Source organism: Oryzias latipes, chromosome 8, assembly GCF_002234675.1.
Source record: "Oryzias latipes chromosome 8, ASM223467v1".
NCBI lineage: Eukaryota > Metazoa > Chordata > Actinopteri > Beloniformes > Adrianichthyidae > Oryzias > Oryzias latipes.
In genome coordinates, this window is record NC_019866.2 from 5,728,093 (window position 1) to 5,869,675 (window position 141,583).

General features: G+C 40.9%; 9 protein-coding genes across 23 annotated transcripts in view; 4 read left to right on the forward strand and 5 right to left on the reverse strand.

Moving 5' to 3' along the window:
- Positions 1-2,352: 2,352 nt before the first annotated feature.
- LOC101159264 (reprimo-like protein) lies at positions 2,353-3,749 on the forward strand. The gene has a single exon (XM_011477926.2). It carries the CDS (start codon positions 2,723-2,725, stop codon positions 3,056-3,058), a length of 336 nt encoding a protein of 111 aa, XP_011476228.1. The 5' UTR covers positions 2,353-2,722; the 3' UTR covers positions 3,059-3,749.
- Positions 3,750-20,596: 16,847 nt separating this feature from the next.
- Positions 20,597-21,986, reverse strand: LOC101159505 (telethonin). Its single transcript, XM_004071277.3, has 2 exons — positions 21,727-21,986; positions 20,597-21,648 (listed from the first exon to the last, which is right to left on the reverse strand). The coding sequence occupies exons 1-2, from the start codon at positions 21,873-21,875 to the stop codon at positions 21,258-21,260; spliced, it is 540 nt and encodes a 179-aa protein (XP_004071325.1). The 5' UTR covers positions 21,876-21,986; the 3' UTR covers positions 20,597-21,257.
- Positions 21,987-27,724: 5,738 nt separating this feature from the next.
- On the reverse strand, positions 27,725-30,512 carry LOC101159745 (melanoregulin). Its single transcript, XM_023957415.1, has 6 exons — positions 30,243-30,512; positions 29,944-30,155; positions 29,674-29,836; positions 29,490-29,580; positions 29,258-29,421; positions 27,725-29,043 (listed from the first exon to the last, which is right to left on the reverse strand). Exons 2-6 carry the CDS (start codon positions 30,036-30,038, stop codon positions 28,846-28,848), a joined length of 711 nt encoding a protein of 236 aa, XP_023813183.1. The 5' UTR covers positions 30,039-30,155; positions 30,243-30,512; the 3' UTR covers positions 27,725-28,845.
- Positions 30,513-31,538: 1,026 nt separating this feature from the next.
- Positions 31,539-39,790, reverse strand: stard3 (StAR related lipid transfer domain containing 3). Of its 2 annotated transcripts, none has more exons than XM_023957413.1 (15): positions 39,676-39,790; positions 38,024-38,244; positions 37,872-37,949; positions 37,716-37,793; positions 37,578-37,631; positions 37,184-37,304; positions 37,005-37,106; positions 36,872-36,927; positions 36,696-36,788; positions 35,377-35,439; positions 33,882-33,977; positions 33,712-33,791; positions 33,535-33,639; positions 33,345-33,438; positions 31,539-32,856 (listed from the first exon to the last, which is right to left on the reverse strand). In XM_023957413.1, exons 2-15 carry the CDS (start codon positions 38,240-38,242, stop codon positions 32,734-32,736), a joined length of 1,362 nt encoding a protein of 453 aa, XP_023813181.1. In that variant the 5' UTR covers positions 38,243-38,244; positions 39,676-39,790; the 3' UTR covers positions 31,539-32,733. The 2 variants fall into 2 exon arrangements, with proteins under 2 accessions (XP_023813181.1, XP_023813182.1); XM_023957414.1 differs by having other exon boundaries at positions 38,024-38,268; positions 39,676-39,766.
- Positions 39,791-48,590: 8,800 nt separating this feature from the next.
- On the reverse strand, positions 48,591-67,873 carry LOC101168957 (protein phosphatase 1 regulatory subunit 1B). 5 transcript variants are annotated; one of them, XM_020705127.2, is made up of 6 exons: positions 67,387-67,873; positions 56,391-56,480; positions 55,278-55,353; positions 54,185-54,319; positions 51,941-52,011; positions 50,260-50,371 (listed from the first exon to the last, which is right to left on the reverse strand). In XM_020705127.2, the coding sequence occupies exons 1-6, from the start codon at positions 67,558-67,560 to the stop codon at positions 50,330-50,332; spliced, it is 588 nt and encodes a 195-aa protein (XP_020560786.1). In that variant the 5' UTR covers positions 67,561-67,873; the 3' UTR covers positions 50,260-50,329. The 5 variants fall into 5 exon arrangements, with proteins under 5 accessions (XP_011476232.1, XP_004071610.1, XP_011476235.1 ...); XM_011477931.3 differs by having other exon boundaries at positions 50,262-50,371; positions 51,944-52,011; positions 67,387-67,870; XM_011477930.2 differs by lacking the exon at positions 51,941-52,011 and having other exon boundaries at positions 48,591-50,371; positions 67,387-67,865.
- A 9,449-nt stretch (positions 67,874-77,322) lies between these two features.
- neurod2 (neuronal differentiation 2) lies at positions 77,323-82,921 on the forward strand. 3 transcript variants are annotated; one of them, XM_004071280.4, is made up of 2 exons: positions 77,323-77,345; positions 79,571-82,921. In XM_004071280.4, the coding sequence occupies exon 2, from the start codon at positions 79,578-79,580 to the stop codon at positions 80,643-80,645; it is 1,068 nt and encodes a 355-aa protein (XP_004071328.1). In that variant the 5' UTR covers positions 77,323-77,345; positions 79,571-79,577; the 3' UTR covers positions 80,646-82,921. The 3 variants fall into 3 exon arrangements, with proteins under 3 accessions (XP_004071328.1, XP_004071327.1, XP_011476236.1); XM_004071279.4 differs by lacking the exon at positions 77,323-77,345 and adding an exon at positions 77,363-77,693; XM_011477934.3 differs by lacking the exon at positions 77,323-77,345 and adding an exon at positions 78,133-78,974.
- Positions 82,922-105,137: 22,216 nt separating this feature from the next.
- Positions 105,138-118,426, reverse strand: LOC101169207 (cyclin-dependent kinase 12). 4 transcript variants are annotated; one of them, XR_002290663.2, is made up of 15 exons: positions 116,357-118,421; positions 114,716-115,390; positions 114,304-114,486; positions 114,071-114,210; positions 113,812-113,982; positions 112,012-112,201; positions 111,687-111,743; positions 111,408-111,509; positions 110,660-110,737; positions 110,353-110,469; positions 110,141-110,272; positions 109,788-110,008; positions 108,740-109,135; positions 108,026-108,081; positions 106,227-107,697 (listed from the first exon to the last, which is right to left on the reverse strand). XR_002290663.2 is itself a non-coding variant. In XM_020705129.2 (14 exons), the coding sequence occupies exons 1-14, from the start codon at positions 117,532-117,534 to the stop codon at positions 107,282-107,284; spliced, it is 4,053 nt and encodes a 1,350-aa protein (XP_020560788.1). In that variant the 5' UTR covers positions 117,535-118,426; the 3' UTR covers positions 105,138-107,281. The 4 variants fall into 4 exon arrangements, 3 of the variants coding, with proteins under 3 accessions (XP_020560788.1, XP_020560787.1, XP_011476237.1); XM_020705129.2 differs by lacking the exon at positions 108,026-108,081 and having other exon boundaries at positions 105,138-107,694; positions 116,357-118,426; XM_020705128.2 differs by lacking the exon at positions 108,026-108,081 and having other exon boundaries at positions 105,138-107,697; positions 116,357-118,426.
- Positions 118,427-118,944: 518 nt separating this feature from the next.
- On the forward strand, positions 118,945-135,778 carry LOC101160411 (F-box/LRR-repeat protein 20). Of its 3 annotated transcripts, none has more exons than XM_004071281.4 (16): positions 118,945-119,661; positions 119,795-119,950; positions 124,029-124,090; positions 124,602-124,656; positions 124,726-124,800; positions 124,909-125,003; positions 125,093-125,161; positions 125,234-125,329; positions 125,435-125,561; positions 126,398-126,472; positions 129,998-130,128; positions 130,281-130,341; positions 130,488-130,532; positions 130,614-130,670; positions 131,569-131,781; positions 133,118-135,778. In XM_004071281.4, exons 2-16 carry the CDS (start codon positions 119,909-119,911, stop codon positions 133,223-133,225), a joined length of 1,311 nt encoding a protein of 436 aa, XP_004071329.1. In that variant the 5' UTR covers positions 118,945-119,661; positions 119,795-119,908; the 3' UTR covers positions 133,226-135,778. The 3 variants fall into 3 exon arrangements, with proteins under 3 accessions (XP_004071329.1, XP_011476239.1, XP_023813186.1); XM_011477937.3 differs by having other exon boundaries at positions 118,945-119,496; XM_023957418.1 differs by lacking the exon at positions 118,945-119,661 and having other exon boundaries at positions 119,692-119,950.
- A 2,839-nt stretch (positions 135,779-138,617) lies between these two features.
- Positions 138,618-141,583, forward strand: part of LOC101169458 (SH3 and cysteine-rich domain-containing protein 2) — a 26,471-nt gene continuing 23,505 nt past the window's right edge. For 2 of the 3 annotated variants that reach the window (XM_023957419.1, XM_023957420.1), the window contains exons 1-2: positions 138,618-139,027; positions 139,110-139,201. In XM_023957419.1, coding sequence (XP_023813187.1) covers positions 138,745-139,027; positions 139,110-139,201 — 375 coding nt within the window. In that variant the 5' untranslated portion in view covers positions 138,618-138,744. Of the gene's footprint in view, positions 139,202-141,583 lie in introns of all 3 variants that reach the window. The other variant, XM_023957421.1, reaches the window with a different exon arrangement.

The window sequence follows — 141,583 nt, forward strand, 5'->3', positions numbered from 1 at the left end:
CAGTCTCAAAGCACTAATTTAGCAACAAAAAAAACTTAAAATGTAATTTAAAAAAATGACCTGCTGAGATTGTTTTAACTAAATAATCACAATGACTCTTTCTTTTGTTATACTTTAGTGTCAATAGCATGTGAAAGCATTTAACTAAAATAGCTTTGTTAAATATTTGCTTTCTTTTAGGTTGCAATGACCCCCCCCCACAGACATACATTTTAGTTTTAGCTCCCACCCAAGTCAGCTACTCCTGGATACCCCTCTGTATTTTCATCTCGTTTCCTTCTTCCTTCTCAACCAAAATAACTTCAGCACCCATCTGTCACTGGGTTTAGAGGTCTTCTGTTGCTTAGGAACAAGTTAGACTCTCATGTCCATATATGCAGCCTTATACGAATTTACTGTTTCCACATGTACAGCCTCAACAACAATAAGAAGCATTTAGGATCGCATCTCCTTCCAGGAATAGAGCAGCGTTTTCTGCATGACGCTCTACAGAGAGGCATCAGGCTCTTATTTTTCAAATGCTTTTAAATCAGTGACAAGGGATTTGTTCACAAACTCAAACTGCTTAGCTGAGTATTAAGTTCTTCAAAGTCTCTCACTCATTCACTCTGACACTACCGGTACTCATTTTCTTTTGTGAATTTAAACACAAAGAGCCTTCATTAGTAAGATTTACTTATTGATGGAAAGATTACGTTATAGGATGATCTCCGTAATCATCACACTAATTTAAATGTTTTAAGGTCATGTCCTTTTGCTAAAACCATGGATTGTTGCTCTTATCTAAAGACAGGACCATCTCTCAGCTCCTATAACATACTATACTGGAGCTAATCATTGTTTGTACACATGCCTGTGGCTGAAAGCTGCTGACGCACACACCAGGAGCATCTTTAATTGAATTCTATGGCTTTTGTTTCTAAGCAAACCACTGAAAATTCTAACAATCAGTGTCTGTTTGTAGATTTACAATATATCTATGGGCTAAAAATCAATTAAAAAATGCAAAAGTATGTATGTCCTAAACCGGCAAGGCGTTACAAAAAGGGCAATTTTGATTTTCAAGAAGGTAATTAGATGATAAAATAAAATGAAAAAAATGTCAGTAAGACTCATTGTTTTATTATTTTAAGGTTCCTCCCTATGCTTTCTAACTTCCAAAGTAGAGATTTCTTTCAGTAACACACATTTCTTTCACACAAAATTGGTGCATGGGAATGCAAGCAAATTGTTTATCACTTCTTCAGATGCTGCAATTCAATAACTGTGGACTTCCCAAACATGAAACCTCATATTATGCATGAATGAGCAGCTCCCATGAAGGGGAATAGCATGGGCATCATTTCCACGGATGCACACTCTGATACACAAACATTCTGCATGTTTACTTCAGGCTCCCTTGTGACTCGTTTGTCTTTATAGATGAGGCTGCAGGGGTATCACGTCCACTTAAAGCCCACTGATTCAAATAGATTGTGAAAAAAAACAAAAAAATAGAGGATAAGAATATTGCTCAAAGATTTCCTCAGTCTAGGAGAAGGCACTATTTCTGAATCAGTCATACTGTCCTAAATGATGGGTTTCATCTTTATATGTTTAAACTGCTATTTGTTGACATCACCAAATCAGAGTGATGCTCATCTCAGTCAAAATGAACTTTAAAGTCCCACTCTGATCATCTTTTAAGCTATTCCAAAAGCGTTCACAGTGTTTTTTGTTGTTTTTACTTAAGATTTTGTCAATTTTAGCCACAATAAAACCCTGTTGTTTTCTTGGACATAGTTTCTGCAGAGCGGCAGTAGTTTATTAGAAAGTTGCCTCTGAGTTGTGGGCGGGCCGTTGGCATGGAGCAACCACGCCTCTTCTCATGTCACCCAAAGTAGAGAGCTTGGCGCAGGGTTGTGGCCCCCCTAGCGCATTTAACGTCACAGATAAGCTCTGTTTTTTCAAACAGCATCTTTCTATCTGCTCCTGATTCACAACGACTTGAAAATAGAAATACTCAGAAATGTCATTTTGAGCAAAATTTTCTTTATATATTTGAAATGCCTCAATAATGTGTCAAAACGCCCAAAACACATTTTTTCAGAGTAAAGCTTCTCCAAGTTTCAATCAAAGCTGAGAGTAATTTTTCTTTCTTTTGCTTTTGGACACTTCCATGAATCCTTTTGGCTTAACGCATCTTATCAGAATCAATACTCTGACAATTCAATTGAAGGGACGAAAAGTAACTTTTGGTTATTATATCAATAGGAAAACTAAAAGTCTCTTTGCTTTACCTGCAGCCACCTGATCAGCTCATTCACTGGTGGATGGTGGCGCATTTAAGGGGGAACTCGTCGCTTTAAAAGGCAGCACAGAGGGAGCGCTGACAGGCGAGCAGGGAGTGTCCTTTATTACACCACAGGGAAAGAGTATCACACTTGCTGTCAGGAAGAAGAGTCCCCCAGCATCCTAACATCCCGGACTATACCTGAAGAAACTTATTTTTGTTTGCAGCTGACGCGAATTGGCTGGTGAAGTTTGACGCGCTCATTACGCACTAAAGAACCTCCTGCAACAGGAAAGCGTTTTTTCTTCTTTAGTTTCTTTCTTTCTTTCTTTCTTTTTTGCCTACTATTCACATGAAGCAACTTTTTTCTCGGAGTCCAGATTTTGTTGTTAGACTGTGTGCCTATCAGCCGAAGTCGCGCGTCTTGCTGCTGAAAACCTGCGTGGAAACATGAATGTGTCTCTCTTTAACATGACTCAGGAAGCGCTCTTTAACGGGAGTCAGACCCTCACCGATGCTCTGGCGACATACTCAAGTAACAGCACGGACGACGTGGTTACTGGAGATGGCGGAGGGTCGCTGGTGCTTCTGCAGGAAGAGCGTAAACTCTTCGTCATGCGTGTGGTGCAGATCGCTGTTCTGTGCGTCCTGTCGCTCACCGTCATGTTCGGCATATTTTTCCTGGGTTGCAACCTGATGATCAAATCAGAGAGCATGATTAACTTCTTGGTGAAAGAGCGGAGACCTTCAAAAGACGTGGAGACTGTCATGGTTGGGCTCAGCTAGGGCGATGACATCAGACCCGGTGGAGAAACTGCGGGGGGATCCAGCCGCTGACCAAAGCCCGTGTCTGCTAAATGTGATCAAAGACGCTCTCTTTGTGTCCCAGACACCAAAGATATGCAAAACTTCACGCTTCCTTCCAAGAAATGACTACAGGCAAGTAGTCCAACGACCAATGTTCGTGCGTAAAGCTTGTGCGTAAAATCTGGGCAGTTGTTTACACGTGGGCCGTTTCGTTGAATACTTTTTTTGGATGAATTTGATATTGCCAACTTGAACAAAGTGACAACAACGTTTACAACCATCATGTCATGTTTCTTTCCTTATTTTCGTAAAATTCAAGTGACTTTGTTTGGAAATATGCCCTCGAGCATGTTTGTGAGTTCTAGTAGTTCCACGCCTGCCAGTGCAGTCTGTGAAAGTGATGGATGTGTGGATTTTCTCTTTACAAAAAAAAGTATTTTTCTTGGTCTCGTTTGGTAAATTTACTCTTAATGCCGATGTTTTCGATCGGCCTTTTTGAAGAAACCGCCTCATAGCTTTATGGAGTGGTTGTAAACATTTATGGCATGCTCGCGGATCGACAAAGTGATTTTTGACCCGTTTTGCACTTTTGAAAGTCACTAATGCTGCATGAACTTTTTGTACCAAATTCTTGAAAACGTAGCATGCAATTAAAATACTGAAACTGACATCAATAGCCCTGTCTTCTTTGGTAATAATTAGTCATTTTGCGCTGTGAAAAAAAAAAAAAAAAAAGAAATCTTCCAGGACAGCTTGGGTTATAAATCTTTTAACTTTGACCGGAGTCATCCCTAATTAAAGCTACCAAATTTAAAGTAGCCTTTTTTTTTGCTCTCACCACTCAACCCCTCTTTGCCATCAGGTTTGATCATTACTTATTGACTAGATTAAGGCATTAAAATGCATACATTAATGCACTGTGAAGAGATGCACTCCTGTAATCCACAGAATCCTTCTCATACATATCACAAAAGTTTCAAAAACTAATTTTGGGGAGTTTTAAGTAAATATTGTTTCCAAAATAAAATTGAAGAAAAGATAAAACATTGAGAAAAATACAAAATTATTTTTATTGCTTAATTTGCTTCTTTATTTTTTTACCAATTTTTTTGAGTGACCAACCAAAAGTGAGCAGGTACTTTTCCCGATTATGTTTTCATATCCATCTGCAGTTTGAACATGCCTACTAATTTTTTCAAAAATCGAAATATAAAAAATGCTAAAGGGTGAAACGGTTTGTAGGTATTAAACATGGCTAAATTCAGCTGGGAGGTTTTTGTTTCCCATTTTCCCTTCCATATCCCCCGTCCCTCTGCTCCTCCTCTCTCGTAAACCCCACTCAGATGCAAACCAATGTTCTCATTATTATTTCAGCAATTGTCAGGAGAGCTCGGGTAGATGAATCCTTACAAACACATCCATGCATTCACACATGGGCCCATTCACTGGGCACACATGGGACTCTGCTGTGCAACAGACCGGCAAAGTCGAACAAAAGTTCTTCAGAGAAGAACATAAATAAATAAACTCATTAATTAAGCAATAAAAATTCAGTGACTAAGAACATCTTTCCTAGCAGAACCAAAACAAGAACATTTTTGAGAAAATATGATTGAAAATCATCATCTAATCTCACCTGGTTGTCTGGATTATTACCAGCATCAAGACCCAGAATCCAGTCAAATTTAGAGGAACGTGATCAGACCAAACTGTTAGATAAGAAATTCCAACAATTCAGACAAGAGTGTTTTTACCCTCTAAAGCTCTGGGATTCATGAGAGGCTTCAGAATTTTGCTGTATACTTTTTGTCTTTGAGATTTTTGTCAAATGTTTGATCGATTTCCATAAAGATAAAACCTCACACTGATTAAAATGAGGAAATTTAACTGTATACAGTATTCCTAAATGTGACACTTTATGCTTGAGCATAAAGCAGCAAAGATTTTTGGTTTTTTTTTTTTTCCAAAGCAGCTTCCCTTTTAAACCCTTGACAATGACGTTTAGTTCTTTAAGCTGGTAAATCCATCAAAGATTTTATGAGATCATCTCTAATCATTTTCTCAAGCTTTGTGAGCAGGGGTTTAAGACTAGAAAAGGGGGATGTCATGATTTTGTGTCAAAATTCGACACATTTTCAGAGAAAAAAGAAACTTCTAAGTGACACAAGGACAGAAAACAGCCAATAAGAAAAGCCAATTTCCTCAGCTAATGCAAGCAATTACATTTATACTTCATTTCTTACATGTCTTACTTTTCTTGGCTGCAGAAACAGTGTTGTTGCTCCCAAATTCAGCCCACAAGTCACTGCGAGCGCGGCAACTCGCCCACTGGGCATATGCTAACCCTCGTTAGTGTGACCGTCCATGTGTTTAACAGTCTGTTAATTATTTGTTTCATTTTAGTGACATTCTAAATCATCCGAATGATCTGCAGAAATCATTACATCTGTGAACCAGCAAAGATTGAGATGGGATTATTGACAACGGACGCACGGCGGCAATGTTAATAAATCAGAGTTCCAGCAGAAGCAGTGTGCGCTAACACTATCAACATGTGTCCACCGGTGCATATCTGAAGGCACTTCATGGCTCTGCTCCACAACTGTGCGTTTGCTTGTCACTGAGCGTCACCGCTGACCTTTTTACAGCTGGGACCTCAGAAAATGAGGAGGTTTTTCTGTCCATCAATTCAGAAGCGAAATAAAGCTGAGCAGCAGTGGCATTCAACGGCAAAATATAGACAGTGCCCTGATAAAGTTTGAGATAATAACAGAACATGTCAATTTAAGAGTCTTGTGTTGTTCTTTTAATTTTGTAAAGAGAACATTTTGTGAGCAGGAAGGCCGATCCCAGAGAGAATAAATGGCCTTTCTGTGGCCCATTCATTCTCTTTCCAATAAGACATGCTGCATTTAAAAGAGGAAACACAAACAGCACATTAAATAAATATATAAAAAGAAAGAAGTAGTTCACACCTTTCTTTTGCTCTCAGCGTTGTCTCATACACACAAGCGGAAGCCTATTTCAGCAGATGGCACATGATGTTCACCTCTTTCGAAACAAGGAATTAGTCAAAAATTGAAACAAAGCCGTTAACTCAGTCGAGCAGACAACATATATATGCATCTTCACACACTTCAGTCCCAATTCTGCTGAAATCAATTCAACAGTATGCCTCTGAACTAAGAAAATACAAAAGAAGTCAACTATGTGCTGATAGATATGCAAGAACATTTTTATCACCGCTTCATGTTGTTAAAAACGTGTTAGTCGCGCTTTCTTAAACACAAACGCCGCGCAGATCCACTCTTCTCTGACTGTGTGCATGCTTCACAGCGACTGCCATTGATTCTCCTGCAGTACAGCACTGTCAGCAGCGGCGGCCCCTCCAGCACCTCCACCCTCCCAAGCACTTTCAGATTCGGGGTGAGATGAGGTGTCACTGTGCTGTTTTTCTCGCCCAGCTTGTCCTGAACTTCGCCTGTCAGCATGTCAGGGTGGTTTCGCTCTGCCAGCTTCCTTGCTTGGTGGCTTTAAACTCCCTGAAAACAACGACAAAAAAAAAGTCTCTTTCCCTGGCAATGCACAACTGCATTAAACTCACGCTGTCCTACAATAATGAGTGGAACTGTGCTTTTATCAAAAACAACAAGAAGGTGACTGCGTCTAAGTGAAGATTAATATGAAAGCCTCTCATTTCTAAATCCTTGGGTTAAAACTTCTAAAGAGAGACGTTTTAATTCAGGCAATTTATTTCCCAGTATTCACAGCTTTGACAACTAAAATTCTTTTTGAAGGAGTAAAGAAAGAGAAGAAAGACGGTTTGATCTTTAGCAGCGCAGGTGGCCGCACAATCTCATCGTGCAGCCCTCATGAACTCAGAGAAACAGAAGACGAACAAATACATCCGGAAGAGAATGCTCTCTCCTCTGCCCAATCCCTCACTGAGGAGATCATAAACCAGTATGTCCATATTAAATCTTCTAATGAGCCTCCAACCTGGAGGAAACTTCTAAATGAAGCTTAATACGGTTACAACTCTCAGGCTGTGCAGGCTTTCAGCACTGCGAGGAAATCCAATTCTCATGAGGGATGCTGACTCACAAATTGCTCTGATCCAGATCAGACCAGCATCTGGGAACAAATACAGACCGAGTCAGAGCAAACAGACAGGGAGGAGGGGGGGTTGGATCTAAACAATAGGATTGGGGGAGCTTGGAACAGGTTGAGTGTGATTAATTGTGCATTCAGAGAGGGGCGTTAAAAAGGAAAAAGAAAAAAACAACGAGAGGATAAAAAAGGAGACCAACTTGGCAGTGTTAGATAGAGAAAATCATCACGGGACTAATCAAGCAAAATGATAAACTAAAAGTAAACATCAAACAGAAGAGGAGCTTCTTCTGTCCGAGGCTATTGGTGTTAAAATACTTCTCTCTAATGGCTGGGTCCTCTCATGGGGGGAGTGGGTGTTTCATCCCATTGATTTCCTCTGACTATCAGAGAGTGCAGCTATATTTCAAACCTTTCCCATTAGCCGCCGCACACCTCCCCAGCCCTTTACATTTATGTGGCAAAATGCGAGCTAATTGGTGTATGTGGGTGGCCGGTCCATTGCATATTGATAAACCAACGTATAAGCATGTTAATTGGCTTGTGGCAGGCTCATTACAGTTGGAGGAAGCGGTGGCAGTCTTTCAGTCAGCGTGACAAAGAAAGAGAAAAATCAAAAAAAGATATATTCGAACCCCTTATCTCACATCGCTGCTCTTTTCCCCAAACCCCTAAATGCCAGGCTGCACCTCTAAAAAGAGGGTAACATTCACCAGCAGTGCTCTGTCCGTCAGTCCCTTTCACCTCTGTTCTCTCAGTTCTGTCATTTCACCTCTTTTCATCTTTTTCTTCATTCACTGTTGCAGCACGTTACTTCAGATTCTGCCTCCCAAAGGGCCTCAGGTGACATTAAATAGCTGACTTTCACACTGTCCAGAAATCCTAATCAAAGATTTAAGCTGCAGAGATCAATCAGGAGCAGCGGAGGAGAAAAATGTAAGTTTGAAAACTTAAAATACCTTCAGAAAAATTTTTTTTTTGCTCTTGCTCTCTTTCCGGGGGCTGTAAAACTGGCACAATTATCAATGACAGGCAACGGCTGAGAAATTAAGATATTAAACCTTTAAAAAAAGATTGCATTCCTTGTTGACATTATCTAAATAAACCTCAGCGTGCCACGCACACGCACACACATCCACGTGCCTCCCCTGCCATTCCCTTATAAGGGTTGCAGGGTGGTGTTGCCATAGGAACGGGGATGGGTAATGGCCATGTTCTTGAGCTGATGCCGCAGGGGGTGAGGGGCAGAAGCAGGGCGTTCGGCGACGGGTGCAACTAATTCGGAATTACGGACTAATGGCAAAAGCTTTTAACTGCAGTTTCTCCATCTGTCTGACGATAACCCGTACTGGCAACAACAGCAGCAGCAAGTTACATAAAAAAAATAAAGGATGACTTAAAAGTACACTTTCAAAGCAACAGTTGTTGGTTTGTAATGTGTTTAGCAGTGCCATTAATGGGCTTGATGCTGTTAGCTTTGATGCAGAGGGGACTGCAGGGTGCCTCCATGCTTGGCATTCATTCACCACTTCTCCTGTGAATAAATGATCCCTAATGCAATGAGCAAACTCCATAACCAACACTTTCAGTGTGTCTGCTACATCATTATCTCAGACTGAGAAGAGCAAATAGCTAAATCTTCCGTCACCCTGTAATAGACTTGTGAGTCTCAGAATTGAAGGAATTAGCTAGATCCGAGGGAAAATAAAAGTTTCATTTCAAGAAGCTGAACTTTCTTTTGTGAACCGTCGCCATAAAACAATCTTTAAAGAAAACAATCTGCAGGCTTTTCAGCCAGTTATTGTAGTTGATCATTTTCTTTTACAAAGTTGGTCATCACCTGCTGCTGAGGCTGCGCCTGTGTCCTCCTCCTTGATGCTTCCCATTGTGTCACTCTACCCGCATGATGACAGGGGAGGGGGGCCTGTTAAAAATAGAGGCGATCCACCTAGATTACACCGTTTTAATTACAGAGCTGGAGATGCAGTGGGGGTGTTGAGCCTTCTTCTGCTGACAGGGAGGGGGTTAGAGCTAAGGGGGGGACAGGCAGGCAGGGCTGGAAGGCAGAGAGGTATAAACCACGCGCTAATTAGTGTTGTCTTACACAAAGTCCTCATGCTGCAACCGTTTATTAGGCATTGTTGGCTGAGTTGTGTTCATGGCACACTAACTGCAGGATCGTGTTGCTACCAGTGGTATTTTTATTATCCGTGCTTATCGGACAGACTCACTGGAAAATTATAAGTTAGTGTTTGTCACAGCAAACAACTTATAGGTTTGTATCTTGCTTTGTGTGATGGTGCGTCTGTCATGTCAAACCACACATTCTGTGACGTGTAAGAAAATGCAATTGCTTTATTTTATTTCACCAGGTAGGTCAGATGAGAACAAATTCTCATTTCGCATTTTTCTAAAATTTCGTGATAGATGTGTGATCTACGTAATTCACAAGTGCTTCTTGCGTTTGTCATTCATCAGATGGTCGTTGACGGTTTCGGCCAACAGGCCTTTACAATAATTTGAGCTGTTTTTCTGAGCCGAATTTTTTTTTTCGGTTGAGAAAAATGCAGTTCACCTGTATTTTACATAGTTTGTACGCAAATCTTATGCAACTGCGTAATTTTTGCTAGATGCAAACATAAATGTGCGGCTTTCCGCAACCTTTCCATTTATGTGGAAATGTCTGACGGAATTTTCACGCATGGACCACCGATGCGTAGTTTTTATATCGAGTAGACGGAGCACGTATCACGTTAAGACCACGTAGTTGATGCACAAATCACAAATGTATTGCATAGACAGCGCAATAATCACGCATGGTTCATGTTTTACATTGATTTACGTTCTTTACATGGTATATATATATAGATATTTGTACTTGTTCTGTGGTTTTTACGTTGTTCATCCGTGATACATCAGTGGCCAATTTTCCTCTGTGTGACACGACCTTAACAGACATTTTTGGACTGCCGGGAGGAGCGCCTGAAGAAACCCCTTCAAACTGGAACGACGTTATTATACGAGTACGAGTGAAGATTTATTTGTGTTACTGAAAAATGTGCATAAAATAAGTCCAGTATCTTTAGCGTTTAGGCTCTGGGCTGTCAATGTCTTACGCATTAGTCATGAACTCAAGCCGTAGATTAATGTAATGTAAATCTTTGGAAAAAAAACAACTGTAAATAGAAATACGCACAACAGTTGTTGTTGAAAAAAGGGGTGGGATCATACAAGATTTACCTTTAACCCACACCTTTTCCAGCACACTGTCTTGTTTCGTCTGTCTATTTTAAACTCTTGTGTTTATTTTGATTTGTGTTTGAAATAAAGAAATCGAATTTAAACAATTGAATTGAAAATTAAATCAAATAAATGCCAGAGCCTAGATGGTGATGGTAGATGATGATTATGGTTGGCTGAAAGGAAAGGCGGGTTATTTAGCTATTGGTTCAAAGTGAAGGCCTAATTGATAACGGTGTGCAGAGTGATGTACTACCCAGTGTACCTGTAAGTGAGCTAGATCTTCCTTATTGAAATTGCACCAAAGCTTCATGGGGTGAAAATGCATACTCTACATGGAAAGAATTTGAACCAGTGCCTTGTCTCTGAGAGGCGAGAATGTCAAAAGCCACATGTTTTTAGTTCTTTGCACATTCAGAACTGGAGTTGTGCTAGAAAGAAAGGAGTCCAAAGTGAGAGAACAGAAAGAAAAGATTGTGAAAACATTGTCTGACATTAAAGTACTGCTTTCCATAATGAAAGTTTACACCCTTTTAATTCTGCCCATGGTTCTTACACCCTTTTCCAAATGAGGAGCTCTCTGCTTGGCTGTGAAGCTGAATTTGGATCTCAGAGTGACTTTACACCCAATACGAGTGTCAGAAAAACTCTGTGAAGATCAGTATAAAATGTTTGGTTTATATTTAGCCCACCAGTAATTCTTAGCAGTATTAATTTATGTTAACAGCCCGGCAAGATAACCCACAAAGAGGAAAACATACCAATGATTTTCTTGATACAAAAAGGAAAAACGTAAAAAATGGTGCACGATTCCCATAGATTCTTTCTTTTTGTTATTGCATTGTGAGGGGCTGCAGAAGATTTAATTTCATCCATGCGGTTCTCCATTTCCGAGTTTCATTTCCGTCCCATTGTTGATTCTCATTGTCCTCCCGCTCCACTTTACTCTCTCAGCCTGCAGGTCTCCTTTCCTTTTGAAGGGAAGCTTGAGGTCCACCTGTAAGCTGTGATTTGCTGCCTGTAGTCTCAATGGTCATATCCAGCTTTTGTTTCTTGTGGCTCGCCTTGGTTAGCTCTGCTACTTGCATGTTCGTCTGCCTCTGCATGTGTTCATGTAGATCCTTCTCCTTGATTTCTGATGCATGGTAGTGTAGTGGTCAGCACTCTCATCTAACAGTGAGAAGATCTGGTTCAAATCTCAGCAGGGTCCTTTCTATGTAGGGTTTGCATGTTGTATCTGTATGTTCGTGTGTTTTCTCCAACACTTCAGGGCGTATTCCGCCTTTTCCCAACAGTAGCTGGGTTGGCCTCAGCAACCCTGTGACTGAAAGAGATTCTGAAGATAGATTGATGGATGGATATTGTTAGGGGACTTATACTCACCAAACAGTAGGACCAGTGATAACTAGTCCTACTGCTTGTTAAGTATAAGTTCCCTCACAGCCTCACAGTAGGACTAGTTATCAAACAGTAGGACCAGTTAGGACTGGTTATCACTGACAAACTCCTGAATCAGTTTGTGTTTTGACTTTTTTTTAATGTGAAAAGAATCAATTTTTAAAAGTGTGAAGCCAAAACCTTTTTTTTTTTTTTTTTACAAAAATCTGTCTTTATTTAGTGATTTGATGGTAAAAAAAGAAAGAAAGATAAATTATTTCTTCATCAACTAACAGGAAATTCAGTTTTTTCAAAACCCTTGCAATTAAATGAATTGGTTATAAGGAAAATCCGTCCATGGCTTTAATAATCCTCTGTTGCATCTTTTGAAAAAGATTAACTAAATTTTTTTTTTGTTTTTTGTTTGTTTTTTGTACAGAGGTCTACTTAGCTGTATTGTTGATTCTTGTTCAGCTGCATCTGTTTGTCTAAAAACAGAGTGAGGCATGCATGTTCATATTTATTTCAAAAGCAGATTTTTGGAAGAATGTCAGCTGTGTTTACCAGCAAAACTAGTGGCATATGCCACCCATCACCACACATATTTGCCCTGTATTTCTGTTGCCAGGGTTTGCTCTTTTACTCAGTCATTAACATACTGACCTCATATTTCTAGCGAGGCATGACAGGCAGGGTATCACCTGAACAGGAGGTGGGTCCATCACGGGAAACAAACAACCACACATGTACATATTACACTTAAGAGTTCTCCAATTTCATCACAACAACACGTGGGGCTAAGGACACACCTGACATGCATAATTCATCCATGTTGTGTCCACTATGACCTGACAGAATGAATGCTGACCCAACCTGTCTGTTTTTCGAACTGAAAACTGAATTACTTTTGCAACTTATGTTTGCCAGCAGAAACACAAAGTTTTAAGTTCATTTAGTCCTGAATGGTTTGACATTTTCTTTGAGAGAATTATTACTTTAATCAAAATCGTATTTTTGGCAATTTCAAAAAGTCTTGGAAAAACTTCTTTTTTTTTATTTGGCTGCAGTTTCTTTGTCAAAAAAAGGGAGAAACAGAGAAGTGAAATATGCTCATTACTGGAACATGAATGCAAGAACAAGTAAAACAAGAAAACATAAAGAAAAGCACATCAAAAGCTAAAAATAATACGTATGGGGGGAAAAGAGTATGAAAACTAAACCACAACAGACATTTACATATTTTTTAACTGCATATGTGTTATTTTTTGTTTTTTTACACGCATGACTCATTTAAGAGCAACAGTATTATTTTGAAAGTTAGATTCATTTGTTTTTAACTTGCTGACACAAGAACTCTAATTACACTTTCAGAAGCGACAACTGCAGTTTAAATGTAATGTGCGTCATTTTCTAATTATCAGTGTCTGAAGAAAAACCAATTTAATCTGCTGCAATGTACATTGTGCCAAACCGACATCCACTTTGGTGGATGCTTTTTATAGTCAAAGCAAACTTTTCAGTGCTATAACCATCCGCTTCTCTGTTTTTGGCTTTCAAAGCGAGTTTAATACCACAAGCTTCTGTGCTGCGTGCTGTAGGTCACTCGCTATCTCAGAGGGAGGCAGTGTGAGTGTGTGAAGGTTGTATTTCTGGTACCTTGGCACGCTTCTAATGTGTGTCTCCATATTTCTGCAAACAGGTTACATTGCACACATTGCGAGTAATATCAGCTGAAGCTCGCACATATGGCGTGGACAGAAGACATTTTTCAACACTATCAGTTGCTGTATCCACATGGATTTCACACAGTTTGTACTATAAAAACTGAGACTTTCCTGCAAACATTGAAAACCCTAATTGCTGCAAAATTAGGATGTAGCCCTAAAAACTCTGACGATCATCTTTTAATCTATTTTAGACAGTGTTCCCAGTGGTCTTTTAGTTAAGTTGATGAAAAATCTGTGTTGTTTTCCAGGACAGAGTTTCTGCAGAGAGGCAGGCGTTCATTTGAAATTCCCCTCTAAATGTTGGTGCTAAATAAGCTTACCCCCTTTTCCCTCCCTGTTGCTGAGAGCTCTCTGTTTAAGCACTCTCCTGCTAGCTTACAGCCTCTCACCCCCCCACCGGTGAAACACAAGTGGCGAGCAACTTTGGAGCTATCCAGCTGCACAGCTTTGAGCCAGAAGCCGGCTCCAACGAGGAAATTGAAGATCTAGCTGAAGCAGGAAACTTGCAGCGTATTTTTGACGTCTTTTTCTATCTCCATTATTTTTCCGTCCGTCCCCGATTTATAAAAAATTTAAGTAAAGGAATATTCATTTATGCAATTTTAAGCTTAATTTTCCTAATGTAAGGTCTTTAATTTCAGAGGAACATGTTCAAAATAACAAAAACATGATTTTCATTGGAGTGGATCTAAATTAATTATTCCCACAACAAAAAGTGACATTTTTCTTATTGTTTACATTTGGGGTGATGTTCACTGCATTCCTCACAGAGATGTTTTTCCTTTAATGTCAGCGGATGCCATGCTTCTTCCCCTCCCAGCCCCTGTGCCTGCAGGCAGGAAGCCTCATTACTGTGTGAGCTCTCCTCTGCAGGTAACCAAATGTCCTGCGGCTGCTCCCAGCAATCGTCATGTCTCCCAGCTCCACTTCTTCCATTAGGCCCGGCGGCCACGTCAAGGGAGGTATGGCGAACTGTCACCACACACAAACTAATTCTCAAGATTTCCCACTCACAGCTGCTCCTGCCTGTCTGCCACACTGCCAGCATGTTTGCAAGGGTTCAGATATATTATTTATGGTTGACTCGTGGCTTGAACAGTTGTGTAAAATGTGTGTATGAGTTAGTGTTTAATATGTTGAAGAGCCTCTGTAGAGTTTGGCCAGACTTTCTCAAAGCTGCAGCGGTTTTTGCCATGCAAGTGTGGGGAAACTGTCAAAGGCTCTGCTTGGCCCAGTTTTTGTGAGTTTCATTGAGAGCTCTCTTTAAAAGTTTGAGCAAATCTAGTGCTACATTTGATTTATTCATCTCACATCTGATCTGAAAAAGGTGGACAGAAAATCTTCACAGCCACGTTGGTTCCGTCTGATAGATCTGATTAGAGCACCTAATTCTTTTAGTTGTCATTTCTCTGCACCTAAACGGTGGCCTGAAGAAATGCCACGTTTCTTTTGGAGAAAGAAATCGTGATTCCCAATTGATGGAGACTGCAGCTGCTTCTTTGTTCTGACTTCAAATGCTCTGATTGTCTGTTTTATTAAATTAACATTACTGTAGCTACCATGGAGACAAATGTGTGAGTTTGTGGAGCACGAATGACCTCAGAATCCTTTTTTTTCCACTTCTGTGTAGGAGTTTATCCGTGGAATTTTTTTAAAACATGAAACATCAGTTGTGGCCGGCTGCATGTCTGAAGAGCATTTCTAAAAGCATATAGAAAGTGGCTGACCTACATCTTGCTCAGAGAGCTTCTTCATACTGCTGGGAAGGAGTTGAATAATTCAGCGAGGCGGGTCGTTGCCGAACAAACACTGAGTGACGGAGAGGCAAGAAAAATTGATCTGAATGCTTCTCACTGTCCAGCTGGGTCTGACATAGGCTGGGTTAATAATCACCTCTCATCCAACAGGGACCAGGACAAGAGAGCAAGCTGATGAGACAATCAGACATCCCTCAAATGGAGAAGATAAACTGTATAGGTGTCTGTTAGTTGACAACGTTACATCTTCTCTCCTCAACTCGCATTGCTAAGTGTGTTTACTTGGACATGACGTTTTTGTCATCTTTCATTGTCGAGTTTAACGTTTGCTGTAAAGTTTGTGTTGTTTTATCTGTCAGAGCGAGCACAGGTGTTTGGGTTGTCATCTTTTCCTGCACACTCAAGCCTGATGCTATGTATAGAATGTAGTCGCACAGTCAAGGTGCACATCAAATGAGCTGGCGCTTATTAAAGCAAATCACTTATAGTTTTATGGCTTCACGTCTTCTGACAGCATCAAAATGAATTCTTAGGCTAGATTCAGACTGGGCAAAATTGGGTTTTTCTTAAAGTGAACCAGAGTTTGTTTCCCACGATAATCTGGAAAAAATACACCCAAGTGGACCCTGGTCCGGGACCAGGAACCGCTCTCTGACCCATCTTTCGAGGTGGTCTCTGTCCGTTTCCAATTGGACTAAGCTTCGGTTCGCTCTGAGATTCCTCAGTGTGAGGACAATCCGTCTGAACCAAATTGAACTAAAACGGCCACCGTAGCCATTGGTCACGTAATATAAACAAAGTAGGAATGTAGCAACAGATGGGCTGTGAAGCATCATGTCAAAGAAAAAAAAAAAAAAAAAAAAGTCCAACTGCTTACTTGTTAGAATGCTTATTTAACAGCGTAAATTGCTTCTTACATGCTTTTTCCTGTGTCTTATTACGCAGTGTGACTTCATTTTAAAAGCTACCTTGTAGTTCCTTAACAGAATTCTTAAAACAATGCCATAACGCCACATGATCTCACCTAAAAGCAGATGTACAGAAGAAAAATGCTGTAACTTAAAACCAACACTGGAAAACAGCAAAAAGAACATTTTCAGTACAAAGTAAGTATTTTTTTTACTGTGACAAAATGTGAAAGCTTCGATCTTAAATTTTTCACTTCACTGAGAGAAGGCTGCTGCTTTCTTCCTTCAACTTCCCAGAAATCTGGAAAAAATAAGACCCAGCGGTTCAGTATCACTATTAACCAGTCTGCCCTTTAACCCATCCTTCTCTGCTGTACTTAATCCTCAGCCTGCAACAAATACCAAGAAGGTTTCTACAAATCAACCCTCTCCCCGCTGCAAAAAGTCTGGAGACCGGAGCTGCAGAACAGCTTTTATATGACTGCTGCTGCAGACAGTGAAAGGTTCTGTGATCTTTATTGCCAAATAGAATAAATATAGATCCTACAAATTGTTAATATCTGCTTTTTCACGAGCTGTATTGGGAATTTTGCTTGCTTGCTAGATTTTATTCAGAAAAATAAGATAATTTTGAAAAACGGAAAAACAGTTGTGAGCATCTCAGTGTTGAGAACGGCAAGGCAAGTTTATTTGTGTCAGACATTTTGAGTACAAAGACAACTCAAAGGGCTTTACATGAAACCTTAAAAGAAACAATTAAAAGAAATATTAGAGGGGGATGAAAAAATCAAAAAAAAAAAAATCAAAAAAATTTGAATTTGAAAAAAGCTTAAAGACTCACTCTGATCATCTTTTGATCTGTTTAAAAAAAAAAAGTTAACCCAGTGGTCTTTTAATTATGATTAGCCAGAATAAAAAATAGCGACTCGTCGCATTTCGGGCAGACACTCGGCAGAATTGCAGGTTACTCCCCTAGGGCGGGTCAGTTAATTAACCCACCTGCTTAGCGTCCTATTTAAGTCAGGTGTACAATTGTTCATTCTCTCTTACCTTCAGCGCTCATTCTTTGCCCCTCCCTCCTCCCCGGCTGCCACCTGTGGGCTCCGTTACGGGGGTTGTTACCCGAAAGTGTATGGAAAAAATAAGTGTCTCAAGGAATTGAACGGAGCCTTATGCCAAAACGAAGTTGTGAATCAAATTGTGAATGTCAACCTAAAGATGTTGTGAAATAAATATTCTTCTGCAAGAGTTGTCTGACTGAAATACCATTATTATTATAGGACATAGCTTCGGCAGAGCAGAAGTATTTCTGTAGAAATTTGCCTCTAAATTGTGGACGGGATTGTTGGTGCGGAGCAACCATAGGTATACCACCGGACAAAGTGGCCATCCTTCAGACGCAGCTCTTGCAGTGGAGGAATCTTTCAATGGTCTCATGAACCCAGACATGAAGACGTGATTACCGATGCTTTTGTTGAGCTCTTCAAAATAAAAAGAACCTAATCTCTAAACATCATCCATGTCTTTTATGTGTTGTGAATGAAATATACACAGACACATGTGGCGTCAAGCTTTGTACAACTTTTTGGACAGGCGGGAGCCGAGAACTTGCCATGCAGCCAAAAGAGGAGCAGTCAAAGAGAATTTGACACTTCTGTATTTTCTACGTCACAAGAGCTTTTTTTAAAACAGCAATTTATTCTCCTGCTCCTGATTCACAAAAGTTTGAATAAAGACATACTTATCACCAGAAAAATGCCACAAGAGTATGTTAAAAGCAGCAAAAACATTTTCTTCAGAGTGAATCTTTGAAGTAACAGTGTGGACGTAAATTTATGAATCAAAACTAATCAAATTCAGCTGAGAACAGGCCGGTCTTTGACACGGATCTAAAGAAACTGAGTGTTTCAGCTGATATACGGCTTTCTGGAAGTCTGTGCCGGAAATATGGATCATAGAAGGTGAAAGCATCTTCTCCATGTTTATTTTCAATCTAGAAACTGATAAAAGACAAAATCCAGATTACTGAAAAGGTCTGACTGGTGGACAAGGAAGTCAATCATGTATTTTGGTGCCAAACCATTCATAAAGCAGCAATAGAACTTTAAAGTAAAAGACTAAATATATACGTTAAATTTTTTGATAAAATCAGGATTTATTTGATAACGTTTCCTCCAGGAAATCAGAAAAGTACAGAATCATGAACACCACTTTTGAAAGATTTGACATTTCATTTTACAGTACCTAAATCCTCCAGAAGGGGGCAGCAGCAGATTTCGAAGTGGGATTGGAAATGGATTTCAAGTGAGAATAATTCATGCACTGGCAGCTAACCACAGTGACTCTGCGGTCTGAAGTGTTGTAGGCTAGGTGTCACATGTGATGACCACCCCTGTTCCTGCATGAAACCTAACAACTGTGTGATGTCTCAGGAGATCTCTGCTGACCTTCTCATGAACCTTTCACCGACTTTAGCAAACAAAACTTTGGGGAAAAAATAATAAAAATGTCAAAATGCATTTCTTGGATTTCATTTAAAAGTGAGTGTGTTTTCAGATCAAGTACAAGAATAACACAATTCTCAAGGTTTCCATCTGCCAAACACAGCAGACAGTGCTGCTGACGCAGCTGCAGCAAAAGGAAGAATGTCTGTTTCCATTTGTGTGTGACAAAAGAAGTGTCTCAATTGCAGCGCTCCTCTGCAACCGGGGTTTAGGGGTACGTTTGGAGTTTGTGAGGAGGACTGCGCTGACGATGCAGGGTGGGGAGGCGCAGTGTTTCACCAGCAGTGTGGGAGGGTAATTTTAAAAATAGAGGGTGAAGGCAGCACACCCAAATCTCTGATAAAACACTGGGATTAAGAGCTCAAACAGCAGGAGCATGCCCACATAGCTGTCTTCAGGGTAATGGGAGTGTTTACCCAGCTATTAATATCAAATCTGCCAGAAAACATTGTCTGTCATCAGGGAGACAAGCGAGGGCAACACAGGAGCAGAGAGGACAGTGAGTCAGAAGAGGAGAGGAGAGATCTGGGATTCATTTTAATTAGAAAAGTGTGACTTATGGCATACACAATAACGGATATGTTGCATCGAATAATTAGTCTGAATTTGAGGCTGTTGGCAGAGTTGAAAGTGAGAGCTCTGTCCAGGAAACTATGATTGATGACAAGTGATGATGTTGGTTCATGATCTGTTTTACATCTTCTTGTGGCATTTTTCCCATGATGGATGACATATATTAAGAAAGTTAAGCTTAAAATTGGATTTCTGAGTTGTTGTTTTTTTTTTTATTAATTCAAGTCGTTCAGAATTCAGTCACTTTGTTCAGAAGAAAAAAATGATGTAGAAAATATGCTGGGCGGGCCACAAACTCCCTACCCCGAGTTCTCAGCAATGGGAAGGGGAAAGGGAAGGGGAGGTGGGAATGCTCAGAGCCTAAAACCCACCTAAAACTTCTAATAACTTCTAATAAACTCCTGCTGCTCTGCAGAAACCATGTCTGTAAATGACACAGGTTATTTGATTTAGGCTAAAAATTGCATAATCATAACCAAAAGAACACTTGGAACACTTTTAAAATAGATCAAAAGATGATCAGAGTGGGGTTTTAAACAGGATTTGCCCAATGAACAAACTATGGTGCTACACTGACACTAATTTTCAAAAAGAAGCTATAAATAAGTCGTGATAGTTTAAAAAACCCTAAAGAGATTGTTTGAATTTTGGACTTCAAAGCATTTTATTTGGATTTTATCTGTTGTAAATCATTAAAGTGTACTTTTTTTTTAAACTGAACTGTAAATCTTTGTTTTTTGGTCAACGTCATGGATTTTTTTGGTTTAATTTAGGGTTTTTCTGCGGTGGTTGGTTAATCTGCTGCATGTTTTCATTTTTTATTGTGACCTACGGTTGTCTATTTACAGATTTATTCTGGTTTCCCTGCTGGCAAACACTAAAACCATCAAACCATAAACTTGTACTTACATTTTAGAGAGGAATTCCTCTAGTTTAATAATCAGTATTAGTTTTCCTAAAATCCCTTCTCAGTCCACCTTAAACATCTTCTCTTTTAGTGTTGATGTTAGGTGACAGCATGTCTGACTGTTTGTGGAGGTCTCCGATCTGGTTGATCTCCCACTAGACTTGTGGTTTTCTTCCTGCATGGTTTTGTCATGCTTGCCTCATTTTTTCAGTTTGACCTTTTTGGAATTATTTGTAACATTCATAGAAGGCTGGACTGTTAAAATATAATGCAGTACAGTGAGACATCTTTGGATTCTGAGGGTCCGAGTCTGTGAAATGGACTTTATTAGTAACTGTTAAACTCAGTTCCTAATAAAGATCCTGAGTTTTGAACGTTGTGTTTAGGTTGCACTGTAAGGAAAAACAAATAAAATTTGTGGTTTTTCAACTTTTATTATGAAAAATAATAATTTCCTAACAAAAAATCAGCATCATTGCACCTTTGAAAATGATTTACACACTAATACAAGCAGCTAGTTTATCATCGGTTTCTTTGTGAGAAACAAATAAAAGCCGCCGCTAAACTAACAAGACAGATGAGATACGCCTCTATAAAAAAACAGGTTGTCATTTTTCCCAAATCCCTGCCTGGTGATGTCCTTTAGTGCACACACGGAAAAAACACTCGATCTGAAAGCAGCAATGTGTGTGTGATTGTGCCAGTGCATTCTGTTCCCTCGGCGAAGATCAGAAGCTGGCAGAAGCTCTGGAGTCCTGGAGAGGGACTAACATGGTTTATCACACCCCCTCTGACTCTCCTCCCTCTTTCCATCACTTTTTTGACCTGCGTGGTTCTTTCACTCATTATTTTCCATTACGATTCACAGACGTAAACTTTTAATCTAACAAAAAATTGTACTTTCAGTTGTCCTTTTGTGGTTAAACCCTCAAGTCCTGACAATCAACTTCCAACATCAAAATGTGCGACACTACAGACGGGTTTACGTTTCTTCTCAAAATTATCCCTGACTTTCTTCCATTCTTGAACTTGTCATTTTTCTCATCCCCCTCTTTCCCTCTTCTTCCTCACTCTTTCACCCTCTCTGGACCTCCTGGGACATGGAGCGACCCAGGACTTGAGGCGATTTGGCGAACTCCATGGTGGCTAGTTTGACAGGTGGGAGGTCCCTGGTGATCTCGTCCACGGTCCTCTTGCCAGGACAGAGCCCGTTTGGAACTGGGATAGGCACCAAGTCCTCCTCTGTGTGTGGGCCTCCACGCCCCAATCTGATGCCCAGCTCTGTGGGAACAAAAATGGGCAGGGGCAAAGTGTTTCTCTTTGGCAGCAGTTGGTGCTCCTTCACCCCTCTTTCCACAGTGCCCACCCTGACGACGCCAGAGGGGCAGGACTGGGTCAGACAGCGGGCCTGCCACTGCCGGGACAGAGTCTCCCGGCGGGAACTGTCGTTCATGTTCATGGTTTGTCTGTGGAATTCAAGAATTCCATAAAAATCTTCTTCATAGGACAACCAATTTGAGTTGAAGGGAGTTCAAATGTCTCACCTGTCCTGGGGCTGAGTCTTGAGGTAAACACTGACCCAGTCAGCAGCGTAGCTCTCCTTCTGTGCATTGTTCACCTCCCGCACGCTGCAGGTCAGCTGACCTCCCACCACCACACCGTTACTCTTCTCCAGCACACTGCAGATTGGCATCTTCTTTCCTTTGGAAGATCTCTCTCAGACTTACGATGTCCTGAAGATGTTGGCTTGTCTTAGTGATGCTTCAGGCTTCCTCTGTCTCTGCCTGGGATGTCTTTGCTTGGGTCTGCCTGTGGTTTATATAGACGCCCTGTTGCTATTTCTGATTCGTGTTGTCATTCTACAACCAGCGTGGACGACATCTGACACTCAGTCCAATGCGCCTCATTCCCGGACAGCTGGAAGCTCATCCGAGGAGGCTCTCTGGGGGTAATTGAGCGGAAAATCCCCTGATTCTCAGATTGTGCGCCCAGTCAACTTTTTAATCACCCTTACCACACTTTCCAGCTCCGTTAAAGTATCAGTAGACAGTGATTACATAAGCAGGGAGGCAGGGATGGGACAACAAGATTTGGGTTTTGACAGACACAAACAGCAGGTGAGACTTCAATCAATCCCTAATATAATACAAGTGCAGCGAATAAGTGATTCATGTCTGACTCGGAATACTGCAGTTTGTAATAACTGCTGCTGCTTATCAATTATGAAGAAGTACTAGCTGAGATTTTACGATGCTGCATGACAACATCAGTCATCAAAGGCCAGCGGATCTTCATCCTGATTCATGAACCTGGTGACAGAGCACTAATCAGCTCAGGTTACAGATCGAGAAGCGTCCACGTAGACTCCGACAGATCTCTGCCGTGGTGCCTCACTACCGGTCTTCGTCTGTGACTCATTCATCCTTACGGGGCACTTATTTCACCACAGGGCAGGTATCACTTATCGCACACGGCACAGAACATGACCCCCACAACAAGATGCTCCATCAGACAACAATAATAATACTTTGGATTCTGATGTTAGTTTTGTCTTCTGGTTAATCCACTGTGCGTTTGATCGTACTTTTTAGTTTCGACAACACCTTATGTTAACATGAACTTTTTTTGGATAGTGGAAAAAAACGAAATGTCACCACCTCAGACATGTTGTGAAACCATAGCAACCACGAATGTCATTTCAGAAGCCTCTTAAATCATTTTGAAAGTACCATCCCTGTTTTTCAGCAGTTGTAGACCTGAAACGAGAAAAAGTCATTTTCTTTTGCAAATTATGAGAGCAGAGTGGTTATTATTTAGAAAATTGTTACAAATGTGTGAGTGGTAAAAGTTTGTGAGCTTCAGTGACAGTCAGCGGATCTGTATCACCGTGACATCTGTGCGAGAAAATAACTAAACTTTTCCAGTAACTGCTGTTGGTGACGCAGGCAGAGACTTTTTATAGGAATGGCCAGAGAGATCCGAACACCAAAAATAAATGGAAAACAAAATAATAAATCAATGTTGCTTCTTCTGCAACAGAAGATTCTTATCGCTTTAACGCTACATGTTGTTTATTTGCAACGTACAATTTAAGCCAGGACTCTACCTGAATGGAAAAGACACTGAAGGATATTTTTTTAAATAATTGAGACCAAAATTTCAAAACTTTTAACAAATTAAATAGAAATAAACTGTAAACAATAAAGAAATATAAAAACTAGAGTCAACATAAAATATTACATATACAAAAAGAAGTAATTAAAAAAAAGAACATGAAAAGACAAGGCACACCCTTTAGGGTGAATAAACCTTAAATGAAAATTACGTTGTGCTTTTACTTTCCACTTTCCATGATCTATTAAGATAAAAAATAAACCTAATGGTACAAAACTAAATAAAAATAGATCATTTTTGTGTGACTATATCCATTTCTCCGTCTAAAAAATTTTATTGTGTTCTTAACATGATTTAATTTCACAACTTTTTTGGGGGTTATTTATTTTACTGCACAGCTTTTCTATAGTCCTATAGTTTTTTCTTGCAAATTAAAGTTTTTTCTTGCTTAAAGGTCCAACATGTGACTTTCCTGCATTTTTATTGTCTTTTTTTTGGATGTTTTTCTTTTGATACATCTCACACTGCAAAACAGAATCTAAAGACAGTAAAAAGATTCTTGTTTCAAGAAAAAATGTTTTAATGTCTGTCTTGCAAGAAAAACTTCTTCTCAGGACAGATTTCAATAGCAAAATAACTTAAGAAAACTTGTCTTGGTGACTAAAAAATGTTATTACAATATAATCATATTGTAATAAAATTCTTTTCTCGGTAAGACCTTTTTTTTTCACCATACTGGCAGATTTTGATTTTGCTTATTAAAAGACTTTTTTCATTTCAGTAATTTTTTACTTATTTCTTGGGGCCTGGTTTTCAGTGCAGTCTGATCGCCTCACTTGAAAAATGCCAGAAAAACCTGAGTGAGATAAGATTAAGTGAACCCAGTTTATCACGTCTTAACTGCTGAATTGCGAGATGTTTCGGCTGACATGGATTCAGTCTAACCTAAAGGGGTTTTTCCAGTCCACCCTAAACAGTATCACAAATGCTGGGATGTTTGTGGGCTTTCTTATATGACACTAAACCTGTGTTTGTCAGAGGTCAGAAGCTTGACTTGGGTATTTTTAACTTAAGTGCCATTTGGGTGTCACATCTGTTTGGAAGCCTCTCCTGACCTTTTGAGATTTCTGTCCTTTGACCTCAGTGCTTTCATCAGCTTCTGATGCCATCTTTTTCTGATCCTCCGGTTCCTCTTGACCTTTTGACTTCACCCACGACAAAAGAGGACCTCTGAAAAGAGCTGGCTTCTGAGCAATAATTTACTCAAACATGAGCTAAAATCTGTGTTTGGAAAATTAAACTGGACATACAAAGCACGGCTCTTAAGATGACATGAAAATATTGCATGAATTTGCCTTAATTTGAACAGACATTTTAAAAGGTTATGTTTAAGTACACACCTCTTTCAGGAAGTTTCATATTATATAATTTCAACTATTATGCAAGAAAATTCGAAATATTTGATATGTTTGAAAAATTAAATCACACAATTGACTCAATCCCTAAAATAGTTCTAGACATTGGAGAAATGAGGCGTGAGAAAAAGCCATCAATTATATGCAAAATTGTTCGGCACTGCTGCGATTAAGCGTGAAGATGTCCAACCAATTGAACTTCAGTGAGTGATCAATGAATGATTTGTACATAGAACCTGTGACCAGACTTTTTTTTGTCAGGCACATTGTTTACTTGTTAAATACATAAATAACCCCTTAATAATGAAACAGGTCAGTAAGGTTGCCCTGTTCTCTAACATCACCATCAGAAAAAAAAACTTTTCATTTAGAATGAATGTATCTTGAAAAGTTTTCATACAAATCTTCTCAAATTTACTGACAAAAGTGATGACCACCAGAGTATGACCCCTGTTGGTTTCTTCCTATAAACATATTTATTTTTCATTATTTCTATCTCCTTTTTTTGTGACATATTTGTGGTTGGTCACTATAAAGTCTCTCTCACCCCTCCTCTTTTGTTATTTGGGCTTGGGACCGGTAGGTGTGAGTACAGTAGGTCACACAGACACACGCACAGCTTCATGCCCATGATGCAGGAAGGTTCTCATGAAAAATATTGTTTCATGTTAGCACCAAAAATGGAAAACTATGGTCCCTCTGCTCACTTCTACAACAAGGTAGATGACCTACCTTGTTGCTGCTAAAGGTGTGTTCCGCCAGACATACAGTCAGCCATGTTGTAGACAAAGTCATTATTCGAGCTCTTCCCATAACCATCAATAGAAAATATTTTATTTGAATGGTAAAAAAAATGATGTATACTTAAATAGCGCTTTTCTACCTTCTTTAAAGGCCCAAAGCGCTTTACAGTCACAGACCCATTCACCCTTTCACACACTGGTGGCGGCTCCGCTGCCGAACACTGGCACCAACCTTTCACCAGAGGCAAGGTGGGGTTCAGTCTCCTGCCCAAGGACACTTCGAAACAGGGGCGGGCAAGGCAGGAATCGAACCTCCAATTTTCCGATCGGAGGTCGACCGCCCTACCACTGCACCACGGCCGCCATTGAGCTGATAATTTTAGAGGGGAGGCATGTGTAGTTGGACTTGGATGTGATCAACTCACAAGACTTCATTGGCTTCCTCATTTTGGCAGGATTTCATGAGTCAAGTTGTTTCCCACATGCCCCACACCAAAAGAAGCATCAAAGTTCTCGTGGGAATAGTTGTTTTCCCCACCCCCCCCATTATGTATCAACTTTGGACCTGCAGGTGTGGGGATGTTAGGTCACAGACAAAGTTAAGCCTGGGGTCAAATTGACCCCAAAGGAACACCAATGTATGCAATATGTGTTTAGCACATTGAAAAAAAATATCATCATGAGAATTTTATGCTTAACCAGTTGTCCCCATCAAATTAGGAAAAGTCATGAATTATTTTTTGATTGACAAACATTGAATTGTGGTCAAATTGACCCCAGGGATAATAGGAGGGTTAAGCAATCAAATTAATATGACACCAAGACGGACATTCATAAGAACAGATCTGTGATAAATAAAAAGCCTGGACCAAGATTTGCACCAGTTTAACATTGTAGGTGGCAGACGATTACACGATTAAAACACAAAAGAAGAAAAGTCCCCTACCTGCGTATCTGGTACAACTGGTCAGCGAGAGACTTTCGTAGGACCTGCAACCGACCAAAAATTTGAAATAGCTCAAAACCCAATACACGTGAAGACCCATCGGCCGAAACCCTCGATGGACATCTGCATACATTGACGAATGAAAAACACAAAAAACACTTGAGAATTACCTATCATAAACGACCAAAATGTCATATATGAACAATGCACAGATTTTACTTGGTGTGACGTGGTCTTTGGAACTGGTGCAGACCAGATGAATCCCACTGTTTAATTAAAATAAAGCATTGCCAGGGCCCATGGCGGGAGCTGACCATGGTGCTGACGCAATGGGATTTCTGCTCAGTGTGCTGAATGTCAAAGTGAAGAAATTCAATGAAGCGCGGGTTTCTGTGTTCTTTGCGTAGTTTATTTGTACTTCTTTTTGTGGTTTCATGTGGTTCATTTTCTCATAAATCTGTGAAAATGTCACATAAAGAACCACAACATTTCTCACTTTTTCCACATTCACGTATGATCAGGTTTCATGCATGAATTATGCGCAAATTGTACATTGCGGCAGCGTTACGCGTTTTTTAGGAAACGCCCTGAGTTCAGAGATGGATCTTAGATGATCTTAGTTTTTCTCATCCGAGCTGGTAACTGGCTCAAAACTTTACAACTGGGTAGCGCCAATATTGCTTGCCCTTTTTGTTGTACCACTAATGTTAAGTTGGAGTTGTGAGGGGCTGTAAACTAGCAAGAGAGCATGTAAACAGCTGAATGACAGGAAGTAGTGGCAGTCTTACACTGCATCAACAGTCCCGCCAGCAAGTCGAATTTCTGATGAACTCCTGCCACTCTGCAAAAACTGTCCTAGAAAATGAAAACATAATAATTAAAAGACCACTAGGAAAGTTTTTACAATAGATTAAAAGATGATCAGAGTGGAACTTCAGCTCATATAAGAATTTCATTTAAAGTTGCGAACACTAAATTCCAAAAATGTCCAATCTTTTTCATCTTATAAATCACTAGTTGTTGCATTTGTTTTGTCTTTGAGTTTGATCCGACATTAAATAAATGTATGTCCCTTTTTTAATTTGTCCTTTTTGTTGTACTTTTATTTGACCTTTACCTCTTTGCTGTGAGTCACACAGTGCTAATGAAGCCAGAGGAGAGGAGCGCCTGCAAAGGTGAGCAATGACGAGGTGCCAGGAGCAACTTTGTGTTGCGTAACAGTGTCGCCCCAGCTGCTCCAAAGTGACATTTAAATGAGCTGTCAGCAAGAGGAGGGGGACAGGAAGTGTGAGGGCGGAGAAGGCCAAGAAAGAAGAAGCTCAGGCCAGGTGAAACACGGAGAGAATATTTATTTTTTATTGTGACAGAGGGGAGAGTTTGGGCACACAGAGCCTAACCTCATACACAGGTTAGCCTGACACAAAGTGCTGGCTTAACAGAAAGAAAACTCTGGGGAAAGTAAACTTCTTACTTACTCCCAAACACAATCTCTAACTTCATATCGGTGTCTGTCAAGAGCCTGCATGTGTCCCCACTGCTGGGTCTCTCTTGCATAACAGCAAGCAGCTGATCGCACTCCGCCCGGCATGCATCCTGCAGCTCAGTCTGACCTCAGAAGTGGCAAGATCAAATCAGAGCGATCATAAGCGTGCAATCTGATTTGAACTCATTTTCTCTGACAACAGGCTCTTTGTTGTGGATAGGAAGATGCTAAACCTGCCACAGTAGGTTCCATTCTGCTCAGCATTTCATATAATTTTGAGGGAAACCTCCCTGTCAGGCATGTCAACTTTGAGTGACTGCAAACTTTTCCACAGCATGTGACATGCTTTAAGGCAGAAACTTTATTTCAGTCAGAACACAAACCTCCACACTCATTTCAGTGTTTGCCCTGCTAGAAGACAAAAAAAAAAAAAAAAAAAAAACACTTAATCTGTATCACTTGAGGGTCATTTCAGTCTCTTAACAAACCATTCCAAAGTGCACACATTTTCATGATCCATTCTCCAAGTTGGCAAGACTATTCTTAATTAGACACTCTTACTTGTAAATAAAAAAAAAAAAAACAACAAGTGATGACATCAGATTAGAGGGCTGTTTCTGCACCGCTGGGTCTGATCATGTGCTTAAGTGAAAAAGTGCTGATAATCACAGGACATGATATCAGGGCTGTCCCGAAAAGAACATTTTTACCCTGAAGGTTCGCAGAACAAAGAACAGGCTGGAAATTCCTTTGTGAAGAAAAAGAAAATCTTTGACTTTATGGAACCAAAGCGACCTTTTAGATCGGAGCCGGACAAAACAGTGAAGATTCAAGCTGTGCGTGGGGGAAAAAAAGGAGCAAAACATTCAGCTGAAATTGCAGCACGGCATATAAAAGGCAGCATTCTGGGTTGACTTATACTGCCCCCTGCCTCCTGTCTGTTATCACTGCAGATTTCAGGATCAGTCACTCAAGTTCTCGTCATCCTTCTCGCTCTCGTCTTCATCGCCGCCTCCATTCAAGGCTTCCACCCTGGCCAGCAGTAGCGGCAGGTTTATGGAGAGGCCGGGTGTCTCCTCGTCGGAGTCCTCCTTTGGAGGATAGAAGCGCTTTGCCTTTGCTAAAAAGTCATCCGCAATATCGAGGTAGACGAGACGATCCTACGAGAAAGGTAGAAGTGAGAGTATTTAGAGAAAACGAAAGTGTGTCTTTGACCAAACAGGAAAAATAAACAGTAAGCCATTTATGTGCAGATCAGGAATAACAATTCAAGAAAATAACAAAGAAAATGTGACCATTTAAGTCTGTTTTGTCCGTCCATTGTACTCTTCAAAGTCTTGTGACATGTTCCACCTGCACATTTGACAAGCTCACCAGGATGAAAAGATATCTCTCTGGAGGAGGCTCCCTGGTGCAGAAGATGGAGGTCTCCGAGTGCAGAGATTGAAGCATGGCTCGTGCTGCCGGGGCGTTCCGCATGCGGTCAAGTGAGGCCCCGGCAGACACCGTCAGCAGAGAGTCTGCCTCAGCCATGAAACCTGCAAGAGGACACTTACATCAGCACTCTGTTGATACCATCAATCACCTGTCATCTCTGCAGCTCTACCTAGATTCTCCAGAATGGTTTTCCATTTGTCTCGGACTTCTCTGCGTACATCTCTCATGGCCTCTATGTCAACACTCAGACGACGGTACCCCTTCATTAGACAGGGACATTTTTACAGTAGCTCTGGGAAAATACCATTAATTCCGCCAAACAGAACGGTTCCAGAAATCCAACATAGCCTCACCGTGGATCCCATGCGGGTCTTGTTCCTGGCCTGCAGCAGGGTGTACAGGGTCCGGTCGTCGGCTCTCTCAGAGTGGCTGGGATCTCCGGGTTCACTCCACAGATTGGTCTCTTCATCTCGCCGCTTTTGGACTTCACGCGTGAAATAATCCAACGGATCTGGACTGAGCGTTCAGCCGAAACACAAAGACAAGCAGCCATTAACAGGCCTGATCCCATCACCCCAAATTATCATAGCAATCATCTGTGAAGGGTTATCGTCTGGTCTTACGTTACTAGTGGCTGCTTCTCATCGTCATCATCCTCATCGCCAGCGCAGCAGCAGCAGCAGAACTGCATACAGAACCTCTTGACGGCAGAACCCATCTGTTACAGTCAGCAGCTTCTCACAGCGCTGGATAATCCAGAGTCTTTGAAGAGCGGAGCACCTTCCTTGCTTTTTCAAACTTTGATGGGATCCTCTGCAAAGATCTACTTCAAAGCCTAAAAAGAGAAAAAGTAGCTGTCACAGCATTTCTGAGCTCCATTGAAAACATTGAAATCAAGAGATCTCTCCCCCTCAAACTCTACCTAATCTTCAACTTCTCATTTTCCATCGTTCTCCCACGGCTCCACATCCTGATCAATGATGAGACAGACCCGGGCCAGACGGAGACTCTGCACAGGCTGATGGCAGCTTCTGAGCTCTGTGTGGAGGACAATGAGAGCACAGAAGCGCTACCACTCTGATTAAAAAAGGAAAACTTTTCACACACGCAGAGCCTCAGAAGACAGTCACAGCACAGTCATGTGAGTCGCAGCCTCTCCTGTGTTTGGCATTGGGTTTTGCCCCGAGGACAAACACATCTCTAGTTACACATACTGCATCTAATCCCCCATGATGGTATCGATTCAGAGGTTCGTCCTATTGTCTGCAGTTCCAGCAGAAATCACGTACTTAGGAGTTACGCAAAGTTTCTGGTCTGTTTAGGACTCACAGCCCTCCAAGTTCAGTAATAAAAGCAGTGTGTTGTGGCAGGACATGACGATGTTTATACATATTCTGTTTATACAACATAAAGACGGAGGCCCGCCGGGTCACAGGATGCTCCTCGGAACACAAACATCCTCATGATGCAAATAGTGAAGCATCTTCTGCACCAGGAGGTGAGTTTTTCTGACGTTGATAATAAAAAATAAAAAGCAACAGACAAGTGGTAAGAAAACAAAATAAGGCAGAACATTTCTAATCAAAATATCAGGATTTTTTTATTTGATCTATATAAAACATTTGTTGTTTTTACAGCTCTGTTTAAAGTGAAATACAGAAAATCCATCTGTTTCTGCAAAAACATTTACGCAATTATTTTCAGGGAGTGTAAAATTAATTACATGTTTTGGAGAAAAAGCTTATGACTTAAGTAGCATTAAGATTCAGGGACACAGAAAAAAAATTCACCTGAAAAGCACACAAACACGTCCTCTTCAATTCGCTGACCTCTGGTCATTCAGAACCCTCAAATCAAACAGAGGCACAAGGATCTAGGTTAGAGAAAAGGACGTTTTTGCCGAAAAATACTTAAAATCGAGAAAGCAAGCCGTGTAAATCTGCTTTATCACCAAAGAGGTCATAGAGTTTTGAGACTTTAAACATTTTGTGAATCTTTTACTTAATTCTCAAGACAATTTGTCCATTTTTCTTTTCTTTGTGTCAACGTTCTAAAGACTTCCTCACAACATATCAAGTGAAAAAACGCTCTTTACCTCACATTTGTCCAACAAAAGGAGCCCAGAATGAATGAAATCTGGAAAACAGAAAGAACTTGATCTCTTTACATTTGGCTCATGTGGTTTGCAAACCTCTAAACCAAGAAAAAAAAAACAGCATCAGGATTTCCTTCATTTTATTCCAAAATAAGACACTGGTTAAGACTTTGTAGAAATAAATGTCAGATGTAATGGCTCGAACATGTTTGATGAGTCATTGCACACAAATTAAGTGCTAATTACAAAACAAAAAGCAGGCTCCTGCCCGCTTACAACAATGAAGGCAACCGTTTTCAGATGATTTCTGTTGCACATTCCTTTCTTACCTAATCTGACCTCATCTGGTTAATCTCAGTAACATATTGGGACTTCTCTGAGCCACATAGCTACCACATCATCTGAATAACTGCAAACAATAACAAATCTAAGTCTGGATCAAGCCAGAAACCTGAACGAAAGCTTAAACCTCAGTTTTTACATACAGTGTGAGTTATATAGTGCGAGTTATATCATTGCAGTAAATATGTCAAGCTGGAGGCTTTTAACTCCATCTTCCATCATAATGTAAGAAAGCCACTTTTGATTCCATGTCACTTCTTAAGCCTGAAGGAAAATCTGGCAATAGCTGTTTATTGAGCAGGCCACTTTGTGGTTATTGGCACAGAAGACACAGATCTACGGAAAATCAGTTTAAATCTTCAGAACTGGGTCCTCGTTTGTCCTTTTGATCACTTTAAATGGGCACAACTCCAAATTCCTCAGTAATCGTTGCTTAATACCAGATGTGTTTACATATCTGACCAGCTGATAGACCTGGAGGCCATCTGGATCAGAGGTGTCTCCCTCTAGTGGTGAGCAGAGAACAGCGCACCAGCCTGGCTCATCACAGTGCAGTGGAGTCATCTGTGTGTAAAAAAACGCAGACAAATCCAGCGTCTGAAGGTACGTTTGCGGTGCGAAGGCGGGTGATACACGTAGAGGCAAACGCTGACGTTAAAGTAGCAGCAAATATATGAAAATGGTCACGTGCATTTAATGCAAGGCTCTGTTTTGCTCTGGTCTTCCATCCTCATCAAAACCTCGAGTCAAGGAGATGTCCTCAAATAGAGTCTCAGTGTGTGAAATTGTCAGTGATAGGTCCACAAAATCCAAAAAGGTTGATAAAATTAAAACAAAAAACATAGTCTCTTTCCTAACAGGATTCTGCTTCACGTCTGACTGACATTTGATAAACCACTCAGTGATTTCCATCACCATGGTGACTTTTAGAAGTTCAACAGATGAACGTCCCCTCTCAATTAGTTCACCAGTTGCTTCAGACGTGGTGTTGGGAGCGCAGGGAGGGCCGGATCTCTGCCATGCGCTGCCGTAGGTGTGACATGAACTCGAACATGGTGGCTGCCAGGCTCTGGTTGATGAGGTAGCGCGGCAAACGACCCTAAAAACAAAAAACAAGCTTGTTAATCATCATCCAAATGTCTTATGGAAGACCCACTCTGATGAAAATGTTGTTTTTGGTGTATTTAACATGTTCTTACAACCTTTTCTGATGATGGAGCAGATATGAGCATTTCTTTTTTCAAATCGTTTTGAAACAGGAGCTGACACAAAAAAAAAAAAGATCCTAATTGGGACATAGAAAATACACAGGGCGGGCCACAAGCTCCCTGCTTTGCTCCATTCTGATGTGCATCCTCGTTTTCCTTGTCAGAGCTGGCCTCTGGCTCAAAACTGTTCGGCTGAATAGCTTCAATATTGCTCGCCGTTTTTGCTGAACCGGTAATATGAGGGGCTTTAAGCTAGCAAACGGCATAATCACAATTATCAGCCCACTGGGAACGCTTTTAAAATAGATCAAAAGATGATTAGAGTGGGACGTTAATATCATTTTAAATTCAGAGAAATACACTTGCAGGATGCCCTCACCTTCAGGTCTGTGTTGAGGACCCAGATGAAGGTGCAGACGGACGGGTTGCTGCTCGATTTGAGGACCACAAAGCCTCCGGGACCGTTTTCCCCTCTGATATAAACATCACAGAATAAGACAACATAAAAAGGCTAAAATTATGCTCCAATAGACAAAACGGGTGACCAACAGTCAGGGTAAGGCTCTGACCTGACGTAGCGGCCGACAGGAGGCTTGAGGTCGTGGTTGGTTGCCATGCCGGCAGACAGATAGCAGTCCCGTTTGCGCTCCACTCGCCGAACATTCACAAAATCCCTGAAGAGGATATCAAAGAATTAATTGAATTTTCTGAAATAAGCCAGAGTTAGGCCTAACTGCTGCTGTTACCTAGGAGACACGACGCCCCCTGCTGCTCCAGCCGAGACATCGTAGGACACCAAGGTGTTGTCGTCCACCCTCTGAAGGATCTAAGGAGAGAGGGAGCAGCATTATGCTTCAGATCGTCTTTTGAAAAAAAAAAAAAAAAAAAAAAACATATGAGCAGTTTGAGCGTTCACCTGGCAGACGGAGACGGTTCTGTTCCACTGAACCATCTTCTCTGGCTGCAGAATCACCTCCTGGTACACCAGCTCTGCAGGACACTGCATCAAAGCCTAAACAAAAATAACTGTGAAAAATCTGGAAGTTCCAGCAAAGACAGTGCGAATCCATCCCCGTTATGTCAGGGCTGATACCATCATAACCAGCTTATTGTTCTCTGTCACATTTATTCTTCCAAAGCATAACTGGCATCGATTTTCCTGCGTCCATGACCACAGCTTTTCCTGGAAAACCCCAGATTTTTTAATCAGTTTACTTTTTTAAAACAAGAATTTTACTGGATTAACTCTTAAACGCACATAGGTAAAATGTATGACAACATCATCTTCAATAGTATGCACAATGAATAAAACAGTCAGTATTTTCTATCTGTTGGTGTCCTTAAAGAAATCTAAAGACTGTAAATAAAAAAATGGATGAATTTCAAAACTATCCATCAACTTGACTTGGCAGAAAGAATTCGCTGTCAGACTTTGAGCTTCTTTTTAACAGCACATTGCGTTCTGTGTCCTGATTGGCTGTAGACCATTTCAGTCCATCTCCTCCACGCCGTGTCTCCTGTACAGACCGCGTCAGCTTACCAGATCTATGATCAGATCTTTGTTTTTAGTCTATAATATAGGACTTGTTTTTCTATGAAAATTTGAACTTTGACGATTTAAACAAGAGCGAAAAGTTTGAAAATCTTAATGTATGTCTAAGAAAAGTGGATTAAGTGTGCAGTGAGGGGTTTTACCGCCCTAAAGTGTCTATAATATTGTAAAAAAATAACGCAGACTACTTCACTGATTTCGTCACGGATTGCAGGTTAATTTTAGAACAAAAGTCCTTCAATAAATGAGGGACATGAGTACAGAAAAAGGCATAGCAGTAAAAAAATCGGATCCAGTTGGTGTTTGGGTTTCGGTTTCTATTTCTACTTTAAGCTTAACTTTGTGTAACTGTTGTTTGAAGTTTTTCACAAAGATTGATTTGAGTTGAGAATTCTTGGTGCATGAAAGAGCCTCTCCTCTTTAGATTTGAAATTACATGCTTAAGTATTAACATCACGGCACATTTAGGAATCTCTGAAGTCATCCTGACATCAAGTTTTTACCTGATTCAATTTAACAGCTCATTTGTCTCGATTATTTTAGCCCGACGTCACACACGCTCTTCGGCCAAACTTCATTATTAGAAAAACGGAAGCCTGATCTCCTCTAAACTCAAAGGCCTGAAAATGGATTTGAATCTGTCTCTGTTGTACTAATAATGAACATCCTGATTGCTTCCCCCTTTATTTTGCTTTTGTGAGTTAATGTTGTGTGCAGCGCTTCAGATAAACGAGACCACGTTGGCACATTAAACTAATTTCTGTGTATGGAAAACAGGAGTCAGAAGGATGCGAGTTCAATTCTTTTGAGAAAATTAAGCTTTACATGTTTTTATTAGACAGCTTCATGTTTGTCGTACCTTCAGAATAAAAGTTTTTCCGTGGTAAGGGATCTCCAGAGTGTAGACGGAGTCTCCCATCTCCTGTCATGAGGACAAACAGTAAATTTTGAGTTCCCACTTGTACCGTATTTTCCGGACTATAAGTCGCACCGGAGTATAAGTCGCACCAGCCCAAAAATGCATTATAAAGTAGAAAAAAACACAGATAAGTCGCACTGGACTATAAGTCGCATTTTAACTTTCACAACCTTATATGACACAATCATAGCAGACTGTTTATCTAATAATTTCACAGTAATTTTTTCTCAAACTTATTTATTTATTCTTTTCATGAAGCATCATTGGCCAACTAATACTCTGTTTTCATCCTGTTTATGTAGAAAAAGTTGTCATTTTTATTGCATTTCTGAATCTATGAAATCATTGGAAAATAGAATATTATGTTGTTAGCCTTCAAGATCTTACTGTAAAAAAAAGTTTGCTGATTCTCTGAGTCACTTAACATACTCTTAACACTTAACATACCTCATACATCAAATTGACCCAGGAACATCATCTCTGTTCCTCACAAATGAACATAACAGGAGGGTTAACAATGTATTTATTTCAATTTATTTCTAATATAAGTCGCTGCGGAGTATAAGTCGCACCCCTTGCCAAACTGTAAAAAAGGGCGACTTATAGTCCGGAAAATACGGTAATTTTATAGACTTTAGTCATTGCTCAAGAGGAATATAAATATCAAGGAGATACAGTTTGCATATTTTGCATTTTTTCTCACAGCTTCACAATAAGACAAACAAAGCTACAGTTTAAAAACTCCCTAAACTAAATCCTAAGACTTACAAATAACTTACAAATCAGTTCAAAAACGAAATCTTTCAAGAAATTGTTTTTTTTCCCCAAAAAATGAAAAAGTATCTAAAACTCTAAAAAGGTTCAGGTTGAAATGCTGACGTATCATATATTCAAGCCTTTTCACAACCGTTTGAAATATATCACTTTGCCTACATTTGATCCTTAAAAACTGGTGGATTTCTGCTGGTTTTTACCCTGAAACAATTTTCATTCTATCATTTGAATGTTACAAAATAAACCTGCAGAAACCTGTCCTCCTGTCATGTAATCTGTACCAAAAGTGTAACCGTCTTCGAAGCTGCGGTGAAGATTTTAATCAATCGGTTGCTTTTGTACAGATTTATCAAAGGTGAAACCAGTTTTGCAGGTTTTCTTTTACTTGTTTTTGTCCCCCGGCTCTCTAACAAATGCAGAGCAGAAGCTCTAACATCCTCCACAGATGCTGATGGGACATAAATCTAGTAAATGTATGCACATACATTGTTTTTCTCAAATTTCCAGTTTTCCTCCTGGGTGAGGATCTGCTCAACCACAGACATGGCCTCCTTCCCTTGTCTGACATACTCCTTCTCCTGCAGAGGGAATAAAACAGGCAAATAGTCAGAAGGTAGGGGGACGACAGCAGAGCTGGTGAAGAAGATACGGGGGTAGATACCTGAGCAGTGACAGCTTTACGCCCAAGACCCTCCTCGTCCAACTCTTCCTCAGAGCCTGCAGATCAAAGATAAAATCTGGGATCACAGCATGAAAAGATCCTGAGATGAGAAATATTCAGCCCAGAGGATCACCTGCGATCGACTCCGGTGGGGAGTAGAACTGCCCGTCTGAAACGGCGCGGGGGTAAATCATGGGCGCTCGCTCGCAAGCTGCATTCACTGCTGCTACGTAGGCTGAAGCCGGCAGATGAGACAGAATAAACAGTCAGATTTCTCTGGGCCTGTGTTTCAGAAGGTCACTTTATTCTCACCTCTTTCATCTTCAGCTTCCTGAGTGAGAACCTTAAAGTCAAGGAACCACGTCTCCAACCACGCCACCACGAAGGAGGTGATGGGCAAAACGTAACCATAAGCAATCTGGGAGAGCAGCGGCTACACAAAAAAAGTCAAACGGTGAATATTTTTACGGCAAATATCAGCAAAAAAAGAAGCAAGAAAAACCAGACACTGGGAAGTGTTTGGTTAAAGTAGTTGTCTTTTTTTTTTTTTTATTACAGCTTCAACTGTAAAGCCATAGTCTTAGCAGACTATTCATGGTCAGGTCAAAAAAGGAAGTGAAAAAGCTGAAGTGCTTTCAGACGATATGATTGGGTCTTCCAGACACAGAAAAGTGTAAAAGTCCAAAAGTGGAAGATGCAGACTCACGTTAGATATGATGACCTTTGCAACCAAAAAGACTGTGGTGACGAGTGTGGTACCCTGCAGAGAGAATCAGAGCTGTGAAACATATCCAAAAAGAAAAAGATCCAAAAATCTGATCAATGCAAGAACGATTCAACTCACCGCAACAACCCACCAATGCCTCAGCCGGAAAGCTGCATAACCCACTTGTAGGCACAAGAAACGGAAAAAAGCAAGGAGCTGAGACGAGAAGAAGAAGACCGTCATCTTAGAATCAACGTTACACGCGGGCAAAATCAAAAGAGAAACCGAACTTACAGTGATGTCAAAGAAGGAAGACTTAAAGCTGTATTCCCCAACTTCTTCTTTTAGGCAGTCCCAGATTGATTCAGAGGTCTGCAGGACGACAAAGTCAAAATGATCTCCACTCTGTAAACTATAAGATGATGAACACACATCCCCCAACTTACATGCAGGTTCAGCTCTATAATCCACAACAGCGAGATGAAGAGTAAGTCAAACGTCACAAAGAGACAGAAGGTGCGGCGCACATCAGAAATGGTCTTGAGCTTCGCAGGGGGCAGCAGCATGTACGGGGACGGGATGGACAGCGACGTGGAGTAGGACGCGTTCAGGGAGGCGATGGCAGGGAGGCTGCCCCCGAGCTCTCCATACTCTCCACCCTGCATTCCTGTTACGAGATTGGAAAACTTTCCTGTAATCACAAGTTCAACATTGATCTTAGGAAGTCATAATGTATTCTGTCACTTCTCTAGCTTAGATCCAAACCTTTTTTCTAAACTTTCTAGTTGAAAATCTATTTAGAGGCGTCAGACTCCAGGCCTCGAGGGCCAATAAGGAGCTTTAAGGGCAGGTTAGTGGGCAAACTTAGGATGTCGAGGCCTGAAGTTTGACACCTGCGGTCTATTTTAAAAAGGCTTGCAGCAACTTGCTATACACCTTTGAGATGTATGGTGATAATATTTGACATATGAAAACTTGCATATATACATACTTTAAAAAGTTCACCATCACTACTTTAAAAGCAAAGGAACAAATCTTAATAAAAAGATACCTTCCTTGGTTTGAGGAGCTTGGATGTCACTATTTAAAAGACTATTTTTACATCCAATATAACAAACTAGTTATTTTGTGTTGTAGAAAACCCATATTTATAGATTTATCCCTTTTTTTACATTATATCTGAAATATAAGAGGGAAAAAAAGTTAAAAACAAAACAATCAATCAAAAAAGCTCCTGTTTGAGCACTGATCACTGAAATAAGACAGCAACCACAGGCAAACACTACATTTTATGTTCCCTGTTTGTCATCAACAGCATTAAAACAGACATCTATCCGACAAACAGCTGTGAACTTTTAGAATAATTTTAACTTCATCAATGATCATGAACAGATTTATCTATAAATGTTTTTTTTTTTTAAAGGGACCCTGGGTCATGTTGTGATCATGACAGCCTTTGCTGTTTGTTTTCACTGTTGTGTCTAAACTAAACAGTGACTCAAAGGAGCAGTTTATCAAGTCTTGAGGCGACTTTTTAAAATCATCATTATTAATGGTCTGCTGTGGTGCCAAACCAAGTTAAGAATGATGAGGAATGGCAGAAAGACTGCATACTTTTGATTAAACTAAACCATTGCTCCATTGTGAGGTCACTGGATCAGACCTGGTTTCATTTTATTCCTCGATCTTCTTATCAACGATATGTTGACTTTCATATATATAGTAAAAGACTTTCCCACTCACAAGCAAGACCCGATGTTTACACCCAAAAGCGATCAAGTCACGAGTCTCCACTTCTGCAGGCAAACAGCTGACCGACCGTAAGCTAGCAGGCTACTGTTAGGGTAAACAAAGTGCGTCGATACATGATAGCAGGATAGTTTCATGCGATTGCTTAACAAGAGGCGATTGAAGAAAAATAAATGACGAACAGAGATACCGCCGGGGTAGCTGCTGTTCACGTTTTCTCTTGGTTTCAGTTTGGTTTCAGTAAGCTAACTGAATGGTTTTCTTTGGTACCGGAGACACGAAGAAACGGGATTTTAAGCATTTTTTCTTAAATAAATTAAAAAATAATTGTAATAAAAAATTAACGTACTTGATTTACCACAACATCACCACCTAACAGGTTTTCCGGGATGTCCTTCCAAAGGTACTACAGAATAGACCTTTTTCGCAAAAACCGGAAGTACGTCATCAACGTGTAAACCTAGTTCCGGTTTGTGCTTCGCTTGCGGAGGAATGGCAGAGCCTAGAGTGTTTTCGAAGAGCCCGAGTTGTGTTCCGAAGTTCACCAGCACCGATGTGATGAATAGTGTGAAGATGCATTCGTCCACTAAAGGAAACAAATTGGACAAGGGATATAAATTCGTCCACGAAGAGTTTATCCACCATTACCAAGGTAAGCTTCAGCTAGCTTTAGCCATAGCCGCATCACCGCTAACTCTTTGTTTACGTCAACTGTAAATCCTGGTGTTATTAATTTGTAATATAAGGCATAACACATCGCAGTGAATATGTTGTGTGTATGTTTAAGTGAAAAGGCATGAGATTAACATAACACCCAAAAATTTGGTGAAGCTGTAAATAAGAAATGTTAAGTTGCCCAAATGCGTCTTCATTCTTTTTGCTGCGGTTGCGGCACTTTCTTCACTTACTAGTATTATTTTTCTGAAAGTATGGTGAGCAGAAGTCCTCTTTTCCTGGACATGTCCTCTCTTTTGATACTTATATAATAAAATAACATTGAACATAGATGAAATGTAATTATATTTGCTTCATTTATGCAGCTCTGAACACCAATTACTCTCGATGAAATATCTCACAAACTCACTTCACTCCTCTTTTTTACAAACTCAAATCTGGTCACCCTACTGAAAGTTATAGTTTCATTTTACATTGATGTAGCAACATAAGTATGTCTTAATTTCAACCTATTTAATTTATTGTGTCTAGATATCGCTGGATGCAGAATGTGCCAACCTGAAAGCTTTCTTCTGCAGTTGTGTGGCTGCTAAAGGATTTTGCAATCACATAGTTGCCATCCTGTTCCAGAGCGCACATTATTCACAGCTGGGTCTGCAGGCTGCTCCACCCCCCCGGCCTGCACGAGTGGCTTGCAAAGATGGCACAGACCAAGAGCACAGGTGGGTTTGTGATCATATTGTCATTATTTTTTAAGAACGGATGTGTATCCAGAACAACTCTAAATTATTATAAAAACACCCCAAGTAGTGACTACAGACTGTAATTGCTTTTTGCCTTTTACTTATAAGGGAATCCATCCTGAACCGGTTAGTGAGCTGGTGGTGCAAAAGCCCAAAACAGTTGGCAGGGACGGTCAGAGGTCCACACTGTACAAGGCATATACAGGTAATTAACTTTTTGTTGCTTTGTGAGCAAGTTAAGTTTGTTTTTTTTCTAATCTTATGACTAACCAAATTATGGTTACAGCAGATATAATGAATTAAATTGAAATGTAGTTATGCACTTATCAAATCAAATCAAATCAAACTTTATTTATAAAATAGCGCTTCTCATGCACTTTATTGCAGCTCGAAGCGCTTTAACACTAAAAACAGTAAACACACAACATTACAATAAAAACCCCAACCCACCCTTCACCCTTTCCACTCCCCTCCATTAAAGCACATGACCCATGGCTCCCACGTACAATGAAATATGACTATGTAACTGTAAAAAATAAATAAATAAATAAACAAACAAGTATGGCTTGGCTCTGCTGTGAGGAAACAGTATCTGGGAATCCTTTCATACCAGGAGCCAGCCCGGCCACCGGAACATCGCCACAGCGCCCACCCAGACCGGGACAACACCGGGGTCCCCCTCACACCCAAAAGCTGTAAAATTAGACCCCAGCCGCCCCAGCAAGGGCAACAACTGCAGCAACAACCGCTGACCAAGCCGGCAATCCCTGGAGGAAAAGATCCCCTCAAGAAACACTGGGGCTAAAATCATAAGATGCTAAAATTAAAAACATAAAAAAGAAGAAAAAAAAATACATAAAATTGAGAATAAGATGCATAAAATTAAAATAAATACATAAAATAGCATATATTAAAACTAATAGAATAAATTAGCAGTTAAAATCAACTAAAAGCTAAATTAAAAAGGTGAGTCTTGAGCCTCTTCTTACAAACCTCTACTGTCTCTGCGGCCCTGAGGTTCTCCGGAAGGCCGTTCCACAGGCCAGGACCATAATGGCAGAACGAAGCCTCACCATAAGTTTTGGTCCTCACCTTGGGAACAACTAAGAGGCCAGCACCGGAGGACCTCAGGGTCCGCGAGGGCTCATATTTTAAAAGAATATCATTTAAATAAGAAGGCCCAAGACCATAAAAACATTTATAAACCATTAAAAGAACTTTAAAATCAATCCTGAAACGCACAGGGAGCCAATGCAGCGATTTTAAAACCGGTGTAATGTGTTCCCGCCCTCTGGTCCTCGTCAGAACTCGTGCGGCTGAGTTCTGCAGAAGTTGTAAGTTTGAAAGAGACTTTTTGGGTAAACCAGAGAGCAGGGCATTACAATAATCTAAACGACTGAAAATAAAAGCATGCATTAGTACCTCTGTGCTGGCAAGAGAGAGGAACGGGCGACTCTGGCAATGTTTTTGAGATGATAAAATCCTGTCTTAACGACATTTTTAATGTGTGGGATAAAATTTAGCTCAGAGTCAAAAAGTACGCCCAGGTTTCTCACACATGGAGAAGGTTTAAAATTATGAAGATGTGGTAAAATCATCTCTCTCTTGTCTTCAGAACCGATGATTAAAACTTCAGTTTTGTCCTGGTTGACAGTTTATGTCTAACTTTTGTGTGTTGTGTTTCTCTTGTGTAGGACCACAGCCAGATCCATATCTGATGGCATCTGGAAGCAGATTATGCCAGGTGCAGCCCCAACCTCTCATGGCTGTGTTGGATGGGTTTCTGAGATGGAATGAAAGAGAACTTGGATATATATTGTGGCAAATGCATGAATGCATACCTTAAATTACACTTATCTTGTCTTTAACAATCAGTTCAGCCTTCTGTCTTACTGTTGATCTGTAATGTTATTTTTTATTGTAAATGTTTGATGTTATTTGCATACCAAAAAATTAAATGAGGCACAATTTTGACCAAAATTGTTTTATTTTTTCATCTAATTTTTTGTGTAGTCAGTCACATTTCAACAGAAAAATATTACGAATATAACATTTATATTTAATTAGATTTTAAGAATATGTGGAAACACTAAATTTTTCCATACTATTTGAACATTATACATTATTTACATACCAAACATTAATTCACTCTTCAAAACAAAAAAGTCCTTGATAATTTGCCAAAACACGGCGGTTAAGCCAGATCTGATTCACACCGCCCATCAGTGTGAGCGGCACAGAGAGTTCCTGATGTGGAAGGACTTTATCCTACCGATCACTCTTTCCACCATAATTCTGAGGCGGGTGATGGCTTGGATTTGTTCATTTTCCTCCTTGCTGAATTGAGCTGAAAGCTTAAAAGGTGGAATGATGATCTTAGATCCAATGTCAGTTAGGAGGTCTTGAACGAGGAACTTTTGTCCGCCATGACATCGTCTCCTGGGTCCAGCAAAGGAACTTGGCTTCTAAGTCATGGATGTAATCCAAAGCCTCATCCAGAGCACATGTGAAGATAAAGAAATTAAAAATCAGTCTTAATATATTTATGCTACCTTTCAACACAACACAGTAATCATGTTTTGAAAAGTATGTTAAGTATTTAATTACAAATACATTTCATTTATTTTTGTTAAGGAAATTACAAAATGACAAAATGCTCAAAAGTGATTAAATACATGTAATTAAAATAGGTGAGAGCATGAACATCTTTTATTATAAATATTAATTTTTTCAGGTAGAAATGCATTTATCCAATAACGGTACACATAGTTGACTAACGTTAACCAAACACATTATGAACAACCTTACCTGTGTCACGTAGTCCTGATCCATCTTTACTGCCTTAGCTTAGCCACCGTATGCTAGTATCTTCACAGCATAGCTGCATAGACTGACGTTTGAGGTTCTGTCATATACTGACTCCCTTCTCAAAGGAGCAGTAAAGTTTTTCCAAGGGAAAATACTCCGGACGACACCACTCTTCAGGCGACGAACGACGCAGCCGCACCACAATCCGGAGCGAAGTTAGTAAGTGCCGGCAGCAGAGGGTGCTACCTGTGTTTACATTAAAACTATGCCCTTCATCTCTTCGCATCGCCTATATCCATTTGGGTTTCAGGTTTGGATCCACAGGAAAATAATGAAATGAAAGGTAAGGCTGTTTTTGGTAGGAAGACGAACAGCCTGGAACGCAACAGAGACTGCAACTCTTCGACTCTGCCATTCTTCATATCTGCTGCTACGCTAACAGGAAGTTGTTTTACACGTCATTGACGTATTTCCGGTCGAAAAATGCGGAAGTGTGAAAAAGGTCTATAGCAACAAGATTATTCACAAATAAGGGTGGTCTTAACTTTCTAGACTTTTGCACATTAAATAATACATTTAAAATTAATTGGCTAAGATATTTTATGAAGAATCCAACTTCAATCTGGAATTTCATACCAAATTACATTTTCTCCAAATTAGGAGGCATAAACTTTCTTTTATTCTGTAACTATAATGTACAAAAGATCCCAATTAAGCTTTCTTCCTTCCATAAACAAATGTTACTTTCCTGGTCACTCATCTACAAACACAATTTTTCTCCTCACAGATACTACATATGGAACAATAAAGACATTACTTATAGACATAAATCTTTATTTTATCCATCATGGTTTAATCAAAACATCCTTTTGGTTCATCAGCTGTTTAATTCAAACGGAGCTTTAATGTCACATGAAGAATTCTGCTTCAAATACTCCATCAAAATACCAAAAACCGAATTTAACTTTGTTTTGAAAGCAATTCCTAAATGTATTATTACATTATTCAAAAGTTCATCATTGCAAAGTCCAACTTTATTGCCAATTGATCCGACTAAAATAGAAATAGGCCAAATTTGTTTTTCTTCTTCACGTAACACAAATCGCCGTATACGCTCACTCTTCCAGAAGGATGTTGTCTCCATTCCTTACGTAGTTTCTTTTTGGAATAATTTAGTTTATCATTTAGAATGGAAAAAGATTTGGAATTTACCAGCAAAATACTTTTTAACCAATAAAGTGAAAGAAATCTCATTCAAACTAATCCATAAATTCTATCCAACCAAACTATATCTACAAAGGTTCAAGGAAGATATTGATGTTACTTGCTCTTTTTGTCAAGAATACCCTGAAGATACTGTACATTTATTTTGGTCATGTCCCTTTTCCACCACTCTCTGGTCTAAAGTTTGTCATTTCATTTCTGCCCACATTGACCCTGACTTCCGCCTGTACTTAGAAAATATTATGTTTGGCATCACCCACTGTCCATCTCATAAAAAAGAACAGTTGTACCTCATTAACCTTTTTTTGTTTTTATGCAAATGGCACATTCATAAATCAAAAGTAACGAATCATACCCCTCATTTCTCAGTCTTTATTAATGAGTTCAAACAATACATTAAGACAATAAGAAACTCTGATAATAAGAACGCCATCAAAACATTAGATCTGTGTATTAGTTTCAATCTTTATGCATAAAATGTATAAACCCCCTGGCTTGTTTCTTCGTTGTTCAATGTTGAACATTATTTTGTATTGATTTTTTACATTCAATAAAGTTTGAAAAAAAAAAAAAAAAAAAAAAAAAAAAAAAAATTACGTCACTTCCGCTACTTCTTCTTCGTCTTGTGGTTTAACGGTAGGTGGTGATCAACCTTTTAGTTGCATTTTCGCCCCCTTTCGTACTGGAGTGTGGATCAAACTCTCAATAAGATAAAAAAGGTGTTTTTGGTGCTTCTACCATGTTTTTTGTGGCATTTTTCACATTTAAACAAAATTACGTTAAAACTTGCATTTCTGAGTATTTCTTTATTCAAATTGTGATGAATCAGTAGCAGACGAAAAAATGCAGAGTACATTGGTGATGTTAAAAAGTACACTGGGCGGGCCACAGGCTTCCTGCTCGGCTCCAGTTTGATACATCCATGTAAGTCTTTGCTTCCTCGGCTGAGCTGGCATCTGGCTATTTACTGTACAGCTGGATAGCTTCAATATTTCTGGACATTTTTGTTGCACCGGTTATGTGAGGGGCTGTAAGCTGGCAGGAGACTGATTAAACAGAGAGCTCTCGGCAATAGGGAGGTTGCAGGTGTGAAGGGCTGTAAGGAGCAGGAGAGCATGTAAACTGATGGGCGACGGGACGGGTGGACAGGCTTACTTCACGTCAGGGGTGTCAAACTCATTTTGGTTCAGGGGCCACATTGATTCAACCCGGTCTGATCCCAAGTGGGCCGGACCAGTAACATTGTTGGAAAAAAATGCCTCAACCAACATGGTAGCCTAATCACTTCTTATTACACATTCATTCACAGAGCCCAATGGATCTAAAATAAAATGAATGTCGCCAAAAATGTAAATATGCAAATCAATGAAAAACCCAACTAAATTAAACTTGCAAATATTTGTGAACATACAAATTTGGAGTTAACCTCCCTTTCTCTCCTGAAACTTCACCCATCCATCAATATCAGGATTCAGATCCTGATCAGAAAAACATTTCTGTCAAAACACAATGAAATGTCCAAGAATCTTTTCCTGGTTTGCTGCCTGAATTTTGTGGCAGCACCTGCCTTCTTCCTGACCTTTAATGGGACACCACTAGTGACCAGAGCTGGTCACTATAGTGGTCACTAGCTGGTCAGAGTGACCACTGGTTGTATCTGTGATCGTAATCCCTGACAAACTCATGTTGACAAAGGTCGACTGCTTTTTGGGGTACAACCCTTCTGCAGCCTTTAGCATTTTTCAATAAGTTCACCATCCGAAAATGGTTTGAATGTTTTTTCCAACTTGTTTGCAATAAGGCAGCTTTCACTGCTCCATCAGTGACGTCACGGCTGCAGTGAATGCAGACAGTTTTTTGTCAGTCCAGGTAATAGTTGGTAAATCTTCTCTTTTCATAATTAAAAGACCACTGGGAACACATTTACATTAGGAGATTGGAGTAGATTTTTAAATCACTTCTCATTAAAAACTCTCACATAACAGTTGGAATTTGTTTTATTCCCCTCTCAATAAAGTTTTCATGTTTGAAGTGCTTCCTTTAGTCTTTCTCAATCAATCAGGGTGGTGTTATTCTCAGTCTCTGGGGTGCTCCTTTGCCACAACAAACCATATACCTCCACCTAACCCTGTCGTCTGCAACCTCCGTGCAGATCATGTCCTCCTTCACGTCATCATGTCCTCTTTGGTCTTTTTCTAGACCTCCTTACTAGTAACTTTAAGTGCAGGATCCTTTCACCAACATACAGTAATCACTGTTCCTCCTCTAAATGTGTCCAAATCATCTTATGCTACCGCAAGCTCTGTCTTTGATGGATTAAGTCCTGATCCTATCCATTCTGGTCAGTCCCAAAAAGGACATTTTCATCTCGACTACCTCCACCTGTGCCTCCTGTCTCTTTCTCAGAGCCACTGTCTATATATCAGGGGTGTCTGAATTTGGTGAGATGAAAATATGTTTGGCCGCTATTCTTTAAACCCTTTATAATAACATTAAATGCAAATGAACTGTTAAATTAACCCTTTTTTTTCCTCCAACAAATACTTTTAATTTCTTTACATAAAACAGAAATATATGTAAATAAATTTTTACCCAAATCACTGAATTACTGTGAATTTCATATTTGAAGACTAGAAATAAATTAAAGAAAAAGTCTGGAAAAAAAAAAAACCTCTGTCGACATTAAATCACATATTACTCACAAATAAAATACTCACTATAAATTTAAACCACGTGAACAGACAAATAACACAAATTGTTTTTTTATTCATAAGTACAAACAATTGTAAGTCTCTTCACCTCATTTGGCCCTTAAGGCTCTGAAGGTCAAGTAGCCACAGTTACACAATGTAGCCATTCACAATCAAGAAATTGTGTAAATGCTGGGGGCAACATACTATTGAATTTATGACGCCTCTTCATCTCTTTCCCACAGTGTGTGAAGTCCTCCACCTTCTTCACCAATGCTCTGTGTAACCTCACCGTTCCACTTGAGCTCCTCTCATATACACACAGACATTCTGTTTTCCAGAAGATGACCTTCATTTCTCACCTCTCTTCCAAGTGGAAAATCCTCCAGTTCTCAACTTTTTTTAATTTGTTTTAAATTATGTCATTATGGAGAGGAAATGCCCAAATAAATTTAATTTAAATAAATTTAATTTTTTCGTTTAACGCAAGGATGGGGAAACGCTTTGATTGGTGGGCCAAAAGGGGTTTTAAAATTTGACACCAGAAGCAGATGAATGAAGTCTTTTGGTAATTTACCTCATAAGAGAAAAAAATAACATGGAATCTGGGCAAAAAACGTCCTTTAACTTTTTGAAAATTTCAAATTTCATGATTGAAAATTAACATATACGTTTAAAAAAATATCACTGAGTTTTTATTTCCAAACTGTCACTTTTGTTCATATTTTAGTGCCAATTAACCAACAATGTCCATCAACCTATTGGTACCTACTGCCACATGAACACAACATGTGTTGGTATGATCGGAAAAATGACTTTGCTACTCAGAAAACACACATGGACATCAGAAGAAAAAAAAACAATCTTCCAACACCACACAGATGCAGAGTATTTTCCTGCACCTAAAACAAAGGTTGTTATATAGGGAACCATTCAAGGGGACACACCAGAATTACAGGGAAAATAAAAAATTAATATGGATTATCGATATGTTTATTCCAGTTTAGCGGGCCGGCTTGAATAGTGCAATGGGCCACAAATAGTCGCCGGGCCGTGGTCTGCAAACCCCTGGTTTACCGGGACCCCTTGGATGCATCAGTTTTAAGATAAATACACACACCAAATTAAAGGAGAAAAAGAAAAAAAATATTTATTGATACCATTGAAAGCTGCTCACTTTAAAACAATCACATGACAGTGAGAAAACAGGAGAAACAGAAAATCAAAAGAGAAATAAAGACTGAAAAAAAGCATATTCATTTATACAAGTCTTTCCATTGATACTTTTCTTCTGACCTGGGAGCTGAGAGGGGTGATTGACAGAAAGTGAAGAGTGATGGGGGTGGGAGTAATCATTAGGTCTTCAGGTCAGAGGTAAAAACAAAGTTAACTCTATATACACACAGCAGCCTGTAAGACAGACAGTACGATTGATTTATCCAGAAAACTTCCCATACATCATTTTAACATAAAGACGAAAGAGGCTGACTGAACGTAAATTATTTCATTAAAGGGGAAGAGAAAGTTAAAAAAAATTCCATAAAAAGTTTGTCTCATGCTGATTTTGTTGTTTCAGTAGCTGTGGTTTTGGCTGTTTATTTTAACCACATAATGATGCCCATTTTTGCTTGTTTTTTTGTTTTGTTTTTTCTCCAGAAAAAAAGGCAGAAGCCACTCTTCACACAGAAATTCAGATTAGAAAAAAGCTCCAACAGGAAAATCCATGACAAGAAAAAAAAACGGTTTTAAAAAAGTAGGATCTAAAGAAAAATCAGTGTAGAATTTGAAAATTGATGTTAGTTTTTCTCTTGAATTCCTCTCAATTGCGACTCATGGAGGCAGTGAAGCTCTTCATCTTTTTATTAGAGGTAGCGTTTCCATTTGAATATTTGAAAAATACAATGCCAAATTGGAAAAAGAAATAAATTAACTGGACTATAGAAAAAGAAAAAATATTTATTAATTGTGGGTATTGAATTTTCATATTGTGGCTTCCATAAAAAAAGCATCTTCAGGTTCTCAACAATGTTGCTTTATAGGAAAATATAGAAAAATTTGATATTTGACAGACAACTTTCTCCTTTAACCACCCGATTGGAAACTATGTTAGAAGAAAATGTGGTTTAGATAGAACACAAATATGGTGTGTTTTCTACTAATAACTGAAGAAAAGAAGTGGCTAAAGTCAGCTGTAACGCTTATTCCTCCAGGTGGCAGTACATGCTGACCACCTAAAAAAATGTAGGCCTTGATTTCAAACTAAAGCAGATCAAGCAGCACACATATTTAATGACCTTTAAGTGCTTTCAGAGAGGATTGCATTGGAGATAAGAGTGAAAATGTACTAAAGATTGTTTATACATTTGACCTTTTAGCCTCTTTGAAAGAACTTTTAGCTCTGAGCTGAAGAATTACGATGCAGGGAGGACTGGTCTTTGCAGGGATTTTGGTCACACTGACCTTGACCCGTCCACTTTTACAATCCACAAAGGGACTCGGGGGCCAAACTGTCGTCACTGGTCTGCTTTGTCAGATCATTCTTCACCTGCTCATAATACTTCTTTAATTCTGAACTCCCTCTCTGTCCTCTGTCTGAAATCCAGCAGAGAGGCAAAGGAGTACATGCTCAGGTGACTCACAGCTCTCACAAACCAGGGGGGGATTCCACATTTTGCCACTTTTCAGAGTTCCTCAGATTTGATTCATCACACATTATCTCTCCCAGTGTGATCCCTCCTGCTCTCTCAGTTGCACTCCCGGTTGTTCTCCTCATGTTTATCCCCCTTCCTGTCTATTTCCTCCTCGCTGTCCTCCTTCTCCTCGTCTTCCTCCTTTGCTGCTTGGATCTCCTTGGCCGACTCTCTCACACTGGGAAACTGTTCGTTGCTCGCCGTCTCTTGATGATCTGAGAGGGCAGAGGTGGAAGTCAGAAGAACAATAGAACGGTTCCCGCAGATGAGTAGATTATTTTTGATGAAAAACAATGAGTGCTCACAGTGAAATTATCCCAAATTTATGCTCATTATTTATAGATTAGACAGATTAGCAGTGAAGGTTGGTTTCTGAGTTGCAAACTGATCAGATGAGAGTAAAGCAGCAGTTCATTCCTGGTTAAACCTTTAAGATTTGACTCTTATTGAAAGACTTTATGCAAATTTTTAACATTTTGCATAACAATTTAGCTCAACCTACAGGGTCAAATATGCAGGATTCAGAAACAAAATGAAGGAGTTTAGATTTCAGTGTTTGGAGTCTTGAACAGACTTCTGTGGCAGTTGTGCTGTGCAGTTTGGCTTTTACCAATTTTTTATTCTGCTTTTCCCCCAGCAGAGTGCAAAACAGGAAACAATCTGAGGGCGAATGCTTGTGAAGCTTTTGTTTTCTAGCTTGTAACAGTTTTAAAGGACATTTTGTGTTAACTACATTTGCCCAAGATCTAACTGAAGAGCCAAGTTGCACACAAAGTTCATATTAAGGAATTCTTTCCACCAAACAACAGCTGTCCTGCCTGCAAAAGATGATGATAAGTAGAAAATCCAGATTCTGATGTACACATGTTTGTGTCCATGTGCACAACAATGAAAGCAAAATAATAAACATTGGTGGAAATGTGTGGAATATGATATTTGGAAAATTATTAAGGGCCACCAATGACAATCTGAGGTTATTTACAAATGATAATCATTTGTTTAAAGACCCAATCCCATGTCCCACATGTTCTTGTGGAATTTCCTAAAGAAGGAGGACATATGTTAAGAAAATTAAGTTGAAAATTGTATTTCTGAGTATTTATTTGTTCAAAACATTGTGAATCAGGAGGATGACAAAAAAATTCAGTTTGAAAAAGAGCTTATTTGTGATGTGGTAGATATGTTCAGTAGGCCAAAGCTCCCTGCTTTTTTAAATAGAGAGATCTCAGCAATGGGGAGAGGAAAGGGGGGTGGGGTTGCTCAGCCCCAACGGTCCTGCCCACGATACATTCCTAAGAAATTACTGCCACTCTGCTGGTACTATGTCCTGGAAAATGTCAGCTTTTTTGAGTACAGCTTAAAACCGTATAATTATAATTAAAAGACCACTGGGAACGATTACGAAATAGATCAAAAGAAGATTTCAGTGGGTCTTTAAGTCAGACTTGGTGATGGTAGAATCATAATGAGGTGGTTGTTTGTGAAAATGCTTAAAAAATGTAAAAATGTATTTACTCAAAAGACTGTCTGAAAAAGTACCACAAAGTGTGTTCACTGTCACTGATTAGAAATGTGTTTAATTACAAAATTATTACAATAACAATTTAATGGTTTGAGAACTTTGAAATGTTCTACTTAAGTCATCCTCATGAAATAAGTTATTGCAAGGAGATCTGGGGATTCAATTACTTGAATTCATTTTTTTATGAAAGTAAAAAAGGCAAAAAAAAGGAATGTGTGGACAACTGAACGTTTTGCACATTTTCACTCCACTGAAGCACAACTACCTGATTAAATAATGTGATTTCTCTTCTGTCTGTGCCATCGGCAGCCAGGGCAGATCTGTGACGCTTGGCTGGAAAAGCAAATGCAAATGCAAAAAAATAAAAGCCCAATCAGTAAATTGTAATGTTCTGTTTGGGAACTTTGTGTTTTAGCAGGATTCCACCAAGGGATTTACTGCGAGTCTGTGGTCTGAGCCGACGGAGCAATAATTCAGAATGAAATGCCACAGCTCCCTAGTGACATAATACAGATTATAAAGTTAGAATTTTGCATTATTAAACAAACAACAGAGAGAAGCCGAGTACATAGACAGGTTTAGATCAGCTCAGGGTTTGTGTTCACGGAGAGAAATGTGTACAGACAGTTAGACCCTATTAGGGCTCAAGTTTAAATAAAAAGGAAAAAAGGGAGGAAAGTTAAAGGACAGAGAATAAAGAGTCAAGTCATGACCTTTCTCTTCACATTGATCCTGTCTGACCTTTCTGACCTGCTCAGGTGCTTCATGGTCCTGAACTCAGCTGCACCTGGTGAGCTGTCCAGAATAATCAGCTGTAACTCTGCAGCTGTGAACAGAACACTATTCCACTAATGTGCTGTTTTTTAAATTGCTTTGAGGCAAATAAAGAAGATCAATATGTCTTTTGTGAAATCTTCCACTTTTTAACTCCTCCCTTTCATTAGGCTTTAAATTTGATCGAAAGATCACTTAAGTTTGAACATGACAGAGCTGGCAATGCCATCATTGGTGCCGTAATTAGTGTTTTGTTGAATAATTCTGTTCTCTCAGGGTATTTCATTACAAAAACAAACAAAACAATTCTTGGATGGATTTACAAAAGATTTAAAAAACTGTTGCTATAAGTGTTAACATTTTGGTGCAACATGAGACATACTGTGCCAAAAACTTTTAGCACAAAATTAGTCAAGAGAAAAGACGTTTGTTCTTTTTGTTCAAGAAAAATTAACCACCTATTCTCAACTGCATTTAATTAGTTCTTATTAAAAAGCTTTTATCTGCACTGTTACTTTTTACTTTAAATCCGTTCTTTTTAACTTTCCTTAAAGTTGTGTTTTATTAATCACTCTTTCAATATTTCTATTGTTTCTTTAAATGTTTCATGTAAAGTGCTTTAAACTGTTTTGCACACAAAATGTGCTATACAAATAAACTTGCCTATGTGCTGAAACAGAACAGTCCCTTAGCACTGTGCTCCCATCTCCGTGTCTCTTTAGTAACAACTATTTTCTTGTGTTACATTTCTGCTTTCTTTTGATAAACTATGGTAAGTTGCATCCATGAAATATTCATGAAAAAATCAACACTTCAGATGTTCATGCATGCACAATTGCCTTTTATTTGTGTTGTTTAAGTCCCTCCTTAATTGTTTTGTGTCTCACTAGAGTCTTTTAGCCTTTTAGACATCCAAGGCTGATTCTCCACGAAAATAGAACCAGGCTTTAGCAGAGAAATCAGTGATGCTCACAGCTGCTCTGGATGCTGGAAAGGTGCGACAGGAACAGAGCAGCTGTACATAACATTAATGTCCCAAATTGAGGCAAATAAGAATCATGGCATTTAAGAATATGATATAATTTCATTTCTCTACGATTGATACAATCCTTTATTTTAGGGAAGTGTTTGATAGTTTTTTTTAAATAACATGTTTAGCCCTAAACTGTTAGCAACCCTGCAAAATGCAAAATTGCCTATAAAAGGCTGACCCAAACCAAACCTGTTGATCCGGGATTTATCTCTCTGTAAAGGAAAAAATCTGATTTTTTTTTTAACATCGGGAGAGAAAAAACCCACAGGTGTTAGCAGTGTTAAAGTTAAAAATTCATGACACAATCTGAAATTCTTTTAAAAACTTGTTTAGTTTTTGCTAATAACAGAAATAGAAAAGAAGTGCAATCAGTTTTAGGATGAATGTAAAGGGAAGGGAAAATTGGACCAGTCATACAAGAATAAAGAAAGAAAAATACACCTTTAGACACAAAGTAGGTCAAATAGTTGTGTGTTGATTTTCTTGTTCTGAAAAGGTTTTGGATTTTAAAAGTAGATCCACTTTTCTCACTTCTTTACAGCTTCAGTGAACTAAAAGACTTTTGGAAAGAACCTATGAATAATCATAAAGGTGTATCTTTGGGGAAAAAAAAGAAGAAAAGAGGACAGCAGTTCTGCCTTTAAAGGCACAGTGTTGTTGTTGTGTCCATGGCGGTCCACAAAGACTCTCCCCTCTCACCAGCTGTTTTAGTGGAAGACGTATCTTCCCCCTCCTCCCCATGCCAGCGGTCCTCATCTTCCTCCCCTTCATAAGAGTCTTCCAAAGGGTAGACACCTAATTTCTGCATGTGTGCTTCAGCCATCTTCTGCACAGCTACAGCACACACACACAAACACACGCACACAAAGGGAGAAGGCCGCACAGACACAAGGACACAGACATGGGGATAAAGGGAAATGTTAAGGTTTTGCCTCGCGTCAACACTTTTCATCTCTGGATTCTGAATGCATGCTAGACAGGCAGGAAGCCAGCAAAGCACATGCTCACAGACTGACAACACAACAAGCAGTCAATTTGAGCTTCCCACTTACTGTTTTACACTTAAGCTGGCTCTTGTTTCCTCTTTCACCCTGTTTTTCCATCTGTTTGTTTATACACTTCTGTCTCTGCGTGTCCATCTCTCATCTCTCCTGTGATACAATCTCACCTCTGCTGCCCCCTCTGGGTCACCTTGGCTTCTCCCTTTATGGCTCTTTTGCACCCTCAGACACATGCAGTGTCTATTTTTTAAGCTTTAAACAAGTTATGAAACAAAATTCTAGACTTTTTCTCCATCCTCTCTCTCTCCGTCAGCCGATGATGGAGGATGGATTTGTGACAACACACAAATCAAACTATGCCGACAAACTCACAATGCAATAATGCATCAAAACGATGCTTACATGCATGTTTGTGTCAGCGTGCTTGTGCGCCACAGCTGTATACACAACTGACTGTAATCCTGGATCATCCAGACTTTTCCTAGACTCACACTCTGCGTCTCGCAGCTGCCACATCCTAATCTGTCTTTGTCACACAAACACGCACGTATCATGCTTTACACTGTGACAACAAAAAGAAACTCAACAATGCACATCACAACTGTTAGTGCACAACTTCTGACTCATCTCTCGTGTTTTTCCTCCGTTCTGTCATCCCTGACAGAAATCAGAGGAAATTGCTGCAGCAAAGCACGGCAAAACAAAAAAAAAGGATTTAAAACACAAGGATGAATCACAACACAATCACAACACACAACCATCACCAACTGAACAAAGCAGCTTGAACCAACCTTTAAGTGAAGGAGGCTGATAGACATTTGGGTTCACACGTTTTGGTTTAAGGACTCCATTCTCTCCCACAACCCACTGCAAAGAAAAGAGAGACGTTATTTCCAAGTTCCTCCTTAAAAAAAATGAGACACTTGTAAAGAAAAATGTTTCAAAATTCAATGGATTTTGCTTTTATGGAGAAATTATAAATCTAAAAATTACAAAAAAGAAAAATTTGACAAGAAACTAGCTGTGAGGTCAACAAAAACTACACAATAAAATAATAACAGAAGCAAACAAAAAAACAAACTTATACTTGAGTGGATGAAAACGGCATTTGATTGAGTAATAGTGATTCATTTCCCTCAATTTACTAAGTTTACTTTGTGTACGAAAGAAGGTAAACAAAGGATGTGTCTGTTGTTGTGTTTTGTTTGTTGTCAGTAAAAAATGTTTTTGATCTGTTTTCACAGACAAGTTATGTTATTACACAAATATGCTGTAATTTAAAAGAAAATTTTGATTAGATGCTTTTTGTTGTGCTCAACAGATTTTTTTGGTGTCCTGTAACTGTGTTTTCAATATTTCTAAAGAAAATTACATTTTTCTGCCACTTGAGATGCTCGTTATTTTCTGTCAATTGTTTATACCTTAAAAAAAGGTTTGTTTTGGATAATTTGAGTTTTTTTTCTTTTTTTAAATGAGACTTTTTGAAAATGTTAGCATTGATAGCAGGTTTTATGTTAAATCCGTAATATTATTTTTAATTTTGTTTGTTCGTTTGCTTGATTTGTTGACAAAGAGACAAATGTCAATTAATAAATTACATTTTTTAAACCATTTTTGAGTGTATTTTTGTGTAGAATACATATCGGTTTTCTAGACTTTCTCTGCTAAATGATGATTAATTTAAAAAACCTTTGTTAGCATTTTGTTTAAATTTAAGAATTATATAAATTATCATTTTAAACACACAAAAACAGAAGGTTTTGGAATAAAGATGAACAAATACAGGGTGGAGCAGGGATAAATTAGGTAATGAGATTTCTTTACCTTGTCAACAACGCAGGGAACAACGGAGGATAGACGGGAATCCACAGACACTTAGAAGTAAAGAAATGTTGTGACTTCACCTTTACCTGATGAGTGGACTGATCATCGTCAGGAGATGATTGGTCCGCTACTCTGAAGAGCGTTGCAGGTGTTGGCCTCCTGCGTCGAATCTATAAGCAAACACACAAACACAAAGAGCATCCATGAATAAATAAACACTGAGAGCAGTTTTCTGATTAATAATGCTCCACGCTGGCACGTCTGTCACATGGAAAACACATCAACAGTTCACACAGGTTAACAGCAAACCAGGACCTCAGTGGCTCCATTAGTGCTGCTGCAGAGCTGCTCCATGGGTTAACAGCCGACAGCTAGATTTAGCAGTCAATACGGGTCTGGTCAGAGCCCCACGCTGCGGTCAGTAGAGCAGATATGATTCATTTTTCTTGTTTTCTGCAGGATTTATTAATTGCAGCTTCCTTGCTTGCCAATGCATGCAAACATGTATGACTACCAGCACTAGTGAGCACCTCCTATACACAGAAGTCCAGCAGAAACCAATCTGGGTTGTCTTCCAGCTACTAATAATCCTTAAAGGTCCAAGTCCTACAGCAGAAAGTCGAAACCCAAAGTCAACACAAAAACTTCACCTTCACTGTACAAAAGGACACAAATGCAGGTACACCTTCACTGTACAAAAGGACACAAATGGCTCACTTTGTTCCTCTACAGGATTAAACATTGGAGTATTGATTTGGGATTTATTTCATTAAGTCCAAAACATTGCCATTTGCTCATGAAAAAAGGAGACTTTAAGCCACAAGCAAATCCTGTTAAAAACGATCAGATTTCTGTTTCTACTGTTAATAGCCTCAGTCCTGCTTAGCATGCACTGGTGATCTTTCAACCAGCAAAGATAAATCTCCAGCCCAACTTTCTTCTTTCAAATAGCACTCCTCGCTCCAAAAGGAGCAAAGCGAAAACCAGTAATGATGGATGGACTTCAGCACAGGTTTCCTTTTTTAAGGTTACATTCTTTTCGTTTGGGTCTTTACAAACTGTCCTTCCTGTTACTTTTTAATTGCGAAATTACTTTTTCCTCTAAAGCTACGTTCAAATCGGGTTCATAAACACTTCCAATAAAAAGTTCTAATCAATTAATTTCCATGTATTTATATAGCCCAATATTACAACATTGTAGTATCAATGGGCGTCATACCCGTAATTGTATAATGAACATGAAGTCATAGAATTGAATTGGTAATGGCCAGACTAAACAGACTAAGCTAAACTGGGCATCCCTGCCCTTTGACCCTGTTTCCCTATGTAAATACACATCTGGGCTTTGACATTCAAACTCTTGCATTCACGTATTCCCACGAATGTTTTTAAGTGAGTTTTCAGGCTGTTTACAGACTGTGACCAATCAGGGACTCGAATTTGTTAGTGATGTGTAGGTAGCGTCCTTTTCAAATACAGAAGTACCAATTGTTGAAAATTGTTTATGTCCAGCCGGGACTATATGGCACCAAGTCTTTCATCCATCGGAATAGAGCTGTGAAGGAAAAAAGCCTGGCACAAGATTCGTGAGATTTGCACCACTTTGACAATTCCCACCAAACCTCTTCTAACTGCAGGTACATGCACTGGGACTGGTAGCGACCGTCCTGTGTGAACGCCATATTCCTGCTTAAAACATTGTTGAACACACATTTAATGCACAGTATGTATAAATCTTTAGGGTGCATGCACTCATTGACTTAGCTGGTAACTATAAAATCTTGTCATTGTTTCCTGTGTTTTCCTTTAGGATTTTTATTATTTTTTCTAGAAGCTAATGTAAGTGTAGCCCAACCTGACAAACAGTGCAGTGTTCTGCACACATCACAGTCCATTAAATCTGCACACATCACAGTCCATTAAATCACCTCACGGAGATCAATTACACCCACACAACACATCGTTTTTCCAACTTGGGGTTGACTTAGAATCAGTTAACCTCGCGTGCACAGGCTTTCAAGTCTGGGTGGAGTGACACTTTACTGGAGTGCTGTGAACTGAATGTGTAAAGCCGTATTTATAACAGACTTTTTGTGCACAGAGTAAAAAGTGTTTTGGCTCACTTTGACACAATTTCTAAGAGATGAATTGCTGCTAAGAGAATATAAAAGCATGCCGTTTAGTGGGTTTGGCAAGTGAAACAAATAATGCATTGAAGAGTGTCCTCTGTGGTCAACCTTGGCAGTGACCTGAATCTGGGTGCTGCTGTTTACGGCACCACACAACGCTACAGGAAGAGTGTTAAGTATCCTGGCAGTATTTTGTGTAAAATGGCTCCAAAAAAGAGACCTGTGTTTGTTTTCCTTGCGTCCTGCTCAGTGAGCTGTGTGTCATTGCTCTAAGGCGCGTGTTGCCAAAGCAGAAGCTTGCTGAGAGGTTTGCTGGAAAAATGCCTCTCTCCAATTCAACAGCATGGAGTAATCAACTATGCATTTCACCTGCATACATAACACCAGACACACAATCTAATCTTGTCCAGCAACTTCCACATTTTCTGTTCCGCCTGGACGCTGAACGTCTCTTGTTTTCATCTGATTTCCATCACACTTGATCTTCTGTTTCCTCTGTCCTGTTTTTCCTCCGTGTCCATTCATTCTTTGACAGTGACATTAACTTGATTTCTGCCTCTTTATGTCAACAGAGTATGTAAGTTTTTGCTCTTTCTTTCTTTAATTTTTCCTTAATTCAAGTGGAATCTGTCCATATGAGGTTTACCTCCATCAATCCTATGTCAACCTTGTAGGAGAGTGAAGGCTCAGGATGCCAGGCAGCAGGTTTCCTCTTTGCAGGAGCTGCTAAGTAGCCTTCTGGTTCTGGCTGTCAGACACCTGCTAGCTGCCTGAAGCGATCCAAACAAACACCAAAGAATTCACGACCTACGGTCATTTGAAACACAGAAAAATGCTTGAAATACACATTTACTGTATAAACGTATATGTTTGCATTTCCGTCATACAAACATAGTCAGCCTTGCAGCATTTTTTGATGATCACACATACGTACATATCTAAAAGGTTTATGCAACGGGTGAGGGATTTGCTGTTATCAGTTTTTAAAACAGCCCCCCTCCTGTGTAAAATCTACGGATGACTATGGAGAACAAAGGTTCAAATGTCCTCTTGACTAACAGCTATGCAAATTTGTTCCCGGAGGAAGTTTCAAAACCTGAATATCACCCAACGGCTGCATGCTACTGACTTAACTACTGCTTGGGAGCTGCAGAAGACATTTGGGGTTTTTCAATAATGATACCGTATGTGAAGGGGTGAAGCTCTGGGAATTGTAGTTTTTGTGGAGTTAAACATTTTTTGGAGGTTTTAAACTAAAAAAGCTGCTCTTAAGCAAAAAGTGTGTCTAAATTTGACATATTTCTTTGTAATAAGAAGCACAATTTTAAATCCATGTCTTTATTTGATTGCTGCCAAATTTCAGAAATCAGAAATGCAACTAAAACAAAAATCCTTTTTAGTTTTGCTGCTTTTCCACAGATGAAAACGTTTGTGAAACAAACTGTGATAAAGTAGTACAAAAAAAATCAATTGAACTTAAATAATGGTTTCATTTCTTTTTTTACCATCCGAAAAAAAACCTAGAGGTCATTCGTGCGTCAATTTTCGATCTGCTTTACAGGAAATATGAATTCCGGGAAAGCATGGAATGGATCATGTCTGTGTAACTTCATTGAACACCATACTCTCTCTCCCCGACTTCATATTTGAATAAATACACCGCCTGGAAAATATAAAAAATAACTTTTAAATACACCCATTTTATCATTTATGTTTTCATTTAAAACTAGTTGTTTACACTACTAAAGTCAGGAACTTTCATTTTCTGAGATGAAAAAATGGATAAACAACTAAAAAAAAATAGAGCAACACATCATGATTTCCGAAGTAAATTCAATTCTTAAAATCAAAAGTGCAATTTTAAACACTGGAGTCTACATATGTTATAAAAGCATATGTGTTTGACCTTTCAGATGTTTTTAATGTAGTTTTATTTAGAGATGGAAAGTCAAAGGTTTAGTGGACAGAAAGCTCAGAGGGCTTTCTAAACAAAGCCTGAGGCTGTGACGGGTTAAGCACACTCACCCTGATGGTGGCAGCAGGGGCGGTGGTGGTAGTGGTGACATTGCCAATGTGTGATGACACAAACACACAGCGACTCTAGTAATTTTCCAGTCTTAAAAACCACCCCGACCTGCCGCGGTTACATAACATCATATGTGACTTCCTCAGCTAGGACAGCACAGGGGCAGAGCATGTGCGATTACTCCAGCTACCCTTTATCCTTTCATCCACTTCCTCCTGTGCATCTCTAAACCCTCCTGCTCCCACTCTCTCATTCCCTGTCACTGCTGCCAGAGAAATCACTTTTTTTTTCTTTTTTTTATCAGGATCAGTTGCAGTGGACTTTAAGTGAGTGGGCGGATGCTGCAAGCTTCCCCAACTGGGACTCAGAATGAGCATAAAGTGTGCGTGTGTGTGGAGGGCAAATAGGTGTGTTTATTCTTGCTAAAATTGTGCACAGGACTGTACACAAAAACTGAAGGATTGTAGAAACTATCATTCATCTAAAAATAGATCTTAATGAAGTTTATATTTCTTTTTTATTTTTTTGCTTTGGTTGAAGTCTTGTTTTTTTAGATGAATCGCCAAAATAATTAAATTTGATTTTTATTTAATTTGTCAAGTTTAATGGGAGCTGAAGCATTTGTTGGCAGAAATAACTCCAGTCTATTTGACCATGCAGTACTGGGTCTATGAGTCACTGACTACTGTTGACTTTGCATGTTTTTTGAGTCCTCAGCACGTGTCTTGGCTCAGAGCTGTGCCTGGGTGCAGATCGGCTGATATGGGTTTGCCCCCCGGAGGCCTTCCTCTCAGCTGGTGCTCTCATGCCAGACCTATAAAAAGCTGCTGCAGTGTAGGACACAAAAACTAGAACGGGGGAGTCTTTGGGGATTCTGTGGCATGAGACAGACGGGCTGTGAAACTCTCCACATCAGCGTCTCAAGGGGAAGTCTTCTGTACAGATCCCACCTCAGCTCAAGCAGGGAACTTCTATCTCTGTTCAGCTTCAGTCCCTGGTGCTCGAAAGCCCTCAATTTAAACAGGTCATCTCATCAAAAACTGAGTGTGTCAGCTTTATATGATCTGACCATCATTCAGGTCCACTTCCAACATAAATCCATACCTTCACTGACAGAAACATTTATTTATTCTCAACCAATTTCCATTAAATGGAAGGCACAGCATCTTTTTCATTGTTGTGCATGATAATACAGTGCATAGATGTAAGCTTATGGAGTTTATTTTGATGACCACAAAGTTTTTATGAGGAAATAAACAGAAAAAAACAGACTCCATTACTACAATTCGTTTCCCAGACTTTGATTTTTTAAGGTCTTTTTGCTTTGCCTTTAAATGCACCAAGTGGGAAATATAACTATTTTACTTCTGTTGCAAAACACCTTTTGTCTTCAACACGAATGGCTTTTGAAAAAAACACAAATGTTCTGGTAGCGTTGACGTTTGGCATGAAGCCATAGTGCATAAGTCCACAAAAAATTTAAAAAAAAAAGTGAAACACAATTTACAGCCCCAGGATAAATCGTGTCTAAAATGTCCACTACTGGTGGCCTGCAACAGAGGTGAGTGCAGTTAGAGTTGCATGCATGTGCTGAGTGAGGTTCTCCTTTCACGCAAAACTGTTTGCAATGCTAGAAGAGTATTTAAATTGCATCATTGACAAATTGTAGGTAGACTTTACTTTAATTTCAAGGTTTTGTGGAACTTTTTTTTAATTATTGGGTTAACCTATTAGGCTGGTAGTTACATTTATCCCCAAAAAAGATATATTTAACTACCTGCTTTAGAAATAAAGCATGAGTACCAGCCAAAGGCCTGGAAGTAAAGAAAAATCAATAATCTTGAATCTATTTCTGTGTAAGAAACAGACCATTACTGTTTCATTATCCTGCCTTGATCTGATGGTAACCAGTAGACTGGTCATTATGGAAATAAGTCACTTGTGCTCCTGTTTGCAGATTACAGCAGTTTAGGACCTCACCCATCTAGAAACTCCCATTGGCGCCATTTGCAATTTGTGACCAAACCCTAATTAGCCCAGTTTTATATTTCTGACCCCAATGCCCTTATTTAATTCACTGTGCACATTTTGACATTAAAGAAGCTCTGCTGTTGTTTACTTTCATTTCTGTTTCCCTGTTTTGTTTTTAATCCACCGAGTTCTGTAAAGCCACTCAATAGAACAATTGTAACATCAGCTTTTTATTCTGAACCAGCTCTCCCTTCAGGGAGCTTTTTAGAATGAAGTGGCAGAGCATCATGCTGTTTGTCTGAGTGCACTTTTGAAATGAGTTCAATAAAACAGAAAGGGTTTATTTAATACTTATGGATTTCTGATTCAGATAAATGTCACACAGACAAAAGCGACTCTCCGCACAGTTTCTGTCATCTGAGGGAGATTCAAATACAACTTCTGGTTTTCCAGAAAACTGAGATATGAAAAAAAATTCAAATAAGTATTTTAGAATTTTTAAAGGTAGATTTTAATTCATTAATATGTGTAGTTTGTGTCCACACACTTTTTCCTGCTGTCTGATGTCTAGACGTACTCTACATAACATCAACCAAATGAGACTGCTAATAATTTGTCAGCCAGAAAACAGCTGCTTGTTGAGTCTCCAGCTTTGAAAGCCTGAGTCAAGGACAAGTTGCATGCACAGTGTACTCTTCTCCGAACAGACACTGCTCTGCTGAATCCCCCCCCTGGCTAACAGCTGGTGCATGTTGCTTCTCGAAACCAACTTTTGCAGGAACCTGTGGCCCCGCCACGGGCAAACTGAACAAAGGGATGAACTGCACACAGCATCTGGAGGGGCTCTCCAATGACCCCCAAATAGAAAATACAATTACGCTGCTCCCACTGGCAGGATGATATCATACTCAGACAGCACGGCTCCTGTGTCTCACACTAACCCCCCAGTTCTTGTGTAATTAGCCACAAAATGCTGCTGTGCCTGCTGTTCCAAAAACGCAGCTTTCTGGTAAGTGAAGGAGAGCTTCATGCCAGGGGTACGTGCCAATCCAAGCCTTCCTGGAGATGATGGCAAGCTAACAGGCTGCAAGGATAATTCAGCTTTTCTTTTGTGCACTCAGATGGACCTGACACAGAGCAGCTCCAGAGGTCAACAAGCACAAACAAGGACAGAGTAGCGGCAGTTACTCATCTGGTTACTCATCTGCAACATCACATGTACCCACAGGTGATGAAAGGCGGAAAAGATTCCTGCTGATTGTTGCTATGCAGCCTGCAAATATTAGATGAACATTTCTGTAATCCTTTGTAACTGTGGCTCGTTAGCTGTAATTTTAATTTATTCTGTTTTTTTTTTTTTTATCTGAGAGACCGGTGAAACAAGACGCTGAACATCCGAGATTACATCTCACACAGCAGCAATAACATAATGCTTCGTCGTGTCAGTGTTGACTAAACAGGGATTGTGACGAATCCCATTTGTCATGAGTCACGCTCCAGCGCTCCACTCTGTACGCACACACGAGTGTCCTGTTGGCCTTTAATGAGCTGACCAGATTCCAGCTTACTGATTCTAACAGCAGCAGCTGAAGACAGCGGAAAGCTACAGTTCAGAGTCCTGGAGCAGGAACGTGCTGATCACACTTAGCAACAAGTTATAACATTATCTCCGAATCGTGTCCCCACACATCTGATCTTCATCTCATCTCTGATATGGCTATTGTTGGTTCCTGTGGGGAAGGTCAAAAGGTCCCAATGATTCCTCTGCATCACAGATCTTTTTTTTTTAAATCATGCATTTACTGACGACAACTTTGAAACGCTTTCTGTAGAAGAATTAGCCTTCTGTCTGTCCAGCAGGCATCGTGGCCCCCTTTTTAGCTCTCTGTGTACAATGTAATCAGTTCACATGTCTCTCCACTCATGCTCAGTATTTATGTTTAACTGTTTACACATCACATGAAGTCAAGAACAAGATGATGGATTGCTGGACTCTTCCTTTCATTGCATGACAACTAACTTGGCACACAAACACAGTGACAGACGACAGAGGCAGTGCTGGGGCGAAAACTGCTGAGTGCTGCAGTAACGCTTTCCTCTTTAAAACCCTCTTCAAGCCGTGGAAACTTTTCAAAGAAAACAAATAATACTTTGCATTAATTCAACATGTTATATCATTTCACAAACAGAGCCAAACCATGAGGAACCTCCGTTCCCTCAGGTCTAGTTTGAGCACACTCAGATGTTCTTTGTAGGAGTGCATGTTAACAGTCCCACAGACTGCTAGTGTTTACCCACAAACAGGTGCTGCATCAAAGGTCACTGTTTGGTGTTTTAGCCAGAGGGTGGACTGAGAGTGACGTCAGGATTGGTGGAGGTCTGATGATGGTGGTGAGACTAAGCAGAGGGGGACATAACAATACCTCAAAAGGTCTAATACGTAATAAAGATATGTTCAATGCCTTACAGTTTCAGCCAAAAGCCCTATTCTGTCTTTTTAAGCTTCTCTGACAGTTTTATAGGAACAACGTGAGACTCAGTGGGGGGAAAAAAGAGATAAAACTAAAACGGCGAAGGACGTCCACATGAATGCAGACTCTTAGAGAAGCATCATTTGAGCCCTGACCCTAATCTCTGTCCATTACGCACATTACTCCACATTTCCCGATAAGCACATAGGATTGGTGTGTGGAGGTGGTGATTATAAACACATCCATGTGCTTTTCTGTGATGTAGCAGACAATAAAAATCATGGCCCTGATGTGATGAATTGTAAAATTATGTAAAAAAAATCTCAAGAAAATATTTAAATAGTGGAACACTGTCAATAGAGGGATCTGGAAAGTACTTTTGGAGCTGTGAATATGTAGTCTTTAGTAGTAGTAGTAGTAGTATGTAGTCTTTTTTACATAGCTTGCATGCTATGTAATGATAGTAAAAAGATGTTTTGTCAGGTTAATATTGCACATCTTCTGGATGGAAAATGGGTTTTTGGGGATGGAAAAGGGTGAGATTTTCCCTTCTAATTCAAATTACACATTAAGTGACGCCATAAAATCAATAAATGATATTAAAAGGATAAAGAATAAAGATTAGTTTTTTTCTGTTTGTCTGCTTTCTGCTATGAACACTATAAATTGAAATATTGCACAAAACCTCAGAATTCTGCAGAAAAATTCATATCTGTGGTAGGTCAAATGCAAATTTGACCCACATTGTTTTGCCCTCTGCGTTAACATTTGCAAATAAGGGTGAACGCTGCAACACATCTCAGCTGGCTGCCCCCCCTACACACACACACACACACGCACACATACACACATTGTACAGTCTTTTAGTGAGTGGGCACAACATAAGTGCGTCTCACTCGGAACATTCACACGAACAAACAGGATGTTGTTGTAAACAACCTGACAGACAGAAATGTCCATTAGAGTTGACCTTTTTGATGCCAACTGTGGGGGAGCCTCTGGTGGCATAATTGTGCAGCTTGTTACCGTGGTAACATGGGCTCTGCAGCATAGTCAATGCAGTTTTGAGACTCAAATGCCACGAGATAGAACATGAAGGAGTTGTGCAACAAGTTTAGAAGAATGGAGCAGTCACTGCAGGACATTATAAAGACAAACGTATGGGGGGGGGGGGGGGGGGGGGGGTAAAACAGTACCTACCCCCTGCCTGCCCACATGTCCCTGCAGTAGATGCTGCATTTAAATACATCCTTTCATGGATGCTCCCTGCCTTTTCCCCACTCCCCCTCAGGGTAATTGTTGTTTCATCAATTCAACCTATTTTATTGAGCTTTCAGAATAACAACGGTCAATGCGTTTAAGTAAAATGTATGCATAATTGTTTTATTGTTTAACATTCAGGAGTCACCCATCTGTATAAAGAGGCAAGACATTCTGAACTTACTTTTTTGCATCAATCTGAAGTTAGCGACTAAAAGAGCTTTAACTAGGGGACACAGAAAAAGAATCGGTATACTGACATCCTGTGGTTTCTTGGAAGAGTTGATAGCGATCAGCAAGCATCAGCCCAGCATGACAGTGTCTAAATGTGTCAGCAGGAAACATTTAGTTTGTCAGAAAAATGGTAAAAGATGGTTAACTTAAGATAAGACTGGTCTGACTGGTTAATATTAAGCACAAAAAATGACTGAAAAGTGTTTTCAAAGACTTTTACATCGTGATCTGTTAGAAAAGTATGATCTGAGCCCACATTTGCTGATTTAAAACCTCTTTTATGAGTTCTGCAGAACAAGAACACACACAGAGGGATCCAACCTCAGACAGGTAAGCTCCATGGGTCAGGTATCTTTGTACCTCGCCTTCCGTCATGCTCTTCTTGTCCCACTCCATTTCTCATTAAGCCCTCAGGAGGAATGGGTCCACTGGCCTCGATGTTTCTTGAAACCGAACTACTTTGGCCCACTTACCCCTGATCTAAAATAAGAGCTACAAGCGTTACAGCAGCTAAAATGAGTTCTCAGACTTGTCTTAAGGAGAAAAAAAAAACTGAGTGCAAGCTTCTAACAGAAGGATACAGCCTCTGCTCAGTTAGCTGTAAGATACTTATGTGGCAAAGCAGGAGGGATTTCATCCAAAAAATAAAAATCTTGGTTGAAGGTCAAAATGAGTAACGTTGCAGTTCAGTGAAGAAGCAAAAAGTCCTTGATTTCAAGCACTATGTCAACTGTCTTAAAATGCAAAATGAAATAAGTCACGTCAAAGGAGAGGCTTTGACCTCACTCAGCAACAGCGAGAAGTCAATGTCATCGGGATTTATTGCCTCAGCGTGAGAAACTTTTTTAGGAGTTTTAATGCAGCAAAAGGGCTTTTTTAAAGCAGAGTGCGGGACACTGTAAATCTTTCTGTGGGTGACATGATGGTAGGCAGGTGGAATGACATTTAAATCACACAAACAGTAATCTGGGCTCCACCAGCTCACCATTTCCACTTGCCGGGGGTCCAGGTTGGTTGGCGCTGAGGTCGGAACTGCAAACTGGATCTTCTTCCTCTCTTTAGGTTCTTCATCGACTTCTGTTGACGTCGGAACTACAAACTGGATCTTCTTCCTCTCTTTGGGTTCTTCATCGACTTCTGTTGACATTGAAGGCTCCATGGCAATGGACCCTGGGTTTGGACTCCCAGTGGAGAGGAGTTGAAGCTGCCGAAAATCTCTATGCCCTCCCTGGAAGAACCTCCCACTGTTGGGTAGTCCCACTCTGGAAGGCTTCTCTCTCCTGTCTTGCCTCTTCACACCCAAACCTCCTCTGCCTCCCTTTAGAAAAATAAAAAGTTTTTCCTCCCCCCTCCTGTCCTCCTTTCTCCACCAGCTACTGCCACTATTCTTCTTTGTGCACTCCTCTAAAACCTGTGCAGCAGCAGTGGCTGAGGCATGTCCTCAGATCTGGCTGTGAGGGAGAGAGGTTGTAGGGAAAGAAGGTGAAGGGGAGGAGTCAATGGCCAAAAGAAGGCGGGGACATTTTGAAGCAGGGAGGGGTCAATCTAACGGGAGGAGGGGGGGAAAGGGATGTGGAGGGGGGTGGTGTTTTCCTCAAATCTGAGCTGAAGCTGATTTGTAATCAGGAAAAAAAACAGAAATTATAATCTCATCACATCAGCTGATCCTCTTCTGGCCTCTATTTGTGAATGAGAGATTTGTGCTGAGAGGGGGGAGGAAGCAAAGAGATAAACAGGACAGGACTGATGTGTGGTGGAAGCAAAAGGGGATCCAGCAGCTGATCCTGCCGGCTTCATTAGATTTGCAGGTGTTGTTGCGCACAGGGCTGACAGCTAAAGCCCAGTTGCTGTCGCAGTTGCTGTCTTTAGGCCAGAGGCGTGACCAAACCTGGCAGCAATCTTTTTTATTTTGGTTTTATTTTTTAAAACACACTGAGGATTCATTGACTTTCCGAACTGTAAACGTGGAAAAATCTGCTCTCTAACATAAAAAAGAAAAAAACATAAAGGTTTGCTCCAATGCGGCTTTCTGGCCCCTGCTGTCATTCTGCTCACATGGCAGAGGGATTTGCACATTGCCGAGCAGTGGATTTGGCCTCGGGGAAGAGTTGAGCTTTGGCATGGGCTGGAAAGAGGGAGGTAGCCATAGTGACGACAAAGAAGAAGGCGGAGGAAGCATTCGGCTGGCCAGAGGGCTCTGTGGACAGAGTATGGAAGGTCAAGATAGATGTGCTTTGGGACTGCCTCAACAAAATATAGAATAAACATTAATCGGAGTGTTTATCCCGCTGGTTAGAATGAGCAGAGGATGCTAGAATATTCTTTTCAAAGCAGCTCCATGTGTTTACAGATTGCCCCTTATTTGTGCATGTAAAAGAAAAAAAAATAGAAGTCAATATTTAGTTAGGACGCAAATGCTTTTCAAGTTAGCTCTACACTAGTTGAGTAACTTATAGTGCGATCAGAATTGTGCAATCTTTCATGAGGAATGTGTATTAGCCTCTGCATAAGACTCTACCTTGGTACAAGCTGCTGCATTCCAGCACTCTGAAACAAACGATTGAGTCATTTTTTGGCAAACATCAGGGAAATGATTAACCCCAAAAAGGACCTATCAGCAGGGGGGTACAGGCCCTTCCCATGAACCAAGCAGACCTCTAAGTCTTGAAGGTACCCTGTGTCTTTGGCCTGGAAGGTGCTCTCGTCTTAGAAGTCAAAGTTTTCCAGCTTTGCTTACTCATTATTTTTCCAGTCAAACACACGTTCAATCGCATTTACTTGACATTTTATCTGAAAACTGTTTTACTTTCCGACTCTCCCTAATTTGAAGTTGTTTGTTTTTTTTCCAGGCAGCCAACCTGAAAATGAAAGAATGCTTCCATAGGAGGAAGGACTCATTCAACACCTGATTTGACATGAAAATTACTCAATACATCTATCCTGCTCAATTTTTAATCGTTTTACTGTTTTTTTGTGGACTATTTTCAAAGGAAGAATTTTCTTTTTTTTCTTCTTGTTGAACAAATGTTCTCATTTAGTCTAAATAAAATGTATCTGAAAGGTCAGCCTTTTATTCTTACTTTTTTTTCCATGTTTGCCTCTTTTGTTTTTCATGTTCATCACGAGACTCTTGTTGTCAAAGATCTACTGAAGTCCATTTGTAGAAGCAGGTGAAGGTGCTCTTGACGTGTTGTGACGTTATTTTGAATTAGTTCTTTGAAAGAGAGTTAATGATTATTTGTCCGGTTTGGCCTTTGAGTTTATTGAAGATCTGCATCTAAAAAAAAAAGAAACTTGAGAGGAAATAAAAGAAAATGAACAGGATTAAGTGATTTTGAAGGTCAAAAAGTGTTCTCTTCATCATTAAAGCTTGACAGGCAGCAGACACCTTAAAGACCCACCCCGACTACCTTTTGATCTATTTTTAAAGCGTTCCCAGGGATCTTTTAATTATGATTATCTGTTTTTAGCCCATATTAAAAAAAAGCTACCGGCATGTTGTTTTCTAGGACATAATTTCTGCAGAGCTGCAGGAGTTCAATTAAAATACGTTTTGGTCGTGACCATTCCACCTTCATGTCACACATAATTGAGAGTTATTTGTTTACCTTCTCTCGTTACGACCCTTCACAACCCCTGTCTAAGATTACTAGTGCAGCAAAAATGATGAGCAGAGACAAAGAAAACAAAGACGTACGCAGATCCAGTCATCTACAAGTTGGTGCATCAGAATAGAGCAGATAGGCTTTTTTCCTGATGCACCAAGATCTGTTTGAAGAAATACTCAAAAATTGAATTTCATACTTATTTTCTTAATATGTGTCCTTGGTCATCAGAAAAATGCCATAAGAACATGTAAAAACCCCAAAAGCACAGTTTTCTATGGCATGGGTCCGCTACACACCGACAGTCACATCAGAGCCACCACTACATCTGATTTTGATCACATTTCACATCAGGATATTTCATGCTGTGAGCGTCTCGGCTCACTGTCATCTGCTCTCTGAAACACTGACAACTCCATCCCAGAACCGTAAACAGTAACAGTGTCTTACAGACGAGAACATCCTCCCACTTTGACTGCATGCTTTCCAGAAGAGACAAATTGTCAGGTAAGCTTTCAGATTTATTAAGCACAAATGTTTCAGGGCAGCCAGGCATTGTAAAATCCCTGGACCATCTGTCATATTAGCCAACAAATTTCCCATAAAGCTGACATGCTGATGAATAGGAATTGCTCTAATTAGAAATCAGATGGAAATTCTTTTGTACGCGAAGAATGATCCGGATTTGGGGCTTTTGGGTTGATTTGTTCCTGTGTGATCTGTTATTTTGAAGCCATGTTGTGTGTTTTGGTGTGAACACTCTGTGTGTTTGTTTGTCTATCTCCAAGTTAGATATGTCACATGCTGTCATGAGGAGGTTGTGGCAATCTATATGCAGACCCACGAGTGTTTGCTTTTATTTTTACTGTACTCCACTGTGTTTATGCGTTTTATTTCAGGCACCACATCGGATCGCTGTTCTGGCAGAACAAAAGGAAAAAGCTGATGAAGATAGGTCCTGTTTACAGGCAGCAAAGCAAGCTGCATAATAACTCCTGCAGCCAGTAAGGACAATCTGTACTGAATGTGTGACATGAGCTCTGTAGTTAGTTACTGGAGACGCTCCAGTGAAGCTCCAAACACAGGTTGGAAAAAAAAGGGTGTCGATTTATCTTATCCTGAGCAGAATGTCTTCTACCGTTTGACAGGCAGTAGAGGGAGGACTGTCAAAAACTTCCCTGTCACAAAAGTAGCTCCTCAAACTCCACGCAGATGAAACCTGGAGCTGTAATAGGCCCGATGAATGAACCGAGAGCAAAAGAAAGAAGTCAAACTTAATTTTTTCTGGCTGTTGTAATAGGCAGATGAATTTGCAGAGGATTTCCATCACAAAGATTTATGTAAAAAGCTAAATATTCCATTAATCAGGATAACAAGAAAGCTAGTAACAGGTGGTAATTCTGCAGATAGACAGCAAGAGATGGCCTGTCTGTCAACGCCTTCACTCATCCCGCGCCATCTAATTACAACAGCATAACTTCACACAATAAACAGGTTGTGTCTTCATTCACGTTTTGCTCTAAACAATTCTGAAGCAACAGGGATGGATCATGGAGTTTGTTTGGGATGCACATCCTCCATCTACTGGTCAGAATGGGTAAATACAATTTATTTTACATTTAGGAACATTTGTTCTCCAGATTTGTTCCTGATAATATTAACTTGCATCGTAGCACCATCAACTTAAGTCTTAAAAAGAATGTTAAAATAAATATTTGATAGTCACAAATTGCCAGTTTAAACAACTTGTGCAGACACAAAAAAAAAGCAGTTCTGCATCGTCAATGGAAAAGCTTAACAACAATCTCCTGAAGCTAAATAAAAGATCATTGTTCACGAGTCCCAAACCTTCAGTTTCAAGTCAGCACTACAAAAATAGACCCCCCGAAATAAGTCCAACATTCTTAAAAGTAAGGGGCTGGACGGTGGAGCAGTTGTTAGCATTTTTGCTCCACAGCAAGAAGGCCCACAGCTCAAGCCCCAGCTGGGGTGCATGCATGGGCTCCCCCAGGGACCCCGGCCTCCTCCCACCGTGCAAAAACATGCCTCATAAGTTAATTGGTTACTCTAAATTGTCCCTAGGTGTGAATGTGAGTGTGCATGTGTGTGTGATTTGTGGCCCTGCAACAGACCAGCAAACTGTCCAGGATGTCCTCTGCCCTCGCCCACGTGTGAACGGGATAGACTCCGGCAGCCCCATGTCCCCAAAAGGGACAAATAAGCTTAGAAAGATGAATGAATGAATGAATGAATGAATGAATGAATGAATGAATGAATGAATGAATGAATGAATGAATGAATGAATGAGTTCTTAAAATTAGAAAAGTGTTTTTTGTATACGCAAAAACATCATGCAAATGGGGCAAGAAAAATCTTCTTACCAAGAATTCTTACTCTTAAGAACTTCTAGTCACTAAGATGTATATTTTACTTAAACAAAGAATGATATAATTATTTTTCTTGCAAGATAGAAAATTAGACATTTTTTTTCTCAAAAAAAGAATCCTTTTCATTTTTTAAGATTCGTTTTTTGCAGTAAAAGAGGGTCAAGTCTCAAGTCTCTTCATGTGAGATTTACTATATGTGTTTTCCAGGTTCCAATCTAATGTCTCCATCTCTGGAAGTTGCTTCTTCAAGTATATTTTCTGATCAGGATTCTGAGCCAGGATTTTAGATTGAATATCTTTTTCTCTTGGTGTGAATTGGTGCACTGTGAAAAATACACAACAGTTTAGTATATTAGAGATTATGTGTTTGCACCTTTTGGCTTATCCCTGCTGGGGTCTTCACAGCGAGTTTTAAGCCAGATGCCCTTCCTGACACAATCCTGTATTTCCAAGGCACAGGGAGACCCAGACATAGTTAGGCATCAGTGAGAAGGGGCTTAAGACCATGTCTATCTTAAAAACAATTCTACAAAAGACAATTTTGAGAGAAATCAGACACACAAACAGACACAAAACCAGCTAAAAAGTAAAGTTTAGGGATTTCTGACATCATGCCAAGGGAGGAAAACATATCTTTCAAGGAAACAAAATTTCAACTCTGTTTCCGGGCTAGACGATCACAGAGCAGCAAAAATATTTTTTTAAATGAGCTAAACAAAATATTGCTAATGAGAAAACAACAATACAAATATAACCATGATTAAAAGTTTTTTAATAAAAAAAAATGTGAACCAAAAAGCAGCTATCAAATTCACAGAAATACCACATTTAGATTATTTTCCAAATTTGATTCACCGTCAAAAGTTAAAGTTCCACAGATTTGAGTAAAACATAACAACTTGAGAAAGGTGTATTTCAAACTTAAAGGGTGTATTACTTGAGCATTTAAAATTGTCTGTAAAATAATATCGATCTAATAAAGACTTTAGAAAACAATATATTTAATATCTTTGTTTGATTAAGCCTTTTATCAAAACATGTTGAAGTTGTCAGATGTAAATGTGTTTTAATGTCTTATTTGAGTTTAAATAAAGGGAAAAAGTGCAGAAGTGTGATAATTCAGGCAGTAATAAACACATTCCAGTAGATGGCAGTCTTTAGTCACATTTGGCTCTTTGGATTCTCCTCAAACTGAAATTGAGACTGGGGGACTTCCTGAAGATGATGCCACTTTTGACACTTCTCCTTACCAGATGGCACTGACCTGAATAAATCCGTCTGAAGGATCCAGCAGCCAGAAAACCTTTGGCCATGGCAGAAATGTGTTTTTAAAGCTCTAAATCAAAAGGGCAAATCTGAAAAAGATTCATAAACGTTTTTGTCACAAGTGGGCAAAAATGAAATGAATGGGGACATCATCAAGAAGGTGCTGAAGGTGTAGCAGGTGGACCGTTCAGTTTAGACAGAGACAGAAGAGGACATGGTAGTAGGGCAGTGATTAAATTAGCACCCTCTACCCCCTCCAGCCCTTCACTCATAGCATCAATAATGCATGTCCCCTTGTTTCCACTGCCATAATTAATCCTCTCTTACTATAATTAAAAGCCAAAAATCCCACAAGATGGTTCAGCTTGGCCAGGCAAGGGGTAGGGTTGGCACAGGAACTGATGAAAAAGTCCAGAGTCTCATGCTCACTCGTGGACTGACAGACTGACAGACAGACATGTTGACAGAGAGATCAACAGTCGCACAGACATGGAGATTGAGGCCCAGAGGCGGACAGGAGCGAGGAAAGTGTTGAGTGGATGAATCTGAGAGATTCCTCTCAAATAGGTGTATTTTTCTGAATGAGCGAGGAAGTGAGAACAGCACACTAACCCAGAAAGCAAGATGGAAGTGCAAATGCGCACGCCAATACTTACAGAGGCATCCTGCTCCCAGATGAGGTTTATATCTGCTGCAGCCAAGCCAGACAAGAGGGAGAGGTGGAGCTTTCTGATGCTGCAATTAGGACCACACTGTCTGGGCAAGCGAACCAGAATAAATATTTCAGTCCGGAGTTCTCCGTGGGTACCTATGGTGGGGGCCTGGCACACCGACAGCACACATACAAACACCCATGCACACAGACAGATACACCGTTTACTGAGGCTGCCAGGATTTTTCAGCTCCCCACCGCAGATGCCACAATTATCACATCAGTATCATCGGGTAAACTATGCCAACTCTTCGTTGGACCACTGTATGAGGTTTACCGTATAATATGCACCAGCAGAGGTGGTCTTACAGAACAGTCCCACTCCAACCTGGCCTTTTGCCAGGAAGCAGCACAGTTGGAGGACTAGAGGTCACCTCTGAGCCTTGATTTCTTCTCCTAACTCCCGCCTCCTCTTCCTCAGCAAATCCACCTCGCATCCAGTCACCTCCTCGTGATTTTAAGCCTCACTTCAGATGCTCTGGTGGTGCGGGTCCTCCTCACAGCAGGCACGCAGGACGTGTTCAGTAGGTGTGCTCCCTGTGGTGTGGGGGTCACCGTGGTTGTTCTGCACAGCCTCCTCCTCCTGCCCCGCCGCACTCGCCCCCATCTCCACTTGATTTATCGCCTTAAAATACCACTGCACTAATTAGTCAAGTAATTAATTAATAGGCATTTGCATTTGTGCATACGCAATTAGGAGGCTGGAAAGACGAGAGTGCAGATGGGGTCTGGGAGTCTAAACAGGGGAGGGGCTGGGGGGTACGTGTGTATATGTGTGTGTGTGTGTAATATTTTAGCCAACAGAAGTCTGCACTTTTTTTAGGAAGACAAGTGAAGTGCAGGTCATCCTCTCACATTTCTGACAGTGAGTAAAGAGGAGGCAGGAGTGGAGGAGCGATGGCAGCAGAGACGCAGCTTGATGACTTTGAAAGTCTGTTGTGTGTTCGAATGCGGAGGAAAAACGGGGATGAAGAACCCGGTGCTTTTAAAGGCAAACATCTCATTTTTGATGCTTTTTCATTTTATTTTATGCTTCCTGCATGCAAAGAAGGAAGGCGCCAGGTGGTCCTTCCTTGGACTAATCCTTATACAAACCGGATGCAAAGTCCTCCTAAAACACCATAATTCCAGACAAGCTCTCCTCTGGCGTTTTAATATCAAATCAAAGCCTCCCTGATTGGGATCGCCTTGAGCCCAGCGCTGGCTAAAGCTGTGCTGTTGACATTTAACATTTATTTTGGCGAGGTGAGCTGAAGGTTGTTTGATACTTGTTGAGAAGGGGGGGAAAAAGCCTATCCCAACTCCCCTTGACCACATCTCCCCTTCCACCTCAGCTGAGGTGAGACCAGTTTGGCTGGCGCTGAGGCAGGATGCCACCCTTCACACACACACACACACACACACACACTGACACAATCGTACCACCGTGGTTTGGGGAAATGCCAGGTTATCATCCCCTAATCCCATAAGGGATGGGGCACATTAGTGAATGTGCAGCACCATGGCTCCCTTGTCACAGCTGCCACACTACTGCTGACCCCGGGGTTGACCCTCCACCAACATCTCCTGCGCCATGTCTGCAGAGGAGAGGCAGAGGTGATCCTGGCCCAAGGACATGATGAGCCTTTATCAGCTATTTCTCTTCCTCCAGGTCTCTGTTCTGTCAGCCCAGATGGTCTCATTGTGCCAATTTGGATTTGGTGGTCATCAGGCTGATTTCGCTCACATTAACTCACTAATTCCTTCTAAATAGAGTGATCTTATAGCTGGGATTGACACAATGCTCTGAGTCAGGACCATAGATGCTATAGTGGCAGCAAATTCTTGCATTTTCACTGAGCTCTTGCCAACATGCCACCCCTCCTAAATCCTGGGCACCTCTGCCAGCTCCAAGCCACATCAATTCCCTGTCATCCATTGCTACACCCCCTCTTCCTCCTCATTTTTCATACATCCCTAGTGGGCCTGCACACCTGGGTCTCACAATCTTTCTGCTTTTTTGGATGCTCCTCCCTCCACATAGCCTCAGATGTGGAGAACACAATCAGCAGCTCTCGGACACAGCTACATACACACCTTTGTGGATGTAATATCAAATAATCGGATTCATTTGAAGATCTGGCAAGTGGGTCATCTGCGCTCAATATCCGGCCCACAAGAGTCGGAACAAATCACAATTGGTTTTGGTTCCCCTTGCTCTGAATACATGGAAGCATAATTTGATCCAATTAGGTAAATAAATAAACAATATGCCGTCTGTTCCACGGACTTAATGCACTTATAATGCATTCCCATCCCCCCTGCTCTGCCTCAGATGAAGCTGAGAGGAGCTGAAGGGTAAACCGCGTTTGCCCGCCGTTCATTCTGTACGGGAAAGAGTTAATTGCAGTAATTCTGCGGCATTATTGGACCGTCAAGACTGCAAACATTAGCATGCTCAAGTGCGCGTTAAAATTCTTCCCTATATTGTTTGCCATGATGTTTATTTACAGTAATGTGAAAAACATATTTAAGATGCCTTGTGAGAGTCTGATCACCACTTTAACCGGGAGCTTTTTGACCCCATACGTCCATATTTAAATCTGCACGTGTTATCTCGGTCTTTAACCCCCGTGTTTGGCAGGTAAATGAGGAGATTTATGAAGTGGCCCGCGCATCTTGAAACAGTCTCGCAGGTCAACAGAGATTTTTCCATTTTATTCCCTCTGTCTTTCCTGTTTTTCTCCCTTTGCTGGCTGTGTGAGCTCCAGCGCGCGTGGCAGATGGTGGGCCCGCTCCTCCTCCTCCTCCTCCTCCTCATCCTCCACCTCCTCCTCCTCTCTCTCCTTCTCTCTTTCTCTCTGTGTGTCTCTCTCTTCCCCCGGGAGGGCAAATCTCTCCGAATGCGGGCGCATGTCAATCACCGGGCCCTCATGTGATGGCTCTTGCCGGTGACGTGCCAGCCATATGGGCGCTGGCATCACCGCCTTAGCTGGTATGTAACCCCGTCCCCGGTAGCTCCCGGTTGCCATACGCGTTCACACACACACGCGCGCGCACACACACCCACACATCCATGCATACTTGCTCACTGAACTCCCTCACACAGGGACACGCGAAGACGCCAAAGCTGCGGTTATTGGAGTGCGCGTACCGGGAGAGCAGGGACGCGTAACTCATCAGTGCCGGTGGAAACAGCCACGCACTTTTCTGCACCTGCACCCCAAAAGCAGAGCGGCGCTTCGCTCGCTCCCACTGCACTGAAGATGGTCTGAAACCAAAGCGCGTGGCTTTTTTGTTTTCTTTTCTTTTTTTTCCTCTGCAGTGAGGAGCGCGATTCGGGGTAAGTTAGAACAGCTTTAAAAAAAAGATCTGGAATACTGTCTTGCGCATCTGAAACGGCAGAAAATGTATTCTAATTGATGGATGAATGTGTATCTTGATGACATTGATCTGATGCGGCTATAATGACGATTTTCTAAAGCAAACACATGAAATCTGTGGAGTAAAAGGCGCGTCGTTTGGCATGGATCCACATTCATCCGCCAACCAAACGTTTTCTAGCTGTTTCCTTTTTCCAGCCCGCGCACGCTCCACAGAATATGGTGCTTGCACACTTTGAACCCCAGTCCAACAAACATGAGAATGTGCAATTCTCATGTTTGTCAGTTTAGCAGATTTGCCTGGACGCGTTGCTTCACGTGACTCCTCCTCGCTCAGCTTTGTCCTTCAACTTGTTAACATCTTCATCGATTTTAGGATCTGATGGGGGGGGGGGGGGGGGACCTCAAGTAGAAAAGAGTCCCGGATCATCTACAGACAGCAGTCCTGTCTGTGGATTGGAGCTGCCTGTACGCGCAGGTTGCAAATGGATGTCGGACATCATACGCCGGACACTGATCTGATTTAGAGATTTCTGGACTTGCAGAGACACAAAAGGCGGCGCGTGTCACAATAAAAAACAAAACGCGGTGTCATCTCCACTGCGGCGATCATGCAAGGACGTCCTGAAACCTAATGGGAGATTTATTGATGCTTTTGGCGACAATCTGCTCGTTCAGCCTCGGAGCAATTGGGAGGGTGTGACGGCGGCACCGACTGTGACAGTCAATCTGCTGCATGATGTTATTATTACATTACCTTTGTCCGGTTTATCCCAGGTTGCTTGACGGAATCCGTGTTTTTCCAAGAGACGTCCCTTCACATTTTATTATTTCACGAGGGCTAAAACGATACAAACGCCTTCCATTTGTAAGGCTCTATCCTCCAGCTAAAGGGCGCTTTGAAATCATGCAGTCTTGCATACTGGATTATGTGTGAAATCTATTTCGTGTAAACTGCACGCTCTGTTAATTAAACGTTGTTGAGTATTTTTTCCCCCTCGTCTAATTGAGCAAACCTCCCGAGCCTGAAATTTAAAAACTAGATTTTGCCCCCGGCACACCCCCTGAGATAATTAGCCAACCGTCACAGCCTGTCTTACCACGGGCTGCCAGTCTTTCTGCTGCTGTGCACCTTCATCATAATAGCTGTGGTGGGAAAGGTGGCGGACTGAATCTGCTTAACTTCACTGCGTCTTTCGGGATTCCTTTATTCACTAATGGGCCTCCATGTTGATCGGATGGTAAGATGATCAGAGTATTTTATTCGCGAATGTTGATGCTTTTACATTTCTCAATGCTAGGCAATCAATTTCCAACATTTAAATAATTATTCTATAATTATCTGAGAATTGCAAATCTGTTTTAATCGGTTCTACCAATTAAATAAAACCCCTGTTTCGCTCTGGAGAGGTGTGCGCGCCGAGGATGAATTGTGCTGGAATGCAGCCAGAAGTGTATATGGGCGTCGGGAGAAGTGAAAGTGGGGGGCCCCGTGGGACCTGTAATGTGGCCCCTGCCGCTGGGACCCGCTGCGACAGGGCACACGGATGACAGCGGGGAATTTAACGCGCATCCGTCTCCGCGTAAAGTTTTCATGGGTGGCTTTTTCTCACTTTTAATTTCACGTTTTCCTCTTTGTCGTCTAAACTACAACTAATACTCGAGTTTCATATATTTTACAGACATTTATTAATCTGAAATATGTTGAAATATGTACATTTTTCTGTTTTTAACACTTTTTGTGATCTTTTCGGGCCGATTTGACTGGACTTTATTTCAATCGTCCAAGGTGTGTCGAAATTTGGCTTGCTTTTTATTTCTTCTATTTTATCTGCAGAGCCACCATGTTGACGAGGCTTTTCAGTGACCCCTCGCTTCTTCCCGACGTCCAAAAATACTCATCCTGGGCGGAGGACAGCGATGAAGAGGTCCACACGATCAAGGATGAGGACCAGGACGCACAGGACGACATGGATTCCTCTGACATGAGAGGAGACAGTCGGACGCAATCTGAGCACGCAGGAGAAGACGACGATGATGACGAGGTGGAGGAAGAAGACGACGCAGAGGATACAGAAGGGGACAGGCCCAAGAAAAGGGGCCCCAAGAAGCGCAAAATGACCCAGGCCCGTATCGAGCGCTCCAAGCTGCGGCGGATAAAAGCTAACGCTCGAGAGAGGACCCGCATGCACGACCTGAACTCTGCGCTGGACAATCTCCGTAAAGTAGTGCCGTGCTACTCCAAAACGCAAAAACTGTCCAAGATCGAGACCTTGCGTTTGGCCAAAAACTACATCTGGGCACTGTCGGAGATACTGCGCTCAGGGAAAAGGCCTGACCTCGTGTCTTATGTTCAGACGCTGTGTAAGGGACTCTCCCAGCCCACGACCAACCTGGTGGCAGGTTGTCTGCAGCTGAACTCCCGCAACTTCCTTACTGAACAACAGTGCCAGGAGGGGGGGCGATATGGGTCCGCCTCATTTTCAATGCATTCCTACCCGTACCAGTGCGCGCGTCTGTCCAGCCCCCACTGCCAGCCAGGCTCGAACTCCCACCCGCTGAGGACGCATGGTTATTGCTCCACATACGACTCTCTGTATGGTGGGAGCGGATCCCCGGAGTACAACAGTCCCGACTATGAGGGGGCCGTCAGCCCCCCTCTGTGCATCAATGGCAACTTTTCCCTGAAACACCAAGGCTCCACGTCCCCCGAAAACGAGAAAGCTTATCACTATTCTATGCATTACTCTGGTCTGCCTGGCTCCAGACCCAGTGGGACCCACAACCTGTTCGGCTCTTCAGGGACCCGGAGCGGCATTCACTCTGAAAACGTCCTGCCTTACCACGACATGCATTTGCACCATGAACGACCCCCAGTCTATGACGAACTTAACGCGTTTTTTCACAACTAGACGAGCTCGTGCGTCATGCTATCAAACTAGCCCAGACTCACTTCAGGCCAAGTTCCTGCCAGTATTGAATCATACTGCAAAAACCTCTCACCCGTCCTTAATGGCGGTTTTCTTTTTGTTGGTCCAGTCTTAAATCTGTTCTGATGGACTGGATTATAGGAGATTATTGCCCAAAGTCTTTGCGCAATAAGATACGTCCATCTTTGAAAGGATAAAGATTAAGTGTGGGAGCTGCAAATGTTTATACTCTCCATGTGTGATTTGTGTTTGTAGTGGTGCTTGTCTTCATGAAGGTGGCTGGATGTCACTTGTAACCACACCATCACGTGGGTACAGCTACACCCTGAGAATTGTGGATCAGTCCAAATTCAATCAGAGGTGCATCAACACAAAAACAGTTTCTCTTGTCTGTGGCTGCGATTCTTGACTGACAGGAAGCAGAGATTTTCACAAAAAAATAGAGGTGGAGAAAAGAAGAAGAAGAAAAAAAGCTCTGATGTTTGTTGGTTGTATTCCAATCATTTGTAATCGGTCGTTTCGCATCTATGCAAAACCCAACGAGCGCACAGCTATAGGCAGCGAGGCCCAAACAGGAGCCTGGATGTTCCTCAAACGCACCGACACACAATCACACACATACAAGAAAAAAAATATCCGAGGCAAAAAAGAAAAAAAAATGCTACAAATACTGCTTCAAAAATACAAACACTTGAATCAGACTTTATCTTTATTTGTGTATATTCTGTTATTTTGTCATTGCACTGCTTTTTTTAATTTATTTATTAATATTTGTTTAATTAATATCCTCATTTTGTTTTGCAAAATCAGTTAAATTATTATTGCACGTGTTATTGTTGCATTACTTTTGTAATTACTGTTAATAGTTTATGAAAATGAAGGAAGCTTGAATGACTGAGTTTCTTTGTTTTTGTTATTTATTTATTTAAGTCTTACTTTTACCTCAAGTCTTTTAACTTTGTATTCAACTAACTGTGTGGTAAAATAAAATAATAAATGACAACGTATTAATTGGTCTTTATAAGTGCAGAAGACGCAGATTGCTGCTTTTCTTCCTATTTTGTTTTTTGTTTTTTACTAAAGGTCGTTCCGGTCTGAGCAGGCCTTTCACCACAGGAGCCCCTTGAGGAGCCTCGAGGTCGACTAAAATAGGACGAGCAGACAGCAGGTTGCATTCTCCCCCTAATGATTTTTTTCTTCCTTTTTTTTTTTGCCAAAGCGTCTTCTTATACTTGGCAACAATTCGTGTTTTCCAAGAAGTCTTTAAGAGTGAATGCTCATTTGAATTGACCTCGCAGGACTTCAGCAGATGTGCGAACATTTGGTATTAGGGAGAGTTTACAAGCTGATTAGAGATTGGACAACAAGTTTAACAAATATCACAAGAGTTAAAGGCAAATAACGCCAAAACGCAGGACTGAGGGACTTTGCTGTAATAACAGGGGCTCTGGAGGAATGGTTTTCATGATGATGCGCAGAAATCGGATTCAGCACCACGGAGAGCTCCAACACCCGCAGCTTTTTGTGATTAAAGTCTAGCCGTTACCGTTAACGACTTTACACCAAATTCAGCATGACTTGTGATGCATTTTAACATTATTTTCAAAGAAGAAAAAGTTTGGGGAGTCATTTTGGTTTGCACGAGGCCTTTATTTTAGTCAAACCAAGGAACATCATGCAAATACATAAACAAATAAATAAATAAATAAATAACAAGTGTGCAAAAAACGGACATGTTTGGCATTAAGTTGACACTTGGATATTTGGGATCATCGTTTACTAAAATTATATTTCAATTGTAAAATGGCCAATTTTGCAGCAGTAAACATGATTTGATTTTAAACATGTTTCAACTCCACGAGACTCCATTGATCCACTCGTTACTCCAAATCTCATATTTATGTACAACCCACGTTTAATCAAAGATTTATTCTACATACACAAAAATGTTACCTAAGTAAAATCCGAACCGTATTTATGGATTTTAAAATGATAGCGTCCACTCTGCACACGCGCGGTGCAAGGGCCAGCCGTTATCACCCGCCAGGATTTTGGACAGCTGCCCCGGGACCCATATGCTCCCTCAGAATGAACCGTGCGCTGTCTACAAGGAAACGCACGTGCGCTATAGTTTGAGCCTATATCAAAAGCTGTGTCTTGACTGTAATCAAATCGTTATTTTGAATATCTGAGATATTCGAAGCAGAAAATATTTCTGCCAATCATATAAGCATAAGAGAATAAAATGTTTGTTAACTTTGTCATGTGTTTTATCATCGAATCATTCACAAAAACGTTAATATGACTTATGGGAGAGATTGCATCTTTTAACAATAGAGGCTGAAATAATCCAGTGGTAAAAAATAAGAATGTATGGAAAATAATTCAACAAACTGGTATAAAATCGTACTTTTAGCCTTTTTAAACCTTTTTAAAGTATTTTAAAGAGATTTTTGGAACAGATAAACTGGAATATGTAAAGATCCTTTTTGATTTGTTGACAGAACTGAATGCCACAATAAACCTGTGGCTCAAACTCAAAATCAATGCAGCGTTTATAGAACTCAGGCCTACATCATGTTCCGTTTGACAGACATCTGATGCTTCCTGCCGGGCTTCAAATCGGTGAGCACGTGTGGCGCCGGTTCATATATGTCAAACAAGAAGCCCCGAGGCCTGGTGGCCGTTCCCTCTCTTGCATGCTGAGTTCAGGCCCTTTTAATAATTAAAATGTGTCCACAACACAAAATAAAAACTTAAAGGTGGTATTCCAAAAGAGCATTTGGAAATATGACAGGAGAGGCACTTTCTCATAATATCCCCGGAACACTCTTTCCGATCCAGGACCAGAACCCCACCACCACCCCTTCCCCCACTGTCTCTACCGCAGTCCAATAAGAGTGAGGGTGTGAGAGGCTGACAGACTGGCGGAGGAAAGTCGTGCCAAGTCCCTTAATGTTCCCCAGCAGCAGAACCGGAGAGCTTCAGGGAGGACAGCCCAGTGCGCGTGCCAGCGCACCGCAGTTCATCGGGCCAAAGTGGCACTGCTGGGAGGAGTCGATGTTTCTTTCCTAATTTTTGCAGCATCTGTTCATTATCCAGGACGTTTTAAAAAAAAAAAAAAAAAAAAAAAAAACGAGAGGGCTCATCCTGAGTAGCCCTTTGCAACACAAGCATAAAGCTTTTTTTCAAGGAAAAATACCGGTTTTCTGTAAAGTGATGCCAGAGCGCATTTGAAGAAGACTGCGCCTTTTTTATTTGTGATAAATCCTACCGCGTACCAATGACAAGCAGGTCTGATGCCATAAAAAGAGGCTACATTCTCAAGATGTAACTCCAAGAGTTTAAGAAAAAATGATGTTTGATTTCTTCATAATTACAAAAACATGTTAATTTATAGCGGGGGGAAAAAGGATCAGAATGACTCAAAAAGAGCGTAAAATACGATTATTTATTAACAGGGGGAAAAAAGTAAATTCATACTTCTTGCACCAACACATTTCAGTAGAGTTATTTAAATTGCGTGCCCTTTTTAGTCTTCCATTTTATTTTTTTAATCTGCAAAAAGTTTCCAGCATGTCTGACTTGGATGAAAAATGAATAAAACTTTCAAGGACTGGAAGTAAGTGAATTAATCTCACTGTTTAAATTATCATGTTCATGCCCACTCATTTTCTCACTCAACTTGATAGGGGGAAAAAATCAAGAGTGTTTGTCCGACATAACAGTCAATAGTGCGATTATCAAAATGTCACAAGTACTATGGTGTGAATTCCAATTAACGTAGAGGAAATAATAATAATATAAAAAATAAAAAGCGAAAATGCTGATTTCTGATTTTTTTAAATGTGCGCAAAAAGTGGTCGAATGATTAAAAAAAATGTTGGCGCAGGAGATGATCAATCCTAAAAGCCGAAAAACAATTTAAAACACAGAAGATCGCGTGCATTAGTAATTTAAATGTTTAGAAAAGCGCACAATTCTGCGCGCACGTGCGGAGAGCTTCAGATGAAGAATCATGCAGGCACGCACGCGCCCCCGACGCTGCCAGACAAGTGAGCAGGCCTGTGGCTGCAGTCCATTCACAGCGAATTCCACAACATCTGTTTGTTAACACACAATGGGGCGCGTGCAGGGCGCAGCGTTTGGGGCAAAAGCTAAACTGCTCCTGCTGGAGGTCCAGCCAGGGGAGAAACACGTTTTAAGGAGGAGGAAGGAGGTCGAGAGGGGGGAGGGGGCAGCTGGAAGAAGGCCTGGAGGGGTGAGAAGACAAAGGTGGGGATCAGGTATAGGTTTTGGGGCTTTGGCGGGTGGCCAGATGCGCAGCTGATGGAAGAGTGTTTTCGAACGGAACCGGTCCAGCAGTTCCTCTTCCTGACGGAGACCCAGTTGAAGCATGCATCGTGTCCGGAAAGAGGGCGTGGCCGCGTGGCCCCTGCTGAGGAGGTTAAGTAGAATCGCGCATGGGGAAGCAACTGTATCAGTGGGGGGGGTTCGTTGCTGGTTTGCACAGATGGCTTGTGTACGCGCGTTTGAGCGTGTGCGTGTGTTATGATAGGGTTGGATGATGCCCTGGTCACATGGGCAGCAGTAATTGGCCTCCATATTGACCAGTTTGCAGCGCTGGGGGGGCGGGCGGGCTCCCAGCTGGACCTGTCAGATGGCATCGCATCCACCTCACTGATCACCCCCCGGACGACCTCCGCGCTTCTCCCCAGCTCCTTTCATCTCTGTCCTCTCCTTCATCCATCCCGTCGTGTCCACCTCCCTCCATCACCTAATGTCGCTCCTTCTCGGCCTTCACTGAAATGACCCGCCGTCCATCGAAGTCGTTAAGAAATTGCTCCACCGGCTTCTGCCACAAAACTTGGCTTATTAATTACGATTGTTTTCGCTATTTTACTTTATTACTTGATTAATGAAGGTTTTTCCAGTTTATTATAATTTGCGTAAAAAGAAAAAAAATTGGGAAGAAAAGAATGCGAGTTTCCAATAATAAAAGGATTTATCATTAAAAGATAATCTGAACGAAAACGTTTTTTTCCTTATACTTTATTTATGTCTATAAGTTGATTTTTTTTGGTCAATACAGCGATTCATTAAAACATATTTCAACCATGACCATTTTGGAGAAGGTGCTAAAAACACTTCGCTGTGCCTGAGTGACTTTAACCGTGGTATCAGCCTCCCACCCGCCGCAGTGATGCTGTGTGTTTTGCTGTGAGATGCCCGACTGTGAGGAGTTCGCGCTATAGACAGGATTTCATCCCGGGCTTGGCAGGGGAGGGTCTCTGGGTAGGTAGAGAACAATCGTCTCTCCTTGGCTCCTGACAGCCAGAAAACACAGAGAGCTGGCATGCTCTCTGTGGGAAAAAAAAGAGCGGGAGTGACAATAGAGATGGACACACACACACACAAACTCACACATTTGCACAATGGCGCCCTTCCCTTCTCCCAAAATGGGTTCTGATGGTGCCATCGGGAGTTATGGGATGACAGGCTCGTTCGGCAAAGTGGATGGGGAGACCTCGTGAAAATAGTCTGTAAAAATGACCACAGTGTTAGCCTGCTGTCAGACCAGCTGACAGACAGAGCGACAGAGGCGGAGGGAGGGAGAAAAAAACAGAATAGGGAAAAGAGGTTCAACACAATGTCTGCCATGCAGCAACTTCTGCAAACTCGCAGGGGATTACGTTCAAGTGCTTCTGTGTGTGTGTGTGTGGGTGGGTGGGTGGGTGGGTGGGTGGGTGTGTTTGTATATGTGTGCAACACTGTACGCTCATGTGGACAAGTGTCCTCACAACCTTAGCTATTTGTCAATACACGTGGATTGCGCGGGCATGTTCTGTGTGCACGCATGCGTGTGCGCCTTTTACGCGCGAGCGAAAAATGAGAGGAAAGAGGTGGGAGAGGAGGGCGAAGCGTGTTTGTGTGCGAGGAGACGGGAGGGGGGTGGGGGGGGGGGCGTTTAAATTCTGCGACATCTGTTCATTACAACTGGAGTGTGTTTATTTTTATACAGCCAGCCACAAGCAAAGAGCTCGACTGGCACTACTGGTTAATGTAACAGAGACGGCAAATGAAATAGTAAGGAAGCAAGAACAAAGAAGAGTGTGTGTTGGAGAGGATAATATATGACAAAAATTATTCCTCCTTATATACAACTATTACTCCGATCAAGATACACAACAATGAAGCTGAACTTAAGATGAAAAAGAAGAGTTCAGGCAGTTTCCATGTGACCTCTTTGATGAAGGAAAGGAGCTGAAGTGTATAAATTATTTGTTCAAGCAGGTAAATATTCATGCAGACATGTTAGCATTTGTTTCTGTATTTGCTCTGTACTTTTGACTCATGTTCCCTTCAAACCTGTTGACTGCTTTAGAGCGCAGAGACACTAGCAAACATCACAAATCTCCTTATCATTGAAATCTGCGGAGTATATACATGTTCACATGGTTCTGCTGCAGAGGCCTGTGCAACAAGAAGCCGCAGATTAATGTTTCATCCACGCATCCAAACCTTTTTGGCCCCCTGCATCACTACCCTCCACCCCTTTTCACCCCGCTCTCACGGTCCCCCAGGACGGCGTGCTCTGGAATGCCGCTCAGGGGGAAGAATCTGGCTGCAGGCGTTCAATATGTCACACAAGAAGGAAACAGAGGTGCAAACAGAGGTGTGACGGGTATGTGCTTTCATTAGTTGTTATTTACCAGGCAGTGATAGGCTGTCGATGGTGTGCAGGAAAAAGACGACAGATTAAAGGTTTAAAGGACTCAGATTAACAGGCTCAGGACAGAGAGTCTGGCTCGGAGCAAAAGGGAATTAGGGGGGCATTAACGGCTCCTGTGCATCAGCACATTAGCCATTCAGCTCCATGTGGCTGCAGAATCAGGACCAGCCCGCCCCTCATCATTTTCCGCTGTGTTGTTGCATTCATGACAATGTTAACATGTCCAGATGCTTTGTTATTCATGGACCATTATCAGAGGTATAATCTAATCATCACCTGTCATTTGACAATGTCACTTTCTCTTTATTTAGAATAATGTGCTCCAATGAGGAAATCTTGCAAACTTGTTAATTAACAATTACATTTAATTCCTTTTTTATTAGAAATTGTAACATTTAAGGATTTTTAATTTTCCATCAAAGCTAAATCTAAGCCCCAAAATGGAATGAATTTTAGACAAAACCTATAAACTATATTTATTTTGTGCTTTATCATATTATTACAAGCTTATGCGTAACCTAGTAGACTGCAATGTCTATTGAGAGCACAGAAACATGCATGAATGCATGAGAAGTAATGTAAAGTTTAGCGTGAAGCCCAAGAATACTTTGTCAAATGTGTAAGAAATGTTATCATTGGCATCTTTTCTTTATGTTCATGATATATATTCATTCATATTTTATTAAAATACATGTTAAATCAACAGAGAAAAAACAATCACAAAAACCAATAATTTACCAACAAGTAAACAATATTGATTATGTTTTGAAGGAAGTTTAACCTGAGTTCTGACTGCTGTAAAATGTACAGAAACACATGGTTATCCTGTAAAGAAAAACTGGGATACAAGTAGAATTTATGTTAAGCAAATTTACAGAACGTCAGTTTTTGTACTAAAATCCAAATTGTGAGTATTTTAAACCATAAATTAGAGTAAATATGCTCAGTAAATCTCCAAAATTTATATTAATTATAGGCATAAGAAATCTTTTTCCACAATAACATTAACATTTTTGTCACCGTTGCCAAATTTACAATTCAATTTTTGCTAAAAGTTAAAGGCTTTTTAAAGTAAATCTGATATGACTTTTTTTATAACATATGTTTAGTTCAATGGAACCAAACCCATCGCTAATGAATGTGAGATGAAGCTTCAGGTGCAGTTCTGGAAAAAGTTGACCAGGACTGACACCTGAAGGATTTAATTCTTGTCTTTTCTGTAACATCATCACTTTAAGATGCAAACAAGAAATCCAACGTGTTTGTAAATGTCACTGGGTTGCTTTAAGTGAACTACTGTCGAGAATGTCAGGAAATCATTCAAGAACAGTCATGAAAAATATGCTTAGAAGTCAGAGAGGACATATTGAAGCAGCTGTTTCTCAGAATTTCAAATGTCAGGTTAACACACACACACTACCACTCTGGAACAAGTCTGGTCAATTTTAATGGTGCAGTGCACGTGCATGAACAGTCTTCACAAGGTAACCAGAAATAGAACTTCAAATGGATGTTAACCCTGCCTTGTTTCTATGCCAACAAGTATGAACAAAAAGTTATGATTAAAAGTTTTAGGTGCAACACGGAGCAACACGAGTAAGGCGCAGATCCTCAGAATATCAGATTTAAAGTTGCTAAATATACATATATGGAATATTAGAATTGCTTTCTAATGGGCTCTAATTTCCTATAGGTGCCTCATAACTCTTAACTAACTTTCTTTGTTTGCAGAGTGGCTGCATAAGCCAGGAGAGATGTGAAGACATGGAGTCTCCTCTAAAGCCTTCCTCCTAAGCATCCCTGGATTAAAAGGATTAGCAGGCAAGGCAAACACTAAAGCTGGCTAATTCTCACCCAAGCACAGAGAGCTACCCAGAGCCCTGTGGAGCCCTTTTTCTGCTCAGAGCAGCTGTGTGGTGGAGGAAGGGACAGGGCTGCTTCCATCAGAGGAATCAGAGGAGAGCAGACAGAAATCACTGCTTCCCTCTAGCTCCCCCTTTTTTTTTTTTTTTTTACATTTTTGGAAATTTGTGTGGATCACATTAGTGCTGCACCGAAATGTAAACTTAAATCCTAAATTACTTGAAGTATCGTTGTCCAAAATTGTATGAAAACATAATATTTAATTTGAAGGGAGGTTTTGAGAAGTGCAAAATATTAAATCTAAAAACTTCATTTGAAATGTTGTAAAAACCTCCATTAAAATGTAATAAAGTACTCAAAAATTAATCTTAAAATGAAGGAATCTCATCTTATTTTACATGATGGATGCCACTTGCAGCCTTTCTCACATTAAGCCTGTTCATATAATTTTGTTAACAGTTATCATCCTGAATAGGGCTCATGAATATATCAGTTCATAAAAGGGTTTGGTCATAGAAAGTGTCAATTCTGAAGGAATGATAAGAGTGCTGCTAAAGTTTGCAAAGTTGCAAACCACTTCCTGATTGATTGTTGGTTTGTTGTGAGTAAACAGAAACACAAAAAGTGAGATTTAGCTAAATGTACCACAAAAAAAAGGTGGAGACGGTTTTGATTCAGATTGACATCCAATGTTTAGGTCTGTTAATCCTGCAAGTTTACTTTCTTTTGAGGGAAAAGTGAAATAAACCTGTCAAATATATCAAAGAAATCAATAAGATCTGTGTATTAAAAAAAATGTGTCATATTTTGCAGGTTTTTTGCAGGTAAACCGAAAGGAAAATATAATAAAACCATAATCTTCTTTTCTTCTTCTGGTGAAAATTTTGCATCAATAATTTTTTATTTACACAAATATTTTTTTTATAACTTTGAATTCCCATTACTAATCAATTTTCTGAAACTAAGCAATAATGTGTGTTTGAATCATGTAAAGCTAAATAGCAAAGTAACTTTTGATGTTCAGAAGAATTCATATTTATGGTTACCTGCAATACAGGTTAATTATCTTTGCAAGCAAATATGTTTCTGTTTTTTCATGCAGTCATGTTTCTCATCATCTCCATTTTTTATTTCTCACAGAAGACCTGTCTTTGGACTCTGACAGTTTTGTTACTGCTCCTCTTTCACCCAAAGAAAACCTGCTTTAATCTTTTAAAGTACTCATATGATTTAGCTTTTTAGTCAAATTCTCATGAGTTAATAAGAGTTCACTCTTAAATATTGATTCTTTAATTTTCAATTATGCAAATTTTCTTTTTTTTTAAAGTATATTTCTTTGTGTTTTGTCTCCTGAAAATCTTTTTTTCCCTTCTTTCCCTTCTAAAAGCTTAATTTTTGTTCTTTCCCTGCTTAAAATTTAGGAACGAGCTGACTGAGGGTCTCTTTTTTGGCACGTTTGATGGGATTTTCTGAAGGCGATTTGTTTGTAAATCTTTTAGGTGGTTTGTGCTGACAGCTCTGCTGATGGGGCCGTGTTTCCTGTCAGTCAGCGTGGTGCAACAGCTTGTTGAGGTCCGCCAACGGTTGCTTTTAATTGCAGCCTCATTTGCATATAGGGAGACTTATGCAGGCGTTTGCTTCACAAGATCAAGTTGCAAAGCAATTCCACTACTTTGTTTACTAACAAGAAATAATAAAAAGATAAATATCAATTGCAACTTTTCCAGACATGTTTTAAAATGAATGTTTACTGTTAAAAATAGTCATCAAATAGTTAGGATTTTGATGTTCTGTCTTTTGGAACCACTGGTCATTCATTTTATTTTTTATTTTTCTATATGCATTTGTAGTTTTATGAAATGACACTCCCCTGAAGTTTTTATTCCCATAAAAATGCTGTCAGTGAGAGATTTCTTATTTGAAAATCTATAATAAACAAAAGAACGTGAAAATACATTCGGTTTTAGATTCTATAAAAAGACGGTAAATTTCTAAAATGTTTTTGAACAACTTAATAAAGCTGTACTACAAACAATAAACGACATAATCCTCTTTAGTCGATGTTAGGTCAAACATGTATTGCTAAATAACTCAAGTTTCTAGAGACCAAATTGGTCCTTTGTCAGAAAATCTCAACAAAAATAAACCAACCTGCAGACTCATTTTAGAAATTGTCTGTTCTGTAAGTAAAGCTACAGAAATATGAAATCTAGATTCTGTTTAACAATTTCATTACTTATCAATTCCTATTATTAAAAAAAAAGGAGAATAAATATTCAGTTAGCTTAGCAGGCACAACTTAGGACCATCAACACTAACAATTTTTTTGCAGAAAAATAAGCACATCTGCATTTGTGGTATAAGGGATCTTTCAGGACTTCTGGTGTCAGGTTGTGGAGAAAACCCTCTCAGATGGGGTGGAAGCTAACAGAGAAAGCATTCAGATGACAGCAGGGTCCCCCTCTTGCTCCTCCACTACAGAATGGCGTTACCCTTGAAAGGAAGACCAGGCAACACAAAAAGACAAATATGACAAGGAAGTAGATGAATAGTTACCTGCAGGATCAGCAGAAATCCACTTGTCAGAAGCTGATAAAAACACAGCATTCATTTTAAACTATCACGAGTGAAAATGTTTCAGCTTATTTGAAGTGTTACCCTGTTTTGGTACTTTGCAAGTATTGCAAGAAGAGGCCATGTTGTCATCTTTTTTTTGTGAAGTGTAAACACACTTTTGAATGTTTCTAGTGCTTAGTGTTCATGTTTTCTGCAACATGCATGCTGATGTCATTCATGCTGGCCAGAACTGATAAAGGAATCCTTTGAAAAACAGCAAACAATTCCAAAGAATGGAAATAGCGGGAACCGGTTCTCAACCAGAACTGTTTCTTGATTCCCATCTTGATGTCAAACAGTCACTACATACATTTTGCGCTGATTCCACGGATGAAAATTGGTCATGCATGAATATACATGGAAAAAGTGAGAAACGTATTACGAATGAACCACGTTAAAACCACGGAAGATAAATAATAAACCCTGCAAAGAACACATAAATCCATGTAGAACATGAATTGTGTGTGATTATTGTGCTGTTTGTATGCAATTCATTTGTGATTCGTTCGTCCACTACAAAATTTGAACGTTCATTTGTCTGTTTGTCATAAATGGAATGAATTTTCTTTATTAATTCAAGGTGTCAAATTTAAAAACAATTTTTAAAGAAAACTCAATGAACTGTAGCTATAAAAGAAGAGAAAACTTTATATGCGTTACTTCTGACTTTATGTGAAATGGTTGCTTGACATTTTTGTTGAAAAAAAACGGAAATATTTTCTCCTCCCTGTTGTTGTTTCTTATTTCCATTGAGTGAAAATAGATTTAAGAGTTGGTTTTGCACATGAGACCAACAGTTACCTTCTGGGTAAATATTAAAAGTTTACAAGTGTATGAAAGCTTCAGAGTTTGTCTTATAGCAAAAATATAACAAAACCTCCTAAATTTGATAGGAATACCTAATGGAATCGAGATTTTGAGTGTACAGACAACCTCTCATATGGAAATCTTCATCAACCTTTAGATACAAGTGGGATGAAATAAAGGTACATATAGTTGGGATTAAAAACATTGTTTTCAGTAAATCAACAAATTTAGATTATTTTAAGGTGGGCTGGAGTGAAACAAAAGCAAATAGTTAGAAAGAGGCTATTTCTACTTTTTTATGCACTCTAAATCAAATCAAATCAAACTTTATTTATAAAATGTAAACTTTATTTATGAAATCTAAACAACCACTTCCAACAGCAAAAACTGCACCTGCTGGATGGAAGCTACAAAGTTGGTGGAACACAAAAGCAGACAATGAGGCACGAGAGCGGCATTTCCCAGCAGTGCATCACAACAAACCCACACTCATTTATCTTAAGTTTGGTTGCACTTCAGAGACCTAAAGCAAGCAAACGACATCCATCTCAGTTCACGTTCGGTAAACAAGAGGAAAAGCAGTCAGAGGGTCCGTGCTCGGGCTCGTGCTCTGCAGCCGGCAGAGGACAATGCGGAGCTGGCAGAGTCGGAGTCTCGTGCCAGAGGGAATAGAGTGCCACATGGTGCCCCTTTAGAGCAGGGCCAGCCTGGAGGGGGATGTGAGCCACAATGCATGTACACATGTGTGTTTTTTTGTGTGCATGCACTTAAGCGTAAACAGCTGACCGTCCATGCTCTGAAAACAGACAATAGAGAGCTACCTTTAAGTTGTAGGTTTTCGTATGAAACTGGTTGTGTAGGTGCATGTGTTAATGGGGTTACAGCAAGGTGGGGCACAGGGTAGACGTGTGTGTGTGTCTGAATAGAGGGAGGGGGGGTCCCAGTTCCCTTTTGAATCTTAAATTCCTCAACATCTGTTCAATCCTTTTCTGTGGGAGCAGCAGCGGGCTGTGATTTCAGTGTGTTGATGCGTGTTTGTGTGCGTGCGCGCACGTGAGCGTGTGGGTCTGTTGTTGTGTTGTGTCTGTCTGCATATGTGCACGCTCTGCTGAAGGTGCTGGTTGTTACCCGCACCTTAATTAGGAGGAGACAGAGACTCATTTTCAACAATACTTGCAGGTAATGTGAAGTGTTCACAGTGAATGCATAAGCAGACCCATTCACCTCCAAACCCGGCGACACCCCCACAGCTCCCACGACTGCAACCTGAATTACAACTCAAGTTCACCGTCTTTGATCAAAAAACATAATGCATGTCGCCCCGTTTGGCCCAAAACAACACCGAAGCGTTCCCCTTCATCAAACAGAGAATGAGAAACGGGGGCTGCAGCTGGAGCAGGACAAACCAAGTTGGTCAAAAAGGGGATTTGTTTGTCTTCAGGAGATGTGGGTTAGACCTAACACGCTGTATACGAATGCAAAATGACAGACGAATTTTGGAATGAAATATTCAGGTGCTGAGTGCCATCTTCTGAGGGAGAATTTCAAAGTGTCTTCCATAAACAGCTGTGAGGCCAGAGGGCCCCGGTGGAAAACATGCTTCCGGAAACACTTTGAACATTTTCTGTGTTCATGATTTCAGCTGATTTTAAAGGGAAAAATCTTTTCCTTCACTGACATCATTTGGCATAAACCTGCAGCAAATTATCCACATACATTATTTCCCATCATGCTCCACTGACATGGGTGGAAATGAGATCTTCATTTTAAAGACAATTCATTTCATAATTTCTGGTTGCTGATACGATTTTTTGGTTTATTTTTAACGTTCCGGTTTAATGACCTAAAATCAGTCCAGGACTTCTTTAGCCAAACTTTCAACCAGTGTGACTTAGACATAAATATTTGGGTACTGAACAGGACTATCCTTATACTCCTAGGATCTTTACTTGATGAAAAACCGCAGACGTACATTTTTTTTTTGCGTCAGCTCAGAAAACAAGCTCAACACACTCATCCGGAACCTCTTCCTCAGACACCATCCTCTCGGCAGTCCTCACTAACCTGCTGCCAGTCTTACGCCACCTTTTGCCAAGCCTGCCAAACTTATGTCACATCAGAGGAGACCCTGGTGTCAACTCCTCACAGCACACATGCCAACCCGCTGCCCTCCACTTGCCAACCTCATGCTACAATGGTGGCAATCCGCAGACAACAATATGCCAGTCGAGGTCTTCTGTTTGGCCCGCACTTAGAAATCCCTGGGTGGTGGCCTGAGGGGGGTGCTGGATGGAAGTAGAAAAGTTCAAAAGTTGTTTGGGAGTTGGGGTTGAAAGAAAAAGTTTGTTAAATTGATCAAATTAAGATCAGATTTGGACTTTAAGATCTAATCTGAGACTCGCTCCACCAGCCTGTCTCCCACCAGAGCCCCTCACCTCTGTCTCTCTTCCTCCTGATGCCTACTGGCACTTTGGGAGCAGTGCCCCCCCCCCACCCCCCACCACCTCCACTACCACCAAACTCCGACTCCGTGCCCCCCTACCCCTCCACCCATCCTCCACTCCCTCCCTCTTCTGGATGCCAGCCGACGGCCCTCACAGTGTGGCACGCCATCTGCTGCCCCCCGCCCCGGCAACCCATCCACCCCCCCCCTCCATCTTAACCCTGCAGACAGCAGCTACCCACAATCCCCCTCTGCCTCAGCCGCGCGGCATATAGAACAGGAGGCTTTCTCACAGATCACTTCACCCCCCGATGCCCCCACCATAAAGGAGGAAGCTGTGGAAAGTGTGTGTCGGAGGGGTGAGGGCGGTGGGGGCTTCACAGACAAAGTAGGAAAGCGATGGGTTAGGCATGTAAACAAAATAACATACTTTGCACATAAAGGCTGTAAAAACACAAAATATTTGACTTTTTTTGGCTCGAGAAACATTCAAATCAATTATTTTCCCTTAAACTCACAAAATCACCCCATCATACAATTTACCCCAAATGAATGTGTGCAGTCTGGGCAGCATCCTCACCACTCTCTGCTGTGTCTTAGAAAATGTAATCAAATGAAGTAAAATTTGTATTTTCTGCTTGAATGTTGCTGCGATACTTTAGATCAAAGACTTGAACAGGTAAGTCTTGTGCTACACGTCGCAGGTCAGCCTGCATTGGAGCCCGCCACTATGAGGCAACAGTAAAACCTGTTGGGATCTGATGCTGTCTTCGTGACAAAGCTCTCTTGATTGCTTTTTATCTCCAGAAAAGCGAGCTAAATAACGTGAGGGACATCAAACTATAGGAGGGAGAGAAAAGGAGCGGCGCTCCATCCATCTTGTGTGAGCATGGAAGCCTCATTCCTGGCACTCTATCCATCAATGAGCGCAACATTAACTCTCTGGATCAGAACCAACATCCCCAGATCTCTCTCCATCTCGCTTCCCCTCCCTTTGCTCAGCTAAACACACCGACGTACAGAATTAGTATTCTGCTGCCATCTTTGAAAAACCTCCACCTTTCTATACCTTCTTCTCACAAAGATCCTGACAGATTTTCCTTTCAGTGAGGAATCTGCCATCTTACTGCAGAAGTAAATTAAAGAGGAATTTCTGCTTTTGATGGCTGTTTGTTTCCTTTCACTTCCAGTGCCACCAGAAACGATCATGTTTTTAATCTTGACTCGATTCACCTCCTCTTTTCTCCTCAGCAGATCTCCTCTCTTTGTCTCTCTCCCAGTTGGTGTTAATAATTTAACTACTGAGCTGCTGCAGAGCTGGCTCCCATCCAGGCCTCCGATTGGCACTGTCTGTCTATTTATGACACTTTGTGGTGGCGCACATGTGTGGGATGTGCAAGAGAGGAAAACTGCATTTGTGTGCAGCTGAAGATGTGCTTCCCTGCAAGGACTTCAGTCAATAGAAAAAGACACAAGACTGTCGCCCGAACTGTAGGTTTTCCTCCGGGTTTTGCAAAACTGGATGGTTTCATTTGCTGCTTATGACAGCAGGTTTGAATCAATGCACAGTCGGACATTGTGTTGACTGCAGATTAGAGTTATTGAGGCTGAGTATCTGCACTGCAAATTATTTGATTCTTGCAAACATTTAAAACATTTTACCAAGTTTTTACTCGTCTTTGCTCTACGCCTTTCAATTTTCTCAATATCAACACAGTTTAGTTTTTTTTTTTTCTCTCATTAAGGGGTGGCATCAACAATTATTATTCAAATGATTCCAAATCCTTTTGCTTCATACTCTCAAAATTACAAAAACGTATTTTAAGAATCAAAAAACCTAAAAACTGCTTGATTTAAGAAATGCTCATAAGAAATGCCTTTAATTAAACAGAATGACCTCATAACACTTATACATGGAGAAGTCACATTGAATCTTTCAGACAGCTTTTAACATTGAACAGAGTTGTATTGAAGACCATGACATGAGGATTCATTAAGATGGGTCCAACTTGCATTAAGATCCCATCCTCGTTTTGTTCATATTTTGTTCTAAAATAAGTCATTTCGACTTGTTATACTAGTTTTTTGTAACAAATCAAAATTAAACTACAATTGTGTGCATAAAAACTTAAAAAATGCAAACTATTCGCTTAAAACCAGCAAAAAATGCTTTTTTTGGACTGTGTAACATTAAATTTGAAGTAATTTCATATGACAGTTAACTTTTATCAGTTTTCCTTCTTCTTAAATGCTTGTGTGGAACTCTTTGTTTTTGGTTTAAAACTATAAAATATCTTGTTAAATAAAAGTTACTTGCTGCAGGGACATCACTACTTTCTAGTGATTTTTTTGGATGAAATTAGTGTTTTTTATCTTTAGTTACCTCTTTTTGTGGTCTACTCACTCTGGATGCCTCAATTCTCGGTTCAAAACCGGACTGTAATAAACCGAATCGTGGGGAAAGTCAGCCGCTGGCTCGCTGCTTATAGTATGTTTACACTGAGAGTAAGTCAGTCTTCCACATGTAAGACTGACTTATTTACTGTTTTATCACATCACACCAGGCTCAATCTAAGCCAAAGGAAAGATTTTTCTTCTCTGTTCGTACCTTATTAGAACATTTTGACAAATTTTCTAAATTTTTTAGTTTTTGGTTTGTAATACAAAAACCATACAGAATTGAAACAAAAATCAAGGTTTGAACCGAATCGATCGCAGAGAAATTCAACTGTTGCATACTTCAACTTAAGTTTGGTTTTGTGTATAATAACTCTAGTGGGAGTAAAGATATATTTTTTTGATTCTCAACATTTCTATACTCCAGTTTTCATGCAGTTTGCTAAAATAAAAAAGGTCAGGAAAAAAACAATCACTTATTATTAATTAGTAAAACCTTGTTTTTGTACATCTGCTGTTTCAAAGGTTTAATACATTATAAAATACTTCTGTGTTTTTCCATACCAGTTCAATGTTTTAAGGTTTATTGGACATGGTATGGAGAGATTCTTGGATTGCAAAAATCCAATAATCACATTTAGGCAAAAAAATAAGTACATTTTGCAGTAAAATAACTCAGTTTAAAATGAGGTGCGTAAACATTTCCCTTAGTCTGTAATCCACCTGGAAAGACTGCCTGTTAGGCCGCGTTCTAGAAGAAGTAAAAAAAAGCAGTAAAAGAGGTGACATATCTGAAGCAAGTGTGTGACACGGTGTGAATCTTCATGCCACCTCCTACACCTCTCACCTTCCCACCACCCAGCCCACAGGATCTCTGCTGCAAGGGGAAAATCCGTGCAGCTCATGGTATTCATTTAGTCATCAGCTATCATCAATCATCCTTCCAATCAGCTGCCACTCTAACATCACTTATCATGAGCTGCAATTAAAAACATTTGGATTTGCTCCAAAATGTCACGGTGCTCCTCTTCACTCCCGTTTTCCCCCTCTGCATCCTTAAACAGTTTGAATGCCTCCACGTGTGACTCTTTTGTCAAATCTTTGCATCACTGCAAATGCATTTGGGCCTCTGCTGCGATTAATAGTAAACAGACGTATCAAAAGCCGCCCGCCGCTCCACCTTATCTAAATATGATATCTCATATGGGCCTTTCACACTTGTCGGAAAACATAAACACTCCACGCGCCGTTGTGCACACGCAGATCCCGCACTGTCATTAATTTCAGAGATGGAGGGAGGTCAGATCAGCAGACGGCGGGTTTGTGTGCAAGCATGTGTGATGCCGGATGTGTGCTCTCACGTATGTGAGCGTGCGTGTCAAGTGTAGGGAAGGGGGGGGGGTGTGCGCACACGCACGTGCGCACACCGGGGTTGACAGGTGGCTGCGGTAAAGAGGTGGTCCCTGAGCTGGGCTCTGCCCGTCTCTGGCTGAGAGAGGGAGGAATAAAAAGCTCCCAGCAGCTGTCGCCCTAATTCCTCTAACACAGTGCTTGTGCTCTGATTAGAAAACAGATCTGGCCTCTAATTTACTCCTGACACCAACTAATGCTCAATATCTCAATCGCACCGTGCCCGCTCGCCACTGGTCGGCCTGGCAGGACACGCGCACCCAGTGACTCAGAAGGTTAAGAGACTTGCAGCTCTAGAAGCAGGCCCATAAATCAGGCAGCTGAGCATGACAGGCAAGCCACAGAGTCACAGCGAAATTCAGCTGTGAGACGTTTCCCTTCAGTCAGAAACTGGGTCTGAGGATTTCTGGGCGCATGCGTCAAGACGAGACCTGTGGTGGTAACTTTACATTTGGAAAGATTTCTGCCAAGAACAAATATATTTACGTCCTCAAGTCTGAAGAACAGCTAAGCTGGCTTTCTAAAAATTACATCAACCATGTCTGTAGTTGTTTAACAGAAAAATACCCTAAGTAGTATATAATTTATTAAATGGTGCAGACTTGAATGGCAGTTTACTACCTTCTCAAGCCAAGTTCACACCGGCCTCTGCAATGAGCGTTCAAGCAACAACGTACAATGAAAAGTCCAGGTTAACATGCATAAATGTATGTTTCAGGCTTCCATTTTTAGGAATGTTTTTTGGCTCTACATATGAAACGTGCAGCCACTGCACGAGCGTTGAAAGTTAAACCAGGTCGAACGTTGACCAATATGTGGATGGCGCCCCTTTTAACTCTCTGAAGTGCCAACAGTTTGAAAAATCATCATGAAGGAGAAAGGAATGATTGCGGTTTGTGCCTGATTTTATGATGGAATTTTATATCTGAATGGAGCTGTGAAAGAAAAAACCTGGAGCAAGATTCACAAAAATTCTACCGCTTTAAGCCTCTTCCAACTGTAGGCGGCAGACATGCACTAGTATCGGGTAGCGACAGTACAATGTGAATAAAATAGGCAAAATGCACCTGCTTGAACGCACATCACATGCACTGTGTGAACATATAGGCTTAGAGGGCCCCAAAGCGCTTTACAGTCACAGTCCCATTCACACACACAAACACACTCTGATGATAGCTCTGCTGCCTTACACTGGTACCAACCTATAACCACCAGGAGGAATGTAGGGTTCAATGTCTTGCCCAAGGACACTTTGACACATGGATCGGCAGGGCGGCAATCAAACCTGCGATCTTCTGATCAGAGGTCAACGTCTCTACCTCTGCTTCATGGCCAGGCAACTAAAATAAAAGTATAGTCTAGGTTGTATACTTGAAGTTTACCTATTACATACCATCTATATATAATAAACTTAAAAAGTATTCAGTTAGGACACCTCCTACACTGCACATACATTGTCTATAGACTCCCAGTACTGAGAACATGTTGAAAACATCAAAAATTAAAGACGGGGAGGACATGGGTTCTAGTTCACAATGTGGTCTTACTGAAGACTAACAAGGGACCGAGTTTCTCCCTGCTTATAACCTAATGGTAGGATTGGGGGATGTGAACCACAACGTGCAGCTCACCGATTCCCCTGGGGAGGTGTCAGATTTGCAACAACTGATGGGATTTTAACTTTTTAATAACACCAAACTCTAAGATATTCATTAAACCCATGCAACTGAAGCCAAAGAAAGGTGTTTATTAAAGATTTTTAGATTTTCTGAGACTAAAAATGTGTGCAACTTCTTGAAATTATTAAATTAGAGGTATAAATAAAACATGTTTTCCAGGAAATATGAAAGCTTAACATTTCGTTTTCACTTTGGCTGACATTCAGACACCCCACCTGCAGATTAATAAGCTTAAGGAATGCGTTAATGAGTGGAAAAGGGTTAATAAAAAAATTATACCGCTTTCAATTACCTTAATTGGTTTCATTTAGCAGTTAAAGTCACATTGATCTTTAAAAAAGATATCGTTATTCAGAATATTACTTTTTTCCGCCTGTTGGCTTTTATTTCAGTGAAGAGGAGGAGGAGGTTAAACTGATCCAGCTAGTTAGTTCGGGTCAGAAGTCAAAGCTATTAGGAACTAATGATCCATCTGTGGGAAGAATTGAGAAAATCCAGACTAGAAGAAAGTGAGACAAAAGGTGAGAAAGTGAGCATAACCTCTGAACACACAGACAGGATTGATGAGCGAGGGGAATGAAGGGATGCTCTGAGCTGCCAAAGGAGGACCAAAGAGGCCCGGCTGGGTGCCGTGTCGGCGTCAGGCCAGCAGGGGGCAGAGGTGCGATGCAGGGAGTGGGAGGTGACAGCTCAGTGTCACACTGCACACAGGGTGTCACCTCAGCAGGCTGGGAGAGAACAAAAAAAAAGGGAGAGACAGAGAGGAGGAGAGTGGACAGAGAGACAAAAAGGTGAGAGATCTGTCTCAAGCTGTTCGTGTTTTTCTGCATCTCTCTCTGTCAGGGATGGAGAGGACATTCTGATTCCTTATTGTTTCTGGTCAAACCCAAAGGTGGATTCATTTGAGCTTGGAGACAAAAAGTTTTTAAAGAAAAACAGGGACTTTAAGTGAACCCTCGCTATATAATATGTGCCTATTATTTGTAAAAGACTAGTTCTCTTTGTGTGGCTGCATCCTTTAAAACCCTTTTCTCTCTGTCTCCCCTATCCTCCTCTGGGGACTCATTTGGCATCTTTCCCTACTTTTTATCCTGACTCCAAACTGCTGCTGTCTGAGCACAACACACACACTTGTAAGGGGGGGTCACAAATCCAACAGAGCAGCAACCCATCATGCAATTTCTCCATTTGTTTGGTCAAATGTATAGCGCAACAAAAAATAAAAACACACACTTCCAAATCAATTTCAAACCTGACAGCAGCTGAGAGGTACAAAACAAATCTCAGCTGAAATTAAACACACAAACAGAAATCAAGGAAGCAAAAAGACACAAACATTCATGATTTATTTGTTTTATTCTTTTTTTTTTTCAGTCTCCTTCTGGCTGCTTTCTCAGCTCCCAACCAGGAAATGACTCGCAGATTATTCGCGTTCTCCAGCAGAAAACAAAAAACAAACCCACTCTAGAAACTGATAGGCAGACAACTTCAAACGCAGAGAGAGAGAAAAATAAATTAATTACGGACCAGTTTGATGGAGATTAATTAATAAGAGTCGCGCAAAAACAGGAAGGAGAGAAGGAGCGCGCAGGAGGAAGCAGGGAGAAGGCTGGAGGTGAAGGCAGCGGCGCAAAGGGAGCGCGTCACACTCGGTTTTTAGTTGCAGCAAGGAACAAAATAAATAGATTTAAAAAAAGAGGGGGAAGCGCACTTAACGGACAGATGGGTGCGCGTTGAGTTTGCGCAAAAAGGACCAGCATGAAACAGAGGGCTCGGTCCTTTTCCGAGTTCCCTACTCTGCGCCTTTTCTTAATTATTTGGAGAAGGGTGTGACTGTGAACGCAAATATGCAAATGAAACGGTTATTATTACATTGCTCATCAAGCAGCACGGAGCAGACATTAATAGGCTGATGAATATGCATGTGAATTTGTTAATTAAGTTAATTATTCTGCTGAAAATGCATTCGTCTTCCAAGGACATCTTCCCCAGGATTCCAACCTGCTCTTCTCATTAGTCATGCGATATTTTACATTGGGCGCCAGGACAAGAGGAGGCAGAGCAGGGAGGGGCCCGCATGGGCCACGGATGCTGTGTACAATCCGGGGGCGTCACACGTTCTGGGCCCGCACAAAAAGAGAGTTTCGCAGAGATGTGAAGCAGGCGCGACTCCTGCGGTCAGGGTGAAAGGCCGCGCGCCGCACCCCGCTTCAGTGCGGGGCGTTGACTCCTGCAGTGGCCACGAAGCTCCCTCCATCCCCGATCCTCTCTTTCCTCTCCCCTAATTCCCCCCTCTTCGCTGCTTTTCCTCTAATTGCTTATTAAAACCCTCTTAAATGAACTTTTTGTGCCAACTTTCCAACACATTAATTAATTGTTGTAGCCAATTAAGTGTCGCTGCGCAAATGAGCTTCAGCACAAATGGTCCTGCAGGGCCCGTCCCCCCTGCTTCATGCCCCCCTCCCCCCCCACCCCGACTGCTTTCCCAGCAGCCCATGTGCCCTTAAAGCGGCAGCATCAGGACGCAGACAGGGAAGCTGCGGCCCTTTGACTGCAATCAGTAATTAGACCTTGAGACAAAAAAAAAGACAGTTTTCTTGCAGCATCAGAGAAGATGATGCCACCAAGCCTGAGGTGACTGCATAAAGGTCAGAAGAACATTTTTGAAAAAGTCAGCAGCATCACCATCAGATGAGGACACTTTAATGTACAGATGTTTGAAGGAAACAGAGCAAACAAGCGCGCACGTGACTGCAGTTTCTGAGAAAACTATAAACTGAGATGTTATTGCATCTATAAAGCATGCTGCTGCTGCAGTAAACCACATATCACTGCAGGAAAAAAAAAGAAAAAGAAAAAGAGTCTATCAATTTTCAAAATATCCCATAAATGAAGGCGGGGTCATAAACCAAACAGCTGACATGAAATTTACTTTGATAGATCTGATGAAGGCAGCAGGATTTGCTCACCGAGTCGCATTCAAGAGCGTGGGATTTTTTACCGACCAGACACTAAACTTTAAGAGAATGACAATCCAATAAAGATGAAAAAACATAATTTAAAGTTTCAGCATTTCTCTTGTATTAATGGAAGGCTGGGGGAGTGGGTGACGGGGGGAGGGGGGGGGGGGCTAGCCTCCCCTGACATTTCACTTAGTGATCAAACAACTTCAGCTGCTAAACACAGAAATTAATTAAGAAAGCTTTCCTGATCCTCTTGCAATATGTATTTGATTTATTGTTTCAAGTAATTTCGAAGTAAGAAAAGACAAAAATTACAAATCATAGATATATCAAATCTATTTTAGAGCTAATAAATGAATGCTATAATTAATCATAAATAGAAAGACTTATAAATACATGAATATGATAAAGAAAAGAGTTTGATTCATTGCTAGAAATGGAGGAAAGAAGTAGATTTATTAGGGGTGTCATAGCCGGTATTTGTTCGTTTGATTCACTGACCTAAAATCGATCCAGGACATCTTTAGCCAAAACCTCAACCAGTGTGACTCAGACAGAAATACCTGGATACTGAACAACAGGTGAGCTTTTCCAGATTCCTTGGATTCCTTGAAAGATAATCAAGTGCAAATTAAACATGTGTACAAAAAAACAAGTAAACAAGAATTTATATTTAAGTTTATAAAGTTTAGTCCACTGTTGTTTTTCCACAGTAAAATATTAAGCAGATCATTGTTACATGATAGCACACTGCATGGATCGTGTTGTGTCTTTGCTAAAGTTTCCACTCACTAGAATGATGGATTGATCGTTTTTTGCCGCCGTCACGCGTGTGTAGTCTGCTATGATGCACGTAATAGTAAAATAAACCTACCGTGATATTTTTCAATATCAATAAAATCGATTTAATTCATTATGATTTTATAATGCTATAGATCAGTTCGATCAGACAGATTGATATGGTTGGATAATATGAATATAAATTGATCCATCGATTCTGTTGATTAATCGTTATACCCCTTAAATCTATATCCACCATTAGTATGATTTATTATATATATATATATATATTTTTTTTTTTACTAAGGTTGCAATAATGCAGTTAACATCTATTTTAAAATTAATTTTAGACAATTCTCACATCATCTGGAATGAAGATTTGTAAGAAAACGGATGTTTTAAAAAGTTCTCTTTCAGAGTGTCAGAGAACTGTAAACAGTTTGGTTTTGATTGACACCTGTGCTTTTAAAATCAGAACGCTGAATGGAACGGCTTTACGTTTCTTGGCAACAATCAGTCTCAGTTCATTCTTCCCTCTGAGGGAATCGGACCGCAGGATCACACAAAATCACAGTCTCAACTTTTTTTTTTTATTATTATTTTTTACTAGAACTGCAGAATCCCAGCAATTGCTTTCATCATATAAGTGCCCCCCCCTGTTGTACGTTACAATTTGTTTTTCTCTGCTTAAAAATCTTCCAGTTTGTTGTTTTGTTCTCAACTGTGAAGAATCAAAGGGGATCTGCTGACACGCAAGATATTCAAGAAACTTGCTTCCTTTTGTTTTTTGGCTAAGAGTCCAGAATGAAGGAATCTTTGAGTCCCTCCTCTTGTATTTTGGGGTTCTTGGCTGCTACCGTACGTGCTGACCGATGCTAAGTCCTCACATGTTTCTGAGGCAACAAATGAGGTTATCGATTTATCAAATAAGGATGCGATTATGTGAACCCACTGCAAAGTACGCAGATCACCTTAGGGCAACCCCGTTAGGGAATCTGTGATCTAAAAGACAGACTGACAGCTGAAAGATTCCCTCTTTTGTCTTCCTGCTGGTCTGCAGGATCAGACGCAGATTTGTGCTTTGTTTTTAGAAAAAGAAAATAGTACAGTAGAAAAGAAATCAAATCAAAAATGTAATTTCTTTCATAGGATTTGGCATCAGCTGACTGAAACAGACTGTCAGTCATCGTTCGATCCAAAATGGAGGCTTGTTTTGAAGCCGCCGCCTGTCCCTGCTGTGGCACGTACCGACTGGCAGCGTGGCACATTTACAGGCATTCCCCCCCATAGGGTGCTTTTCTGACTGATGACACAGCCGCCCTCTCGTCACTCCTCAGCCTGATTTATGCGTGTAGTCTCTGTGACTTGGCATCGCCGTTTGCCCGCCACTTCTTCAGTGTCCCTGCGGGCGCATTCGCCATCATTCCCCGTCCCGGCGGGCAGAGGCATTAAACAGAACGCACGCGCGGCTCATCTTGTTCAAGCTGGGCCCGTGCTGCAGGGCAGGTGAGCCTCCCATCGCCTCCTCTATGGTACCCGGAGGGCTCAGCTGCTCGTTGGGCCAGAGGGGTAAGCGGCTCTGTGCAGCTGCCAAGTGAGGAGCTGGTCTGGGTGAAACCAATCCACCACACAAACACACACTTCAATTGGATTTCACGGTTCTCCTAAAAGAGAAAATTTTTATCTATAAATTAAGTTTTAAAACGTTACATATTTTTTATCATGTACAACAATTTCCTTAAAAAAACTCTGGATAAAAGCAGAACAAACTGTAATTCTGATGATCTAAGATGTTCTGCATCTGCTTTTGGGGCCTTTTCCTCTCAAACAGTCTGCTGAAGGACAGTAAAGTCTGAACTGACTTACTGCCTGTTCTAGCTGAGCGGGAGGCAATGCCCACCATCTAGTGGCTGCTTCGCACCAAAACATCCAGAAAGAGCAGGAAAAACCAGCCGGTCGGTCGGTCGCATCACTTCCTTTAATCAACGGAACCAAGAAAACACATTACAAAATTCTCTTTTTACAGAAACGGTTCTAGGCTTCCAATTTCTTTTCTTCTTTTTTTTTTTTTCCGAAAGCAAAAAATAGGAGGAAACAGAATGATTTAGCATAAGTTGTTATAGCAATTTATAATTTTATTTATGTAATAAAAAAGAAAACTTTTGCAAAAATTAGATGAGGGGCAGATATATTAGTCGAGGCTTTCAGGGTCCATCTGGAACAATCAGTTTTTGTACTATAGGTTATGTGGCAGAAAAGCATGTGCATTAGGGTGCTGCTCATCTTCAAGACGTAGTTCAATTCTTTTTTTTTCTATTTAACAAGCTTGCGTTAACACAAAAGTTGGGTGCATGTGCCAACGGTATCCCTCAAGTGGGCCGAGTCGCACTTCCACTGGATGAAGGAGAGAATTTCACAGCCTTTACTCTTGAAAACAAACAAACAAACAAAAAAATTCCCTGCAAGGCTGAGATCATTCAGGGGTCACTGAGGTCACAACGATCACAAGGCGGGAAACGAACGGAAGCGAGCGCGGAGGTTTTGGCTGAAAGGTTTCTTCTGAAAAGCGCTGTTAGATGGGAGCGCTGCAGCGCACACGACAATCATTGACTTCAGAGATAAGAGGATGACGGTTGCTTTCAGAACGGTGCGATGGCTGCATCCCAAAGCTTTATTTCATTCGCGCAAAGACTTTCAGATGTTTGTCCTTTTTTTTTCACGGCTTGAAAAAAACGAACCACACGACTGCTGAGGGATTTCAGGAAAAACCCTCTTTCAGGCACACATTCATTTTCAATCATTGGATTCTCTACCTGCACCTGGTCCAGAGAATCACTGTCAGCTCCTCTGCGCTCTTCGGCTGCCTTTCCCCCTCAGACCAGGATGTCCCAGGATGATCAAGCGTTCCTCGTCCTCAGGATGGTGGGTCAGCGAGCAGCTCCATGAGAAAAGCGGAGGTCCTGGTCCTTGGGAAACTGCGCTGCAGAGGTGGGAGCAGCAGTCACCAGTCCTGCTGGGGCCTCAGCTGCAGGTGGGGGTTTGGGCGGAGAGTCCGCAGCCCAGAGAAGAGGGCCTTGCCTCCGGGCTAGAGCGTCCCCAGCAGGGGAAGGGTCTTCTTTTGGCTTGGGGGTCCCAGCTTCTGAGTCCTGCTGAGAAATGAGCTGAAGCAGGGCAGCTGCCACGGCCGGGCTGAAGTCCTGGCTGGGCTGCGCCTCGGCATCAGACGAGTTCCCGAAGATGGAAGCTGACGGGGGCGGCCCGGGTGGAGACGGTGGACGTTGTTCACCAGGTGGAGGCAGCTGGTTGACGGAAAATTGTTTCAGCTTTGACGACACACCGTCTTCTGAAGTAAAGCACAAACAAAAAAGACAATTAGACAAAAAGGAAAACTTGTGATGAAGTATTTTGATTAGAAAATTCATGCTTTTTTTTCTTAACGCAGCATAGTTGAACTTCCTACTTTCACCACAAGGGGGAGAACACAACTAAGAGCACTTTCTAATACTGAGACTTCATGTTTGTGTTTGGATAAACTACAGTGAACAAATGATTTTTCAACAAAAAGAGAAAACTTTTTTTCTAAAGGTATGCGTTACAAATGCAGGAATGTTTAAGGAGACATTCATATTTCAAAGTCCAAGTCTAAAGCAGCTAAAGGTGAATTTACCCACCAGTGTCACCAATCCAGTGTCAGCAGCATCACACACATTTGTTTTTAAAAGCTAATCTAGTGAACAGAAGAAAAAAAGAAAAATAAGAGTTGAAGAAAAAAAATAAAATTTAAAAGAAACACATGCAGGTGAGATCTAAAGATTCAAAAACATTTATTTTCACTTGATAATTTATTTGACTTTCTTCATAAAAAGACTGACATTACAGACTGTTTAAAGCAACATCTCTTTCTCTGAAGAACTCTTTGACACCTGCTTTATATGCAAAATAAAAGTGAAGAAGGAACAAAATAAGGAAATGGAACAGACTGTGAAAAGGTGATGGGAATTGTGGGGAAAAAACAGAGAAATCTTTGCTTTTGTACAAATGAAGAACATGTTCTCTGGTTTATTGACATCTACAGTGAAGCATGTGAACCAAACCTTTACCTGTCACCAGGGTCACATGACACCCGACACGCCAGATTATTATTATTTTGGTTAATTATTTAGGAGCTGCTTTAAGGGGAATGCTGGGTAATTTTTTTTTGTCAGGGACAAAGGACAGGCAGATGAACGACGGGGCTGGCAGCTTCATTTGTGTATTTCGTCTGAAAGTCTATTTTAATTAACTTACTAGAACATATGAATAAAATTCATTTTTTCTGGATATTTGTTGCTTTTAGAGACTAAACCCAGACTTGCCCTTGCAATCAGTAGTAGAAGTGGACGAACCGCGCGACAGCGCTTCTTCTGCCCGAACGCCATTGCTCTCATCTCCTTGTTCCTCATTTTGTGGTTTTATGATTTGCCCCAAAATGAGAGCCAGCAGGTTGGCCTGCTCCTCCTGGCTGAGGGAGGAGGGTTCTCCAGGCGTTGGTGAGACTTCCTGAGGCTCAGGGGGTGGCTCAGGAGGCTGGGGCACCGATGCAGGCTGGGCCTGTTCCTCCGGGGCCCCCTGCTGGTCGGAGGCCTCACCAAGAGTGGACAACAGCTGGCTGAGGTTCTCTGGGTTGGAGGGGTTGAGGAGCTGGGCCACCTGGTTCACGCTGAGATCCGTTTGGCCCTGGAGGAGGTTCAGCAGCACGGCCAACTCGGTTTGATTCAACTGCTCTGCAGCCGCTCCCAGACCTGAACACATATGAGAAATCAAAACATAACCAAGAAATTGTTTTGTTTGTTCCAAGAAGGAATAAAGGAAAATGCAGAAATTAGACACCAGGGGACTTCAGGTTCTAACTTGTAAAAACTCACTCCAATAAAATGTTGGTTTAGACACGTTCTTGGAGAACATATATAACGAAAATTAAGCTCAAAATTGCATTTCTGAGTATTTCTTTATTCAAAGTGTTGTAAATCAGGAGCAGACAAAAAATGTTTTAACAAGAGCTTATTTGTGACGTGGAAAACAAGCCCCCTGCTCTGCTCCATTCTGATGCAGACGACAAGATCCATGTTCTGAGCTGGCATCTGGCTCAAAGCTGTGGGGCTGCAAAGCTCCAACATTGCTCACCTTTTTTTTTTGCACTGCTAATGCTTAAAGCTAGCGGGTAAACAGAGGGCTCTCAGCAATGGGGAGGGGAAGGAAGGGTTATTCCACATCAACAGTCCTGCCCACAACTCAGAGGTGAATTTCTAATGAACTACTGCTGCTCTGCAGGTATTTTGATTTAGGCTAAAACCGCATACTCATAATTCAAGGCTTTGAAAACAGATCAAAAAAGGATCTTTAAAGGCAAAATACTGAACTGCAAATTGAAATCCCTTGAATTGCATCCGTTACCTGACAGCTCATTTTCCAAGTTGGCTGTGGAGGGGGGTTTTGCTGGGGGAGGGGGTGGGGGAGCCGGGCTGCTTTGAGATCGACTGTTTTCCCCACCCGAGGTCCCAGTCACATCTTTACGGGGCACTTTGGGCACAGGCACATCCTCGGTTACCGCGCTCTGCCGTGCACGCCTCCTCTTCTTGCTCCACAGCTCGTGGCAGTCCTGGTGATGCGGGAGGCTGAACAGAGAGGAAGGGTCAGAGGTCAACTCTGAAGAGCGAAGCTCCTCGAACAGAAGCAACAACCGTTTCCCTGAAACTGCAAGACGGAGCAAATCTTTTGCCCGAACACAAAGCTCTGCGACTACTGACTCGGGTGGAGGCATCTTGCTGGGCTCCACGTCACACAGGAAGTCACTGGTGAGAGCTTGCTCTGATGTGCAACGGCGTGCGGGGTCCAGGGTCAGCATTCGGTCCAGCAGGTCCAGAGCAGGAGTAGGTAAACTAAATGCAGAGAAGAGACATTAAACCTACAGAAGCACTCACAAAGAAGACCACAATAGTGGAAAAAAACAGATACATACAAGGCAAACTCCTCTCGTAGTCGCCGTCTGTACTGCTTTTTGGGTTTCATGGTGTTGAAAAGAGGAAGCTTAATCACATCTGGCCAAACTGCAGGACAGGGACTTCCACACAGACGGCTACAAAGCAAGAGGAGATTCTGTTTTTAGGCAACAGTCACCAAAAGCTACTGTACATTTATTTTATTCACATTTATCGTGAAAAAGGGTGAGTTAGCAAAGCAGAACAACTTATCCCAGAGTAAACCATGTATAACCGATATGAGCTTACAAATAGCATTTGGTTGTGTGTTGGGGGAGACCACCTCACCTGATGAGCTCCAGCTGTAGAAGTTCCTGGTTCGCCTGGAAGATGGGCTTCTTGGTGAAAAGTTCTCCAAGGATGCACCTAAACCATGAAAACCAACATCCAAATGAAGTCAGAGTTCGATTTAACTACTAAGATAAGAAGAGAAGAAAATTAAGGATTCACTTCACTATGTTTCAATTAACAGGAAAATAGAAAATTTAAATTCTAAAATAAAGCAGATAAAAACCTGCTCAAATAAGTGGACTTTATTGTGTCATTCCCTTTAAAGAAGTTAAACTAAATCATATATTAAACAACAATACAATAAGAAATTATCCTACAAACAAACAGTGTTCTTGTCAGTTTAAATTAAAGCATCTTTAAAATTTGTTTTTGGGCTTTTGTAGCACTTTTTTTTTTACAGATCTGGTTTGTACACAATTCTTTTATTAAGACATACAACCAGGTTGTAAAAAAGCACTTTACTAAAAAATAATAATAATAAAATAAAACATTAAAAGAATGAGAAAAAGATATATATGTAGATTTTCATTTCTAAAGAGTTCATGTCAAATAATACTTTTTTTCATTTTGACAGAAAATTCTTGGTTAAGAAAAACATTTCGGTCTAATATACCGCTTGTCAAATGTTGATAATATTGAATTCAAATGTAAACATTTTAGATGTTTGCACATTTTTGTATAAACCATATTTATCAGCCAGGACCAGAAATGGAAAGAAAAGTCATCAGAACAAAGTCAGACTCACCCACAGCTCCAAACATCAATGGCTGGGCTGTACCTCTCCTCCCCCAGCAGAAGTTCAGGGGGGCGGTACCATAGTGTGATTACTTTATTAGTGTACGGCCGACTACAGGAGGGAGTATGAGAATGGTAGAATGAATTCAGTCCGCAGTTAAAATTCATCTGAAATTGGTTATCTGCTATGAAATGGCTCCATCTAGTGGACAGGCTGCATAAAACAGTTTTTAAAGCTTGGATATAGAACCCATTTGGACAAAAATCAGAATAAAAATAATGACCCTACCTTTCCTCTGAATTGTAAAGTCGAGCCAAACCAAAGTCAGCCAGCTTGATCTGACCTCTAAAACACACAAGCGCAAAGAAGTGACAGAGATTAAAAACAAAAGACGGGCTACTCAGATGCTTAAGCAGATCCAATTATTTCTCCCCAACGTTTTTAAAGAAAAGTTGAGATGTTCCTCTGGAGTTTAATATTAATGTTATATTCCAATTATTTTTAAATCTAATAATTGAAACCATCAATACTTTTAAACATGTGCTCATTTGCAGTCACTTTAAATTGGATTACAACCGTCAGCAACACTCTGAGGTGTGTTGTTCTGTCTGACCTGTTGTTCAGCAGGATGTTGGAGCATTTGATATCTCTGTGCAGAAAATTGTTCTTGTGGCAGTAGTCCAGGCCCTCCATCAGCTGGCGCATGAAGCTGCGAACATGCTCATGGGAGAACTGCACCAGGCCAGACTCCAGCAGGCCCATCAGGTCATGGTCCATGTACTCGAAGACCAAGTAAAAAGCACCTAGAGAGGAAGATCCACAAGACGTTGTGCACATTTACAACAAAGATGCTAGAAAGGTGACAAATTTAAAAAAAAAGTTCCTAAAAGTGTTTAACAGGCAAGTGGGGGCGGTGCTTCAGAACAGTTTTATTATTTAACCCAGTTAATGTGTTTTTAATAAGAGTATAAAATATGTTCAAAAAGCTAAAGTTCGTTGGGCATAAGGGGGAGACAATGACAGCAACTTGAAGTAATAAAGACGATTATGTTATCTACAAAAACAATGGAAGAAAAAACACTTTAAAAGAGTTCTGCAAAAATATGTTTTTTGTTTGGCTCCTCCAAGTCAAATCCACTTTACCACAAAAGTTAATTTTTTTAAACCAAATCTGTAAAAAAAAGTCATTTTTACAGAACCACCAAGATTAAAAAGTAGCCTTAGGGTTTTTAATAAGCTTGGTGAAATGAATTGTAAAAGATTAATTTGAACTGTGAATAACTGCAACAATAAATCAACCGAACACGGCATTTTTAGCAGTTTGCAAGCACTGCTTGTACTTTTTATTACTCATAAACTCTGTACAAAGGTCTATTTTGTCTTAGCAGTCGGATCTTAGTGAACACATTGAAGATTTATTCAATTTGTACAAATTTGTAATCGGTTTGTGAAAAAATAAAATAAAAGACTTTATAATTTCTTGCATTTTTCGAGCTAACTGAAAGATTCAAACCATTTCCTTAAAGAGTCAGACTATTGAAAACTTTTCAATTTATTTCAAAAATAAAAGAAAAAATACTGAGAGTATTTACAGACGTATCAGTTACCCTGACGAGTCTGGTTGCCGTCAGCAACCGTTGAGTACTGTTGACACTATACGCCTTTGTAAACAAACAGTTTTTCCTGCTGTTACAATGGGAAAGGTAAAATAGAATCTTAAAACAAAGCATTTTAATTAGAAGGCTAATTACTAAAGTTCAGTAACTTCAGTGTTTTGAGTAGTATAAAGGCCCTGCAGAAAACTGGGAGGAAATTCCAGATTCAGATGGAAAAGCATTTGGTAAAACCGGTTCTTCACCTTGTTTTTCTTTCTTTTTTGAAGCTGCTTTATGTGAAATTTCAACAGTTCTTTTATATTTCACGGATCTCTAAATTTGAACAAAATCTTTGAATTGCACTTAATATTGAACTTCTAAAACTAGAGCAAGTATATCAGGATTTAACTTCTGTCTGACACAAAATAGTGCAAGTTGAGGACACATCTATGATATGTGACTCTTCCAGCTGTTCCCCGCTGTCTTTTACTTGTTTATTTAGCTGTCTTATGCATTTGATTATGATATTATGCTATTGTGTTTTGATCTTCCTTTTATTGTAAAGCATTTGGCACCCTGACTGTGTTGGGAAGTACTATATTGATAAAGATTTGTTCATTTAGCATTTAAACACTAATGGAATCAAAGGTTTGAAATGTCAACCCAGAGAAAAATATGGATTCATTTGGCTTTAACCTGACAAAGCAGCCAAAACATCATTTATATTAACAAAAATAAAAACTCAAAACCCCTTTAAGGAGGAGAGTTTTAAACTGAATGTGAAATAACTGATGACTGGTGAAACAACAGGAACTTACCTTTATCCTTTTTAAAGTCAAGTGCATCCTGCTTGTCCGTGACAATCTCCTTCATGTTGACAACACTGCGGTGCTTCAGCTGCCGTAAGATCTTGATCTCTCTTATGGCTGTGATGGGGAATCCTTCCTTTTCATTGTCCAAGCGCACTTTCTTCAAAGCAACCAACTCGCCTGGGAAGAGAGCGTTGCATTAGTCATCCCCTCCTTATGTCAAATTTGAGGTTTGCAGAGTGGTGGCAGCAAGGCCACACCTCCTCACCTGTGTCTTTATCCTTTGCCTTGTACACTTGGCCGTAGGTGCCTTCTCCTATGATCCCAATAATGTCAAATTTATCTACACAGCGTTTGCCCCAGTCACTCAGGTTGTGTTTACGCTCGCCATATCGAGGGCAACATATCCTGGACGGGAGTGTTAAAGAAAAGCGACACGTTAATCTATGTCTAATCAGCGACAGAATGGCAGCAAATGGGTGCAAAGAGAAAGATCCTGACTTTGGTCTCTTCTTGAGGGTCATTTGGGGTAACAGTGGAGGAGGCTGGCGAACAGGGGACTGTGGTGGGGAAGACTCCCCTCCTGCCAGGGTCGGGGGCAGAGGAAGGTCGATGATGGATGGGCGGCTGCGAAGTTCTCTGTCTTTTCGTGAAAGTCTCTGAGGAGGGGTGGACTTCTTTGGACTAAGAAGAGACAAAAATGAATCAACCTTAAGTGTTAGAGCAATGTGTGAGTCGCTAAAGATAGACTGGAACTCAAATATACTGAATGTTCCTACGGTCCCTGAAGTATTTCTATTTATGTAACATCAAACCATATTTCTTAAAACCTGCTAAACTACTAATTGTCTCAATTTCTTTGAGTAACAAAACAGAAATAATCAATTTTTTAAAGATAAAGACCCAGCCGAACCTGTCCTGAGTATTTCCCAGCAGTGCAGGCGGTAAAGGCAGGGGGGGCAGCGTTGATGTTTTGTGAAGGGGTTGCTGTCGAGCCGGGCTGCGTGTGGGAATCGGCGCCGGAGATTTGGGTTGAGGTGGAGGGTTTGTTGGAGGCTGAGCGGCCGACTCTGCCGGTGGTGGTGGCAATGGCGGCTGAGTCGTTGGGCCGGGCGGGACAGGAGGGGAGGGCTCAGGAGGAGGTGGTGTCGGTAAGGCGGCAGAGGAAGCGGGTAGAGTAGCGGCGTGTTCCTCAGCATCAGTGGAAAGCTGTGCAGATGCCGGAAGCTGACTTTCTGCAGCTGCCGACTCCTTTTCCAGCTGTGGGGCCTCGGCTTTCGCAGGCCGTGATGACGGGGCGACTCCGGCTTTTCGCATCAACGGGAGCGGGCACGCATTGGCGGGGGCGCTGGCACGAGCGGCCGCCTCAGCAGCCTGGCGCTCCTTTTTCCTTCGACTAAGCTCTGCGCCCAAACTAGAGTTGGGGGGCAGACGGGAAGATGGGGGAGAGCGACTCGCTGGCCGGCCGGTGTGGGAGCTTCCCCCGCCTAAACCAGAGGAGGTGTGCCTTTTACTTCTAGAGCGGGAAGAGGAGCGGCAAGATGAAGAGTAATGCAGGGGGGTTCGACTTCTGGAGCGGCCAGAGCGCCTAAGCAGCACAAAAGGGTAAATAATTAAAAAAATTACAAGAAAAAACACAAGAACATTTATAGACAGTTTTAACAACCTTTCTCACTTTATTTCCAGAAATAAATCCAATGGAGGTCATAAAGATGACCATCTAAAGTAAAATCCAAATAATCCACTTCAGGAATAACTTGGACGAGGCAAGTGAAGGTCTAGATGAGCTCATGCTATAAAATTCCTTAGACCAGCAAAGAACTTACTCTTTCAGCCTCAAAAAAAAAAAAAACACAGAATGTTATCTGGCCTCAACACTAATTATTGAATATATGCTTTAAAATGTGGCATCTCCAGATTGTGATCAAAAACTTGTCTTTGACAGAGGAACAGATTTTAGGGTGTGGACCAATGCCTACAGTCTATGACCATTGGCAGACAAAAAGGGGTTAATTTAAAGCCCAACTCCTTCCACTGTTCCGACTGCTTTCCTTCTCTGCAAAAACCAGAGTCAGCATTTATTAGCAGCAGGACTTTAAAGACCCTACTCCCATAAAAAACATGTGTTTTGCGGGGCGGTTTGTGACACGTTCTTGTGGCATTCATCTGATGATGGACATATATTAAGGGGGGAAAAAAAGCTTAAAACTGCATTTGACCAATTCTTTGTCCAAATTCCTGTGAATCAGGAGGATTGTATTTGTGTCATAGAAAATACGCTAACGCTTCTGACTAAATCCACGTACGACTTAGTTTTCCTCGTCTGAACTGGCATCCAGCTCAAAATTGTAATGTTAGGTTGGGGGTGTGAGGGCCTGTAAGATACCAGGAGAGCGTGTAAACAGAGAACTCTCATTTATGGATGATGACAAGGGGGAGGGGTGGTTGCTCCACACCAACAATCCTGCTTACAACTACACCGTTTTTTTTTTTGTGGCTAAAAATGGCCAAAAGATGATCAGAGTGGGTCTTTAAAAGTGACGTTTTGACTTACCGAGACAACGGGCTGGTGCTGGAGGACCTCCGGGTACCGTAGGGGCTGATGGAGCGCCTTCTGGAGTAAGGGCTGCTGTCCCTCTCATAGCTGGAGGACCTATGTCTACTACCATAAGGGCTGTCAGATCTTTGTCTGCTGCGCCGGGACATGTCCCTGGTGGGACTGGGGCTTTGCTGAACCATTCTTCTCCTGGAATAACTGTCTTCTCCCTGTTGTCCGTAGTTACCGCCTAGTGGGCTCTCACTGCCAGGTCTTCTTCGGGGACTGGGTGACAGAGCAGAGCCCACTCCTTTCCTGCGAGAACTACCTCTACTTGAAGACTTGCCTTTGGGGCTTGACTTGTGACTCTTGGAGGACCGGCGGTGGGTCCTGTCTGTGCGGCTCCTCTGAGAAGAAGTGTGGCTTCCATCTCCTCTGCCTTCTCTGCGCTGTTTGTCTTTGCGGCCCTTCCCGGAGCGCCCGCTCTCCTTGCTGCGGGATGAGGATGTGGAGGAAGTGGTGCTGCCCACACTGGCTGCAGGCTGCACCTGGGCTGAGAGCATGGATGGATCCACACGTTTGAAGTCCCCTTCTGCCTGGAGCTGCTGTCTGGATGAGGAACCTAAGGCAGTGGTCTTATCTCTGCTCTTCAAGGAGCTCCCTTTCTCCTGATCTTTGCTGCTCCTCTTTTTGTACCCATGCTCCCCATTTCCAGGGTCCCTAACTTTATTCGGGTCCTTGGACTTCTTTCGGGGTGGCCTTTCTTCTCTACTCTCAATTTGTCTGTCTACTTCTAATTCTTCTCGATCGTACTCCGGTGATGGATCAAATCGGTCCACGCCCCCTCTATCAGAAGGTCTGGAGGACGGTGGATCTGAGAAAGTGTCCGAGTCCGAGCTGATATCATCGTACTCCACCAGAGGCTTCACCGTATTGACACCAGGAGGCGCCGTATCGCCGAGGGTAAAACCTTCGGTCCTCAAAGCCGCCGATGACTCCCGATTATGTTTGGTTGATTTATGCCGCTTACGTTTTGCAGACGAGGAGGAAGTCATGGAAGATTTGAACTGCAGCTTACCGTCTTTGCTCGTCATGTCTTCCTCAGAGGTATGGGCAGGGCCTTGGGGCTGGTGTAACACACCGCTGCTAAAATCCGGCTTCCTCTTGGTCCCATGATGTCGCTCCGACCCAGGCATACCTCACGCCGGGGTCTCTGCTGTTACCGGGCCTCGGTGATCCAGGCAATACATTCACAGAATAGTAGCGTCTCCAAAAGCCACAAAAGACTGATGCTATATCAAACAACAAAATGAAAGAAAAGAAATTAACAGCTCAAGACATACACACTCGTCCAGGCCGCTCAAGTCCAGTCCTCCTTAGCGCCAATTCATTCCTTAAGGTCACCAACTTGCTTCGTCAAGGCAAAAAGGATGTCGAGGTTGTTTTCCAGTGCCACGAATTCTGCACCTTCAATTAGTGAACGAAAAAGGTCCAAACCAAACATAGGAGCATTGTGGTGTTCGTCTCCGTCTGAACGTAGCTAGCACGGCTAGCTAATGGTCGGCAGCAAGAAAGCTGACTCGTAAAAAAGAAAAAAAATCCCTTTGTGAAAGCTGTCCTTGTCCGGTGCCAAGTTAAGTAAAGGTGTTTTATTCCACAGATTTACGGTCTCAGCTTTCAGAAACAAGCAAATGTCTTCAATAAAAGACGCCTGCTTCTCGAACAAACTGAAAACTTGACCCGGTTGGCTCTGTTTACATGTTCCCTTTAATGTAAGTTTTACCCCTTTAAAGTAAGTAATGATTCGAAATCATAGTATTTAAGTGTGCAATAATTGTTCCAGTTTATTATCAATGGCTCTGGAAATCAACCAGGCCTTTAGTTAGGGCGATGCTAGTGGATTTAGTATCATCCACAGCCCTATCTGAAGGAGACTACAAACGCCATTGTGGCTCCCGTGGCTAACAACGTCTGCGCACACATAGCAAGCAAACCGGAAGACGGTGCCTTGTCAATCTTGTACGTATCTTAGCAACAGCCAATCACATTCAAGCTCCCGCCTATTCGGTTTGATACGAGCTGCGACGACTCAAAACATATAAAAACTTGCTATTAAATTAAAATGATAGCTTTAGTTATATGACGTTCACTTATAAAGCCCGTAACATTTTAAGTAAAAAACAAAGAAAACCAATATTTCTTAGATAATTTCCCCATCAAGCCTATTTTCAATAAAAAGGCTTAAGTTTTTCGAGATTTTCCGATGGCTTTAAATTTAAGGACGCATATTGAAACTGTTCGAAAACTTTCGGTTTTCTCACATATGACCAAAGACACGAGTGTATTATAACATGGTTCACGGACCTCTTAGTTTGACTTATGTTATTTTATGTATTATTAATCGTCAGAAATAAAGGGCCGAAACTGTCATGTAAAACTTTATGGAGTCAAATATTAGAAACAGTCTCTGTACGCAAATAAAATCTAATTACATATTAAAGTTTCTGAACGAAAATGATTAAACATTTTTAAACAATAAATCACTATGATTCAAATAGACAATCTAAAGATTAAAAGAAATACAGACATTATTAATATCGTTTCATTTTGTTTATGTTTTTAGCTGCTGTCTTTCTCGACAATGATTGGTTGACAGGCTTAATACGTAATAGACTGTGAGTGGATCTGGATTCTGGTTAGTTGTATTTTTCAAAAGGGGCGTGTTCAAGAGCCAACGCGGAAGTACATTTTTTCCACCACACAATTATACCGTTTCAGTTTTTGTTTGCGTGGCCTTATAAAGTGTTCAAATACAAACTATGACATTATTATTGACATCCACAGCTTCTATGAATTATCCCTGAACCAGTTCTGTAACAATTTATGGGAAATAAAAGATCAGTGCATTCCTGTTTTCTGTCGTGTGTACCTTTTAAAGACGGGTAGGAACTTTTTAAACTCATTATCTTGGGATTAAAATAAAACGGTATAAATCGGATATGTATAAATATTACCCAAGCCCTGCCAGGCCAGGTATTTGTGCTACATGTGCTCGTTTAAAGGGTGACACCCCACACTGACGGATATCTTTGTGCTCGGCTCACACTGGGAGCTCTGGCTAGTAAAAGATCAGCAGGCGATCAAAGCAAACCCGTTTAGTAAGTAAAACAGCTGTCCTAATTTACGGAAAACCACGACTCAAAGCGACATAATGTATTATTTGCAAGTGAAATAGAAGAAGCGTTACAGTTTTAGGCAATTTGATCCCATTCCTGTCGTGCTATTGTGTGGATGGATCTAAAGCTGAACGGGGGAAGGAGGAGGTGAGGGCAAACCGAGTAGATAAGAAGAGAGGTGGCTTATTGGCTGGCTGTTGCTGCCACTAACTAACCTGCATTTATTTTTTTTTAATTTTTTTTTAACCAGAAATAAGATGTCTGGTTGTTTATATTACAGGCCGTGAGAGACAGCGACGTCGCGACCTGGGAACTACCGAGGGGGATATGATTATCGTGGAAAAGGCCCGAGTCTGTGTTTTCCCGAGCTCACACCGAATTCGTTGAGTCCAATATGGGGAAGGAGGTGAACGGCGTCTCGCGGAGCCGGTTTGAGGTGAGTTTTCCGTGTTTTGTCAACTGACAGTGGCGGACTAGCACTCGAAATAGCTGCTAGAAGGCGTTAGCATGTGGTCCCTGCACACTGAATGAGTGCTGCTGTAATTATTATTACCCCAAAAAAATGCGCTTATGGGAAAAGCTAATGGTTCAGCAGCTTCCGCAGCCGCTGCTGTTTGGGATTAGGTGAAACGCTGTTGTTTTGTTCCCCACAGCCCACGCTCGACGTGTCGCCCTTTGTGTCGAGTCAATTTTACTCAAAGACGTGTAGTCTCGAGTTTAAAGGAGGAATTGCAGTGGTGCGAAAGTGTTGTCAGTTTTGTGTTCTTTGGTTCCGTCAAAACAAAGACAATGAGGCCAGAGAGCACGCTGAGGCACGCTCTTTACACAGAATATTGGATACATCCGATTTTTTTGTCATTTTGGTAGCTTTATTTGTTGTGGGTTTTTTTCACTCATTAATTCTATTTATTTGAAGTTTTGCCCCGTATTTACCCGCTGCGGCAGTGGGGGCCTTCTACCTGCGGCGGCTATAAACTGTAACAAAATGCACCTTTTTCTGAGCTGTCACACAACGGGACCCGCATCATATAATGTGTCGGGATGGCAGGACAGTCGCCTTCACAGAAACGCAGGAGCTGGGATGCCGTTGTCTTAGTTGTCACGAGCAAAGCAGGAAAGTTTGCGTCGTAGCAACTGCAATGTTTGGGACCGGTATCGTGTTCCGTCAAACTGACCGCTGACATTGGGCTGTGCAGCCTGTGCGCTTGGTGTTGTTTAATCCCCTGCTAGCGTAGGATTTGTGTGTGGTTTTATTTATTTTTAACAGTGCAACAGCTGACGACTCAGGCCGCTACCTTCTGTCTGAACAGCTGCGGCAAAGCTGCAAAGCTAACCGGATTTCGGACAGGTGCGAATCGGAAATGGACTGATTGACTTCAAAATAAGAGTCCCATGTTTTTGAAGAGAATAAAAATGGTGTAAACTCACGACAAACATTGGAAAACAATACAAAAAATTTGTAGAAAGCTCCATATTATGTTTTATTGCTGAGTTATATGTTCTAAAAGATAATTAAAATTAAATGTAACATTTTTTCCCTCAAGCTTTAAATAGGAAGTAAAAGAACACACAGTAGGGGTTTTCTTTCTTCATGAAACTTACCTAAGTACCGGTATTATGTATGTCATATTTACAATTTCCATATTAATTGCTGTTTTTATTACTTCAGCATTCCCCCCCCCCCCCCCCCCCCAAATTTTCATATTGAAGCAACTTGATCAGAAAATTTGGGTTCAAAATTCACAATGTATAGTCCGTGTTATCTTCTTCTTGTATTTTTTTACTTGCTTTATACTTTCTTTAGAGTTTTTAAAGTATTTTTTAAAATTTTGTTTTTACATTACTTGCTTATCCGAAACTTTCCTTCATAAATGTGATTGCTCTACTATTGCAGATTAGAACTAGAAAAAAATAAACATAAAGTCACAAATTGCCTATTGAGATGTAGAAATACACTCCCATTCTATACCCTTTTAAGGATACTTTCATATCATTGTCTTATTTGTCTTTGTGTTAAAGCATTAAACTACTCAAGACTTATTTCTAAATGCTGCAAAGTCACATTTTAGCTATGGGCTAAATGACAATTGGTATTTTAATATTATTTTAACAGAAGCTAATTAAAAGCACCCTGAGAAAGCAGTTGGCCTGAACAGTCGTCAGATGGCTTTAATGGCTTTTACTTTGAAAGACATCTGGCGGAAGTTTTTGATATTCAGAGTTTTGTTTTTACCAATTGTTGCAAACCAGCTCATAACAATAGATTGTGACATTCAATTGTTGCTAGTTGTTTTATTAAGAAATTAGGAGTAAAACAGACCCAAACAGAAAAATCATCGTGTGAGATCGTTTAAAAAAATCTTAAATGTTTACATGAAGCTACAATCTTCCTCTAATAAAGAATGTCAGTAGACTTTAAATCCTTAGTTTGAGATTTAAAAAAAAAGAATGAAAAGAAAACTGTTTTGTGCCTGTTAATACAGTCCCTAATCACAGCTCAAAGGTGTGCCAGTTTTTGAACATTTTCTATTAAGGAGCTTTGCCCTCACATACAGAAAATAAGACTTAAACAGGATTTCTTGACAATTAAGGCTATTGAGGTATTTTAACCCTGAATGTTTTAACTTACAAAATATGTAAGATTTCTTGTGTTTTGTTTTTTTGTCAATTTTTACCTTGGCAGTGTGCGTTATCCTTTATTTTCTGCCCAGTAGCAGTTAGAAGAAATTACCGGTAGTACTACTTTGTAACTTCCTTCTCACATTTTCTAGAGTTTGTTCCATAATTTAACTAAACAATCCAACCCTCTTCTCTGTGGTGAAAGCTGCACATTTTTCACTCTACTCTGTATCTTATCACCCTCACAGCTGTGAAGTTTTTTCTTTCAATAGTTGGAGCTTAAAGTCCTCTCCGTCTCTAAGAATATAGATTTCACATTTATGATGCAAAATGACATGATGATTTCCTTAAAACATGTGGACATGTGTGTTGGAAAATATATGTTCGAGTGAGCTTGAGAATCTAACAAAATAAGAAAAACGTCTTATTGTATTGTAATTTAGGCCACTCGTTTAATTTTTCTAATCCTAGTTTGCTAAATTCTCCAAATATTTGTCAATTCGGTAACATAAACCCTAAACTATCCTTTTGCTTTTGTGAAAAAGATAATCAAATGTTTCTTTTTCTTTTTGCTGTCATCTTTAGCCGGAGGTCACAGCTGACCCAGTAACCTCTTGCCAAGCTTGCGTCACTCGTTGCAGCTGACCAGTGAAGAAAACTTAATACTGCATCCTGCAGCATTATTCTCATTTTCTTTTAGATTACAAAAGGGGGTAGTGTATGCTTGTTGTCCGTGTGCATGTGCCTCTTTGGATTGGAGTCCGGATTATTTGGGCAGAAAGCCGCCGGTCTCTGGAAGGAGCGCCATCAAAGCCGGTTTTGCTCCGAATGCAAACAGCCAATGTCTGTTTGACTTTTTTTTTGTTTTTTTTTTTGCTCCTGCAGAATTTTGCATGTCTGTGGTGGCAGCCTCTGTACGGAGAGCTTTGTGTGTAGAGTCTCAAAGAAACATAGAACAGCCACAGCTGTTTGGTCTTTTCAAGGTCTGAGCATCAATATTAACCCCCACATGTCAGTCTTTCTCTTCTTTTGTGCTTTTGGATGGATTTGTGAGTCCCTCAGGATGTAAAGATGTGGTGGTTTATGATGGACAACCATAATAAAGTCCCATCCTGTTTTCTTTTTCTTCTTTTTTTTACCATAAACCATCACTTTTTAAAGACAATAAATACACAATTTATGTTTGGATTATTGACCGATGAATAATTGTACCTGACAAGAAGCACAATTACTTTAGAATTCCTTGGTAATCTTGGTAAACAAATTTTTTTGCACCACGGAGCCTTCAGTTGCCTCTCCCCTAATTTTAATTGTTATTTTCCAAATCTGTGGTGGGGAAAAAGATTGAGGCACTCACTATGTGGTTTGGGATCATCATTGTCTTGCGTTTCACAACCATGCGGAGTGAGAATTTCCTCAAATTATGCATCCCTTTCAGCAAGTGGGCATCTGTGTGTGTCTGAGTCCTAATAAATGTAAATTTATGATCTCTTTGTAAACCACGGCTTATTTTCCTGCAGATTATAGACTTGCGTTTGTGCTTGCGTGGCATGCAAATGTTTGTGTGGAAATCCATTAGCAGATGCTGGCGCTTTGTCTGGAAGTCACCGAGGATCTATTGTAGCTGACTGCAGTGTACACTTTCAATACTTGCTGATGTGAAAAGCAGCGCAAACTAATTAGAGTAAACATCCACACGACAAGTGAGGAAGTTTGGAGCTCTGTAATCTGCAGGGCAAAGTCTCGTCCTGCACTTTATTTTTTTGTCACGACCAAACGTGTAGGGAATTTTTGAACCGATTGCATCGATCTTTGTGAGTTTGGCCGCCCTTGTGTGGGGTGACTGGATGGTACGGTCCAAGCCTGGACTGATGCACTCCTCTGCTTCTTTGCAGATGTTCACAAACAGCGATGAGGCCGTCATCAATAAGAAGTTGCCCAAGGAACTGTTGCTGCGGTGAGTGATGCTACAGCACCCCATGCTCCCTTGTTCCAACATCACGTGTGAATTTCCTTCATTCCTCACCCTGCTCTCCTCTCCTCTTGCAAAAACACATAATTAAAACCAGATGCTCATGACTATAAAACATTTACATTTTTCAAAGGGGAAAAAAAAAAGAAGCCCCCTCAGCCAACAGAAAATGAATGCCATAATTCAAGCTCCGGCCTTGCCAGACAACCTGCCAGAGCTGCGGCTGGCTGTTGCGATGCGGCGCAGTGATTTGTGCGACTGGCATGCTGCTGCCTTCTTGCTTCAATTCACCTTACTGCATTGTAGAATCCTGTTTCCAGCTTTGTTCTTCAAAAGTTTGTCTTTGTCGGGTTAAAGAAACCCTGCCACCATACGACAACATTTGCCAGCACGCTCGCACCTCGGTGCCGCGAGCCGGAGCGGATGCAGCGTTTAGCTGGGTACGCACCTGGGAGCGGAGGTCAGCATATCAAAGCCGTCCATGTTTGTCTTCCAGGATCTTCTCCTTTCTGGATGTGGTGACGCTCTGTCGCTGTGCTCAAGTCTCCAGGGTGAGTGTGATTGTGGAAGCATGTGTAGCGGCTAAAAAACACGACTCTAAATGCCTTTTCTGCCCTCAGTCCTGGAATGTTCTGGCTTTGGATGGCAGCAACTGGCAGCGAATTGACCTCTTTGATTTTCAGAGGGACATCGAGGTGAGTAAATGCTAAACTTTCTTGACTTTTCTGCTGCTGCTTCCATTTACACCAGTCATTACTCCTAAACAAGCTGCAGAGATTTCAAGGCCGTTTGTTTGGTTTCAGGGTCGAGTGGTGGAGAACATTTCAAAGCGTTGTGGAGGGTTTCTCAGGAAACTGAGCTTGAGAGGATGCCTGGGTGTGGGGGACAGCGCCTTAAGGTGAGGATAAAGAGAGCTCGGCACAACTTGACTGAAAGCAGCAGTTTGGCTGCTGTGCCTTTTTAAAAAAAATGTCTTTTTTTGTGCAGGACCTTTGCTCAGAATTGCAGGAACATCGAACTGCTTAGTCTGAACGGCTGCACCAAGATCACAGACAGGTTTGTGCCGTTTGTGTTTCAAATGTTTTGCAACCCTGATCACTTCTTGATGGCAGCTATTGTTCTGTGCAGCACATGCAGCAGCCTCAGTAAGTTCTGTCCAAAGCTGAAGCACCTGGACCTTGCCTCCTGCACCTCCATCACCAACTTGTCACTGAAAGCTCTCAGGTTTTCCCAGCAGAATCCCTCTTCACATCAACATCTATTAAAGAAAAGTTTGATTTATTTTTCTTTTCCTTTTTTTCCTTCATTTCTTGTCATTCCTCCTCTCAGCGAGGGTTGTCACTCTCTGGAGCAGCTGAACATTTCCTGGTGTGATCAGGTCACCAAGGATGGCATTCAGGCTCTGGTGCGCTCCTGTCCTGGACTCAAAGGCCTTTTCTTGAAGGGCTGCACACAGGTATTATTGATCAAGCCTTTCCCTGAATTTACACTGGTTCGTTCACGGTGCGTCGCCGTTGCGTTGTGTGAGGAGACGGTTAATTTACATTGACTCTGATCTATCCCCCTTCCCCCCTGGATCCCGGAAGAGTGGTTTGTGCCGTCCCCCCCGTATCATTCAGTTCGTCCCGCTGTATTCGCTCATCCAGCACTTAAACAATTAAACCCCATGCCCTCTGATGTCATATAAATGTCACATATGAGGTTGTGTTTTTGAACATCCACAATAAAACTTCAGTCATCCATGGTGATGTTATCCGCTGGATTGATGTGCATTATTGCGTGAGCACCTCACCGTTAATATGAAATCAAGTTTTATTTCTGTATTTTGTGTTTTATTTTGAAATTACAACAGAAGGTTTTACTTTGAAACCCGAACCCGTTTCCAGTTCACTGGCTTTTTGCCACAAAAATTGCAGCGTAAACTGACTGGAAATGGAACTACTCTGTAAAGCTGACGGAGACGATGTAAACATTCTGATTGTTTAATGAATGCTCTATTTTTTTATTTTATTTTTATTGTTTCAACGCAGCGAAGACGCAACGCAGAGGGGCCAGTGGAAATCGGTCTTTACAACTGGTGGCGGATCGCAGCACATTGACTTTTTTTTTTAAGTTAATGTTACTTTGTTCTGGAAACTGTTTTCTGGATCTGCAAAGAAGATCCATAATTTCAGAGGACGTTGTTGTCAAGGAAAAACCATGATCATTATCATTGACGGCAAAAGCAAAACTGTTTCTTTGTTGGGTGATGATTTTTTTTTTAACCCCTGTCATACCAAATCTGTCCCACAGCTAGAAGACGAGGCTCTGAAGCAGATCGGGGCTTACTGTCCAGAACTGGTCACGCTCAACTTGCAGACATGCTCAGTAAGTGCTGCAGTCAGATCTCAGGCAGGCGGGACGCCTTTAGCCTTTAGAAACCACATGCACAAAACCTGATGAACCTGCAAGTGAAAATAAATGTCCTGTCTGTCAAACATGCAAAACATGCAAAGATATTGGGTTTTTAAAAGTTTAATTAAAGGCTTCAGATCAGCACAAATTCTTTTTGATTTAAATAATGTTTAATCATTTATATAAACAGTAGGCCTGCACAATATACCGCAATTTTATCGTTATCGCGACATTAAGCTGTGCAATGTGCATACCGCAAAAGATGGCGAAAATCGCAATAAATGGTTACCTTAAATGTGCTAAAACAATCTCATGGCAGCTTGAAATATTGAACAAATGAAATAAATAAATAATTTAACCAATCGGAAGGACCCGTTTACGTTGTTGATCAATCAGATGAGCCCTTTTATGTTTGATGTTTGCCTCCTACGTCAACGAGGGTCTTTTGGAGTATAATTTTTAAACCGTTGCAGTGAAATGGAAAATATGTGTTTGGTTGTTTTGCTATTTGTTTATACACCGCGAATTATATCGTTATCGCAATATTAATCACCAATATCGCACATCGCGAGTTTTTCTCATATCGTGCAGCCCTAATAAACAGGTGATGGTTCAAAAAACAGGACTTCCCTGCACTCAAGTAACTGCAAAGTAGTAGACCCAAGAAAGCAGCAACACTCCTGTAGTCGCTCTGAGATGAGGAACTACTAAAATCAGCTTTTTGGTGGAAGTAACTCCTAAAAATGCTTCTAGGTGCTTCAGAATATGTGAAAAAACAGGAATTGTGAGAAATCCTCATCCACTTTCAACAATGCATATTATGGGACGGTGAGTGACCCCCCTTCACAGCTGCTTCAGTTGAATGGAAAATATGCTTCACAGAAATGATCTAGAATACGGTGGTTTCCCACTTTATTCAGAGTTGTATTCTAAAAATGACTTGCGATAGGTGAAATCCGCTAAGAAGACATTTTTTCTTTTTAAATAATGCTAAATGTTTTACGTCTGTAAAACATCAATTTTGTGCATTTTTCTCAGGCATACATGAACATTTTTACAGCTTTCTCTCTTTTTAATTCTGAAAGTTCAGACCTTGATGGAAAAATAAATCCGGTACTATAGAATGAAAACAAAGATCCACTCATGATCAAAGATTCATGACGATTTAGAAAACTGAAGACATTTTGTACTCGAAACAGAACATGGAGATTGTTTTGACAATGGTCTACAGCCAGTCATTATGCAGAACACAATGCATTGTAAAAAAACGGATGCAAAAGTGAACGAAAAATCTGCCAAATGGCGACGAAATGGTTTAATCCCATACAAGCAGTTTAATTACTGCACTTTAAAATCTCCCTCATCAGTTTATTCAACAGCATCTGAGGTGGATAGAACTCAGCAATTTTCTCTTTTTTTATCATTATGATTTAGACAAAGAAAAAGAATGAACCAGTGTCTTATGAAAACCATGACTTGCCTCATCAGAACCACCATTTACTCTCTTGACATGACTTCTGGGATGAGTGGACGCTGAGTGGATGCTGGCATGACTGTTGCCGCTACTCACCAGTAACTTTCTCTTTTCAAACAAATTCTTCTACAATGGATTTTGGACTGTGAAAACTGAGAATAAACTTTACTATGTCCATTGACTACTATGGTGTTGCTAAACCTGCAAGCCTCAGTAACATAAGAACAGGCCAATTCCACTGCGCTGCTCCTTCAACCTGTGACTTGGCCTTGGCTGGCTAGGAGTTGCATGTCTCAGTCTGCCGTTCCCGGGCCGTGTCCTGTCAGCTATGCTGAAGTGCAAGCTAACCTGGATCCTCCTCTGGCTTTTCCACCGCCCTACGGCCATCCAGTACTCAACGTCGGAACTCCTTCGACTCCGCTGTCAGCCTGCAGCTCCTCCGCCTGTGCTCTACTTCCACATGGACTTCCTGCTCCCACCTCGCCTGAGTTACATCCACTGTGGCACACGCCATCATTATCATGGACACACATCCAAATCCATCCGCATCCTCTCCTCCACCACTGGTGGCCCTCCCTGTGACACCGGACGCTCTGTGGACCACAGCGTGCTCTCCAGCCTCCCCAGATCTGCAAACTCGACTGCGTCTACTCCGCGCCACCTCATCACAACCATCAACTTTGGCCCCATCAACATCCGGGCTCTCTCAAACAAGGGTCATCTGATTCCAGACTTAATTTTTAAGTTTGACTTTCTTTGCGTGACAGAAACTTGGCAGGGTCTTAATGACTCCACCGTACCCGGCTTTGTTTACCTCTGTCAACCTCGTTGCTATGGCCGCGTAGGCGATCTCGCAATGATATATCGGGAGAAGTGGAAAATCCTCCAGGTTCCGCTCCCCTCGTTCAGCTCCAATTGGCCTTCATGCTTGCACGCCAGCTGTAATAGCAGTGGTTTATCGGCCCCCAAAGCCGAACAGTTATTTGGAACTCTACTCATTCACCTCTCATCTCTCTTTCTCTCCTAATGTTACGGTCATGGGTGATTTTAACATCCACTTTGATAACGGCCACCTTCCCCTTTCCAGAGACTTCTGCTGATTCCTGGACAGTCTTGGCTTCAGTCAATATGTTCAACTCCCTACCCGCCCTAAGCGACACACTCTGGACCTGGTCTGCTGCTCTGGGTTGACCTCCACTAACTGTCACACAGATCAACTTTATGTGACTGATCACCTTCGTGTTTCTTTTAATACCCCCCTCTCCTTATCCAAGATTCCACCCACTCGCCTCATCTCCTTCCAAAATATTAAACATGTAAATGTGGAGATGTTTTCCTCTCAAAGAGCGCATTCCGTCCCCATCTCGTCCATCCCAGATGAACTGGTTTGTTTTTTATAATAACAGCCTTTCAGATGTTCTTAACATTTTTGCTCCAGTCAAAACCCGGTCCGGATCATTTACTAAATCTTCTCCCTGGTTCACTCTACAACTCCATGAAATGAAAGCCTAACGTCGCCAGTTAGAGCAGCTTTGCAAAAGAACTGGCTCTCCCATCCATAGAGAAATATACAAGGAGCATATTTTACAACACAAGGACTTGGTTTCTCATACCAAAATATTTATTTTACTAAGCTGATCAATGCAAATAAGGGTAATTCTCTGGTGTTCCTCAAGGTTTTCCTCCTTCCTAACCTACCTCCTACCCTCGGCAATTTATTCTATAAACTCAACATTGGGTTTCATTGTTTTGTAGATGACATCCAGCTCTATCTATTATTATAAGAGGAATATTTATATAATTAATATTATTATAAACTGCTGTTATAGGTATGTTTACATGTATTTTTGTTGAATTTATCTCACTTTTAAGACACCAAATGGCACAGCACAGAATGATTTTCTGTGGCATGCCGCCCCTCCCTTTTTCTTTTTTTTTTAAATGACTGACTGACTGTAGATTATGATGACCTCCCCACTCCTCTTCACACACACAAGCACATACTTTTGTCCTTTTGTGAGCAGCAGATCACAGACGAGGGCCTCATCACAATTTGTCGGGGTTGTCACCGCCTGCAGTCTCTGTGTGTGTCAGGTTGTGCCAACATCACAGATGCCATCTTGCATGCTCTGGGACAGAATTGCCCCCGCCTCAGGTGAATTCCTGCACCTACACACCCAACCTCATTCAGTAAAGTCAGTTATCAGCTATTTCCTCAATCCTACAAACCTGCCGGAGGCTTGACATTTGATTCATTTCAAGTTACGATGAGTAAGTCTGTCAAGTTTGTTTCTCTTTTTTTTGTAGAATATTAGAAGTGGCCCGCTGTTCTCAGCTTACAGATGTGGGCTTCACTACGTTAGCTAGGGTAAGTTTCAGCTTTAACATGCATTTCAACTACAAACTGTCATATTTTCTAAATATCCAGAAGGGACTATTTTTTTTTTTGCTCATAAATGTCTATGTTTACTCATCATCATGATCAAATGAGCTGTGTGTTTTGTTTTTCTGCAGAACTGTCATGAACTTGAGAAGATGGATTTAGAAGAATGTGTGCAGGTAATTAGAAATGCCTCTTTTGATTTGTGCATTCATGATTTAAATTGTCCACGAGTGTGAGATGTTTTTATTTTGCGTTAGATCACAGATGGAACTCTCATCCAGTTGTCTATTCACTGCCCTCGCTTGCAAGTCCTGGTGAGTTTGGGTCTTCCTTTAAAAGCAAACAAAAGATCAAAAACTGTCTTTACTACTTTAAAATCTGTAAATAAATCAGGTTTAATGGAGATGTTTTATCTTCTGAATGACTAACCCATCTAGTAACTTTACTTTGATTGTATTTGTTGAGCCACAAATTACTCACTTTGTAGAAAATCATTTCTGTCAGGCTTGCTATCAAAAATCTGCCCTGCCAAGCCCCAATCTTCTCTGTGAATTGCTGTGCAGACCTTCAGTGTCTGCTAATATCTCTGCTACTTTTCAGTTCCAATTTTTTTTTGCAAAGCTGCAGGGGTTTTACAAAAGCACCCAAGGATTTTTCTCACCAATGTAATATGTGTCTTTGCAAACTTAGCCCATTTGCTTAGTCCAGACCTTAAACACACATTTGACTCTGTCTGCCTGCAAAATGCCACAGCACTTCTTAAAAGACCCACTTATAGGAAAATGATGTTTTTGGTGGACAATCTATATTAAGCTAAAATTACATTTCTGTTTATTTCTTTGTTCAAATCCTTGAGAAGTAGGAGCAGACAGAAAAAGCCCATTGAAAATACAGCTTATTTGTGACGTAGAAAATACACTGGGTGAGCCACAAGCTCCCTGCTTTGCCCTGCTTAGCAACAGGGAGGCGAAGGGAGGGCGGCGTTGCTCCATGCCAATCGTCCCGCCTACAACTGATAGTGAATTTCTGGTGAAATCCTACCACTCTGCAGTAACTACGTCCAATAAAACATTTTTTTTTTTACTTATTTTGGCTAAAAAATGCATAATTAGAATTGAAAGACCCCTGTCAACGATTGTAAATGAGCTCAATAGTTGATTGGAGTGGGACTTTAGCAGACCATTGAGTAATGGGTCCTCTGTACCCCTACAGAGTCTGTCCCACTGTGAGCTGATCACGGATGATGGCATCAGACACCTCGGCAGTGGCCCCTGTGCTCACGACTGTCTGGAGGTGATCGAGCTGGACAACTGCCCCCTCATCACAGACGCCTCGCTGGAGCACCTGAAGAGCTGCCACAGCCTGGATCGCATCGAGCTCTACGACTGCCAGCAAATCACCCGCGCAGGCATCAAGAGACTGAGGGTAAGTCGTGTCGGCTAACAGTGGTGAGCAAGCGGGCATTCATGCCCTGTCCAACTAACACTTAACCATAACCATTTCCAAATAGCTGATGTCTGTCAGCTGTTTCAGAAAAAAATCAGTCTCTGGAAATGTATCTAGCTTATTTCATATCTAGAAGTACTGCTAAAAATGTTATTTCTTTAAAGTTTAGTTCATGTTAATGGGGAGCAAATTAGATCTTTTCTTGGGGGAAATCAGACAAACACATTTGTATGGGTCCCATTAGTCAATTAAAAAATGGGAAACAAGAAAATGTTTTATTTGTGTAAAAAAATGAGATGAGTAAAGACACCGGAATGTATTCTAGGATAAAAGATTTTCAGAGAAATCTTTATATGTGGACAGTCTTGCTTTTATATTTTTCTCTTTTGATAAAGTTTTACTGTTCTTGATTATTTTATATTAAATTAATTTGATACAAAATCTACCTGTTTTCCTGTTCTTTGTTTCCCCATTTTGGAAAAGAATGAAACATTTTGTTGTAAACGATCCTTTAGTTTTTTTTGTGGGTTTTTTTTTAGAAAATGGAAGGTTTTGCTAAAGGTGCTTGAAAACTTTTAAAAAGTTTAATACATAGTATTTGCCAAAGGCTGGCATTTGACTTTGAGAGATTATAACAAAGAAACATTGATTTTGAGTTAAAAAGAAACGCATTGGACTTTTTTTGTTTCTTTGATGTTGTGCATCTTTTGTTTCGGACACAAAACCGCATCCAAAGTTCATTAAAATGGTAGCGATCATATAAATTATAGATTTGAAGCAACTCAAGTTTGTGAAAACGTCTGCAAATTAAAAAAAGAATTCCCAGAGAAACTAAATGATATGTCTAACAATATGTAGAAAAGATGGACTTTTAAAATAACTTGGTGTATTTTTTATGTGTTTAAATGACAAAAAAATTGGACTTTTTTCCTTATTGGTATATTTTTTTTGAAAATCTTTGTGGTTCCAAACTTGATCCAATCCCCTGAATCTGGAGGAATAGGTGTGGTGCAGCCAGTTTCTCCCCACTCAAGCTGAGCTTAATGCTGGTTGCTAACCGAATGACATGGATTTGGGATTTCTGTCCAACCTGATTTCTGATTTGAGTCATGGCGTCGCCCCGTGAGGGGTTGAGTGAAAACCTAGCTGCTGAGTGAACACTGTGTCCTGATCGAGCCGCTCCCCTCATGACGTGACTGGGTTGGCGAGTAGAAGTCTGATGCCAGCAGCTTGAATGTGTTTGAGCAGCTTTTTAAATATGAGTCATCAACTCATTTCCATATGTTTTTCTTTCTTTTTTTCCCCCCACCCTCAGACTCATCTGCCCAACATCAAAGTGCACGCATACTTCGCTCCCGTCACTCCACCCCCCTCTGTCGGGGGCAGTCGTCAGAGGTTCTGCCGCTGCTGCGTCCTCCTATGATGAAAAGACAACGGCCCCCTTTTCCCCGCCCGTGTACTTTGTACGCCTACCTGCAGCCTGACACTTCACCCCTGAACTGCTGCCCCATCTGTCTACAGGCTACATGCTGATGTGTGTTGTGCTCCCTGCAGAAAGGAAGCCAACAACGCTGCAAGGTTCTTGGGTAACCCCCAAAAATTCTTGAATGTCCTCATAAATGCACCAGAACAGCAGAAGTAGAACCGCTGCATCTTCCCAGCCTGCCCCACGGGAACACATCAGTATTACAAAGCGGGTTTGATGGAAATGAGTTCCAATGATTGTTGTTGTGGCTGTTGGAGCTCTTCACATCACAACCTTTCCTTCAACTACAATTTCCTTGGTGAAGCTGACGAAACGGCTACCTCTGCACAGGAACCGCACTCGAGCGAGAGAAGCGTTTGCTCGCTTTGTTTCCCAGCGACGCCACCAAGACTGCCAACCCCCCCCCCAACACACACCAGACAGAAAGCAGCAGAAAGCCTTACCTCATTTTTTTTTTTTTTGTAAGAATTCTTGCAGCTATTTGCACTTCCAGTTAAAAACAAAAACAATGAGACACTTTACAAACACGACCATCTCACAATTGAAGACTGGCAGTGGACAAATATCCTTCACGCTCTCCGCCTCTGTTACAATCAGAAGCTTCAAAAATACTGAAGACAGGAATAAAAAAAACAAGAATATTTTTTTAAAGATTCACACCAATTGAGACTCGCAAACAGGGGATTTGAGAAGATGCCAAATGTTGCATGTAACTTATCTAGTTTTTTAAAAATCTGTGTAAATATGCGAGGACTGTGGGGTGTGAGAGTTGAAGCCAGTTGAAACAGAACACGATTGGTTCGAGCATGCTTCTGCACGCTGGAGCCTTTTGGAGGACAAAGCGAGCCCACTCTGTGAACCGAAGCTGGCTTGTGACCTGAACTTTCTTTGTTGTCGTTTTTTTGGGGCAGAAGACTTTAAAAAAAAAAATTGAACATTACTAAATGGTTTCACGACTGGGACATTTGGAGGGAAAAAAAGGCCGACTGAAAGGAGGTTTTTTGGTGGTTTTTTTTTTGGGGGGGGGGGGGGGGGGGTTCTGATGTTGAAGAATCTGTTCACGAAGGGGGGAAAGCACACGCTGGATGAGGAGTCTGCGTTTCCACGACTCCAATGAGGCCTTGAGGGAAGATGGCGTGTGACACCCCAGCCCTCGCAGCCATCCCTGCCAGCCAGGACGCTGCAGGACCTTAGAACCGGATCGGACTCGAGGAGTCGCATTAATAGGTAGCGGAGCAAATCTCAAGCTCACAAGGATAGAATGCTTTTGTCCCAGAGGGTTATGAAAAACTGAAAACCCCGCCCTTTTAAGTATTGAAGCCTTTTACCCTGAGGATTACCTTCGTCTTGCACTTTCACCAGCTGTGTTCTGTCACTTTCTTTTTATCATTGTGTTTTTCCTTCTATTTCCTCTGGGTCTTTTTTTTTTCTTTTTCTGCTCATCTTTGCTGTGGTTTGGATGCCTGCTTTGTATTTGAAGTCTTCAAGTTGAGTTTTGGCCCCCCTTTTTTTTTGGATCAAATGGAGTTTTTTTTAGGTTAGAATTGTTTGTGTCCACAGTGTAGCTTCTGTTGAGAGGGAGTATTTGCACCTGTGCAACTGTGCTCAATGTTAAATGTGAGTTTGACCTTTCTGTTTTGATGGAGGCACTCTCCGTGACACTTGTTTATGAAGTGGGCTCTCATTATTGAATGTTTCTGTCAAGGAGAAGGATGTTTTGTGCAGAAAAGATATTTTTCCTAGAATTGTGCTTCCTCTGCTTATTTTATGCCTTGTTTTTCCCCACTCCTCTTCTTTTCAAACTGCCCCCAAATTTACCAGAGCAGATCCGGAATCACCCACAAAAATGCAAAGCTACAGGCAAAACCAAATTAAGATTCAATGTGGTGTGAGGTCTGTTTTGTGTGTTTGTGGGGGATTCATCAAAGTATCAGAAATGTAATGCACTCTTTAGGTTATGACCGTTAAGTAAACCAGGGAAAAGTTACAGGAATTCAACAATGAGCCTGGATGAGACGTCTTTTTGCCCTCGTCAGGCAGAGGCGCTTCCCACCTGCTTCTGAAGGTTCACCTGTACAAAAAAAAAAAAAACCTGCCTCAATCATCTTCATTCTTGGTAAAAACAACACTACAGGCTCACATTTTTTTGTTTTGTTTTGATGACAGTGAATCATACCTGTGTCCATTTGCGCCAGAACTCCATCGGGATAAATAGAAGTGTAGCTTTGCAAATTGTCTTTTTTGTATTTTTTGTTTTTTTTGGCGCTTTGGTCCCAAACACTGGAGCAAGGTGGAGAATCGAAACAGAGCAGGAGGTGAATCTGGTCTGTCTGTCTCCTTTAATTGGTCGACACCTGAACATTTTCAAAAAGTTTTGACAATGACGGTAGTTCACATAATTACTGTGCATTTTTCCTTTTTTTTTCTTTTTTTTTACAATTAACCAATATAAATTAATCTGTATGAATAAATGTATACCTATATTATTAAGATTTGTGCACCTTTCTTTCCGGCAGTGTTGTAAAAGCTGGTTTTCGACTTTTGTTTGTGGGTCTGACAGTAGATGGCAGCAAAGAACCAGTGGCTCTCACGTCTGCCTCCTCTGGGTGAGGCTCTCAGAAACGCACTGGAGTTAACCTGAGAGCCAAGTTTAAAATCTATTTTAACACAAACTTTTAAAAAGATCAATATGAACATTTAAATTTTTTGACAATTCTTAAGAAATTAGGGTAAACTGTTATTCTCACATAAAAATGACATAAAAAAGCGAAACATTTTAGGAAGATCAGAATAAACTCAATGGTTATAGTTTTTAAAGCAATGTTATTTTTATAACAGAGTGGTTTTTAAAACAGTTTAGCAAGAAAACTGTATTATTGCAAAACTCTTTGGAGGTCAGAGCCTCTGTCATGCAGCTTAATGATTAAAGAAAGACTTAGGGTGCATCTGTAACTGTTTCTGCAGGTCAGGGCGCCTGTGGCGCAGAGGTAAAGCGGTCAACCTCACCAGTGTGTAAACGTGTGTGTTCGTGGGTGATGGGGATTTGTGACTGGACCCTTTAATGGGGTTGTAAAGAACAGTGTTATATCAAATCACACCATTTACGCTCTACATTCATGATGTATGAGATGAGAGTTGAAGCACCGTAATGAGGAAGGATGACTCCTAACTCCTGAGAAGGTGAACCGAGGTTAGCAGGTCCACTGAGGCGCTCAGTTTGTTATCTGATCCTTTAGTCCTCTGCTGTTTCACCTGAAAAAGATGGAAGTGACCAACTAAAGTAGTGGAACAATGTATTAGCAATGTAAACTAAATTTTTCGAAAGAAAATGCAAAATGTGATATTTTGGTGTGAAAAATGTTTTGGATTTTTTTTTGTTGGTTATTTTTGGTACACAAAGTTCTGATGGAAGACTGGACGGTTCAAAAACATGTTTTAATTATGCAGCATTTTCACAGATCTGTGAGTTATCTGCACTGAGACACTTAATTGATGCTAAACTAAAATCCTGACAGATCTAATCAGATTGTTAAAAACATCACACTAAATCCTTAATTAAGGAAGACACTTTTTTTTTGTTTCCTAGATGTGTGTATTTTTGAATGCAGTTAATTATTTTGAGCTCATCGACCTCATTTACTATGAATTTATGCCTGTCGGCCTGAATAATGCAATCAAGTGAATTTAGACTATTTATCTATTTTTTTCAAAATAAAAGTATGCAGTTTAGGCTTCTTAAGTGTTTTTTTTTTTTTTTTTTTTTTTTTTTATAAGAGAAATGATCAGTATCAATGAAATCAGTGTAAATATGTTGACTCAATCCTCACATCTCCTTACAAATCATTAAATATTTTCTTTCATCAGTTTGAACTGCAGACCAGCAGACTGAATCATGTTTCGAGTAAATGGGGGGGGGAATATAATTAAACCATTTAATAATTGAATTGAGAAATTGAAAAGCAAAATTCATTGGAGCCCAGTCTTGCTTGTCCCATGGTTGACAGGTATGATTTTGTGTTCTCTGCAGGCTGCATGCACAGTCAGATCTGTGTGTGTCTGACTTGGAGACACAGATCAGCAATCAGTGTCAATTTATCCCGCTGGAAAGAGCAGCAGCCCCGGTGCTGCGGCTGCACCATGACGACTCCTGTCACTGCTGGGACCTCGTCTTCCGCCACACAGGGCTCATTTTGCTCCTCTTATCATCATCATCATCATCACTGAGTGATCAATGCATTGTCGCTCCTTGTTTTAATGTTCTTCTGTTTTGGTGGATCACATGCAGGATGGAGGAGACTCAGAGGGAGGAATTCAAGTCCTCGTTTGCCTCCTCCAGTTCTCTCAGCTGTTCTGGTTTCTGGGTTTGAACAGACAGATCAGCCCTCATGGCAAACCACCAAGAGAACGGGTTCCAGTTTTATTTTTAACCAAGACAGCTCTGCTATAGAAAACTTGTGTTTTTCCCCATCTTTTTCTCAGCAGTCACTCTGCTGTGTGCGGCTCTACAGGGTTCTTATTAATGTGATAATAAGGCATCTTCCTTGTTTCTCTTTAGTGCCTTTTCTCTCATACTTCCCATGCAAGAAGACTTCCATAAAGCTTAGAGCAAACTTTGATCTCAGCCTTTAAAAATAATGCAGCATAGAGAGAAAGACCATCTAAAAATAGAAGAAAATTATTCTGCCTTAGAGAAAATACTTGCTGAACAACTGAGTCTGCTTCTCTATTGCTTTTATCAGGTTAATAGGAAATTTGTGGAGGTGATTATAACCTTTTATTGCTTTGTTCTTTCATCAGGAGCAAATCGTTTTTCAAAAATAGTCCAAAAAAATAGTAATCAAAGCACGTTTTGCAAAAGCTGAAGGCATTTATAAATGTGAGGTCATGCATCTTTAACCTTGCTGCTGCAACTTTAAATGAAGTTGGAGCTTTGCAGGGCAACCCAGTCACAGGTGTTGTGACTGCATCAGAGGGCAGGTGGAAAATAAAAGCTGGATGATTGATAACCCAATTAAAAGGTTTCTTTTCTTTCAGTTTCACAAAAAAAGCTACAAAACGGTCTGGACTGTCTTGCATGAACTGAATCTATCACATCTGATACCAGGGAACCAGAAAAAACACAAGAAAGAAAATAGCTTTGGCGCGCACAAAAACAGCAATGATGCTGCGGAGCTCCAATGACGTTCACGGCAAATGCATTAGCTACACGTCTCCTGAGGCTGTTTATTAAGTACGTTTTAAAATGAGTTCCCGCTCTTTACCAAAAATTTGACGTGAATTCAGGTTTAGCTGCAAAGATGCCCCCCTCCCCCCAATCATGCGCCTGGGACGCGTGGAGAGGCGTGCCTCAGATTGCGCTCAAATTTGAGTCGGTGCATCAGTGACGAGCACATTTCAGTTTGAATCTGCTCGAAACTGGATCCCTGGAGGGGGTTTGGACCAACTCAAAGGCACGGATGAGCGGACATAGACCGTATTTCAACTTGAAAAGGGAAGTGTGCCACATTGATTGGAGCGTTCTGCTGCGCGCACGCCCCGAGGAGGACGCAGCTGATGGGTTCAGGCAGCCTTGTTCTAAAAGATTATTTTATCTGATCTTAGATGTAGAAAAAATATATAATCTGACTCTCGGAATCTGTAATTTAAACAAAAAACCTGTGCGTTCTGAGAGACTTCCCATCAGCAGCCGCGCGTACTCATTGGATGTGGACCTGTCACAGTCCGGTTTTGAACGGACTGGTAGGTCTGGACCCAGTTGGAGGAGTATAAAGTTGCTTATCAGCAGAAGTCTCGGTGCTGCATCGACTCTTTCCAATTCCAGCAATGACCACCGAGAGCAACGAGATCATGGAGAGCGACTCCCAGCTCCAGCGCTCCCCGAGCAACGTCCCCTTGCAGCCGGTCACATCCAAGGCAAGTACCGCAGCTCTGACTTGAGTGGATTCAACATTATTTCATTTACAATTAAGGTCAGAACGCTATATTTTACGTCATGAGCTCAAAAAATGCGCATCACTTCAAGCATGGAAACTTGGGGCAGTCAGGTATTTTTTTTCCCTTTATTTCAGTCCTGTATTATTCAGCTCATTTTCATGATAATACCTCACAAATGTGGTTGCGTCCTTTAGCTGCAAGCTCATGCGTAAGGTCTGATGTCATACTGTCTTGTCCACTCTGACTGCATGCGCAAACACAAGAATTATTGACTCATAATTATACTAAAATGGTATTTCCATAATTTTGCATCCTATTTTGTGACACTTTTCTACTAATTTCTGCTGCTTTTATGCTGTTGAAAGTTCGTATGAATGTCATCTTCATATGTGGACATCAATGCCCTGATTATAAGCCAAAGCAGATGCTCATCCCTCAGACAGTTATTTGTTGACTAATTTTTGGTCAACAAAAGCTATAAGAGCTCTCACTGTGCCTGTTCCTCGGTGGAAAGCCACTGGACTCATTAGGTTGCTTTCTGTAACTTCCCAGAGTGGATCTTTTGTCCCCACTTCAAGCCTCTTGCCGCCTGCCCACGCAGAACTACACTCGGGCTGCTTGCATGTTTGAAGCGAAGTGACAGTCCTGTGCGGCACAGTGGGATGCCTCAGCGGCTGACTGCCTCTGTGCCTTTGAGCCTCCACTAAATATTTGATGTCTTCTGTGAACTATTCTCTAGCTTAGATTATGATCTTGGCTGCAAACATTTTCTGCCACCTGATCCTCAAACCAGAAACACACACAAATGGACTTCCTCCAACCTGTATCTGAAATCCTAATGTACACAGAAGTCTTTCATTTGCATTTCAAAGACTTAAGCTGCTAAAAAATAAATGTCAGCCACGGGTTAGAGCTGAATGAAGGTGATATCCTAAATCAGACTAGAGGGTTTACTCTGTTACTCCCAGAAATCAACAAGCCTCACAATCTTATAGGCTACAGATAAATATCATGAGTACAAAACTCTGCTTGAGGGTTAACAGGGGAGAAATCTGGACTTTTCCTGCAGCTCCCAAAAGCAGGGGAAAGTATTGTGGTGCATTACAGGTGCTGGCAGACTCGGGAGGGATTCAGGCTGGGGTGTCAGTCTTTGTTGTAAACCATTTGATCACCTGCAGCTGTGGATGCTCTTGGAAATTTGGTGAGAGAGAGGGGCACAAGTAAGACAGCCTCTCGCCAAAACAAACTGTTTTTGACTAACTGAATGTATGCCATCTTGCATATATATTTTGAATAATCTCATAAAATTACATTATTTATTGTTGTATTTTTTTTTCTTTTAGAGATTTTAAATTAGGTCTGTTTAATACATTTCCTAAGATTTCCAATGTGGCAGGTGAACAAAAGTTGGGAAAAAGCTAACACAGATCCAGAAAGTAGATCCACTCCAATGAAAATTGTGTCTTTGTGTTTTTAACATGTTCTTGTGTGGTTTTTCTGATGACGGAGGGCATTTTAAAAGAAAATTAAGCTTAAAATTGCATTTTGGAGTATTGCTTTATTCATATTGTTGTGTATGAGGAGCAGATATAAAAAATGCCAAAGCTCCCTGCTCTGCTCCATTCCAATCCATCCGCTTGCATAGATTGATGGTCTTGAGTATCCTCATCTGAGCTGCATCTGGCCCCAAACTGTACAGCTGGATGGCTCCCATGTTGTTCGCCTTTTGTTTTTGCACCGGTATGTTAGATTGTAAGTTAGCGGGAGAGCATGTCAACCGAAATGCCAACCGTCACACCCACAACTCAGAAGCAAATTTCTAATGAACTCTTGCCGCTCTGCAGAAAGGATGGCCAAGAAAACAACACTGTTTTTTCTTTTTCTTTTTTTGGCTTAAAGCTGTATAATCATAATTAAAAGACCACTGGGAACATTTTCATAATAGATAAAAGATGATCAAAATGGGACTTTAATGCAAATGTTAACCTCTTAGGACCTGACATATTGGGCTATATTACCACAGCATTTAAGTCTGCTTAACTCAGGACCAGTGACTAGTTCATAAAAAGGTTAGGTTTAAGTCTTTTATTACAAATATCACCAGAAGAATGTGCAAAAAAATGTCCAGTAAGTACAAAAACAAAGTATTTGGCTAAATTTACAAAGGTTAACCTGAACAAACCACCACGCCAGCTCTCATATTGTTGCATCAGCAATAAACTTGAGATGAAAACTGGTTTGTTCAATAGAAAAAGAAGTTACTCCAAAACCCGAAAAATCCAGCAGCTGTTGTGATAAAAATGTCGACCTCCCAGAGCGGCTGCAGAAATTCAAAAGGATTTTCAGAAAGCTCTGGGGAGT

Coding starts and splice junctions, on each gene's coding strand:
- stard3 (XM_023957413.1), bottom strand. CDS start 38,242: ATGCAGGGTGGAGAGTATGGAGAGCTCGGGGGCAGCCTCCCTGCCATC. Junction 37,794..37,871: donor CTTCCTTCTTTGACATCACT/GTAAGTTCGGTT, acceptor TTCTCGTCTCAG/CTCCTTGCTTTTTTCCGTTT. Junction 35,440..36,695: donor GGAAATTTGAGAAAAACAAT/GTATGTGCATAC, acceptor TCCTCATGACAG/GAGATGGGAGACTCCGTCTA.
- LOC101169207 (XM_011477935.3), bottom strand. CDS start 117,534: ATGCCTGGGTCGGAGCGACATCATGGGACCAAGAGGAAGCCGGATTTT. Junction 115,391..116,356: donor AGCACCAGCCCGTTGTCTCG/GTAAGTCAAAAC, acceptor TGTGCTGCTTAG/GCGCTCTGGCCGCTCCAGAA. Junction 112,202..113,811: donor TGACTTTAAAAAGGATAAAG/GTAAGTTCCTGT, acceptor CTTCCTCTCTAG/GTGCTTTTTACTTGGTCTTC.
- LOC101159264 (XM_011477926.2), top strand. CDS start 2,723: ATGAATGTGTCTCTCTTTAACATGACTCAGGAAGCGCTCTTTAACGGG.
- LOC101159745 (XM_023957415.1), bottom strand. CDS start 30,038: ATGGGTTCTGCCGTCAAGAGGTTCTGTATGCAGTTCTGCTGCTGCTGC. Junction 29,422..29,489: donor AACCATTCTGGAGAATCTAG/GTAGAGCTGCAG, acceptor GTCCTCTTGCAG/GTTTCATGGCTGAGGCAGAC. Junction 29,044..29,257: donor AGAGATATCTTTTCATCCTG/GTGAGCTTGTCA, acceptor CCTTTCTCGTAG/GATCGTCTCGTCTACCTCGA.
- LOC101159505 (XM_004071277.3), bottom strand. CDS start 21,875: ATGCCAATCTGCAGTGTGCTGGAGAAGAGTAACGGTGTGGTGGTGGGA. Junction 21,649..21,726: donor AAGACTCAGCCCCAGGACAG/GTGAGACATTTG, acceptor TGAATTCCACAG/ACAAACCATGAACATGAACG.
- LOC101160411 (XM_004071281.4), top strand. CDS start 119,909: ATGGGGAAGGAGGTGAACGGCGTCTCGCGGAGCCGGTTTGAG. Junction 119,951..124,028: donor TCTCGCGGAGCCGGTTTGAG/GTGAGTTTTCCG, acceptor GCTTCTTTGCAG/ATGTTCACAAACAGCGATGA. Junction 130,671..131,568: donor GCCCTCGCTTGCAAGTCCTG/GTGAGTTTGGGT, acceptor GTACCCCTACAG/AGTCTGTCCCACTGTGAGCT.
- neurod2 (XM_004071280.4), top strand. CDS start 79,578: ATGTTGACGAGGCTTTTCAGTGACCCCTCGCTTCTTCCCGACGTCCAA.
- LOC101168957 (XM_011477930.2), bottom strand. CDS start 67,560: ATGGAGCCTTCAATGTCAACAGAAGTCGATGAAGAACCCAAAGAGAGG. Junction 56,481..67,386: donor ACCCCCGGCAAGTGGAAATG/GTGAGCTGGTGG, acceptor GTTTGCTTATAG/ATTCGACGCAGGAGGCCAAC. Junction 50,372..54,184: donor GTCTTCCACTAAAACAGCTG/GTGAGAGGGGAG, acceptor CTGCCCTCTCAG/ATCATCAAGAGACGGCGAGC.